General features: G+C 35.5%; 7 protein-coding genes and 4 pseudogenes across 7 annotated transcripts; 6 read left to right on the top strand and 5 right to left on the bottom strand.

Moving 5' to 3' along the window:
* The first annotated feature begins 5,384 nt into the window (after positions 1 to 5,384).
* Positions 5,385 to 6,550, top strand: LOC143584485 (F-box/kelch-repeat protein At3g23880-like; annotated as a pseudogene).
* Positions 6,551 to 40,321: 33,771 nt separating this feature from the next.
* LOC143584484 (uncharacterized) lies at positions 40,322 to 40,921 on the top strand. The gene has a single exon (XM_077066528.1). It carries the CDS (start codon positions 40,322 to 40,324, stop codon positions 40,919 to 40,921), a length of 600 nt encoding a protein of 199 aa, XP_076922643.1.
* A 17,490-nt stretch (positions 40,922 to 58,411) lies between these two features.
* LOC143584496 (large ribosomal subunit protein uL23-like) lies at positions 58,412 to 60,231 on the top strand. The gene is made up of 3 exons (XM_077066534.1): positions 58,412 to 58,528; positions 59,604 to 59,967; positions 60,068 to 60,231. The coding sequence occupies exons 1-3, from the start codon at positions 58,516 to 58,518 to the stop codon at positions 60,150 to 60,152; spliced, it is 462 nt and encodes a 153-aa protein (XP_076922649.1). The 5' UTR covers positions 58,412 to 58,515; the 3' UTR covers positions 60,153 to 60,231.
* Positions 60,232 to 61,600: 1,369 nt separating this feature from the next.
* On the top strand, positions 61,601 to 62,714 carry LOC143584495 (aquaporin TIP1-2-like; annotated as a pseudogene).
* Positions 62,715 to 63,078: 364 nt separating this feature from the next.
* Positions 63,079 to 64,896, bottom strand: LOC143584494 (F-box protein At2g39490-like; annotated as a pseudogene).
* An 8,138-nt stretch (positions 64,897 to 73,034) lies between these two features.
* On the bottom strand, positions 73,035 to 76,956 carry LOC143584483 (F-box protein At2g39490-like). The gene is made up of 4 exons (XM_077066527.1): positions 76,913 to 76,956; positions 74,111 to 74,906; positions 73,866 to 74,021; positions 73,035 to 73,364 (listed from the first exon to the last, which is right to left on the bottom strand). Exons 1-4 carry the CDS (start codon positions 76,954 to 76,956, stop codon positions 73,035 to 73,037), a joined length of 1,326 nt encoding a protein of 441 aa, XP_076922642.1.
* A 1,783-nt stretch (positions 76,957 to 78,739) lies between these two features.
* Positions 78,740 to 79,369, top strand: LOC143584493 (zinc finger protein ZAT11-like). The gene has a single exon (XM_077066533.1). The coding sequence runs from the start codon at positions 78,746 to 78,748 to the stop codon at positions 79,229 to 79,231; it is 486 nt and encodes a 161-aa protein (XP_076922648.1). The 5' UTR covers positions 78,740 to 78,745; the 3' UTR covers positions 79,232 to 79,369.
* Positions 79,370 to 85,988: 6,619 nt separating this feature from the next.
* Positions 85,989 to 89,249, bottom strand: LOC143584492 (WAT1-related protein At2g39510-like). Its single transcript, XM_077066532.1, has 7 exons — positions 89,043 to 89,249; positions 88,842 to 88,904; positions 87,952 to 88,068; positions 87,540 to 87,786; positions 87,061 to 87,222; positions 86,316 to 86,467; positions 85,989 to 86,205 (listed from the first exon to the last, which is right to left on the bottom strand). The coding sequence occupies exons 1-7, from the start codon at positions 89,219 to 89,221 to the stop codon at positions 85,989 to 85,991; spliced, it is 1,137 nt and encodes a 378-aa protein (XP_076922647.1). The 5' UTR covers positions 89,222 to 89,249.
* Positions 89,250 to 103,364: 14,115 nt separating this feature from the next.
* On the bottom strand, positions 103,365 to 104,647 carry LOC143584491 (dirigent protein 24 pseudogene; annotated as a pseudogene).
* A 5,171-nt stretch (positions 104,648 to 109,818) lies between these two features.
* On the top strand, positions 109,819 to 115,426 carry LOC143584488 (spliceosome-associated protein 130 A-like). The gene is made up of 4 exons (XM_077066530.1): positions 109,819 to 112,863; positions 114,047 to 114,538; positions 114,617 to 114,757; positions 115,170 to 115,426. The coding sequence occupies exons 1-3, from the start codon at positions 109,855 to 109,857 to the stop codon at positions 114,752 to 114,754; spliced, it is 3,639 nt and encodes a 1,212-aa protein (XP_076922645.1). The 5' UTR covers positions 109,819 to 109,854; the 3' UTR covers positions 114,755 to 114,757; positions 115,170 to 115,426.
* A 1,423-nt stretch (positions 115,427 to 116,849) lies between these two features.
* LOC143584482 (AP2-like ethylene-responsive transcription factor TOE3) lies at positions 116,850 to 119,921 on the bottom strand. Its single transcript, XM_077066526.1, has 10 exons — positions 119,476 to 119,921; positions 119,220 to 119,245; positions 119,093 to 119,123; positions 118,911 to 118,998; positions 118,675 to 118,820; positions 118,489 to 118,533; positions 118,264 to 118,367; positions 118,062 to 118,192; positions 117,871 to 117,972; positions 116,850 to 117,107 (listed from the first exon to the last, which is right to left on the bottom strand). The coding sequence occupies exons 1-10, from the start codon at positions 119,919 to 119,921 to the stop codon at positions 116,916 to 116,918; spliced, it is 1,311 nt and encodes a 436-aa protein (XP_076922641.1). The 3' UTR covers positions 116,850 to 116,915.
* Positions 119,922 to 144,179: the final 24,258 nt, after the last annotated feature.

The following is a 144,179-nucleotide window of genomic DNA, read 5'->3' as shown; positions in this document are numbered from 1 at the left end:
TCCAACAAATATTGACTAGACCAACGTGAACTTCCCCACACTTAGGGCTTATTATGACTACAAAACACAAACAAAAAGTAACACGCAAAAAAAAACAAGAATAAAGAAAAACAAAATAAAATAAAAGGTCGGGTTGCCTCCTGGTCAGCGCTAAGTTTTTGTTAAGGTCTTCAGCCGGACCATTACCTGATTTGGCGATTACGGTGGTTTGATGGAACATTTACCTACCGAATTTCCCAAGTAAGCTCGATAATTAGCACGCCTCGGCTTTGCTTCATCTGCCAGGTTCAGCATATCCAATGAACCAATACATGCTGGTGTGAATGCACGTTTCCCTTCAGAATTTACAACATACGCCCGATGTTTAACATGTCGAGCCCACACACTCTTGCTAATCTTCAAAACGTCAGATGTTGATCTGGGCCGAACCGAGCATTTTCCCATTGAGTTTCCTGTGTATGCCCGGTAGTTGAGGTGTTGTGTCCACACCTTCTTCCTTGTAGCTGACACATATATAGAACCCACATGAGCCCACTTTTTATCATTTTGCCCACTATTATTCGTCTCCACCTTCCTCTTCTTCGAGTTCAAACCATCATCCCTGAATTTATCAATAAGAATAATTTGTAATGGATGATGATCGGGATAATATGAAACTATAGTAATCTCATATTCTTTAGCGGGTGATATATCTTCGGCTGGGTCTAGGCATTCAACTTTGTGCTCCAACTTTGTACTACATCATCATCATCAACCACAACCGACGCATTCATTGGCTCTTCGGTAACTAAAGGAATTGGTGTGGTATTATTCTCCATAACCACCTCCTCAAATTCATTCTCTGAAAAATCAAAAGCCTTTTCTATCACTCCCTCATCAACCACAGCACCACTAGCCAAAACCTGGTGAAGAGCAACTTAACACTTGTGTTGATGAGATTTTCAATTTGTACCACATATATGTTGATGATAGAACGGGTCTTAGTTACCATGGATTTTAATTACATCACTTTAGAGCTACCGGTACCAAGATTTTGTGATTTTGGGATTGGTATTTTCGGGATGTGTTTCTCTTTTCTACAACATATTATAGGTCGTTATTAAAGTGACTTTTGACTTTGGACTTTTAGGATTATGGTTTCTTTTTCAGGATTGTAAGTTTAGTTGTTGAGCAGATTATTAGTTATACTATCCCTTTGTTATGCTTGATGTGTTTTAGGCTTTTAGCTTTTGGGATTGGGGGCTTGAATCTTTGCTTTTAATTATATCGAAATTTGAGTTTCCAACTAATAATTCTTATTTGTTTTACCAACTTTTGACAATACAAATATACAGTATCACCAACTCGGTCAAATGATATCATAATTTTCATGTCTGTTACTCAAGATTGTATAGCATTTTTATATCTCACTTAATCTTCATATTAATTTCCTGATTCAAAATCCAGTCATGAAACTACAAAATTTACCCACACCCACCTGAAGGTAACATTTAGAATTGCTTACGCATATATTTGGAACTGCCTCATGTTCCTTTTAATAAATTCCAACGCCTTTTGTTTTTCAACTCATTTATCAGGTAGATATTATTTGGTTGATAAAGGATATCCAGGCAGAAAAGGATACCTTGTTCCATATTCCAAGACAAGATACCATCAATCTCAATTTCAAAGAGAGCCCCCGAATAATATGCAAGAAGCTTTCAACCGTTCACATTCATCTTTACGAAGTTATATTGAGAGGTCATTTGGAATATTAAAAAAACGATTTAAGATACTTGGTACAATGCCCAAGTATAGTGTGCAAACACAAATTGATGTTATCATGGCTACATTTGCATTGCATAACTATATACGTAATTCTCAAGAAGATATCATGTTTATTACAATGGAGCAACATCCAAATTACATACCACGAGATGAACTTCATGATGTTAGTAACCATGACACAAGCACCAGCGGTCTATTTGAAGGAACAACGAATGAGATGAAACACGTTCGCAACAATATTGCTACTTTGATATGGAATGCATGACAATAATAAATTAATAGTATTATATTTTATTCTCGACTGTTTGTCAATAATTATGTTTTATTTAATTGAAAATAACCATGTTTTATTTATTTGAGAATATATATATATATATACATTATATATATATATATATATATATATATATATATATATGCTTGTGTGTGTGTGAGTGATAACGTTTAGCATTATGTTTTTTAGTTATGTCCATTTTGATCATTTTATACATTTAATTAAAAGCTCCAGTTACTCTGCTAAACACCTAAATATATCTAAAAAGCTACAGCTACAGCTACCAGCTACCAGTTTCCAGCCACCAGCTAGTTTTGCCAAGCATACCCTAAATCAGTAAAGATCTAGGTTTAACTTTAATGATTATGCTCTCACTTTTCTCACCGCCACCACCTAGTAGGTGCTACTAACCGGGCTTTTTTTTTTCTTATTAATAACTTTTTTAAAGGCGAGTTCATTTTGATAGGACACCATTTGAACTTGAACAAAATTGGTAGGTTTTTCAAAAACGGGTTGCTGTAACCCGTATATAATATTTTAGAAGACAATAAAATCAAACTGTAAAAGGCAATCAACCAATCAATCCGTTAGATTTTACTCAATTTGTGATGTATTTTAAACAGTTCTGTTTCGTACCAAATGGTTCAGTTGTAATTGGATTGGATTAAATCTATCCATCCAATTGAGCCTCCAAGTGTGGCCGATGAGTAAATGTAGAAAAACAACAATGGCCTTCTACATCTAAAAACTTTTATAAAATTTTTACCATAATCTTAAGTTACCTTCACATAATTATATTAATGACTTTAGGCCTATTTTCTTAATTGGGTCTTTATATAAGTAGGGCCGGCTCCGAGAAAACAAAAAAACTTTTGGGCCAAAGACGAAAATTTTTTTGGGCGTTAAGTAAAAGTAATATTTTGTTGAGTTTAAACAGTTTAATTTTTATATGGACTTATGTGGTTATAATTTGGGTTGTATAAAAAAAAATTAAACATGTATCAAGTAAGGCTAGAACCCACAACCAAGACAGCCTCTTGGTTGTGAGTAATATCCATTTGTCACTAGACCAAGCTAGTAATTATGTAATTATGTTTAAACATTAAATATACATATTGTTTTTAATATAAATACATATAATTTTTTCAAAAAAAATCGGGCCTAACGGGGTGTTGGTCTTGTGGCTGTCGACCACCCTACCACCCCCAAGGACCGCCTTGTGTATAGGGTGGTTGTTAAAGTACTCGGTAACTAAAAATTACTATTAATAATATATATAAAAGAAAACTTTGGTAACTATGAAAACATCAATGGTTCACTTGGCATGATGTCATTGGGCCAAGTTTTTTATATATTTTTGTTTGTTTTTGGGTTTTGTCTTTTGTTTTAGGTATATTAGTTTTTAATAGTTTCCACTATTGCTTTTTGATCACTGCTGGTCCCAACTAATGAATTGGCTACTAATGGTCCCAACTTTTAAAGTTTTTGTTCCTAATGGTCCGCGACTAACAGAATCCTAACGCCGTTAGTTTTAGGTCGTTGGGAAAACGTTTTTGGCCGGAAAATTCAAATTTGTTGCTGAAAAACACCACCTGAACACCGTAACCACCGCCAATTGATTCACCGCTAACCAACTACCACCACTTGAGCACCATCAACCGATTCCGACGATGGTTCTAAGGTTTCCGGCGACCTCAATAATTGGTGCTTTTACTAGAAAAAGTTTCCTAAAAGTCCGATACAAAGTTACCAAGATGTTTGGGACGAAAATGTTGAGTTTCAGGAAAAAAAATTTGAGTTTTCTGGCCAAAACCGTTTTTCCGGCGACCTGAAACTAACGACGTTAGGATTCTGTTAGTCACGGACCGTTAGGAACAAATAATTTAAAAGTTGGGACCATTAGTAATCAATTCATTAGTTGGGACCAGCAGTGACCAAAAGACAATAGTTGGGATCATTGAAAACCAATATACTTTTTTTTAAAGTTTGATAATTATATATTCTAATTATTTTTGTTATGTTTTTTTATTTGTATTATTTTAGTTCCGATATCGACATACCGTACCAAACGTGACAAAAACTGACATAATTTGTATAGGCTCACCGCATTTTGTTTTAGTTCTAGTACCGTAACGAACGTAATGAAATCAACAGGATGCCAATTCTTTTTTTTAATCCGGTTTTGTAATGAACGTTAAAAAAAACCAACCGAATTTGCATAGACTCACCGCTAGGGATCAACAACGCTCGGGTTTTACCAACACTCGAGTTTTACCGACCTACGTCACCCAAGGACAAGTAAACATAAGATGGTAAACCATATACTTGTTTACCCAAACCATATACGTGATAATTTTTAATTTTATTTTTCTCCAACCCTTCTCTATCAATATTTAATTTTAGTGATATTATTTATATTTTGTATGTTGTGAGGTGTATACATTAAGTTATATAAAAAGTATAATAAAATTATTTATTTATGATAACACTTATATGAATCTAACGTATCAAATTTAATTTGTAATAGTTATATATAAATAAAGCGTATGCAATAATTATACTGGTAAAAGAAATGTACTTAAAAATCTTAACAACGGTACCTCATACTCAACGAGCGTATGGAACAAGATTTTCGAGTATAAGCCTCGGATTACAAATACCAGGCAAATTACCATCCTTGGGCCCTAGTTATCACTATTAAATTAATTTAATAAAAAACGCCGTCTTCTTTTCAATCTCTTCTTTCTTTCTTTCCAAATAAACCGGACAACTTTCTTCACTAGAAAATCTTTCACTTGTGTTTCTTTTCCATCTTGTCTCTTCACCTTAACTTTACATATGTATACCGAGACAACCTTACGGTCGGTCAACAAAAAATCATATATATACTAAAAACAAAGAAAATTCATGAGGTACGGACGACCCCATAGAAGCCACTTAGGTCCGACCGTGCGAGATTACAAGTCGCTAAAAAATGTTTATTAAATATGGTTAATACGAATCCTGAAAATTATAATAGGGGTTAATGTTTGGTGCAACCGTAGGGGGTGTTTGGAATTCCTAAAACTCATTATAACTTTTAATAAGATTAACTATTTCCTCTCACATCAAAAGCAATTCCAAAAACCTTATTATTTTTTAAAAAATTAATAAGTTATAAATTGATGAAAATAATCGATCCCAAACACCCCCTCAGTATTTGTTAACCAAAAAAGTAATAAAGTTTTATCTTAAACACGGCCCAATAACACGGTCCGAGTTTCACTTAACCTAAATTTCATGTTACAATAGGGTACATAAATCACCCTTAGCTTCCACGCCCGCAAAAAACCCTAGAATTAACATGTCAGACAACTTGCCTATTGAAATCCAAGAGGAAATCATCAAAAGGCTGTCTCTCAAATCAGTGATTCACTTCCGATCGGTATCCAAAGCATGGAAGGCACTCATCGATAGCTCTCGTTTCATTAATGAGTATAACGCCCAGAACACACAGCTGCAACATCATCTACTTGTGAAGTGTGATGTATACTTTTGGGGGGTCATCATATTATTTAATTGTTGATGATGCTACCTTCCCCAATAAGAGGGTTTCCGGTACTCAACCCCCATTAGTTGACATGCTTGAACGTTCCGTCATTATCGGCAGGTCTCATGGCTTGTTGTGTGTGTATGGTGATTATCGTGATGAAGGCGCTGTTGCTGTTGTTGTGCCTAATGTGGCAGAAGTCAATGATGAGATGTATGCGAGTTCTAGGTTTTGGAGCGTGTCGTGAGACTAATGATCCTAAGATTGTCAAGATCACACAAATTAAGAATTGGAAGGGTATGGAAAGTGTAGCTTGCATCCCTTATCAAGTTGAGGTTTTTACGTTAAGCACAGGGGCTTGGAGAAGTTCATACAGCAATCTTCCTCGTAAATCAATTGAACTCGGTTGTAGTCAAGGTGTGAATGGGTTTTTTTATTGGCTTGCTATGGATAGGAGTGTTATAGATGGTGAACATGAGTCTTATAATCTCATCATTTCATTTGATATGACAAGTGAAGAATTTAGAGAAATAAGCCTCCCAGATAATTTAGTATACAATATCAGTTATAAGGACATCTCTAATCTAAGGGAGTCTCTTGTTGTGTATGGAGATGGACACAATGAGAGTGAGTGGGTCCATGTATGGAGGTTGGAGGATGGTGTACCAAATTCGTTTACAAGGCTATTCACTATTTGCATACCGGATTTCACAATACATGGCGTATTGGGATTTAGGAGGAGTGGTGAACCTGTTATTGAAGGTACAAAGTCAGATTATGTTTATAATATTGACGACCCGTGGGACAATCCAGGAACGCTTGTTGTTTATGAACCCAGTTCAGAATGCATCAGCAGTTTTGGATTTGATAGAGAAGGTCCATATCATGTGTATTCCTATAAGGAAACATTACTTCTGCTTGATCAGCCAGAATATACGGTTTATGAGGGTAAAGGCCACATTGCGAAGTGGTGGACTTAGAACAGAAGTCTTTTGAAGCATACATGCAAGGCATGGACCAATAGCATGGAAACACTTTTGATGCTCTAATTATGCAATACAAGGTGAACTTCAATTGTCAAGATGATGTGGTTTCAAATATATTTATTTCTTCATATTTGGTATGTCCTTTAATCATCACATGTTTCAGAAACTGAGTTTTAGTTATCCTAGTTTTAATTTCAAATTTTGAGGAATTATAATGTCTATCTTCCCCAAACGAAATTCTCCTTGAATTTGGTATGTAAGATTCGAATGCGGATTATGGTGGAATGAAAAGAACATATGTTTGCTAACTGTTGATGTTTATCGTATAGTTTCATGCACTTAGCTATCCACTATTAATGTTCTTGCTTCTCTAATGAAGATAGTGGTTTGAAACATAACTTAAAACATGCCAAAATGGCCCTTCAGTCTCAAACATAAGGAGACTTTAATCCAGCTTGTTTTGTTATTTATGATGCTATACTTAAACCACATGTAGATGAAATATGTCTACTTAAAAATGGCGTTGCATATGGAAGGAATGCGTGTTGGCTTTCGTTTTGATGCAATCCTGCATCATATATGAAAGCTGTTATTTATTCTATTGCTAGACAACATAGTATAATGAGTTAAACAAGAAAATTTTCATTTTCTTTGTCTTCTGTACGTGCTTAGTAGATTGGGTTGGTTATTGGTTTGGTTATGCAAGCATCAGGTGAACCCAATTAACCCAAGATCGTATTTTAAGAAATCCTGATAATTCATAAGGTAATTCACAAATGGTGAGTACTTGATTCGATCTATGTTATATGTCAATTACAGCAGCCTCGGCCCTCTTAATCAATTCATCCTATTCGATTCCAAAAAGTTACTTTTCCATAGCGTTCAATTCCAAGTACGATTCCACTGTGTTTGTTCATTCCAAGTTTGATTCAAGGTATTAATTTTAAGTATAATCCTTGAGTAACATTAATAGTTTATATGATGTTATAATTGATAACCAAATCCAAATTTGTTGTTATAATTGGTCAGAATCAAGCTAATGAATTTTTAGTTGTTTATGAAGTATGCTATTGTTCTTAAAAAAAAAAAACTATTATAAATTGTATGATCAGAATCTCAGATTAGGGGTAATAGTTTGATATTAACATTAATATCAAAGAATTGTGTTGATGTTAATCCAATCTACTGAGCTCAAGTATCGAGTACGGGTTAAGTGCTTAAATAGGCTGGGTCTTTTGGGTGTGGCTTAAGTGGGTCTTGTTGGCTCAATTGTTGTTTGGCCCAAGTGTAAAGCCCAGCCCAAGAATTATTAGCGTTTTATTATATTTGATAATGTCTTGGCTAGCAAATTTGGTTAATCTATATAAGCCGAGTTATGGTTGGACATTAAAGATTATGAAGTTGCATTACTAGAAAATCGTATCAGAATTCAACTTTTGGCATGTACTTTCATCCAGAACTCCACTTTTGTCTTCAATGTTCTTTTTAGTATCAAAATCTCAACTTTGGTCATGAATATGATTTTGGCATTATTTAAATTTGAAATATTGTCATGAAGGTACGTGAATTTGTCTTCTAAATATGTGATGAAAAAACCACAAGTATAGTAATTGACCTCACCTAGACTTTATATAGAAAAATGGCGATTTGGTATTTTGACCATAATGATGAGTTGATGACAAGTTTAGCCTGTGTGAACTACATTTACATCTCACTACATTTACACTCGAGCATTAATGACCTGGATTGGCCAATTGCGGTTATGATTGAACTAAATTGGCCAAGTGTGGTTGTGATTGACCGGTGTTGACCTATATCAGTTAAGTGTGATTGGTATTGACCTAAGTTAACCAAGTATGGTTATAATTATAAATTGTCATTTTTACATAGATCAAACAAGTAATAGTTTCGAGCAGTGGTTGATCCTGGAATTTTTTCCAGTGGTATCACTGTTTAGATGTTCAAATAATTTCATAGAACTGGATACGGGTCGGTTTGACTATTCGGATCGGGTCGGAACCTGACATAAAACCGCAAAATGCTAGTGATCTAAGCATATTTTAACTTGTAGTCTCACTTGGTTTTAATCAACTAACAGCCTCTTCAAATGCTTATTTTGACAATTTTAGTAAAAGCATCATCAAATTTGATACCAGTTGCTACTCTAACTTTAATCCGCACCTTATACACAACTTGTTAGAGACTTGAATCTGCAAGATTGTAATCTCTCCAAAATCATAATCTACACAACTACCACTTTTCAGTTTGAAATTGAACTTAAACCTCTCAACAGTGACTAAAATGCCCCTGTGCACATCTACATTTGCAATTTGTAGTAGTCTATTCAAACAAACAGTTTGACTTTAAACTAAATTGTCAGACTTTGACCTTTGTGTTCTATATTAAAGTGTCATTTGATAATAACAAGGGTCAACAGAATCTTCATCCCAATTGCTAAAAGCCCCATGAGGATCATTAAACCCATTTTTAATCAAAAATCAAAGATACAACTGCACACATAGTCTCAGATCAAGATATTAAAACCCCATGTAGAGAATCAAAAACCCATATCAAAAATATAAAAAAAATTAAGAAATTGATCAAAACCTTCAGGGTTTCTTGCTTCATAACAGAGAGACAGAGGAAACAGAGGAGGAAGAAATTGAGATTTTTAAGCATGGTTATTATTCAATGCAGGTGAAGTACATTTACTTGTGAAGAAATATAAAGAAGGCATATTAAAAAAAATTGAATAAAAGATTTTAATTTTGGGTAAGTTTATTACAATATTGTTGTAAACGATGTGCGAAGGCAGCGAGGTGTGTGGTGGAGATAAGATAACAGCAGATGCAAGAGAATACGGGGTGGTGGAGATAAGGTAGGATAGTGTATAAGAACGTCTCAACAACTGCACATTTGATGAATAATGATATATGTGAGGAAGAGAAATTTTGGTTTTTAATCTATATATATACTATTTAATAAATAAAAGATTTATTTATCAAATGTCCCCTCATTAACCCCTCCTCATCCTTAAAATCCTGCCTAAAAGTATAACCCCTTTACACTCTGTCACGGGTCCTTACCCAATCCAATTTTGATGCTATAATCTAAACTAATATATTCTTCATGCTAGTCGTTACCAATTCACAATCCCATTATTATCGTCTTTCATTCTATTTGTTTGGTGAATCTATATGTAACATCGTTTGATTGTCGAAGGTATTTTGCTAATTTAATTCATTGGCTTTTTATTTGCTCGGTGTCTATCATAACAGAAACTCTAAATCGCTTTTCCCCTTTCATAATGTTTAATGTTTGCAAGCTAAATCCTTAATCAATTTGCATCTCATGAAATTAATCCGAATCATGATCTACCCATTCATCATTGTTTTAGCACCGAGGTATGCTATATTTCTTGCTTCTCATTTGAATTTGTGTTCGTTTATGATTGATATAAACCTAAAATTGATTTCATAATGTATTTCGGCATGAATTGATTAACAAGCAGCACCACATCATAGTCTTCCTTTGATCTCCTAAGGTATGCAATTATGTTCGGTTTATGTTTTGTATTCTTTATCTTTCTGTGATATAAACCCTAACTCGCATTCGTTATTCTTCTTAGGGTTTGATTTCCTGCTAGGTTCAATTTTGTTAATCGAGTCCTTATGGTACTAATATTGAATGCATTTGTTACTTTGTTTAATTATCTTCATTCTGTTACTTTATTTTGTGAACTTGGATTGATTAGTGTTAGGTGGATTGCTTGTGGTTAGTTGATTGAGATTGTCAGTTTAATATATATACATTTTTCTTATCTTCATGTTTTACATAAAACATCTTATAAATCATTATTGTATGTATCAAAAGCTCATTAGTTTCTTTCTGATATATATAAAAACTTTATACGTTTGTTTAGTTTTGATTATCCTATAAAGAATATGTTTTTGAGTTTTGATTTATGGTTTTACCAATGATAGAGGGTTTTACCAATGCTATAGTGGCCTTCCCACAAAATTATCCCCCCCCCCCCCCAACCCCAACAGTAAGATTTAAACGGTTAGCAGGGAGCTTACCTTTTTCATAGCATTCACTTATTTGGAAATTTTTCTTATTCCCAAACGCATAAAATTTCATTAAGTTTAGCATAATAATAAAGTTAATTTTGTACATATGTGTATGATCTAGATAAGTTTGAGAATAAATAGGAAAGAGCCACTACTTTTTGATTGATATGTTCATATAGACAACAAGCAGATACTTTAGCATGATCATTATATTGATGATGATTATTATCTTAACTAATATTCATGTTTCAAAAACCGATGACCATTATATTAAATTGTTGATGATAATACATTTTTGGTTGTAAATATTAGTGTATTAAGTATCAACTATTCGTATATCAAGTACGTATTTAACTAATGGCTTCGTTTTCTGTTCAGTTATAGGTAACATGCAATACTGTAGGTCCCAAGGCGGGTGGATCTAACAATAATCTTGGATCAACCAGCTTAGGGCTAGCGGAAATCACACTAAGCCACTAAGCGGTCTCGGATCTTGAGATGTTATTTTCGGGTGGTTTGAGAGAAAGAGAGAAAGCCGAAAGATATGTGTGTTGGGAGAATTAGGCAAAAAGTTTCTTTTGATTTACAATCAACAACTACCTTCTCTCATGGCATGCTTCCTATTTATAGGGAAGCATGTATGAGAAGTAAGTCACATCAAATGCCAATGGGCTTTACAACATTATTTCTCTTGGGCCTATTACATATTAAATAACCAAAACGGCCCATTACATAAAAACCAATACAAAAGACTAATATAAACAAAATGGGACTAACAATCTCCCTCTAGTCTTTAGTATTGGAACTCGTCGGTGTCGTAGACCAAACATTCGTCCTCGGTTAGTGGAAGTTCAACAAGTCTACGCATGAACTTGTTGAAGGCTTCAACTATCCGGTCTGTATTCTGATGACCTGGATCCTCGACGGTTCCCAGTGGCTTGTTGTAGAGCTTCTTCACATCCTCAATGTGTAGACCCATAAGCTCATGCTCGTCAAACACTCTAATCTCGTACATATCACGGTAGTGGATGACGGTCTCACCGGTTGTATTATCAAACTCCCAGTCAATGAAATCTCGGAGAGTGTTGGGAATATAAGGCTCGCCATGATAAATTTCGTGACAGTCTTTCGATGCTCTATATCTCCACATAGTGCGAGGATCTCCGGTAGCTGGGTCTATCTTCTTTGGGTTCTTATACTTGCGTAGGGACCCTTATTCGGCTCGAAATCTTTGTAGTCGACCCTCGATTGACGATGAAGACACTCGGGGATCCAACTTTCTAGCGTACTTCTGACTCCACCATGACCTAGAGCTTTTCGTAGATAATTGATATCAAGCTCTGGTAACGACTTCAACTCGTGGTGGTTGAGATAGATCAGATCACCACTATATCTTCTGATAGCCCAAACACAGTTCCTCTTATCATACTTTGCATAAACGATCAGCGAGTCGTCATGATAAGGGTAGTTAAGCAAGCGGGCACACGCATGACTTGACACAATGTGCGTCTTTCTCTTCTTCTTTGGTGGTTCCTGTGTCAAGTCGTCTGCTGGAGTTGAGACGGGATCTGTAGCAGGTGCATCTGAAGCTTGAGCAGGAGAAGTATCTGGATTTGGCGAGTAGTTGATGTCGTCATCTGGTTTGTTTACTGCCTCCTCCGTTCTTGTTATAAAGTCTTCAAAACTCATACCCGCCTCAATAAAAGCATCCACCATTCTTGTAACATTACCTGCAGAAAAAACATCTTTATATAAATCATCGATCTGTGAGTCGTGCTCCCTGACTTTGCTGGCAGAGTCAGGATCAACAGGGTCTTGAACATCATGTTGAGAATGTGGAGGTGATTGAGTTTTATCTCCACCTCCACCTCTTGTTGCCCCGCCCCCTCCATCTCCTCCATTCTCGCCATCATCACCACCGTCGTCATCCTCATCAAAGTTGTCATGAACGTCATCATCGTCATCATCTTCTTCATCATCATCCTCATCATCTTCATCATCATCATCGTCACCAACATCTTCCTTATCACCTTCATTACTACCACCAACACCGCTAGACTGGCCGCTCTGTTGTACCAAACGACCAACAGTCACCTCACCTTCAGACACTCCCACTCTAACTCCTCGCAAGGCCACACTCGGACCTGCGGAAGGCTGCGAACCACCAGCCTGAGAAGTCTCACCAAACCTTCTCCAACTTCTGAAAACTGTATCAAGTCGATCCTCCAGACTGTGAAAGTCATCTTCATGAATACCCATAAGGTCTGAGGCCGCTTGATATTTGCTCACCAACTCTTCATTTGTCTTCAGTTGGAGCTCATTAAGACGATTATGTTCCATCACCTTTTCTTGAATAGCCTGCATTTCGGCTCTGAGTGTATCAAGGGAAGCGGATGAAGCGAGCTGATTTTCTAAGTTTGTGACTCTTGAATTTGTGGCCTCACTCTCAACATCCCACTTCTGAGTGGCATCCTCGATCTTCTTGTTAAGACTTGTTTTGAGAGCGCTCACAGATGACAGGTTTCTCTCAAGAGTAGCCAGTCTGTCAGCAAGCCTGGAATGATCTGCTCGTAGATTGGCATTTTGAGATGCTTCGTTGTTCAGTAGCAGTTGTTGATTCTGGACTCTGGTGTGTAGCGTGTTAATCAACAATCTTTAGTTTTCCAATTGAGCCTCGTTCACCTCTTTCACATCCTCCAGAACCTGAACCCTCTCCTTCAACTCCGTCTTCTCCTTCTCATCTGCAACCTCCTTTACTTTCAAATCCTTGATAAAACGAAGAAGCCCTATCTCTCGTTCCGCCCTTTTTGCGTTGGATTCCTCCAGTGTGAAGATCCTATCGAGGACAGGATCGGCGTAAACTGGAGGTGTCAACGATTTCCCTCGTGTAATGGGTTTGGGTGACATGATAGTGGATGGTGATGTGAAGGACAATATGGGTGGTGAGGTTGTTTGCAAAGGTAGGGTGATTGGTTGGGTAAGAATTGGTGAAATTGTAGTGGTGGGTGGTGTTGGTTGTGTCATAGGTGGTGTTATGGTTTGGATTGGGGAAGTTATAACGGTTTGGCTCCATAAGCTGGTCGTTTGGATCGGTGAGCTGAAGATGGATGATGTGAAAATTGAGGTGGTTGGTTGGGTAGGTGGTGTTGTGATTTGGGAAGGTTCGGGTTTGGTTTGGGTTGGTTGTTTGATTTGAGTTGTAGGTTGGTCTTGAGGTGGTGAGGGTGGTATTTGGGGTAGGAAGGTAGATATTGGTTGGTCTATTGGAGTGGGTTCAGGTGAGGATTCAGGTGAGTCATGGAGTAAGGTTTTGGTTTTCTTGGATTTGGCTTTCTTTCTGGGCTTTGGCCTTTTATAGGTAGGGATTTGGATTTTGGTTACGTCTAAGTCCTGGAGGGCTTTGGCTAAGGCTTCTTTGGTGATCTTGGGCTAGTCAGATGGTTTGTCTTGTGAGGGAATCATGACAAGAAACTTGGTTGACTTCTTGGAGTCCCCAAGTTTCCTCAGACGCTTCAAAGGCGGCTGGTCCTCCTCTTCCTCCTCTAAGTCAATAATCTTGCCCTTCTCAGTCTCCTTCCTTTTTAGACCATGTTTAGCTTTTGTGCGATCCTCAGGAGGCTCATGAGATGAATCTTGTTCTGCCTCAACTTCAACATCTACTTCTGGCTCAGTTGCCTGAATCTCTCCACTCTCTTCAGAAGCCTCATTCCCAGCAGGCTCTTTCTCCTCGAACAACCCAAATTTAAGACCTGGACGTGGTCCTTCATACTGATGTCTCTTGGTCTTAGTGCTCAACAACACACCAAAGATTGACGTCTTGATCTCATTCACATGATAGGGCTCGGGAAATGACTTCTTGTCCTTAGCTTTCTTTGATCCTGGCCTAGGGACATCTGGAATTAGATCATCAAGAAGCATCTGTACAAATCTTGGGTACATAAGCCATATCGCCTCACTCTTAATATTCCCCAACATGCATAGGAATATCCTTCGAGAGTAATTGAACTTCTCTCGAGTCGTCAATGCAAACATAATGCGGACCCAGTCAGCACTCATGCTATCAACTCCTCCACGAATATCAGCAAAGCAATGAGTGACTATGTGGAATAGAAACCTCCAGGATGGTGGAAGATGTTTCTTCTGGAGGCTCTTCCACTCAGTGTCGTATCCCATTTTGTGTACCAAAATCAACCAGCTTCTTTCTGTCTCCCTTCTCATATGTATAATCTGGCTGGTCAGCAATCTTCAACACCCGTCTAATATCTGCTTCAGTAATCGTTAACTCCTGTCTTGCAACCTTTGTTGTGAACGATAGGGAATCATCAGCAACCTTTGCAAAAGCCCAAAAATCCAGAATCCACTTGTAATAAACAGCTGGGTTGGCTGTGATAGCATGTGCCAGGGGTGATTGCCTGAGCCCCTTGACCATAGACGTAAAAACTTTGTCGTCCTTTGCCTTTGGCAACCCAAGAGCACAAAAGTTATTATGACCCTGAAATTAAACCATAAGATCATGAGAATCATCATTATAACGGAACAAAATAAATTATATACATATGCTTTAATTAATTAATTTTAGTTAATAAATATTATTCACATTTAGTTTAATGAGGTAAAATAAGATTTTAATCTATTTACAAGTTACTAAGATCAATATGTACTATGATTAAGTCCCAAAACAGTTCATAAACTCAAACAGTCCACAATAGCCCAAACAGTCCTGTAGCTTCAGTTTGAAATTTTAAAAAATTTTGCTAAGTATGACTTTTTCGCATGACCAAGCGAAGCAAAACAAGGACTCAATTCGCTTCGCATGACCATGAGAAGCGAAACAAAGAGCATTTCGCTTCGCATGATCATGAGAAGCTAAACAAAGAGTGTTTCGCTTCGCATTATCATGAGAAACGAAACAGAGAGCATTTCGCTTCTCATGACCATGAGAAGCGAAACCAAAAGCATTTCGCTTCTCATGACCACGAGAAGCGAAACAAAAGAAATTTTGCTTCGCATGACCATGAGAAGCGAAACCTCCTTTCAAGCGAAAAAGTTCCTTGACTTAAAGTTTGATTCCTTTTCCTTTCCTTGGGTGTCACCCAGACCTAAATTAGGTTTCTGGAAAGTTTGAAGGCAAACCCCTTAGATTTTCATGGTCAATTGAACCTTTGAACATATGAACAAGCCTAGATCTACAAACTGTTCAACAAACAAACCTAAAACTAACAATTTAATGATGATAAACTCGATCTAAAGTCCTAATATCAGAATCTAAGCATGATAGCAACACAAATTATGAAGATCGATCCTTAGATCTAGCCGACGGTTCATAATAACCGCCGTCTCGATCCATGAGAACCCAGAAACAAGGATGAATCGGAGGAAACGAGGTGTTTATGAAGTTATACCGAGGGAAGATAATCAGGATTCAACGGCATATTTGATAAAAAGTAGGCCGGATAATTGAAGATTTGAAGAAGATTTAGGGTTAGGGTCAACCTATCTCGCGATAAGGTCAAAACATCGCGAGTATTCACCAAAAGTACACTCTCTGTCCTCGGTCTTTAAAAATATTTGCATTTTCAAACCCGAAAAACATTTACTCACCGAATCCATGCACTTGTTTAATTTTCTTTTGTCGGTCCGTTACTGTTAAACTTTGCACTAACGATCTCTTAAGCATAGGCATAAAAATGAAATAAAAATAAAAATAAAATAAAAAATAAAAATAAAATAAAAATAAAAATAAAATAAAATAAAAATAAAAACTTAAAATATTTAAATGTACAAGTACTTAAAAATTTTAGAAAACAAAAACAAAAGAAACAAGAACTTTAGATGAAGATAATATTAAATTAATTTACATAGTTCTTTTCTTTATTTAATTTACAAAGAACGATCGCGATATGGAATCATATTGATTTGCAAAGCCCTGGATCGTGTCTCCATTTTGAAGTTATTGTGACACAAATTCTTCATTGATTGTAGATATTGTCCACCTTTTTAACTTGACAAGTGTTTTGATGTCAAAGTGATACATTTGAAGTTCAATTAGGCACGGTGCTTATGTGGTCCCCACTTAACCAGACATGTTACTGATTCCATCATATCTCGGGTTTACTTTGTGTTAACATATCACCTCAACTTGACTTAATCCTTTCGTAGTTGATCACAGTATTCTTATTAACATACTTGACTTATTATACACTGTACACATGACACTTTGTGCTTTGCACACTTGACTCGATCTAGAAAGATTAAAATAAAGCAGAAGTTCAGGCCATAACAATCAGGTCGGATAATACCATATTATCGTGCAAAGAAAGTCCAAGGCTTGAACAAAAGAAAGAAAATAAAACAAAGCAGAAGACTCAGGGCCTTAACAATCAGATCTTGTATGACTACAAAAATAGAAAGTCCAAGGCTTGAGTCGAAAATAAATGAAAAAATAAATCAGAAGTTAAAATTCTTTGGACTGACTCTTTTTCTGATTATTTTTCTTTTGTTTATCTGACTCTTTTGTTTTTTTTTTCTTTTTCTTGCTTTTCTTGATGTTTTACTTAACTATTTTCTTGACTCAATGAAAATTAAAATTGACACTGACTTTCATAAGACCACTGTGATCAGGTAAAGAGAGGCTTGAGTATAACTTGTGTAATTACATTTCATCCTTCATTAATATGACTTAAATGGAATCATGCAACCGCTTCTTAAACATGTAGTCACTAGCAACGGCAGAAATTTAAGTTTATATCACCCAACACTTACTTGTTTGTCAAACCTATCTACACATCAATGAATGACTTTGTAGCCTTTTGTTCTATTCTTTTGACTTGCTAGGATCAATACATACCAATGTACTATCACTTTCCACATGTCGAATCAAGTTCTTAATTTAAAATTTAAATATCCGACTCACTCTACAAAGGAGCTCCCTCTAAACGGGACAACACTTTTAAAGTTTTTTTTAAATAGGAGTAAAGATGAAATTAATATTATATATAAAAATTTAAAATCTTTTTGTTAAGTTAAATGACTTGATTTTTGTTTTACTAAAAGTAGATTTAAAATCTTTTTGGTGAGTTAAAGTTAACTCATTTTCTCCCTCTAAAATTGTGACATATTTGAAAAATATTTACCATTTTAAAACTTAAAAGATAAAATTTTACTCAAAGGATATCATGCCCAATGACTCAACGAGAAACAAAAATCGGGCACGACTAAAAGCTTTGGTAAAGAGATCTGCAAAGTTATAGTCAGTATGCATCCGTTTTATGTCGACAAGCTTACGATCATAACAATCACGAATAAAGTGTATTCTGATGTCAATGTGCTTAGTCTTTGAATGCTGGACCAGGTTTTTAACAATAGCAACGGCCGCCACATTATCACATTTGATCGTGGATCCATAGAAATTCAAACCGTAATCCAGCAGCTGATGCTGGATCCATATCACTTAAGAGCAGCAGCTGGATGCGGCGATGTACTCGGCTTCTGCTGTGTAGGTGGACACGGTGACTTGTTTCTTGCACTTCCATGAGATCAACCGATCTCCCAGGAATTGACATCCACCGGATGTTGACTTTCTATCCAAGTTGCATCCTCCATAATCACTGTCAGTGTAAGCATGAAGTTCCAAGGGTGACTCCTTTGGATACCAAAGACCCAAACGTGGTATCCCCTTCAAGTATCTGAAAATACGCTTGACAGCCGTCATGTGGGATTCTCTCGGGTCAGACTGATATCTGGCACACTGACAAACAGGGAACATGATGTCCGGTCTGCTTGTAGTGAGATACATCAGTGAACCAATCATCGACCGGTAAAGATGTTGGTCGACTGGTTTTCCCGATGGATCAGGAGCGAGAATAGGTCGCGCAGCGATTGGAGTCATGAAAGAAGTTGAGTCCTTGAAACCAAATTTCTGAACAATGTCGTGAACGTACTTTTCTTGGTGAATCAAAGTCCCATCCTTCTTTTGCTCAACTTGTAAGCCCAGGAAGAAAGTCATCTCCCCTAAGGAACTCATTTCAAATCGCTGTTGAATAACCTCAGAGAACTCCTTGCACAGATCTTCATTCGTGGACCCGAAAATGATGTCATCAACATAAACTTGTACCAGAATCAGATCACCCTTGACCTTCTTGACAAAGAGAGTTTGATCAACGATTCCTCTCCTGTATCCATTCTTCACCAAATGATCAGCCAGGGTGGCATACCATGCACGAGGTGCTTGGTAAAGACCATAAAGTGCTTTGTCAAGACGGTAAATGTGATCAGGATGACTTGGATCTTCGAAACCTAGCGGTTGACTGACGTAGATCTCTTCCTTTACTTTCCCGTGCAAGAAAGTAGTATTCACATCCATTTGATACACTTTGAATTTCATGTACGAGGCGTATGCCAGAAAGATGCGAATTGCTTCTAGTCTAGCTACCGGTGCATAGATTTCATCGTAATCAAGACCTTCACATTACCAAAAACCTTGCACAACAAGCCGGGCTTTATTTCTAATGATCACCCCCTTGTCATCTTTCTTATTTCGGAACATCCATTTCATTCCAATCGGTTTCTTATTTTCTGGTTTCTTCACTAGCCTCCAAACATTCAGCTTCTTGAACTGTAACAGCTCTTCTTGCATGGCTTCAACCTAGGAGTTCTCTTTCAGTGCAACCTTGTAGTCCTTGGGTTCCACCCGTGAAATAAAACAAGCAAAAAGACATCTATTAATGTTACCAGAAGTACTGCGTGTTTGGATGCCAACGTACGGATCTCCAATGATGTTCTCAGTCGGATGTCGACGATGAATTGGTAGCTGAGGAATTTGGTCGACATGCTCAACTGGTGTGGCCTCAAGCTAGACGGTCAGGCTCTCAATGGGGTGAAAAGCAGTGGTCACATTATTAGCAGCATTTGGTTGAGAATCACTTGCATCTTCTTCTTGATCAACCATGTGTTCAGGAGCAATGGGAACCTCCCATAGGTTGTCGTAGAATGGGACAGCTACTGCTGGAACAGATGTTGTGTTGGTGTTATCAGAGGCATCATTCGGACTTGGTTCAACCTGCACATTTGATGCATTGACCTCCATTGCAAATCCTTGATTGTCTTCTTCTGAGGGAGGTGTGGGGACAGATTCCACCACACTTGGTTCTGCAGGAGGTGGCTCTGATTGATCGACCTAAACATTTTCATTGTTGTCTACTGACAGATATGAATCAGAATCTGAATCAGTTATGTCTTCAACAACAGGCATTTCTGTGGTGTCTGCAGAGGGCTGCACATTATTGACCGGGGCAGGTTGATTTGCTACGGGTTGTATATTAATTATGGGTGCAGCAGCAGCTATGTCAACATGTCCAAGATCTCTTAATACAACATGCATCAAGATAGACTGATCATCAGCAGATTGAACCGGCGGAGAGACAACCGGGGAAACCATTTGTACAGCGGGAGTCATGTACATTCCACGAAATTGCTTGAACAAACTTTCATAGTCAAACATCCAGTCAGGACCATTGTGTGCATCAGTAGGGTTTAATTCTTGCCAATCAATGTTGAAAGACTCCAAGATCACTCTAGTTTTCTTGTTGTAGACCCGATAGGCACATTTTTCGGCAGCATAACCAACAAAATAGCACTCATCCGTCTTTTCAGCGAACTTGGAGGTTGTTCCAGCATTTGTTTGGAGTATGGTACAAGGACATCCAAACGTTCTGAAGAAATTTACCCTTGGCTTCATTCCATAGAAGACTTCATACAGAGTCTTGTTCAGTCTTTTGTTCAGAAGCACACGATTCTGGGTAAAGCAAGCAGCGTTGATGGCCTCACCCCAGAAAATCAATGGTAGTTTGGAATATGAGAGCATTGTTCTAGCGGCTTCCACCAAAGTACGGTTTCTTCTTTCAGCCACTCCATTTTGTTCGGGAGGGTAAGGTGCGCTGAGTTGATGAACAATTCCCTTGTTGTGACAGAATTCATTCACCACCTTGTTGCAGAACTCTGTGCCGTTGTCACTTCTGATACACTTTACTTTCTTGTCAGTTTGATTCTCAACCAACACGATAAACCTAAGCAGAAATTGTGATGTCTCGTCCTTGTACCCTAACACGAATGTCCAACTGAAACGCGAAAAGTTATCAGTAATAACCAGACAATAGGCTTTTCAACCTATTGCCAGTGGTTGAATGGGACCGAAGAGATCCATGTGCAACAGTTGAAGAGTGGAGGTTATGGAGTTGACAGCCTTGGGTTTGTGAGGGAGTTTGTGCTGTTTGCATTTAGAGCAAGATAAACATTTTTCAGCACAATGGAAAGACTTTACAGGTAAGCCCCTCACATGGTCACCTTTAACCAACTTATTCAAGTTCTTAAATTTGATGTGACCCAAACGTCGATGCCATAAGGATGAATCGTTCTCCGAGGCCTTAGACATCAAACAAGAAACGGAACGCATGGAATAATTGCTTCTCATGTCCAGGATGTAGGCATCATTGTGCCTCGGAGTATGCAACATGATCCATTCTTCAGGAACTTTAAACCTGGTTTCAATATAGGACATTCATTTTCTGTAAATAGGGTTGAGAATTTCTTATCACAGATTTGAGAAACGCTGAGCAGGTTGTGATTGAGCTGTTCTACTAGATTGACCTCATCAAATGTCAATGTACCATTCGAGACCTTCCCTTGTTTGGTTATTTCTCCTCTAATGTCACCGGTAAAGGAAACATGGCCACCGTCGAATGGTTTGATGTCGAACAACAGGGACTCGTCTTCTGTCATGTGTCGGGTGCAGCCACTGTCCAAGTGCCAAATGCTGTTGAAAGGCTGTCCTGGCTGACCCTACATACACGAACAACTAGTTAGTGGAGGGTTTCCCGAGACGTACTTGTCTCGGGAAAATTAAATACAAAATCACCAAGTTTAATTTTATGATTTCTGAGAATGTAATCTTTTGGTGAGTCAGAATCTGAAGTGCAATCCCTCAAGGAACTTGAATTATGATTTCCTCGGTTTTGAAATAGTTTTCTTGATTGCCTTCGTTTTGGTTTAGGCTTAACCACAAAATCCTTTTGATTAGCCTTCGAGAAAACCTTTGAAGGGTTCTTGGGCTTTTCAGCTTCAGATCCCTAAGCTAACCTCTTCCTTTCCCTTTGGGTTAGCCAGAAAGGTTTCTTTGGTTTTTCGGTTCTTTTGGGTCTTATATCTGTCTCACTGGCTGAAGTGTAAGTTTGGTTAGACATTTTCTTATTTTGAGCAGGAAACTTAGAAAATGTCTAACCAAACTTACTGTTTAGATCTCTTTGTTGCTTATGCCAGTTTTTGCAATGTCTTGCAAGATGAGACGGATTCCCACAAACAAAACAACATTTTCTTTGGTTGCATTTATAGGTATCTTGGTCACTGAGATATGTGTGATGGGGTGATGTAGTTGGGTTAACATTTTTATTACTTGTATCTGCTTTAAAATGATGAACATTTGAAAATTTTGAAGCAAAATAGTTTGAATGTCTAGGTTTCTGTTGAGAGTAATAATAGTCACTATCAATCTGATTATAATATTGAGCACTATTGTTTAAATTTATATACTGTGAAAAAGAGGTTTTCTTTGGTGGCACGTACTTACAGGAGGTGCTTGGTTTTTCATTTTCAAATCTGGATCTCTCTTTTACTAAGTTCTCAACATTATGATCAATTGAAGAGCAACTCTGACTAATCTGTTCATTAACCTTGACTTCAATGGTTTCATCAAAAACAGTTTCACATTCTGAATCAGAAGAAGAATATTCATTTTCATTACAAATACTTGTACAACAGTCATCACCAGCTGTTTCACAAAACACAGCTTTTGATCCTGACATCAAGCTTCCTAACATTGATTCACACACTTTATTACAAACAGGATTGTTAATCGTTTTTGTTAGACCCACACAAGATTCAAAACGGGGTTCTAATTCTCCTTTTGGTTTACAACCCTGGTTAAATTTCCCACAATCACCACTTACATCACCTGCTACACAAGACACGTTGACGTTAGACTTATCAGATGATGGAATTTGAGCTTTTGATGAAGAGGCAGCAGGAACAAATTTCACTGGTTTTGGTAGTTTACCAATACCATAAGCCATCTCTTCATCAGGAGAAGTATTATAGCTAAAATGGGGTAGAAAAGTGTAATTATCATTCATTGGTGGAGGTACATCTGAATAATCATAACCTAGTCCCGATTTAACTTTAGTACTTCTCTGAGCTCCAATAAGATCATCTAATTGTTCAGATGATGCTTCAAATCTTTCAACTTGTTTTTCCTTTTCTCGTTTATCAAAAATATAAAGTTTCAACTTTTCAATCTCATCTTTTAGATTATTTATTATGTTCTTATAATAGATGACATTGTGCTCTTCTTGAAAGATTTTAAGTTTAAGATTTGCAACATCATCGTGATGAGTTTTAATATTTTCAACATAGATCTTGTCAGCCTTTACATATTCAGCATTTAGTTGACGAAGTTTTGCATTTTCTTTCAAAACTTCGTCCTGAAGATATCTATAATATGTAACTTTATTCAAGCAAGCTTGAGAGCAAAGATTTTTATTTACCTCATCAGAGAGTGACGCATCAGAACTAGCAGCAGTGGATGAGGATGCTTCATCATGTGTCGTGAATGCCATGCCTGCCATGTTTAGAGGATTCTGCAGCTCTTGGAATTGATCATCCCAATCTATACCAGTTTGGACCTCCGATTGGGAGAAAAGGGCCTTTGTGTTTGTACTTGAATTGCCCTTGTGTGGATGATTCCCAACTCTTTGAGCTGAGCTGCTTGGCTTCTGCCCTTCATGCCTCTTTCCAGCAGATTTGTTGTTTTCTTCCTCTGTCACCTCAGTCACACGAATATCATTTGATGGCTTTGAGGGATTCATGCATTCTCGTGAAAAGTGACCCATCTCACCACAATTGTAGCATCATAGCTCGTCTTGTCAAACCCGATCCTTTTCCTATCAGAGTCATTGAAGCTATCTTTCTCATACGTCTTCATGAAGTTTGTGGCTCTTTGTACAGCCATTGCCATTTGGTACTTGATATCTAACTTTTCAAGATCCTTTTGATTGATATCTCTCAAATCCCCAGCCTCAAACTGTGGTGGCAATAGATTTCCCTGCAATAATTCTTCATGACATGACAGAAAGGCATGAACTATTGAGACATTTGAATCATTCAACAATGGAAGAGCTTCATAGTAACTTGAAGGTTTGCTTGGTTGAGGTTTTGAAGATGTGGAAATCTTTTGAGCTTTTAATGCTTGGGCAACCGCACTGTCGACTGCCTTTTGAAATGAACTTGTACTTGAAGAGTCTGATTGATTGCTGGTTGAGATGAAATGGTTGTGAAGGCACGCTTGGGGAGTACTTAGGAGTGGTCACAGGATACACATTCTGTTGAGTCTTGCTAATAAAAGCAGTTGGCATTGAGGAAGCAGTACTCACTCCAGCTTGATTCAGAGAACTTAGATGATTGTTCATTCTCATCTGCTCATCCATTTCAAATGACTTGATAGTAGAAATCAAATCACTGTTTGTCATGGCATTTAGATTTGTAGTTCTCTTGATTGTGATTGTGTTTGTACTCCAACTGTAGGGCAACGAATGCATCAACTTGTGATTGACCTCAGAGTTGGTTATGTTGATACTGGCAGCTCTGACTCTAACCATCAGCTTCTCAAATCTCTTTACCAAATCCAACACAGCTTCACCTTGTCGATGGTTGAACAGATTGAACTCTTCCTTCAATAGGGCCTTCTTGTTTTCCCTAATTTCAGCATTGCCCTCAATCTTCTCAACAAGTGCTTCCCACAAACCCTTGGCACTTGTGTGTTCACGAAGAGTCTCAGTGATCTCATTAGAAAGACAGACAATTAAAATGAGATAGGCTTTCTTGTCTTGTGCTAATAAGTCTCTGTCTGCTTGATCATAGGTTTTGTTAGGGCACGGATTTTCAGTATCCTCAGCAAAGGTTATGTTCAGAGCAGATTCAGGATGCGGTATCCTCCAAGGTAACAGGTATCCTAATTACATTATATAACTAACACTATCTTTGCTACTTTCCATGTTTACCAGATCAATGACGGTTGCTTGATCACCCGAAGACTCGCACCCGCTGTTATTAGAACGTGGCCAATAAGGAAATGTGCTGATTAACAGATTTAACGGCTAATTGGAATCATTCCAAAGTTTCCTAAATTATAGGCCATATTGTTAGCCTTTTATTTTTGTATAAATATAGCTCAAAACCGGATCATAACACACACTCTAGACACACGAGACTTACTAGTACTCACATTCTCTGTAATCACGATAAAGTTTGAGCTCCACCATTGTAATCACCTTTGTTATTAATAAACCGGTGGTGATAGTTTTCACCGCCCGGGGTTTTTTGCTTGTTATCCTAAGGATAACGGGTTTTTTCCTCGCAACAAATCCTTGTGTTCAAGCACTTTTACTTTCATTTTATACAAGCACCTAGTCCCGATTGCTAATTTGGTTACGAAATTACCATTGTTAATTTTTGACCAAAACAATTTGGCGCCCACCGTGGGGCTAACGGTGCTTTAATCCATTAATTCCGTTTATTTCATTCACCTTAATTCTCTTTACAATGGCCTCACAACCAAAAACCAGTTCAGTCTTTGCTCCGGTGGTCACTACAGCTACACGTGTCAACCTAGGACCTCCCCCACTGTCGAAGAAAAATACTCAGCCCAGAGGAAAAATTCCACCATTCGCGGGGTCCTCCCCACGGATAGACCCGGTTATTTCTAACAATGATATTTTTGCTTTGATGAAACAGGTCAAAATGCACATGGAGCAGCAAGAGAAGACCAACTCAAGGCTATTCAAGGAGATTGAAGGAATCAAGAAGAAACCAGGGCATGAGGCCACTCCAATCATGCCCAGGGTCCTTGATTTTGATTCTCCAGGATCTACTATCCTTCAGAATCCCGGATCCTTGGGGACACAATCGGCAGGGATTCCACCACAACAGCAATCAGGATACTGGGGAGCTTTTCCTTCGGTATCCTCGGAGTTACCCAGACCAACGAGGCCAGGGTCCGTCCAATATGCAGCCTCGCTCAACCATGCCAGCCGGCATATTTTCATCAGGATCCCCTATGATATCCTCAGAAGTGCATGTTGGAGATGACATCCCTATGCAGGCACCACCTTATCCTGGGGATACCATCAATGGAGGAATTAATCACCCAAGCTCAGGATACCAGAGACCAAACCAAGATCCTGGTAACAGTTTACTTAATTCTAATTTATACACTAACCATAGACCTGTGCAGGACAAGGGGATATCCCCCGATATAGCCAGGGAATTACAGAAAATGAAGGACATGATCTCCAGTATCCCCGGGATAACCCGTCCCATAGCTGAAGTCCCGGCGGGCAGTCACAAACTTTCCAGGTTTACTTGGCCCATATGCAACGTGGAGATCCCCAGGAAATTCCAGACGCCCAACATGAAACTATACGATGGCACTACGGATCCTAAGGAACACGTAGCTCAATACAGAGAAAGGATGGAGGTCAATCCTATCCCCGCTTAAATTAAAGAAACCTGTCTGTGCAAAGGGTTTGGTTCGACACTAACGAGGCCAGCTCTCAAATGGTTATTAAGTATTCCTTCCAATACTATCACTTCCTTTGCTCATTTAATTAACTTGTTTAATAATCAATTTTCTTGTAGTAGATCTTTTGAAAAAATGACAGGTGATTTATATAAAATTGTTCAGCATAACAATGAATCCCTAAGGGATTACATAATCAGATTTAGCAGGGAAGCTTTAGAAATCCCCAATCTTGACATGGCAGCTGCTGTAGAAGCCTTCAAGATGGGGCTTAGGAAGGATTCTCCTTTCTATGACGACCTCGTCATGACTCCATGCAGGAATCTTGACGCAGTCAGAAACAGGGCACTAAGATACATTCGGCTGGAGGATGACAAGAAGGCTCACGGAAACTTGGTTATCCCGAAATACGAGTCTACCAACAGGAAGTCCGACTCTACACAAAAGTTCTTCAGACCGAAGCCTTATTCCAAGCAGGATAATCCCAAGATCAATGTTGTGGAAGAAGACGAAGACGACGAAGAATATCCTAAAATATTCGAATATTGCTTTAACCTTGATATTGGTGGTGTAATTTGTGCCATGCAGGATTTAGGTGACAAGGCCAGATGGCCTAAGAAGAATGAGAAGCCTGGATCAAACAAAGACAAGTCAAAATGGTGTGCATTCCATGAAGACTTTGGCCATCGCACGGATGATTGTATAGCACTTCGGAAGGAAATAGGATACATTCTCAGAAAAGGACACCTGAAAGAACTATTTGGAAAAAACAAGAACAAAAGCCAGGATCCTGTCAAAATACTCGAAGGGCACCTTCTCCACCACCCGGAGCTAAGGTGGTATCCTTCATCTCGGGAGGATCTGATATCTGCGGAACCTCGTATTCAGCGGCTAAGAAACATTCCAGAGAAACAAAAATGAACAACGGAGAAAGACCTCTCCGTACTTCCACATTGACGACTCAAAGAATCATATCCTTCGATGAGGAAGATAGATGTGACTTTGTGGATCCGAACCATGACGGTTTGGTAATTACTTTATGTATAGCTAACTGTTTTGTGCGCAGGATACTCGTCGATGGAGGAAGCTCTGTGAACATTATCCAGATGGAAGCTTTGAAGAAAATGGATATCCCAGAAACAGAGATTATCCCGAAATCCTCAGTTCTTGTCGGATTCAGTGGCAAAACCAAGAACACCTTGAGAGAAATCAAACTTCCAATATATATTGAGGGAACTAACTCCCTACAAAAGTTTTGCGTTATTGACTCTTTATCTTGTTGTAATGTGATTTTAGGCAGGCCCTGGATCCATAGCATGAAGGCAGTACCCTCGACCTACCATCAGTGTGTGAAACTCTCAAGTCCCTGGGGAGTCATTAAAATTGAAAGTGATCAGCAAGATGCCAAGGAATGTTATGCTTCATCAACGAAGTGGACTACAAAGTCTACTCAAGCATAGCAATTACAGCAACAACCAGGGAAGGTCCTGCAAGCAAGAGAGCAGGATGTAAAGGAAGTATCTTTGGATCCTCAGGATACTGAAGTCAAAGTATTGTTGGGAACAAGTATTCTTGAGGATATTGAGATGGAATTGATATCCTTTCTAAAGAAAAGAGCTTCTACCTTCGCCTGGAAATATGAAGATATGACAGGTATATCTAAATCTATTATCACTCATAAACTTGGTATAGACAAATCTTTCAGGCCAGTACATCAAAAGCGACGGAAGTTTGCTCCTGAGAGAAACACTATCATACAAGAAGAGGTGCAGAAGCTGCTCAAAACCAAGATGATAAGAGAAGTCCAATATCCTAAATGGTTGGCCAATTCCAGAAGAAAAATGGAAAATGGAGAGTGTGTGTGGACTTCACAGACCTGAATAAGGCCTGTCCAAAAGACCCATTCCCACTCCCGCACATTGACTCAATGGTGGATGCAACTGCTGGCCACGAACTGCTAACCTTCATGGACGCATCCTCAGGATTTCAACAGATTCAAATGGAGCCTTCAGATCAAGAAGACACAGCTTTCATGACTCCCACAGGTATATACTGTTATACCGCAATGCCTTTTGGACTTAAAAATGCAGGTGTAACATATTAGAGGCTCGTCAACATGATGTTCAAAGACCAACTGGGGGACACGATGGAATTCTGTATAGATGACATGGTGGTAAAGTCAAAGAAGGCCGAGGATCATCTGAGAGACTTGGCAACAGCATTTGATATCCTGGATGAATACAACATGAAGTTGAATCCAGCCAAGTGTCACTTTGGGGTCAAAGCAGGAAAATTCCTGGGATACATGGTCACCAAAAGAGGGATAGAAGCAAGCCCAGAGCAGATCAAGGCTATCCTGGATATCAAATCACCAAGAAATGTCAAAGATGTCCAAAGATTAACCTGAAGAATAGCTGCTCTCAACAGATTCATCTCAAGATCTTCAAAGAAGTGTAAATACTTATATGATATCATGAGGAAGAATCAAAAGTTCGAATGGGGAGAGAAGCAAGAAAGGGCATTGGTATCTCTGAAGGAATACTTATCCTCAGCACCACTCCTGATGAAGCCAATTGATGGTGAGCCATTATCCCTATACCTAGCCATTTCCGGGAATGCAATCAGTGCTATCTTGGTCAAAGATCATGAAGGTCAACAACATCCAATATACTATGTAAGTAAAAGCCTACTAGATGCTGAATCCAGGTATTCTTATCTTTAAAAGTTAATTTTAGCACTTATAATGGCTTCAACTAAACTTAGACATTACTTTGAAACTCACACTATACATGTAAAGACTAACTATCCTATCAAGGCTTTTTTGAGAAAACCAGAGATGTCAGGTAGGATGGCAAAGTGGGCTGTGAAACTCAGCGCATAGATATCTTGTATGAGCCGAGAATGGCTATCAAGTCTCAAGCACTTGCCGAATTTGTGGCTGATTTTAGCCAGGATATAATCGAAGAAGTTGAAAAAGAAGTTCAGCAATTGGAAATCAAGGAAATTTGGACCTTACAAACTGACGGTGCCTCCAACATAAGAGGAACAGGTTTAGGTATCCTACTAAAATCGCCACAAGGGGACATTATACCTCTATCAATAACTTGTAAATTTCAGGCTACTAATAATGAGGCTGAATATGAGGCCTTAATAGCCAGTTTGCAATTAGCTAAGGACATGAAGATCAGGTATCTTCAAGTTTACGTTGATTCTTTGTTATTAGCTAACCATTTCAATGGCTCTTATGCAGCGAATGCAGAAAACTTAGCGAAATATTTAGAAATAGTTAAAAAATTAGCTATGTGTTTTGAAACATTTGATATAATACAGGTACCAAGGGAAGAGAACACTGAAGCAGATGCCTTAACAAATTTAGCATCGGCTCTCAAGATACCGAATGATATCAAGATACCCATCATTCATATCTTGACTCCAGCAAAAAAGGAAAAACTATGAAATCATAGAGACTTAAGAAACTGAAAATGATCCAGTATCCTGGACCCGTCCCAAAATACGGTATCTTCAGGATAACGAGATCCCAAAAGAAGAAAATCCCAGAGCGTTCCGAATGAAGGTAACCCAGTATATTATCCTGAATAATGTGTTGTACAGAAAATCACTTGCAGGTCCATACTTGAGATGCTTGGAATATCAAGAAGCACAAGAAGTTCTCAAGGATATACATGAAGGTGATTGTGGAAACCACACTGGGGGCAGGGCCTTAGCATCCAAGATACTAAGGATATGATACTTCTAGCCAACAATGAAAAGAGATGCAATGGATTTCTCCAAGAAGTGTGATACTTGCCAAAGACATAGCAACATATTACATCAACCAGCTGAACCATTATATCCTATCATCTCCCCATGGCCATTTATGAAGTGGGGAATGGATATTGTGGGAAAGCTGCCCAAGGCTCCTGGTGGAAAAGTCTTTATGCTAGCCATGACGGATTACTTCTCCAAGTGGATCGAAGCAGAGGCATTTATTCAAGTCAAAGAAAAGGATGTGATCTCATTCATAAAACGCAAGTTCTTAACAAGATTCGGTATCCCAGCAGAGATTGTTTGTGACAATGGATCACAATTCATCGGAAAAAGAACAACCAACTTCTATGAAAGTTGGGGAATCAAGAAGGTGACCTCAACTCCAGTACATCCTCAAGCTAATGGTCAAGCATAATCCAGTAACAAGATCATCATCAACAATCTGAAGAAGAAATTGGGATCCAAGAAAGGGAAATGGGCTGAAGAACTACCATTTGTTCTTTGGGCTGATAGGACCACCTCGAAAAATGCAACGGGACAAACACCTTTCTCTTTGGTGTTTGGGGCCGAAGCCGTTATTCCTACAGAAATGGTTATTCCCACAGCAAGAACTAGCATCCAAAATACTGAGACCAATAACCAAAGCCTCACTGAAGACTTGGATACCATTGATGAACTCAGAGATCTCGCCAGAATCAAAATGGCTGCATACCAGCAAAGAATAGCCAAGTCCTACAACAAAAATATCAGAATTCGAAGATTCCAAGTAGGAGATATGGTACTAAGAAAAGTGTTTCAGAATACCACTAACCCAGCAGATGGAAAGCTAGCTCCAAAGTGGGAAGGCCCTTACCTAATCGATTCAGAAGCAGGTAAAGGGGCCTACAGGTTAATCACTATGGAAGGTATTCCTATATCAAGAGCTTGGAATGCTATTCATCTTAAGATATATTTTTGTTAGTATCCTTAACTGGTATGTTCATATCCTCAGGATAAAGGTATGTTCACTCATCTATTTCTACATTCCTTGAACTTTATTATCTCTAAATCAAGTTTACTGACTTATCGGAGGGGTGTTAGCCTGCCCCTTATCAAGAGCTTAGTGTTTTGCAGATATCCTAAGAATATGTTATCTCGGCAACAGTCAGAGGCTGATCACCTCCTAAATGAATATGATAACCCTAATATCCCTCAAGATTTAAAGGTCTTCACCTTTCCAACGAACGCCAGGGGCGCACGAATAAGATATCCCGGATATCTCAAACGGTTTAAGACTCTTCCCCTTTCTAACGACGCCTGGAGCGCACGATGATTCGGGTATAGTTCGAGGCAGGCTGGCCAGACCAGCTGACAATCCGTCTGTTGTTGGCTATATACCGAATCCTTAAGATAAGTGGCAGACGTGTCACACAAACGGTTTATAACATTTTCATGTTATCTAAGGTTTATAACACTTTCGTGTTATCTAAAGTCTTGGCATAATCATGCCCATGCGTTTGGGACCTTCCCCAGTTTTATCTCAAGCTTAGACATTTTCATGTCTCTTAAGTAAAGGCCTAGTCGCCAGTTAATGGGCCTTGTCGCCAGAATTGTCTAACTTTGTTTCGACAGATTGCTAAGAATGTTACTAAGTTGTTTTTAACTTAACAAAATCCCAGAAGCTTGATACTTAAAAAGATCAACGATTGGGGACATCACATGTAAGCCCATTAGATTTATGAATGATCTCCACAAATTTACTCTTTACATTTAGTTTTATCATTCGATTTATACTTCAAAATATAATCTTTTGGTTTGATTGTGATAACTCACACAAGGCGTAAGGATACATTATCCTTAAGATATTTGTTATCAGTTCCTGATAATCCTTTTTGTGTTCTCTAAAAACTTATAATCATTAAAACATTTCTTGATCAGGATTCATTATTCTCAAAATGGTAAAAATATTTTGGAACCATGTTTGCAAAATATATTATCCTCGACATAAGTTATTTCAGAAAATTAAAAGACATCTAATATTCCAACTAAAAATTACAAGTTATTGAACACAATACTTAAAGCCAAAAGATTATATCATTGCTAATCATAAAGTGCAGGAAACTAGAAAGGCAATACCCGGGTTTCGTCTTGAAAAGCCAAGATCCCTCCACCCAAATATTGCCGGATGTTCAAAAAGTCAAGATAACATGGGCTTCGTCTTGGAAAGTCAAGATCCCTCCACCCATGTATCCTAATATCCTAAGCATACTATTGTTCAAGATAGAAAAAAGTAAATTATTCGACAAGCCATTACAACCCAACTTCAAACCACAAACAAACACATAAAAAATTGGGCTCAAGCCTTTTCTTTACCGCTTTCATCGCCCAATTGCACCTCACCACCAACCGCCTTCACTGCTTCCTTGATAGCCACCTCCACAGCCTCTTTGGCAGCCTTCCCCGCTCCACTAGGACCAGCATCCTCCACCTTCCCCCCACCAAGCTCAGCCAGTATCTTCTCCCAACCAGCTACATCCCAGAAAGGAGTGTCCAGACCAGCATCCTTCGCCTCTTTAGCCATCTTAAGCCGGGACTGGAATACAGAAACAACAGCAGACTTCTTCGCCCCCTCCATAGCATCATAAACTTTTATCATACTTTCCGCCTCTTGATGAACCAACTCCTTCTTGACCAGTGACAACTTCAGCTTCAGGTCATCTACCTCTTTGGTCTTCTTATCAAGAAGACTGGTCTTTGTCATCCCCATCTTCATCAGTTCAAAGATACGAGTATGGGCTTCGTGGAGTTCAAGGCTCATGGCGGCAAACCGGGAGGAAAGATACTCAAGGCCCTATAAGGATAAAGAATCCCCAGTATAAGTTATTCTCAGGATATGAGGAATCATGACAAATGAAGAAGATACCTGCTGAGTCTTATTCATGGCATCATGGAAATAAACATCGTGCACGGGAACGGATTCGCTGGTCTCCTGGCTCTTCCGTTTCTTGGAACCTTTCGCTCGGCTACTCTCTGGACGCGGGATAGAGCTGGATATGGGTTCTTTCTTAATAGCACTCCGGGTGGACACCATGCTTTCAATATCTTCAAGGGCAAAAGCAGAAGCAGACTTGCCTACAAATGCCCAGGTTAGTATCCCTGATCCGGATCATATTTACACTAACATCTCAAGTGTTTCTTACCAGACATAACGGAACTGGATGACAGAGATGGTTCTGGAAGGCTTGACTGAAGAAAAAATGTTCTCTCTTCCTCGTCAAGAAGAAAGAAGGAGGCAAGCTTATCCTCGGTCTCTCTTGTGGGGGGAGCGATCTCAAAAAACTTCAAAGCTGCAAAATATAAAAGAAAACACATCAGTCACAAAAGATGTCGGTGTATATTCAAGATACAGTATCCTACTTTTGGAAACCCAAAGATAAGGAAGACTATTGTGCTTTGGAAGAATCTCTTCTAACAAAGAAAAATTGTCTCTTCCACTGATCATTATTCTAGGTATTTTTCAAGACTATTGGAGACTGACCATATTTGATCTTAAGGAGATATCTTGAAGACCCATGGCTACGAAGGTCGTATACAGAAGCAAGCTCCGAGAGAGTAAAGTCAAGAGCGTGGTAGGCGATTAGTCTCTCCAAAACAAGCAAAGTACTCCAAACCATGGGCATGGTTTGGGCATAACTAAGACCAGTTCTAAGAAAGAACTCAGTGGTGAAGGCAGGAAATGGGTAAGAAAAACCGATTTTAAATGGCAAAAACGGAAAGCAAATCCAGGTTCTAGAAACAAAATCGGAAGATAAAGCGGCATCAAAAGGCCGGAAAACAGTTCCAATAGGAAAGCAACCCCGAGATCGAAGGTTCGTGATATCGGCATCACCAAAAGTGCATATCTCGTTCGCAGGACTTGCAAGGAGATTCTGACATACGAAATCCTCGATACCGGAAGGAGAAAGTTTCGGACTCATGGTTTCGTTAAGATAAGAAGAAGAAAGGAGTTACCTGGAGAGAGGAGGAAGATGAGATGAATATTATTTATCCGGGTAATTATAAGGACAAACTAGGGTTTGGCAGATCATCATGACGGCTGACACGTGTATCAAAGATCCACCGCAAAAATGGGGGTTCAAAATTCAAAATTCAAAAATTTTACAGCTGTAATCCTTATCTACAGCTGTTAAAATTTGGGAACAATTGTTAGGGCACGGATTTTCAGTATCCTCAGCAAAGGTTATGTTCAGAGCAGATTCAGGATGCGGTATCCTCCAAGGTAACAGGTATCCTAATTACATTATATAACTAACACTATCTTTGCTACTTTCCATGTTTACCAGATCAATGACGGTTGTTTGATCACCCGAAGACTCACACCCACTGTTATTAGAACGTGGCCAATAAGAAAATGTGCTGATTAACAGATTTAACGGCTAATTGGAATCATTCCAAAGTTTTCTAAATTATAGGCCATATTGTTAGCTTTTTATTTTTGTATAAATATAGCTCAAAACCGGATCATAACACACACTCTAGACACACGAGACTTACTAGTACTCGCATTCTCTGTAATCACGATCAAGCTTGAGCTCCACCATTGTAATCACCTTTGTTATTAATAAACCGGTGGTGATAGTTTTCACCGCCCGGGGTTTTTTGCTTGTTATCCTAAGGATAACGGGTTTTTTCCTCGCAACAAATCCTTGTGTTCAAGCACTTTTACTTTCATTTTATACAACCACCTAGTCCCGATTACTAATTTGGTTACGAAATTACCATTGTCAATTTTTGACCAAAACAGTTTTCAACAGTCTTAAGTTGTTCCCCAGCATCAGTGCGAGTCACAGGAATATGAGGACCTTGTTCAAAACATCTCATTAGGTCAGTTTCAGTCAATGAGATGTAGTTCATGAACCTCCATTTGAAGTCGGCAAAGTTGTCATCTAAGGTCATAAACTTAGGAGGCTTCTGAGGGGTTCCCCCTTGGTTTTCCAATAGCAAATAACCCTTTAACAACTCAGAATCAGTGCTCGTCATGGTCTCAGCAGTCTCAAACACTTAACAAACCTTAAGAAAACTTAAATTTTAAGACAGTCAACTTTTTCGCGCGAAACAGCTTTCAAGCGAAGCGAAAAAGATGTTTCAAGCGAAGCGAAAAAGTTAAGCAAGCGAAGCGAAAAAGATGTTTCAAGTGAAACGAAAAAGTTAAGCAAGCGAAGCGAAAAAGTGAACAGTAAAGCGAAGCGAAAAAATTCCAAGCGAACCGAAAAAAGGTTCAAGCGAAGCAAAAAAATTTAAAGCTTCCAGAAGCAATCTTTCTCAGGATCTGTTCCACCTAACTTGTCAGTACAAGGTCAAAGGTTGGTACATTGATTTTGATGCCATGAGAAGCGAAATTCTTAACTTGTTAATTTTAACACTTTTCAACAACCCGTAACTCCAAAATTTATCACTTTTAAGCCTAAAACCTTTTTGATCTAGAACTTGAACACTTGTTATCTTCACCGAGAACACTTTCTAAGACATTTTATGAACTTAAAGCCGAATCTTTTTGTAGTTTTCTTGTTTTTGTTGTTTTTGTGATTTTCTTGTCAAGGACACTTGTTTTCTTCTTCTCAAGATCAAAACCAAAGGTTGTGATCCAAAACCCTCAACTAGTGAGCCGAAGCTCTGATACCAATTGTAGGTCCCAAGGCGGGTGAATTTAACAATAATCTTGGATCAACCGAGCTTAATGCTAGCGGAAGTCACACTAAGCCACTTAAGCGGTCTCGGATCTTGAGATGTTATTTTCAGGTGGTTTGAGAGAGAGAGAAAACCAAAAGATATGTGTGTTGGGAGAATTAGGCAAAAAGTTTCTTTTGATTTACAATCAACAACTACCTTCTCTCATGGCATGCTTCCTATTTATAGGGAAGCATGCATGAGAAGTAAGTCACATCAAATGCCCAATGGGCTTTACAACATTATTTCTCATGGGCCTATTACATATTAAATAACCAAAATGGCCCATTACATAAAAACCAATACAAAAGACTAATATAAACAAAATGGGACTAACAAATACTGACTTCACTAATCGAACTGAACCGAACCAATCAGATGTGTTATCAGGTGAGTTGAATCAGACGTTGTGACTAAGATAATTTCTTTTGGTATTAGTTACCAAGTTTGACCAATTTCAACTAAAAAGATGGTCCCCATGGTTTCAAAATTATCTCTATATCAAGGCGCCATACAACTTCTTGCGTTGTGATGGCCCATTTTTGTATCTGGTCTCTTTGTCTTTATAACTACTTATGCTCATGTTTTTCAATTGTTTGGTTTCAGTATCGCAGGTGATGCTATTATTAAACTAATATTCTTAAGTGTAACATACTAATCATTACTCAGAGATGCCGACAAGCTAGGGATCCATGTCAAACCTTACCCAGAAAATGGAACATCATCACTTTGTAATTTTTTTTGCATATTGTATATTGGAAGAGGTAGTTAAAAGTTAACAATATGCTTAATTAGAAGTGTTTTTTAGATATACTGGTATTGGATGACCTCGGATGAGCTAATAGACTGCCTAGCTTAAAGTGGCACTTCTAATTCTTGAATGCGCTTAAGGTACTTTTCTTTTGTATCATACAATCATTCAGTTGTAATATGTGTACAATACATTCATCTTAAATAAGATTTGTTATGTTTTTTTTTCTTTTGTTATAGGAGTGGCATAGGCACCCCCCCCCCCCCTTTTTTTCCCTTTCTTTTGCTATAGGAGCATAATCATCTTAGAAGTGACAACATTTTGATTGGAGGTATTTAGTTACATTTATAACATAATGTTTGCTAAGCTGTTTTAGATTATCTTTTGCCTATATACTATGACAATCAATTTTAACAAAATATATCTAGAAAATCCTTTAAAGTACCCTTTCAAATTGATCTGCAAACTTTGACTCAACTGATAATTAAATTGTAGCAAGTTATTACAACAAATTTATGTAATATCTCGTGCAATCTGTAATATTTGCAAGTTATTACGTTATGGTTTGTTTCAAAATTATTCGGGATCAATAACAAGACCTGATATTTCATGAAACAATTTATGAAACTTCGATGATAATTCATAAAGAATGCAAGTTACTAACTTACTATGACTCCATTGATAGTTCATACGGGTCATTAATTGAGTGAGAGCACTACACATATTGTTTCTAATCAAATTGTTAAGAAAAGGGGCATTTTCGGTAATAATTCTTTAGCTTAAATTGAAGCTACAATTATAGTAGTTGTTAATACGAATAAGAGAGACTCTATGGGTAGAGGAATACATAGAGTTGACCATAGTAAAATAAGAAATGAAAAGACTTCATTGAAATTGTTCGTTTGAAAATTTCTTGAAAAGCTAATCATATAGGTTCATCTCTCCATCAAAAGAATAGAGCATTATGCTCATTTATGTAGTAATGATAATAATGTGTTGTGTATAAATTGGATCCATGAAATTTTTCTCTATAATGATAGTAATTGTGGTATGTATATTGTTTAAATTTTCACTTTACATCACACATTGTAATATAACAAGGTTAATTTCTATCAAAAGTTACACGTCTAACATGTAAAGTTTGTTTTTATATTTATAGATACACACGCTTCAATTTGTAATTATTATCTTTTATTATATATCTAGCACTTATAAAATTTATATTTAATCAACTCGTGTAGTACACGGGTACCTAACCTAGTATATATATATATAATTAATCAGATCTGCAGCAATTGACCATACAATGCACAAAATTACTATTCTCAAATTGACCGGGCGATGGAGTGAAACGTAAGGGATGAAACGTCATGAGCGTTTTTTCTAAGCGATGAAACCCTAATTTTTTTAACTTTGTATTAAAGAAGAAAAAAAAACTCAGAACCCGAGACCATTTGTTTATAAAGAAAAGGAAAAGTCTTAACCACTAGAACCCTTGTCCATTTTTGTATATGGGTTTAGTGAAGTCCTAGGCTTGGATGTTTAGAAGGCTCGGGTAGAAGCCCGTTTAAATTTATAATCCCTAATCGTGTCCTATTTATATCCGGCCTAGGCCTATGCATTGTCAACTTGTGCATTGAAATAAAATAAAATCCCTAGTTGCTAATAATAGATGTAGGTCCATCGACCAAACCACCATAAATTCTCGTATTCATGTTTCTTTATATTTTCTCGTTTATTACTGAATTTTTTTTAAATGGGAAAATTGATAGGTATAAAATGGTTTTTAGGAGAGAGAAAGGTTGATGATGATATATAGGAGATTCGTCATTTGAAATGGCAGATGTCATACTAAATATAGGCCTTGTCAGTTTTTGTCTAGTGATGTGGACGAGACACATGTGTTCCGCCATTTGAAATGACGGATCTTGAATATTTTATTCGTGTTCCGCCATTTCAAATGGCGGATGTCAGTTTACACCTGACCGGCAGCCACCTAACTTACCCCTATATGTCAAAAATATTTTTGATTGACATCCGCCATTTCAAATGGTGGATGTGAATAGTGATTTCGTACTTGACATGACAACTCTCCTTTATTTTTTACATATTTTAAGTTTATTTTACGTTGAAGGCCGAATCGGGCAAAGTTGCCAAACACGAGAAAGCCTGTTTAGAAAATCAACACGTGTTTCTCCCTTTTGCTTTTGATACATTTGGGTTTCTGGCCCCAGAGGCCGTGAATTTTCTAAACAGGGTTCAACGTGTCGTTCATGGTACTTTGTCGTCTCCTACGACCCAACGCTTTGTTTTTAGTAGAATTGGTTTTGCTATTCAAAAGGGGGTTGCGGCGCAGCTTGTTGCCCGTTTGTCTGCCACTTTATTGGAATCGTTTTGATTTTAATGATAAATTAAGCATTATTTAAAAACCCTCATACTTGGTGGTGCGTTTGTAAAGTTAGGAACGGAGCACTCTTCAACCATAGAAAACCTTACCTAAACATATTGTCGAATACATTATGTTTTCAGATTGCAAAGATTGGTTTAAATTTCACTTTTAGTTTGGTTCCTTCTATGTATGAACCATATACGGAAATTCTTTTGAGTCAATGCTAGCTCTATTTTTTTAAGAATTTTTTTTAAAATGGGAAAATTGATAGGTATAAAATGGGAAAATTGATAGGTATAAAGTTTTTAAATGTAAAATAAACTTTAAAAAATATGTAAAATTAAAGATAAAGGAGAGTTGTCATGTCAAGTACGAAATCATTGTTCACATCCGCCATTTGAAATGGCAGATGTCTGTGAAATATAATAAAATACATAAAATGTGGGTCATAGGAAAGTACGCGTACTGTTCACATCCGCCATTTGAAATGGCGGATGTCAATCAAAAATATTTTTGACACATAGGGGTAAGCTAGGTAGCCGCCGATCAGCTGTAAAATGACATTCGCCATTTGAAATGGCGGAACACGAATAAAATATTCAAGATCCGCCATTTCAAATGGCGGAACACATGTGTCTCGTCCATATCACCAGACAAAAACTGACAAGGCCTATATTTAATATGGCATCCGCCGTTTCAAATGGCGGATCTCCTATATACCATCGCCAATCTTTCTCTCTCCTAAAAACCATATACCTATCAATTTTCCCATTTTAAAATAAAATTCGTTTATTACTGCATGTTCATTGTGAATCGGTTATTCCACTACGACACTTTGTTCGCAACAAATGGTATCATGTCTTCCAGCTCATTAATTTTTTTTCTAAAAGGTCGTATATCAGTCCTTTTGTCTCATTCTCAAAACAAGTCGCAAAAATAGGGTTTTGGAAACGACTCAGCCAATGGGTTTTGTCGTTCAATCAAAAAGAAACAAAGGTATCGGTTGCTTAAATTTATTTTGGTAGTCGCCGTGTTTTCAGCCATTGCCGCCAGCTTGTCCGTTGTTTCTTTTAAGAACCCCATCGTCTACCCATGTCAACCATAGCCGGATTCAGTAGCCGGTTTTCTCAGCCAGCATCATTTGCACAATTATAGGGACTAGTAACAAATATGAGTATGTCAAGATCACCAGTTTTCTTTTTCTTTTTTTTTTCTTTTTTTTTTACCTGAAACGAACATCATCAATATAACCTCCATTTCGGGAATATGTACTTATTATTATATATAAGTTTGTTTATATAAATACCTATATTCAAAAAATAACCTTTGATGATAAAATCATAAAAGTATAAAACATCAAAGTATCAAACAGAAAAACCTAACAAATCTCTTATTCATCTCTAGGGTTTCGTAGTCTTCTTCACGTACGTCTTTCTCATCTATCAAAATCTTGTTTCCAATGGCTGATTCCAAGTTAAGTTTGAAGCTTATAATAGACAAAAAGGGACAACGAGTCTTGTTTGCAGAAGCTAATAAGGATCTCATTGATTTCCTGTTTAGTCTCCTGGTTTTACCAGTCGGCAGTATCATCAAACTCTTAGACAATCGTGAAGTAGTTGGTGGCTTAGCTAAGCTTTACCAAAGCGTCTCGGATCTTAAGGATGATTACATACAGCCTAACCAGAATAAGAACGTCCTCCTAAACCCTAAATCTTTGCTTCCATTCTCCTCTTCTCACATATCTCTGCTGGTGCCTACTGATCAAGCATTATCATCACCTACCCCGACCGACTCCAAAACAGTTTTCTATACTTGTGAGGAATGCGACAAGGGTTGTTTTTCTACTTCGTATTGTACGTCATGTCCGTATTGTGAATTTAGAATGCGAGACATTGATGACAGGTATGTTTTGAAGTCTGAAGCAGATGCAAAGGGAGGAGGGTTTGTTAAGGGATCGGTGACGTATATGGTTATGGATGACCTTAGTGTTTCTTCCATGCCTACAATCGCTAACATCGCTTTGCTCAACAAGTTTAACATCAAGGATTGGGAGCATTAGAGGAAAAGGTTGTTCATATTGGCATGAATGAGGTACGTACTTTGATTAATTTCCTTGTTTGGTGAAGTTTATTATTTTTAATTTAAGATAGAGATTCATGACTTGGTAAAGACTAAAGAGACAAATACTGTGATCTCTTTTAAACATGCATTAAATGCACCATCTTATCTTATCTTATTTTACTATACCATTAAAGCAAAATAAGCCATATGGCCTTCAACTAGTATGTCCACATAGGCTTTCAAGTCATTCGGTTTCCTTCTATAAAATTGTCACATAATTCACTAATTAATGTTTTATAGAATCATAACATCACTAATTAATGTTTTCAAAAATCATAACCAACTATTTCCTTTCAAATGATTTAAAATAAAATTGGCTACAATTAATTATTTATAACTGAGTTTGTGTTCCCTTTTTTAATATGACTAATATTTTAACAATTCTATGATTTGTATATTTATATAGTTTTTCATTCACATTGTTTATACATATTTTTTCTACATCTTGTGGTTTTGCAGAGAACAAGGTATTATGATATCCATATATACATAACGTTTGAAATATTTTCCACCCGTGTAAAACACGGGCCACTATCCTAGTGTGTGTGTGTGTGTCTTGCTTCTAGGCTCTAGCAGAGTTCTTATGCAAGATTATTTTTATATGGAAATTGTTACAAACCGACCCTATCACATGAATACTTGAAACGCTTGTCAAATGATGTAGGGCTTGGAACCGGTGAATAATTCATTGAAGTCTAAGACTGTGCTGACAGATGTATTCCTTCGCGGTGTGAATATTGTTGAAGATGAAAATGACTTATGGTAAGTGATGACTGTGGTTTAAGTCCACAGCTTACGAGTTTTCCTTTTGGTTGATAAATATTCTCAGAATCTCAACTTTGGTCTTGAATATGATTTTATTTTATTTCAATCTCAAATATGGTCATGAATGTGAGTTTGTCTTATCTAAATCTTAGCTTTTGCTTTTGTGATGAAAAAAATATAATTTTATTGGATGACACACCTAGGCCATCTTTAGACCATCATCTGTTAGGAGGCTTTGCCCATTCACATCATCGCCACGTAAGAAATTAGATTTTGAAGGCCCTGTTTACAATGTTCTGTCGTGGTTTGTTGCCTCATCTACTTATTATATTAAAGCAAGATGTATCTCGGATATTTGGCTCTTTACTATTGGTCCATTCTCATTATTTCTATAAATATCAAGCCATCTTATAATTTCTTTATAATAAAATAATTCAAAATAATATAATAATTACCATACCAATTAATAAGAACCCGTTTTTTACTTGTGTTTTAATCCGTTATTAAATGATAATTTAAATAGTTGACCGGCCAAATGTTTTGAAAATCCAAATAAATATAATTATTGTTATTTAATGTTAGTGATAATTACATGTTTTAAAAAAGGAAAATTGGATTTTAATAATCTCAACTTTCAGTTATTGGCCGATAATAATCCCAACTTAGTTTATTCCCACCAGTGGTCCTAAATTTAAAAAAATTGGCTCTCAATGGTCCCCCGTTAAAAAAACTAACAGCGTTAAGTTTTTTCCGAATTTCAAACTAATTTTTAGGGTTTTTAATCGAAAGAAGGATACGAATCAATTTATGTAAAACTTAGCTCGAAACGATACTCCAAACAACTTAATTTTTGTTAATTTGAAGTTAAAACACCCGATTTGAAACACTAATCAAGCCATTTGAAACACTAATCAAGCCATTTGAAGCATCATTCCGAGCTAAGTTTTACGTTAATCAACTCGTATCCTCCTTCCGATCAAAAGGCCTAAAAAATCAGTTTCAAATTCAGAAAAAACGCCATTAGGTTTTTTTTAACAGGGGATCATTAAGAACCAACTTCTTTAAATTTGGGACTACTGGTGGGAATAAACTAAGGTGAGCTTATTATCGGCCAATAACAGAAAGTTGGGATTATTAAAATTCAATTTTCCTTTAAAAAACTGTTATTAATTGATTTCACTTATGATTAACTTATTATTTTCTTACTAATACTCTAAACTCTTATCTATACTTTGTTAATCTTTGTCATTGTTTCTTTAAATCTAATCTTTTGTATAAAATTTACACTATGCTCGGTTACTAAACAAAAAAATCTTGGGTAATTAAAAGGTGATTAGCACCCACCTCTAACTTTATATTATAAACTGGTATTATTTTAACAATGATCATTTAAAATATACATGTTTTTCGGTGTTAACTAAGGATCAGTTTATTTTTTATGGTGACCAAACTATAAAACTTAATAAACAATGACCAATAATTTTGGAAACAGTTAATCTAAAGTTAATGAAATGATTTCAATTAACTTTCAGTTATTTCAAAATTTTAAAATCACTCAACCATATTTATAATTTTGGAAGAAATTAACAAGTAGTTGTAAAATAGTTTGAATCTTCTTTTAAATAGCAAATTACTAAAATCTTGGTCAATATAAGCTACATATATATACCTTAATTAGAACGTACATTTTGACTATAAAGCATATACATTCTGAAATTAGTATTGTGTCAGGCTGATTTTATGCATTACTCAAATGTACTATTATGTTTATATAAATCCTTAATTTGTAATTAAGCAAATTAACAAAAATATAACACGCTCCCGAGCCTATATAACAATCCAATAATTAGCACAACAGATTTTTCACAACAACTTGTTTTCTTTGATCTATATGTGAAGCAACCGTTGTGTGTTATTGTAAGTAATCGCTCCTGTATCAATTTCACATGCATGTAATTACTTACTTTCATTATCATATGTTTTCATTTTTGATTTAAAGACTGTTATATTCATCATTTACAAGAAAATGGATCTACAAAAGATAACCATGTCGAATGAGCTTGATGTTTTTAGAAATGAATGTGTATTAAAGGTTCGTGTTTTGAAGTTATGGCTTTTAAAGGACAACAAACCCAATGAGGACTGATCCATTGAGATGATTCTAATTGATGAGATGGTAATTTATTACTAGCCCATAACTTTTTTTTAATTTTGTGTATGGTTTCTTTATTTTGATACAAACAATCAAATGTATGAGTGTTTTATACTCATGCTCATACACTTTTTATATTTCCATTGTGTGTAAAACAGGAAAACCGGATCCAAGACAATAATGAGGACTGATCCATTGAGATGATTCTAATTGATGAGATGGTAATTTATTACTAGCCCATAACTTTTTTTTAATTTTGTGTATGGTTTCTTTATTTTGATACAAACAATCAAATGTATGAGTGTTTTATACTCATGCTCATACACTTTTTATATTTCCATTGTGTGTAAAACAGGAAAACCGGATCCAAGACAATGTCATCAAGCAATTCATTGTAAGGCTTGATGCATTCTTGAGAGAAGATGCAGATTTAATTTTTAGGAAGCTGTCTTTGAAGGCAAATTTTCTAATTAAATACATTGAAAATCCTCATAAGGTATCCTTTAAATAATGATTACCTTTACATTACACATAATACCAATACACATTATGTTTATTAATTATCATATTACAGGAAAGGCTTACGTATCTAATTGATTTGATTCCAATGTTTCAAGGCTAAAGTGATTATATCTTTGAGATTGCTGAATACAAGAAAAGGTATATTATATTGAACCTAACCATTACAAGTTTTCTAAGTTTTAGTTTTTTGTATTTCTTAATGTAATAACTATATTTTTATTTATTTTCAAATTGATGTGTGAATTGTTTGCTTACATAATACAAGATAGGACACACTTGCTTATTTATTTTACATGGTAGAAGACTATATCAACAATTTGTGGTCGATGCTTACATAATGATAGAGAGCAAGATCTGATAATGAGAAATTGATAATGAATTGTAACTTTGAGCAAGATGTATGTATTTTCTTCGTTTAAAGTAGTAAAGCAACAGTTTGAAGACGTTAATTGTTTAAATTTATTTCTTCAATATATATTTGTTGACTTTTATTTACTTTATGTTTAGTTCTTTTTTTTTTGTGACGGATTATGTCTTTGGTATGCTTCTTATTGCAACACATTTATTTGATGTTATGAGAATAAACGTCTGTCTTTTATTAAACTTTATTTATCAATATTGTTTGATGTATTTTTTTTTTCCATTCATAGTAAAAAGAATTTTAGAAATTAACTAAACTGTATACTAATATATAGATTATTTTAATATGTTATTGTGGAATACATATTTTTATTATATATTTTGATGCTTAGTATTTTTAATTTAATTTGACAGACATAATTAACTGTTTGGATTATAGGTTTGTTACGTTTTTTAAAATAATACATAATTTATATTAATTTTAATTAATCTCTTTAATAATTTATGGTTATTTGACCTAAGGGTTATTTCACTTTTTAGAATGTGCTCCCTCTCTTCCCAATTTTGGTCAAAATACAAGGTTCTTATATTAACAAAAACATGAGGTTAACCGTCGGATGTCAATCGATCATCTGATATGGGCAAATCAAAAAATTTGCAGAATGGTTGTTAGACGTAGGTGAAGGAAAACTTGGGGTCAAAATGATGGTGAAGGCATTATAGAGATTCAAGACGATCTCTTAATTGATGATTCATCATGTCCAATTTCTGATTTTATTGATTTTGTATATCCTTCAATCTTAGAAACTAATAATGATCTTAATTATTTTCAAGAGATGGTCATATTTGTACCTTTAAATGAGGTTGTGCAAGACATTAATGATCGATTTTTTGCGTACATACCATGTTACTCTCCAAATAATTATTACAAAATTTGTTGTTTTAAATTTTATATGTTTATTGGATGATTTCTATATTTCTACCCGTGACGGCCACGGGTTAATAACCTAGTTATATATATGTGTGTGTGTGTGTGTGTGAGAGAGAGAGAGAGAGAAAAGTTGGATAGCCCAACACCCCCCCCCCCCCCACCCACCCACCCCCTTTGCCGCCTCTCTGAAGTCGCCCCTTGGCGGTGTTCCGAGGGAATACCGCCCATAGAGGAGAGGATGGTCTTAGGATGGTGGCAATGGAGCTCTGCAGATAATCCGTACCCTGCGGGACTGGTGATAACACCGCCTCGTGCCCAGAGGTAACAAGAAAAAGTTGTCGAAGGTCTTAGGACTCCCCGGTCACTATTCCGACATTCATCCTTTTTTTTATTTTTACAAACTAACCTAAGAGTGATTAAAGACAAATAATATATGGTTTTATTCATTTTGTTATTATATTCTGGTGATGTTGATTGCCGAGTATTGTTTAATTTGAAACATAACATTTGATTTGTTTGAATATGAAACGATCGAAATAAATATAAAAGAAAGAAATTAAATGAAAACCCTATAATATCGACTCCTCGTTTCCCTCATGCAGATGTTACTCATTTTTGCAAATCCATTTAACCTTCTCCACGTCCTTCACGTACAATTCCCATTACCATATATAATCCGCTTTTGATACTCATCAATGTCGTCGTCTTCTTCTTCTTCTTCAAAGGTAAGTTTGAAGCTTTTAATAGATAAAAGGGGACAACGAGTGGTGTTTGCAGAAGCCGGCAAGGATTTCATTGATTTTCTGTTTAGTCTCCTGGTTTTACCAGTCGGCAGTGTCATCAAACTCCTAGACAATCGAGACATGATAGGTACCTTGGCTAAGCTTTATCAAAGCGTCTCAGATCTTAACGATGATTACATACAGTCGAACCAGAATAAAGATGTCCTTTTAAACCCTAAAGCTTCGTTTCCTTTCTTCTCTCCCCAAGTCCCTCTGCTGCCTACTGAAGCATTTTCATCACAATCTTCTGCTTCGAACTCTGCAGCCGGTCTTTATAGTTGTAGGTCATGCAACAGCGGTTGTTTTTTCACTTCGGTTCGTGTATGTCAGTATTGTGGCCGTTCAATGTCCAGTACCATTGATGATAGGTATGTTTTGAAGTCTGAAGCAGATGCAAAGGGAGGAGGATTTGTAAAGGGATTGGTCGCATACATGGTTATGGATGACCTTAGTGTTTCTCCCATGTCTACGATTGATAACATCACTTTTCTTAACAAGTTCAACATCAAGGATTTGGGTGCGTTAGAGGGAAAGGTTGTTCATATCGGCATGAATGAGGTAAATTTATTTTATGATATTGTTCCAAGTCTTATGCCACCTTAACCAGGGCTAGCTGTCTCTGAGAACAACTAGGACTTTATTGACCCTGTACGAGTAAAACAAATGGGCTATGTTAGTATAAACTCGTGTGTGTGTGTGTATAAGTAATAGAACAATAAGTGTGATAACATATTTACATACAAACTTGTTATTTAAGCTAAAATTTCAAATAATCACCCATATCAAGTGCATTTTAAACGAATAAACCTAATCTAGTAAAAATTTGTATTCTTGTTTATTGTTTGGAGAAGGTTGTACCATCGGCATGATAACTTGTATTCATGACAAAATAAAAAAATTGAAAAATAAATCAGATAATGAGGTGGACCAATGATAGCTTGCCAAGGGTACCAGTCTTGAATTACTAGTATTATTGTTGTTCACGTTTTGTTTTGTTTAGTTATAGAATTGTTTGAAGGACAGATCTTTCTTATTTTGTTTTGTTTAGTTATAGAATTGTTTGGGGCAGATTTTTCATATTTTGGCCAGGCAAAAACCAACATGATAAGAATTAATTGTAGGACCCGCCTGGACAGATGGCTGCTGATTATAAACATCATGGGCTCCTGCCGGTTGTGGGCCTTGTGCTGCCGCACAGCCTGCACAGGCCCAAAGTCGGCCCTGCCCATAACCAACTGAGCTACACAGCGGGGACATCATCTTGTGATATGAATGCGTTTTTTTTATCACAATACTTCTTGTTTACGTATTTTTTAAATAAGATAGAGATCCAAGACTAGCTAAAGAAAATATTTTGATCTCTTATAAAATAAATGCATCACATATATATGTCTTACTGCTAGCAGAGTTATAATTCAAGATTATTTTTGTATGGAGAATTGTTATAAACTGCCCTTATAACTTACATGAGTGTTTCAAATGCTTGTCAATTGATGTAGGGCTTGGAACTATTGAAGCATTCATTGAATTCCAAGACTGTGCTGACAGATGTCTTCCTTCGAGATGTGGTTGTTAAAGACGACAATCTGAAAAAAGTCTAGAGTTTATGGTTAGTATGGTTGTGAACTTGTTTAAAACCACATCTTATGAGTTTTGCTTTTGGTTGTGAAATTGAGGGAAAATACATCTTCAGAATTCAATTTGAGGCCTGTACTTTTATCTTGAACTTCACTTTTGTTTTCAATGGGTTGTTTTTCGTATCAAATTCTCAACTTTGGTCATGAATATGATTTTGTATTATTTAAATGAAGTTTTGTTGTGGATGTACTTGAATTTGTCTTCTAAGTTTTGTAATGAAAAGACCACAACTATATATAGCGGATGATCACACCTAGACCATATGATAGAAAATGGCTATTTCACTATTTGGTATTTCGACCATAATGATGACAGGTTTAGCAGGTGAGTGTAAATATAGGCTGTCCTTTGGTCAAAGAAATCAAGTTAGGGCTCCAACTTGATAACGCCTACAACTAAAAAAAGTTGTATATATCATAATTTAGAGGTGCATAAATTGGGTTTTCTAAATACCCGGGTCTGGGTATAAAACCAGGTTCGGGTATGACCGGATATTGGAAAATTGGATATTGGTAATACCCGGGTCCGGTTCTGGTCTGGGTAATGTCTCTAAAAACCATACCTTACGCATCGGGTTCGGGTCGGGTATAGAACTGGGTATTCTAAAACCGGGTATTTGAATGCCCTATTTCCGGAATATTTCGGGTATTTTTCATGTATTTTTCGGGTAATTTCAGGAATAGGTCGGGTATTTGAAAAAACCGGTTTCGGGTATCGGAAAAACCCGGTTCCGGGTATGGAACCGGTTCCGGTTTTCGGGTATTACCGGGTAAAAATCAGGCTCGGTTCCGGGTATAAAAAACCAGTTTCGGGTACTTTTTTCGGGTTCGGTTCCGAATTCGAGTTTTTTGTGCACCTCTATATCATATGAGTTTGTGGAGTTGTGGTTTAGAACTTAAAACATGGGCTTTCTTTTTAATTGATGGGCCCAATCAAATAATTATGTTATAGCATTCTCACTTGTCTCCTAAAAGTATGTGGCTGAATTTTGTAAATTATAAGGTAGGTTGTGACTTATGAAGGGTTGTGAGCGTAAATTATAGGACAAAATGATAAATAGAGAAAATGTAATGATTTTTTGTAAATTCAAGAAAACTTTGTTTAACCCTGTTTATTTTTCAATATTTGTTGAATTGGTTGTAACTATAAAATAAAGAAAACTGTAATGGTAAATGTATAAAAAAGTATTATTTAATCTAACATGAGAAAGAAATTTAGTGTTTTTATATAATATAATTATAAATATATGAATGAGGGACGGGCTAAGAATCCCTTTAACGGTTTAGGAAATAGGGACACGTCACGCATCAGACAAATCCTAAATTTTTAAAGAGTGTTTTAGAAGGGGTGGGTGGAGAAAATATTTACCAAAGTGAGAACTTCGAAAAATATTTATCAAAATAGGTTTTTTTTAACATTTCCCTCTAAATTTTATTAGATAATAATATTTATACAAAAATACATGTGTAACAGAAAAAGAATTGTCTAAAAAACCGGAAAAACTAGAGAGAATTTATGTATAATATCATTGAAGGAGAAAATATTTTGATCTCTTTCATTAAGAAACCAGCCAAAGTTTAAATATTTATGTACACTATAATTGTTAATGCCCATGATGAAAATGTTCAATGTCCGGTGTTATTTTTCAATATCTCCAATCAAATTACTTTTATGTTGCATTTTAACAACTTTTGGTTACTTTTTAAAAACAAATCTAATATTTTCATACACTATTTTATAAGATAAAACTTGTGTAGGTAGTTGAGCTAAGTTGGTGACTAGCGTACGGGACTACGAGCGAGGCCATGGAAAAATATTTATAGATGTAGGAGACAGTGGGTCGTGAACAGGCCCGGCTCCGAAAAAGCAAAAAAAATTTTGAGCCGAATGCGAAAATTTTTTTGGGCCTTAAATAAAAAGAAGTATTTGTTTGGTCTAAACAATTTAATTTTGATATGGGCTTACTTGATTATAATTTAAGTTATGTAAAAAAAGTTTTGTATAAAAATATGATTAAACATGTCTCAAATGAGACTAGAACCCATGACCTTTTGGTTGGGAGTAATACATTTTTGCTACTATACCAAGCTAATGTTTATGCAATTGAGTTTAAACACCAAATATACATATTGTTTTAATAAAAATACATATAAATTTTTTTTTAATTTAGGCCTAGCGGGGTGTCGGGCCTGTGGCCATCGACCACCCAGCCCCCCCATGGGCCGGCCCTGGTCGTGAAGTGCTTCACACGTTCTGCGAACGTGTGCATTATTATTTTAATTATTTATTTCAAAACCTTCTTATTTTGAGTATAAATTTTATAAACTTTGTTAAATTTATTAATATTAGGTATTCTTCAACTATATCATAAAAATATTTGAAGAGGCCGACTCAAAGTGACATAGAAAAAATATACAAGGTGCATCAACAAAGACACAGTTTTCTCAGGATGCTTGGTAGCCTCGATTGCACAAACTGGGATTAGAAAGCCTGCCCATTAGCTTGGCAAAGTCAATATCATCGGGGTGATCACGATGGCCCAACAATTATGCTTGAGGCGATTGCATCATTTGATTTTTGGATATGGCATACGTTTTTTAGGATGCCCGGTGCAAACAATGATATAGCTGTGATAAATGCGTCCCCTATTTTTGACCGCGTCATAGACGGAGTTGCAACCGACACCTCATTTTCCACGAATACGTCAACTACGAATACGAATATTATCTAGTCGACAGTATTTTTTCGGAGTGGGCCACGTTGGTATTTAGCTTTATGTGTCCGACTGACGATAAACGTCAATATTTCAAGAAAAAACATGAGTTGGCCAGAAAGGACATCGAGAGGGCATTCAGGGTATTAAAGAAACGTTGGTCGATCATTAGACAACCGGTTCGTTTTCACTGAATGGATAAGTTAAGAAACATAATGTATACTTGTATTATCTTGCATAATATGATATTGGAGGACTTAGGTAGAGAAATTTGTCAAGGCGAGTACAACGATGCAACAAAGCATCTTTAGAGGGAAACTTGCTAATTTATTAAGAACACGAAGATGGGAAATTGCTAATTTATTAAGAACACGAAGAAGGGAAACGACTTTAAGTCTTCGATCGGATTTGGTTGAGCATCTTTAGAGGAACAAGCAACATGATGGTGACTGCGATGACAAAAAATAGTTGTAATTTTTTTTCGTTTTTATTTATATGTTTTTATATTTAATTTAGTTTGTTTTTTATTATTATTGTATTTTATTTTATTGTGTTGGTTTTTTTGTTTTATGAAAAAAGAAAAAAGAGTTGGGGCTTCAAAGCCTCTCACCATAGAGGGGCATCATAGGTTGGGACCTCAAAGCCCCCAGTGCCCACATGAAGTTGACATGGCATTATAAAGGGGCTTTGATGCCCCCCACTATAGAGAACAACCTTATTGACTATTCAGTAATGTCAAAATGTGTGTGATAATACCAATATTCAATGTCGTTTTTAGCCCTTTACCACCCACCATCACCTCACTCTTCATCGTCATCTTCACCCAAGGATCACCTTGTTGCCTTCATAGCTGTTGTCAGTGAAGGTGTGAATGATACCAAAAAATTGAAATAACCAAACCAAAGCAGATATACGGTTTGATTTTGCATGTAATGAAAACTGAAAATATACTGTTTGGTTTTGCATGTAATGAAAACTGAAAAAGTCAAATTGAATCGAACGTATGGATTTTTATTTTATATAATTTAATAAATAGTGCAACTGAAATATTTATGCCCAAACAGTGGCGTACCCAAAAAATTTTTGCACAGGGGTCGGAAATTTTAGAGGTTGTTATCTATCATTATATTAACCTTTTTTTTGGGTAAGTTTAGCCCGGGTCGTGTTAGGGGTGTGCATAGATCAGGTTTTGGCTCGTATCAAAAGTACTAATTTTGAGTTTTTAAAAACATTTGATTTTGATTCGTTTTTTTTTAGTTTTACCATTTGGGTCTGGCAAACAAAATCTGATCGAAAGATATGAATTTTCATCTAAACTTTAACGCTTAAATATTTTTTTTTATTTATGATTAATTGTTTATGGTACATTTGGGCACAGGGGCGGACCTACGCCCAAGCTACCGGGGGGGGGGGGGGGGTCGGCGACCCCTGTGAAAAAAAAAGTAAATTAGAGTTATATATAAGATAAAATCCCGAACGACCATTTTAAGATTTTGAACATGACCATATTTATTCGTACTCACTTCGCTTAAAACCCGTATTAACTCGAACTTGCCAACCCAACCATTTTGTCAGGCTTAGGCAGGTATAAGAGGTGCATAAAAAACTCGAACCTGGAACCGGTTTTTTTATACCCGGGTTTTTAATACCCGAACCCGTATCCGACCCTACCCGTAGGGTATAGATAATGTATGTATTTCAATACCAAAACCCGTACCCGAACTGGACCTGATTTGTACCCGGTAATACCCGAAAACCGGAACCTGTTCCATACATGGAATCGGGTTTTTCCAATACCCGAAAATAGGTTTTTCAATACCAGATATATACCCGAAATTACCTGAAAAGTATCTGAAAAATACCCGAAAAATACCCCTAAAAGTGCGACACCTTAAAAAATCCAATCTATACCCGAAAAATACACGGAAAAAACCCAAAAATAGAGTTTTTTCAATGCCCAGAAATAGGATATTTAAATACCCGGTTTTATACTCGACCCGTACTCGATACATAGGGTATGGTTTTTAGAGGCAATACCCAGTCCCGAACCCGGTTCTATCCCCGGAACCGGGTATTTGAAAAAGTCACCCGTTGATATTTTATAATCGTTTGTCAGGCTTGGTGACCAAGGAGATATAGGTGCACAAATCAGGTATTAGAAAAACCTAGGTTCGGGTATGGAACCGGGTTCGGGTATGATCGGGTATTGGAAAATCGGGTATTAGTAATACCCGGGTCGGGTATTGAACCGGGTCTTCAATACCTGGGTATTTGAATACCCTATTTTCGGGTATTGAAGAAACCCGTTTTCGGGTATTTGAATATCCTATTTTCGGGTCTTAAAAAACCATTTTTCTGCAGCATTCTTCTGTTAACGGGTCTGCTTCGTTTTTTTTACTCTAACTCCATTTTTTTGCATAAAAACTTCAAAGTTCATTCAAACAAATGTAAACAACTAAGCAAATGATATAAAAAACATATATTTTAAATTGTTGTTTGGTATATCAAAAGGCGTTGCTCAAAATAAGTATTTATATCAAATATGTGCTTAAAAAGATATCTGTTGGAGAACGGCTATAGATCTGTGGGTAACCACACAACCACTGTCAAGTGCCATCCAGACAAATATGTACAAACACTAATATCGGGGTATGCAAAAAAAACCTGGTTCGGGTATGCAAAAAACCCGGATTTCGGGCATAACTAGAACCGGGTTTCGGATATTATTGGGTTTATATCGGGTACGAGTTTCAGCATTGAAAGTCATACCCTATCTGTACCCTACGGGTAGGATCGGATTCAGGTTCGGGTATTAAAAACCCGGGTTTAAAAAAAGCGGTTCGGGTTTTTTTCATATCCGGTTCCGGGTTCGAGTTTTTTTGCACCTCGGCTCTACAAGGAGGCAAGTAGAGGTGCACACAGTAACTGGTTAACCGGTTACTAACCGGTTCTTACCCGAAAAGGTAACCGGTTTGTACTAGACCGGGTATTAACCGATTCAAACTGCCGGGTAGAAACCGGTTATTGTTTTTCACCTAAGAACCGGTTAGTAACCGTTTTTTTAAAACCGGTTATTACCGTTAAAAACAATGCAGCAGCTCATTGGCGGATCTAGACTTGAAACTTAGGGGTAGTGCTCAAAATTATTTTTTCCCATAGTTCATACAATGCTAACGAAACAAATATAAAAAAATGACAACAAATAAATTTAAATACGCTGGCTGTAAATTTCTCCTCTTCGGTTTTTAAACGCATGAAATCGAGCCATTACATCTTCTTCATTTACTTTATCAAACGTTTCTCTTACGACCGCATAAATTAAAGCATTGTTCAAATACCCATCACCTATTCGATTGCGCAAATCCGTCTTGATAAGTTTCATTTTAGAAAAAACATCTTTCAACGGTTGCGGTTGCAACCGGTAAAACCAACGCTAGCTTCAATATTCGATAAACCAAAGGAAAAGTTGTGTGTTTTCCGGTTTCCACCATTACACGAGCAAGATCACCAATTCCACCAAGATTTGAAAATTTCTCATCTTTCTTTAAAGTGTAATAAAAGGTCGAAAGATCACCCGAAATACAGCCTCTTTCTTTGTTAGTAAAATCGTTCGGATACATCTCTAAAAAAGCCACTATCTTAGATATGTCAAACTTAGAAAACGAATCACAAGGATTTAAACCCGACATATTTTCTAGCAAACTAGTTGAAACCTTACTAAATCTATTTCCAAGTTCTTGAATTTGCATATCCAAAACCGTATTAAAAACTTTAACCTCAAAATGATGTCGATTAGTAATGGCATTCTTTCGGTTTCTTTGATTACCATAACTTTCCGCTATATCTAACATCTCAATCTTGAAGCTGAAGGAATATTTGAACTTGGACCGATATCTTCATTTTCTTGCAATTTTGAACTTGAAGTTGGAATATTTAAACTTGGTGGGGAACAGATGTCATCGTTTTCTTTTCTTTGACGTTTAAAAAGGTTGCTAATGAGAGATTGTTTACTCATCTTCAAAGTTCCCTAAACAAAATTTGAACCAAAACCTAATATCAATTCCAATTTAGACATAAAACTAAAAGCTAAATACCTAATCAATTCCAATTTAAACATAAACCCTAAATCCCAAACTAATTCCAATTTAAACATAACCCCAAATGGCTAAATCCCTAAATACAAATAAATATGCAATATATCTCAATTAGTTCTTACCGGGAAGAATCAAAGATGGAGACAGTGGACTGATGGGCGGACGGCGGTGGCGATGGACTGGCGGGCGGCGGCGAAGGCGGACTGGTGGTGGTGGTGGCTACAGTGGGCAGTGGGTGAACCGTGAACAGACCTACAGACTACAGTGAGACGTTGCCTGTTTCTTTTTTCTTTTTTAGTTTTTATTATTATTGTATTATTTGGGGTTTTTGTTTTGGGCTTGGGCTTTTGTCAATTTGTTGAGTTTAATTATTCAATTGATTGGGCTTATTTTTTGTTCAGGGGTAAAGAAACCACGAAAACCGACCGAATTTTTTTTTTACACTACCGGTAAGACGTTGAGGGGTAGCGGCTAACACTCTACGTCCGCCCCTGCAGCAGCTGCATGCCCGTTTTTTTAACCGTTTCCAACTGTCTAGTGACCGTTTTATGCTTTTTTGGACCCATTTTAACCCTCCTTACTAGTATAAATAGGTATTGGGTGTGTTGGGTTGATTACACGACTTTCCGAGCACTCAAAAATGAAAAAAAAAAACCGCAAAAACCGAACTCAAAAACCGCTTCAAAAACCTCAAAAAATGGCAACACTCGAACAACCAGGTGGTTTAACCGTCACGAAGATTGTCCCAACAAACTGAGACAAAACCCTTTGGGCTAGTTTCGACAAGTGTGAGATGTCGAACGGGTCATTTAAGGCTCGGTGCAAAAAATGTGGGAAATTTTACGCACCCGAATCGAACTCCACATTAAGGCTTCACTTTTCAAAACATTGTCAAGTCGTGAAAAACAATCCGGCTCCCGATCAAGCGCATCTTTCAACCGATGGAGACGACATTTGGGTTTTCAACCTTGACAACGTTCGTGATAGGATAGCAAAGTTTGTCATTCAAGAAGGCTTGCCGTTTGATCATTTTGACAACCCGCGCTTGACAAAAATGATTCAAGAAACGCTCCAACCTCGGTATCAACATGTAATTCGCACTACCTTAAGACGCGATTGTTTAAAAATGTGGAAAAAGCTAAAAAAGAATTAGTTTTGGGTTTCGAAAACTTAAAAACCGGTGTTAACTTAACTACCGACGTTTGGTCGGCTCCGCACGGTATACCGTTTTCGTATCTTTGCGTTACCGCGCATTGGGTAAATCCCGACACGTGGCAAATGATGAAGCGTACGATCGCATTTGAGTTATTTAGTTATCCTCACACCGCCTAAAACTTGTTTTATATTTTAGATGATGTTATACAAACATATAAATTACAAGACAAGCTTCTTTCTATATCTTTTGATAGCGCGTCAAATAACACCGCCGCGGTTGAAAAACTAAAGCTAAAATACCAACCGATTTGTGACGGTGTTTTTTTTCATACTCGATGTGTTGCACATATCATTAACTTGGTTGTGCAAGACGGTTTAAAAGTTAAGCAAATCAAAAGGTTAGCCGAGCGCTTTAGAATAATGTTAACCGATTTAGAATTAGCAAGCAAGGATATACAAGATACTTGCAATTGTGTACCGAAACGGGTTCCATCACTTTAGGTCCGTATTTTGACATACCTACTAGGTGGAATTCGACTTGGTTAATGCTTGATAGCTGGTTAAGACAAAGACCGACTTTGGAATTATTTCATGACAATCTTGCTAAGAAACGAAAAGTTAAGGCATTTTCATAGAAGGGTTGGGAAACGATTACAAAGTTAAGCGAGTTGCTTAAAGTTTTAAAAAATGCAACCACTTATTTGTCGGTAGTTTATTACCCAACGAGTCTGTTGGTTCTTCATCAAATTTGGTTAATTTGTGTCAAAATAAACGATTTTGAGTACGTTGATCCAATATACGATTATATGATAGCTCCAATTAAACTAAAATTGAGAAAATATTTTGAAGAATTACCGGCGGTTTTTACCAGTGCCACCGCGTTGAACCCGACTTTAACCGTTACCCGGGGTTGAAACTTAAATCGAAAAAATTGTTTGGGCTTTGGATTTGCATTTAGATGACCATAATTATTCATCAAAACAAGTGAGAAAATTTAATACTTAGAAAACATGTTTGAATATTATGCTCTTAAATATGGTTCGACACCGAACGTTCGACAATCAATGGGTTTTGGAGAAAGCTCGTCATCAAGTAACCCAAACATAAGCTTGTTTAATGATATAAGAAACGATAAAATTAAAAAAGCTCGTGGTAGTGCACCAAATAGCGAGCTAAGCCGGTATGGTGCAACCGATTTTATGTTCATGGCAAATGATTTTGAAAACTTTGATATTTGGGTTGGTGGAAGAAAATGGAACCTCAATTTCCCGTGCTTGCTGCCATAGACCGTGATTTACTAACCGTCCAAGCTTCTACGATAGCTTCGAAAAGTGCTTTTTCTTTGAGTGGTAGGATTTTATCGACACGAAGGACGAGGCTAACACCGGAATCGTTGGAAATGTGCATTTGCTTAAAAGACCACTTGGATGCGGCGGACCGTATCCAACATGTATCTAATCTTGAAGGAGAGCTCGATGTTGAAGGAAAACTACACAAAGAAGAAGTAGCAATGGGTTCCGCACAACCACTAACCGAGGAAGAACAAATGTATGATGATTCGGTGCGATCGAGTAGTCCCGAACCGGATCGCGAAGACCCGTTTATTGTACCGTTTAATGTAGACGACATGAATAACGAAGATTAAAATCATTAAACGATGAAGCCGAAGGCCCAAGGAAGAATAAACAATAAACGGAGAGAATAAACGAACGAATTCAACATCACGAAGATTATAAACGTTTATTTTCAAGTTCAATATGTATTATTTTGAAGAAATGGTTATAAAAATGTTGAAAACGTGTAAAAATCAATCAAAAACAAATGTTATTAGTTTTTTTTTAAATTTTTTCTGATTTTTCTAGTTTTTTTTATTTTTCCAGATTTTTTACTGATTTTCCTGATTTTTTTAAAAAAAAACAGTTTTTTAAACCGGTTACCGATTAGGGTATTAACCGAACCCGGTTAGGGTATTTCTGGTGAATACCGGGTACTACCCGACCCGATTAACCGGTCTAACCGGTTATTAGCCACCGACAAAAAAACCGGTTACCGGTTAACCGATTTGTGCACCTCTAGAGGCAAGGAACAACTAATGTAATGATGAATCTGGGTAGTCCAAAGCTAAAAACTTCAAGTACTACCATTTAGGCCTCGTGTTGGCCCATATGAGCTGACCCATCTTATATAAATCCCAATATGACATATCAAAACCCTAGTTCGCTTCTGCGTCAACTCGTCTTCATTTTCAATTACAGGGTACGCTTTCTGTCTTCATCTTCTTAATTAATTAGGGTTCCAAATTATGCAATCAATCGAGACGATTCCTGTTTCCTCATAACTTCAGATCTATACTTTCAATTGTGTTAATTGAACATATTTCATGATTTTCAGTTAATCGATTGGAGTAGGTTCGGTTATCAATGGCGCCTAAAGGTTCGATTTTTTCTTTAATTCTAACAGCTTATTGTTCATTTAATACCTTGATTTTGCTCAATTTGTGTTATACAGTATGTGTTTGATAGGTTAGGGTTTATAAGACTCTGGACTCAAATTGTTAATTTTAAATATGATTTTGCATTTAGAAAACACAGATTTAGTTTAGCTCGAGCTCGGTTCGTGTGTAGTTTTTTAAGAGCTCAAGCTTGGCTCGTTTAATTTACTGTTTATTAATTAAAGTTTATATATTTTTAATTATTTTTATATTTCTTTCAATTAAAATTTAATATATAACATAATATATAATATTTAGTTATTTTGTTAATTTATTAATTATTATATACATATATATACATGTAAATATATATGTATATATGCAATAAAAATTATACAATTGACAGGTTCGTGTAGGCTCGCCAGCCGGCTCGAGCTCGATTTGTGAAGCTCGGGCACGGGCTCGTTTATTAAACAAGCTTGCTTTTAGGGTCGAGCTTGTTTAAGCTCGGCTCAATCGAGCTTTTTCACGAGCTGATCTTGAGTAGATCGCGAGCAGCTTGGCTGGTTTGCACCCCTAATTATGCTGTTTTGTTTTGCTATTAATTTGAGTTTTTGGGTTATAAATTTTAGTTTTTTATTGTCGGATTTGAATTTAGGTTAAAATTGTAAAATTGACACGTTATTTTTTTTACTACAAATGTTTTTCTCATTTTTAGATTTATTTTGACGTCATTAGTTAAATGATTTGCATAAAAATGTTGTGTTATATAAGTAAAGGATTTTTTATTAAACAGTTAGTTTGTTACTTTTTGATTCTTGCTACACCTGATTTTACATGGTTAATTTTTATTCATGTTAATATGAGACAGTTAAGCTAAAAAATGTCATTTCTGTAGTGCTATTGAAGTAGATTAAACTGTAAAACCGACACTTTACTTTCTATTGTCGGATTACTAATGTTTTATTCTTGTTTGGTAGATATATGCATTTTTGGACCGAATTCACATAAATGCTAGTATTTTAGTGGTGATGGTTTTGATTTAGCTTATTGTTGGTGTTTTGATTTATGCTACAGCTGATGTGGCAAAGAAAGGTGATGCGAAAGCTCAGGCTTTGAAGACAGCAAAGGCTGTGAAAACCGGTTCAACTTTTAAAAAGAAGGCGAAGAAGATCCGCACCAAGGTTACGTTTCACCGCCCAAGGACATTGAAGACTGATAGAAACCCAAAGTACCCGCGTAACAGTGCTCCACCAAGAAACAAGCTTGACCATTATCAGATTCTCAAGTACCCATTGACCACAGAATCTGCAATGAAGAAGATTGAAGATAATAATACTTTGGTTTTCATTGTTGACATCCGGGCTGACAAGAAGAAGATTAAGGCTGCTGTTAAGAAGATGTACGATATTCAGACCAAGAAAGTCAACACTTTGATCAGGTATTGCGATCATGTTTAGTTGACCCTTTTTTACAAGTTAGTTGGTTGAAGTAATGATTAAGTATTGATCTTGTTTTTGGTTGATGTTTTTGTAATGCAGACCTGATGGAACAAAGAAGGCTTATGTTCGGTTAACACCAGACTATGATGCTTTGGATGTTGCAAACAAGATTGGAATAATCTAAGGTAAAATGCTGTTTTGTTTTAAAGTTGAGATGTATGCTCATTGTTGCAGTTTTGTTAGTTTTGTTTTATTCGGTATTACTTCAAAGTTTCATTATTTTCAACTTGGATTCAACTTTGCTTATTCAGTATTTTTGTTATTTTGGTTGTTTTTACTATCCTTTCTAGTTTAATTGCAATTGGTGATTTAGAGAATAGAAACCATAAACCCATGTCGTAACAAAGTAACATTGAATGGGATTACCTGTTCACATGGTTTGTTGCTTGCAAGTTTGACATCCATGGCACAGGACTGCCATCAAGCGTTATGGTTAGCCAAGTAAACATGCTGTTTAGTGGATAGTACATGATACGCTAATAAATTTTTAAAGTAATTTTTTGTTGCATGCTTATATAAAATAGAAGTCATTTAAAAGATTTCAGGGCTATCGCGGAGTTTGTGGAACATTTAGTTTTCAGAAAATTAATAACAATGCTCTTTCACAAGTGAAACGTTTAGTAGGGAAAAATTAAGGCGTAAAGTATCGTGAATGAATCAAACCGGTGAGGAGAAGATGAATATGTGTGAGATCTAGGGGATTGGAGGTTTATTTTGCCCAATTACTTTAAATTTGCGAGACCTCAAAATGATAGCAGTGCGCTTTATTCTAATACAAGACAATTAGGGTGCCATATAGCCTACTTGCGCTAAGACAGGACCAAAAGAGTTCGTTCATTGAGTCGAGAGACTTTTGATGCAATAATATTTTATGGCTTATATTGCTGTTATAACGAGGCACGTTGATAACATTGTTAATGCGCCTCCATTTTGGAAAGGGTTCCAACACAGACTTCCTAAGCTTTTAGTGGCAAGCAGCGGTGGTTGGGTGGCAATGTTGCGTGGCTGGGCTTATAAAACACGAGCCATGTGGCTTGAGCCCACAATAAAGTGAACCAAGTTTGATGTTTTCATTTGAGCCAGAAAGTGAGCTTGTATACGACTCACCTTCACTCAAGCTAGCTCGTGGTTCGATAAGTTTACTCTCGGTTTTTTTTGTATTGATGTTTTCATATGCTTCTTTAGGTTTAATTTCAAACAATTAACTAACAATAACACTTTATACACAAAGCAATACAATATATATTATTAAACTACCCATGTATAAAGAAATAGTTTACTTATATCAGTCACCAAACTAGAGATAATAATAATAATAATAATAATAATAATAATAATAATAATAATAATGTCATCACTCATAGTAATAAAAATTAAATTATTTCACCACACACGGTTCTTAATTATTTGACCCCATTGAGCCGCTTGTTAACCGGACTTACTAATTTATCGGCCACCTGTAATACCGGTTCTTCAACCGTTATGTCTGCATTTATAACCGATAAACAAACACCCTGCTCCTCACTCACTCACTCAATATTATTTCCCAAGACCAAATTAACCTCCCAAAACATGCCTCTTTACCGAATTACCATCGGATCTCCGGCAGAGGCCAACCACCCCGACACACTCAAAGCCGGCCTAGCCGAATTCATTTCAACCCTCATTTTCGTATTTGCCGGTCAAGGCTCCGGCATGGCTTACAGTATGTTACTCATTGATCTCCCATCTTGTTATTGTTTTTTAATATTTAACATTTTTGTTTTGGATAAGGTAAACTAACGTATGGTGCACCAAACAATCCAACGGGACTGGTGGCGGCGGCAATAAGCCATGCGTTCGCGTTGTTTGTGGCGGTGTCGGTTAGTGCGAATGTTTCGGGTGGCCATGTAAACCCAGCTGTCACGCTCGCCTCGTTTGTAGGCGGTAATATATCGTTCTTTAGCGCCGTTGTGTATTGGATCGGTTAGTTAACCGGGTCCCTTGTTGCATGTTTGCTTTTCCAGTATGCCACTGGCGGGATGGTAAGATCTATGAGATACACTACTAAACAAATGAGTATCACTGACGGTCACATCTATATGTAAAAGTGGTTACTGACGAAAAACTGATGATCTATGCTCGTTGGAAATATGAGATGTGAGAATCTCACTTGCTTAAGTAATTATCGGTTGAATTTTGCTATCAGAAACCTGTTGGTGATACTCTTTTGTTTAATAATAATAATAATGATAATAATGATAATAATAATAATAATTTCACACCTTAAAAAACGAAAAAGAAAAAACTAATATAGAAAAATGAACACGAATTGTAGGAAACAGTGGCGTTTGGGTTATCGACTGATGTTACCATTGGAAACGCACTCATACTCGAGATCGTGATGACGTTCGGCCTAGTATACACAGTGTATGCCACCGCAGTGGATCCGAAGAAGGGTAATATCGGAATTCTTGCACCTTTGGCAATCGGTTTGATTGTGGGTGCCAACATTTTGGTTGGTGGTGCATTTGATGGTGCATCAATGAACCCAGCGGTCTGCTTTGGTCCAGCCGCCGTGAGCGGGACATGGGACCATCATTGGGTCTATTGGATCGGTCCGTTTCTGGGAGCCACCATTGCAGCCCTTATATATGACAATATCTTCATAAGTGAAACCGATAAGATTCCTGTGACGGATTATTGATCATTTGTTTTCATGTTTCATTTCTTCTGATTATGAAGAACATGTAGTGAAATTGATTTTTTTGCTATTTTTGGAGATTAGATTAAGGTTTTTTTAATTGGCTATAGAGGATTAAATAAGATGTCTTGTTTGTTTTGTTAATAATTTGTAGTGTGAACTTTGCTAATCATGTTTCATTAACCTGAGTTGTTTCAAAATTATTATGTAAGAAATTAAAATAAAAATTCACTCACCATGCACTAGGTATAACGCATGGTAAGTGGCTTTTCTACTTTCTTTTCTTCCTAAAACAAAACTCGATATTAAGACGAATTCATATGGCATACGATGATATTAAGAATTTAAGAATCAATAAACTCAAGTACTCGAATTAATCAGTATTAACAATGTCCATAGTTACATTTACAAATTTAATCAAATATAACATGTAAAAGATGGATTCTTATGGCATATGAGGATGCTTAAAACATAAACCTGTGTTATCTTCAACTTCTTCCACAAACTTATAGCAAAACTTCAACTTATTTGATTGCGTGTTTTTATTAATAGCTTGGCGTTTGGGGAATCTTAACAAACACCTGCCTTGCATCCCCTTTCTAACCTCTATGACTCGAGGTTCAACGTTAAAAACTTGCATCAAGTGCTCCTTGAACCAGATGATGTCTTCTTCCTTCTCAAATCCTTCCATCTTCACCACTTTGAGGTAGCGCTGCTAGCGCAATCGCCCTTTTGGGACCTTGGTGGGGCCCAAATGTTCAGATGGATTCGAGTAGCTTTGCTTGTCAATCTGCATATAAGTAGTTCAAATATATATCACAAACTTTGTGTCACAAAGTTAAAAGAAGCAAGTGCTGATGAGAGAATAAAAGGAATGGAACTTACATTAATGAACAACCTCTTAAGAGCAGTGCAAAACTTTAAGAAACCAAATAAACAATTAATGTTATCATCTTCCATACAACTATCAATCCACCACAAATCCTCAAGCTGGCTAAAATTGAAATCTTGTTTTGATGACAACAACGGCACAAAGACGTACTACAAGAAAATATTAAGCACGTTGAATCGGTTTTAACAATTTACAAGTCTTAAGCTTGGAATCCTTAATAATTTTACCTTAACCATCCATCCATGAAGTGTAAGCACGCTAACATCTCGAATGGCACGCAACAGCGGATTATGGAGCGTATGGCTGAAGTGGTAATCATTAATCCCGGGACCCTTGATATCCAACTTGACATCTCTCAAGTACATCACATTTTCCAAACAAAACCGACATAAAGGTCCGCTATACCAAAGAGAATCAAGCTCCAACGCATTCAAAAACACTAACTCAAGATCATCACAATCTAGAACTCTTAAACTTGTAAGCTTAGCAAGACCTTCAACTGTCAAAGCCCACGGCCCCTCACATTTCTCTATGATCAAGCTCTCGACGTATCGAAACTTGCTGATCAAAGGAGAAACGACGTCGCAACTTAGATAGTTTACCGAAGTTAATTTAAGGGTCTTGACAGACAATGAATACGGCAAAGAAAGAGCGAAATCCATGGTGTTCAACAAAATATCCAACCAAAATGGTGTTGGGAGTTCCTGATGATCATGACCTTTGGAAAAATCAAGATGCAACTTTTGGTTCAACCCGAGTGACGCGGTCATGATCAAGTCATTACTGAGATGAAATTCAAATTTTGTGGGATTTTTCATAGGTTTTCTTTCATCAAATTTAACAAGAATATCACCAATTGCAGATTCAATATCTTCAGTTTCGACTGTTCTTATCAATGTTTCTTTAAATAATCTTCTAAGGAGAGCTACAGCTTTCGATCCAGAATTCAAAGGGTGAACTGAAAGAATTTGCCTAAGAACATCATCTGGTAACTTACTTATCTGGTCTTCATTAATCTCTGACCTGCAAATTATTGTTAGATCAAAAACCTAAAGCAGTTTCTTAGTGATCACTAAAAATCTTGCAACATGCGCGTTTTTAACAACCAACACTCCTGATCCTGTAAGGGGTACCCATACTGACAAAATTCCCTCTTTCATAACTCAAACCCTGACCTCCCCATGAAGGAAACCCCCCGGCCCTAATTACCACAAATCACCATTGAATTTTCAAGCAAAAAAAAAAAAAATACCTTATGATATTATCAGTGATACCGTCCGATTCTTGTTCCATGTGTTGGTTGAGGATTTTGAATAATGACATGAGATTCGTGTGCATTAAGACAAGCTAAAAGAGTTTTTTGGGATACAGTAAACCTTGGTGAACAAGAGTCCTACCAGGTTGGTTGTTTGTATGTCTTGTTTATTAAGTTTCTAGAAACTTTTATTTAAAAACTTTAACCTTATTCTTTCCAACTTACATGGAACTAGATTTACCACAAATTTTTTAATCTTATACTATGATTATGGCAACATAATTTAAATATATATAAAAAGATATGACAAGATTCTTCACATATACTATGTTACACGTATAAATATTAAAAAATAAAAATCAAAGAGCTAAATTTAATAGAAAAGTTGGATATAAATTTATAAACATAAATAGTTCAAATAAAATTTTAAAATACTCCGCTTTTAAACAACAAGGCAAAAAAATTGGGCGAATTGGATTTTAATAATCTCAACTAAAGATGGAGATCCCCTGTAACATCTCGGATTTTTCAAACCTGTATTCGTTTGCGTATAACCCGACCCGGAAACATTTTTAGATCTTTAATGTTATTGGAAATCAAATATTTATAAGACTTTAAGTTTCTAATATTCACTTTAGGCCTTTAATACTTTAAAAGATGTTCAATTCTTAATTTATGCATAAAAGATTCATTAATTATCCAATTCTCAAACTGTAACATCCTAAAATTTATAATGTTGAATAAAGAAAGTTATGTTAGTGATTTCGCGTTTTTAATTATTAATATCGGGTAGGAGCGGGTCATGGACTTGGATTAATTGAGATAGGATAAATGAGAATGGGATTTCAGGGATATAAATACCCCCAAAATCCCAAAATATCTCATTTCTCACCAAACTCCACACACACTCCACACACTCCTCAAAACACCGCATTCTAACCGATCAAGATTCGAAGCCGAGACCCGAGATTTTGTTGATAGATCTGAGTTGGTAAGGTAAGAACAAATCCACCAAAGCTTATAGTACTGAAAATGGTTAGGATTTGATGGGTTAACCGGACCCGAAACCCAAACTGCCCAAATTGGACCCCTAAAACGTCGATTTTAGGCCGATTTGATGGTTGGGATTTGTAGGCGCCGATCATACGATTCCGTGGGTACCAAAATCGAGTTATTTGGCTAAGAAACGAAGGATTTATGGGCAAAACAGATCTGCAGCGCGATAACTTCGCCTGCAAGAATAAGTTCGCCTGATGAACTTCGCCTTCAAGCGTAACTTCGCCTTCAAGTGTAACTTCGCCTAAGGATAACTTCGCCTACGGCCAAGTTCGCCTAAGGTTTAACTTCGCCTGAAGCCAAGTTCGCCTAAGGTTTAACTTCGCCTGAAGCCAAGTTCGCCTAAGGATAACTTCGCCTGAAGCCAAGTTCGCCTAAGGTTTAACTTCGCCAGAAGCCAAGTTCGCCTAAGGTATAACTTCGCCTGAAGCCAAGTTCGCCTAAGGTTTAACTTCGCCTGAAGCCAAGTTCGCCTAAGGTTTAACTTCGCCTGAAGCCAAGTTCGCCTAAGGTTTAACTTCGCCTGAAGTGAAGTCCGTTTATAAAATAAAGTAAAAACCTAATGGAAAATGTGTTAAGACAGTTATCGAAAATAAAATTTTTCCAAGCTGACCTGGCAGCTTAACCCCAGCCAGGGGCTCTGCCCCTTGGACCCCGCTAGGGGCTGCCGCCCCTAGAACCCCGCTGCCAGGGGCGCTGCCCCCGGACCCCCGTTCGTTGTGGGTCATTTATAGATAGAAATACAAAGCGAGTAGTAGTAGTTATTTGATATGTGTAAACATTATACAGTTAGCCGAGCCCAGTTAAAGAAAGGAATTACGATCAACGGCGAGCGTAACAGGATCCAGGTGAGTTTCTAGCCCCATTCCTTGTTATGTTTTCGGGGCTGTGTGCATACTTGATGTGTTGTTAATACATTTATCCTAAGTGATAAGTGTATGCCATATGTGATATATGTGATATGTATGAATGATTGCTTGGTGGTACGTGAACGATCTTCGGATATTGCACGTACTGTCAGGTTGTAACGTTATAAATATGGTAAGTATGTTATGTATGAACGATTGCTTGATGGTACGTGAACGATCTTCGGATATTGCACGTACTGTCAGGTTGTAACGTTATAAATATGGTAAGTATGATATGTATGAATGATTGCTTGATGGTACGTGAACGATCTTCGGATATTGCACGTACTGTCAGGTTGTAACGTTATAAATATGGTAAGTATGATATGTATGAATGATTGCTTGATGGTACGTGAACGATCTTCGGATATTGCACGTACTGTCAGGTTGTAACGTTATAAATATGGTAAGTATGATATGTATGAACGATTGCTTGATGGTACGTGAACGATCTTCGGATATTGCACGTACTGTCAGGTTGTAACGTTATAAATATGGCAAGTATGATATGTATGTTTATGTGTATGAACGTAATAAAGTTAATAAAGGAAGGAAATGACGGTTGTATGGTTGTATGGTTACGAAAAAGGGTACCGAGCCCTAATAATACTCGAGGTATGATGTATGGTTGTATGGTAACGAAGAGGGAATCGAACCCTACTAATATTCGAAAACAAGGGACCAGACCCTAATAATATCTGTGATGTTAGGGACCAGACCCTAATAATATCTGTGATGTTAGGGACCAGACCCTTATAATATCTGTGATGTTAGGGACCAGACCCTTATAATATCTGTGATGTTAGGGACCAGACCCTAATAATATCTGTGATGTTAGGGACCAGACCCTTATAATATCTGTGATGTTAGGGACCAGACCCTTATAATATATGTGATGTTAGGGACCAGACCCTTATAATATCTGTGATGTTAGGGACCAGACCCTTATAATATCTGTGAGGTTATAGGGCGAAAGGCTCTTTAAAACGTATGATTATGAATGTAAAGAAAGTATGTAAGTAAGAAAGAAAGTATGTAAGTAAGAATGAAGGCATGAGTACTTATGTGTGTATGAAAGAAAGTTATGAGGTTAAGTACGTATGTATGTAATAAGGTATTGTATGGTATTGTATGATTAACTAGAACTCACTCAGCGTAGCTGACTTTTAGTATGCACGCAGGTGAGTAGGTTGAGACAGCTGGCTTGAGTGGAGGACACATGGCAGAAGACTAAAGCCTGGCATCTGAAGATCTGATATGTTTTATAAGTTATGTTTTGATTTTGAAAGACAAGAGGAATGTTTTAAGACATGATTATGAATCGATATGTAATGTTTTATGAAAGTTTTATATTCCTCGTAAAGTTTTTAATTAACTCTGATATTTAGAACTGTGTTTATGAGTAAATCCAACACGAAAGTAGGGTTACCGGTAACGGGGCCTTACACAAACTACAAGGACTAAAAGAGTCAAAAATCAAATTCCCCACGCTGTTCAGACCGTTTTGTTTAAAATCGTTTTCTAGTTCGTTTTTGGCCCGAAATCGCTTATTTTTGGACGAAATCAAGTATTTTAAGCCCCAAAAAGTCCCTCAAAGCCTAGAAACATGTCCATATACATTAACCCTTGTCCAAGAAGGAAATCCTCTGGTTATTTTATTGATTTGATCATTAAAGGCCCATTCGGTTCTTAAACGGGTAAGTTGTCATATTTAGTTCGATTTAGTGAATCCTATATAAACATATCATTATTTCTCTACCAAAAATCATCCCTAAACCCTAATACACAATCCCAGCCGTCACCTACCTCTGCCATACTCCATCTTCTTCGGTTTTCGCGTTATTGTTGAAGATATAAGTTAAGACGGTTGACTTTGCTTGCTTTAGGATCTTTGACTCTTCGTTTCTCCTGATTCTTTCATTTTCCGGGTAAGTTGTAAACATAGAAATCGTTCATATATATTCTCTAGTCAATAAATTTCAATCAATTTCAGTGGTTGAAGGGTGTTGACTGGTGAAATCGTTTAAAACTCGTTAAAGGGCAAAATAGTCAACAAGTTTGACTTAACATTTTCTCATACTTTTGATCAGATTCAACGTTCGGTCCAGAAGACTTTTATTCTTGTAACATAATTTTAAGGCTACTGACCAAAACCCAACTTCTGACTCGCTGTTCGGATTCTGATCAGTACCAGCTCGCTTAAATCTTAAATATAACATAACTAGAGTTCTACTCATCCGTTTGGATTGATTCCAGTGGCATCAAGTTCGTTTTTACTTATATTATCATATCTTAAAATATCAGATTCTGAATTGTTCATAACATTTGACGTGTAGTGGATGACTCGCTTATTCCTAGCTCGTAAATCGCATTTATTAATCATTTGTCATTAATCTAAAGTGAGTTTGATCATTCCCCTTTTTATCTACTGTTTTCAAATGTTTTGGGGATATATGCGTACTTACTCATATTTTCTATCCTATATATATATATACACAAACTCGCAAACATAATCATTGTGTGAATATCAGTTGAATGTTATTTGCTAATTGCTATATGTTTAATTGTTTGCTTGATAAATTTGGAGAATTCCAACATATCCACTTTGTATAGGGTTCTCATTAGTATGATCATACGACCGTCTTAGTAACCGAAGCCCGATTCGCTTGGCGAAGATAAAACGACAATTTTAGTCATTGCAATCAATGCCCGATTCACTTGGCAACGATTCATTGGCACACCAGCACGATTTGGTTATATACATGGGTTGTTAAGGTTTGATTGATTATTACCACATAGATTGGTTTGCGCTTTTAACACTTATTATTTATTATTTATTTATTATATAACTATTTGTTGTGTCAAAATTGGTTATCATATCACTCAACATGTGTTGTTGACAAACTCCATTTTCTACGCATATGCAGGATGCTTTGTATTGAAGATTGAAGCTGGACACTTAGCCAAGAACTTAGGATATAAACAAGATAACCATTATTTGAGCTTACATTCATGTATTTAAATTGTTTGTTCTATTTGGATATTGTGTGCATTTATTTTCAATAAAATAATTAATTAAATATTGTTACATTTATGTATGATAGTATCTTCGAGCTGTGAGCAATCGGATCATGCCCCGGCATTTCCGCCTTAGGTTGGGGTGTGACATCCCCAAAGAACGGATTCCCACAAACCACGATGTCCTCAATCGTCCGTCGAATGCTATTATCAAAAATAGAAAAAGCTTCCCCCACATACATAGGCTGGCACGTTCTTAGGCCGAACAACAGCTTTGCGACCCCCATACATGAGCGAAGCAAAAGAAGCTTGCATTGAGGGTCCTGAAGCCTTGGGAGACAACTCATCAATTCTACAGCACTAGATGCCCTTTTCATAGCCAAGCTACTGATAAACCCCGCATCCCGACTTACAGCGCCATCAAGGAGTTTCACACCAAGCACTGGCCTTCCAATCCCATAAGGGAACAATCCGTCCTGCACCTCCTCCCCATTGCACGTTGGCAAAATAATTATGTTTTCTTAACGTTTAATTCAAGACCCAACCGAGGGCCCTCGGCCCTGATAATATCTAATGCTTTAGCCACCTCTCTAGTGTCCCCGATAATCGTACCATCATCTAAGTACCAAGCATGGAAAAGAAGCTTGCAATGATCTTTGATTCGGTGAACAAGTGGATGCAAAACAAAGGCAAAAAGAAGAGGCCCAAGAGGGTCTCACTGTTGAACCCCAGTGGTGGACCTAATGTTAGCATCGCCCAAATATAACCTAGTGGATTGCCCATATAAAAAAAATCCACCCATAGAGAAATAGAAAGACATCGACTTCGTACTTCATGTAGAAGGGCCGTCTTATCGACCAAGTTGAAGGCATTAGAGAAATCAACAGTAAGCATAGCCAATGACCCATCTGAGTGAAACTGATTTAAAAACCTTTTCGCGCTATGAAGCACAGCTTCTGCCCCACTAAGGACTCCCACCCCAAATTGAAAGTCACAGAGGTATTTAGCAATCTCCTTCCCAACACCCCTCATAGCCACCTTAGAGACCAATCTCCTCCAAATGGCCCCTATAGCAATAGGTCTAATCCCATTGTCTGGTTTAAGCAATGGCGTAAGGGGGGCAGACCCAACAAACTCTGCCAACACCCTAGGACACCTTCCCACCAAAAATAAATCAACACCCTAGGGCACCTTCAACTTGATTTCTCTAATGTTTAAGTTTTGCCAATTGGTTTTTAGAGGATTAAATAAGATATCTCATCTGTTTTGTTAACAATTTGTTGTGTGAACTTTAGTAATCATGTTTCATTATCCTGAGTTGTTTCTAAATAATCGTTTTCTTAATTAACAGAAAAGAAAAGAAAAAAAAAAGAAAGAAACCTCAAATAGTCAAATACTCGAATCTTATAATTGATGTATTCAAAATGAATATCTCATTCTCATTAAAATCGAAACGGTTACAATAAAGTGGCAGGCAAACTGGCAACAAGCTGCGCTGCAACCCCCTTCTGAATAGCAAAACCAATTCTACTAAAAACAAAGCATTGGGTCGTAGGAGACAAAAAAAGTACTATCTACGACACGCTGAACCCTGTTTAGAAAATTCATAGCCTCCGGGGCCAGAAACCCAAATGTATCAAAAGCAAATGGGAGAAATACATGTTGATTTTCTAAACAGGCATTCTCGTGTTTGACAACTTTGCCCGATTCGGCCTTCAACGCATCCTGAACCACAACAAATCCGCGGTCCCTGAGCCCGACAAGAGAAGACACTCCTGTAAGGTCCACACAAGTGTGTTTCCCCCCTGCACACCCAAACACAAGAATATCAGCTGGTCGTAACGTGGACCTCCCTTCGAGCGGATCTGTAAGAAAGTTAACAAGGGCCTCCCTTTTAGCAGAGATCCCTGCCCGTTTAAGAACATCACACAGAACATCCCTAACCAAATCATGTCTGTATTTAAAACCAGGCAATTCTTTGCAGTGCACCGCATGGTCCCCAAAAGAATCCAAAACAGACTTTGCGGCAAACTGGGCAAGGCTCATCAATAGGAAACATAGGGATCATTAGCCGGTACTTAAGGATACCCCGGTACTCCAACCCCGACATGTGCTGACCTAATCCTTCAATAAGGATGACCGTAAGAAAATCCTGAGCCCGAGGAGCTCGAAGGCATTCAAACACCGCTTTTTGGCGAGGAGATAGATCAAACTTCACTTCTAAACTCTGGACGATTCCACTAAATAAGGCACTCGCCAAAGCATGTTGGGCTTTAGGGGGGCGGTGTCCTTATTAGAGAAATCGCTAAGATCAAAGTCGTGAAGTGAAGTAAGTAAACGATCCATCGCACACCCATAATCAGTGTCCAACCCATCAACACCACATCCCCGAAGAATGTGGTCATGCAAACTCTATGATTGTGCTCTCGAAGCCACAAAAGCATATGTAGATACATCCCTGGCCGAACATAAACCCAATCCCCCAAACGGAAGTGATGCCAACCTCCATTGGAAATCCCCAAAAAACAGCCCCCCGACAAACCACGATGTCCTCAATCGCCCCTCGAATGCCATTATCAAAAATAGAAATAGCTTCCTCCACATACATAGGTTGGCACATGCTGTTAAAAAAAAATCCAACAATGATGATCATGGAATTTGGTTTAAATTTTCAAACAAACTTGTGTTATATATACGGATATGTCTCTTAGAGATGATCACCATAGGTTCAAACCTGGCTTTAAAAGTATGGAGTGCTGTATTATTGGTGTGAAATAAATTAGGAGTTTAGAATTATAGCATGTGCTGTTAAAAAAAAAAAGAAAAGAAATATAGAATTTGCCTTTAAAAAAAAAAGAAAAAAGTTTTTAACATATTTTTGTTGTGTATTATGTATAAGTGGATTTGTGCATGTAAATTACGCATGCAATCTCTATATCTTTCTAAAATATAGAAAACAGTACATAGAACTTGAATTTGGATATTCGGGTCATATCTATTGAAAATCAACACATTTGAATTCGGTTCTAAAATTGAATTCATAATTCAGATACTATGCTAACCCTATTCGAATATTGAAGGCCCTGTTTGTCACTAAGATCATGCCAACATGAAAGACATAATTTCAAAAGTACTAAAACTCCAACATTAAGTTTACAGAACTAGTCATCGTGTAACATGTAAAAGAAGGAATTTTATGGCATATGAGGATGCTTGTCATCTTCAACTTCTTCCACAAATTTGTAAGTAAACTTCAACTTATCTGATTCCGATGCTGCTTTACCATGAGGGTGGTGTTTGCGGATTTTTAACAAGCACCTGTCTTGCATCCCCTTCCTCTTCACTACAAATCGAGGTTCAACTTTGAAAACATCCATCATATGCTCGATGAACAACATGATGTCTACATCGTTGTCAAAACCTTCCATTTTCACTATTTGGAGCTTGTGTGGTCGCCCTTTCCGGACCTTGATGGTGCTCTCGAGTTCACCAACATAGGGCTTTGAGTAGTGTCGACTGTCAATCTGTTAATATATAGTAGCTTGTTTTATGTCTTCCTAAAAGAATCAAGTGTTATGAAGTGTGTGTGTTTTGTAAATGAGATTAGATAATTTAGATGGAATACTTTCATATTAATTTAAAATAAGAAAATCAAGGAGACAAAGTATAAGGAGGGTGTGTTTCAGAGGAAAATAGACGGATGAAAGCCGAAAGTAGAGTGTGTGACAAAGAGCATACAACCCGTCACGCACAAGAGTTCAGAATGTAAAAAATCTCTTTCTTCCAAACGTATAACTTTATAATCAAATTCCTCAATAATCCTAAATTCCGTCACAATATTTAAAATTCTTATGTAATTAACTAAGTTAAGAGAAATAATTTAATATTTGAAGATATAACAAAATTGTTGAGAAATGCTTGTATGAGATTAACTTCTTCCCATATGGACTAAAGGTACCATTAACCAACCACATTGCATAACAAAAGAAGGCTTGTAATTGATTTGAGATATAAATGGAACTTACACTTATGAACAACCTCTCAAGAGAAGTGCAAAATCTCAAAAAACCAAACAGTGAATTGATGTCACGATCTTCCATACTACTATCAATCCACCACAAATCTTGAAGCTTGCTAAATTTGAAATATTGCTTTGATGACAGTAATGGTCCAAAGATTTCCTACAAGAACATATAAACACCAAATCGATCTACACGGTGCAACAATTTACAAGTCTAGATTAATATTAAAAAGAAAAAAAAAAGTTTACCTTAAACATCCATCCATGAAGCGTAAGTGTTTTAACACCTTGAATGCCACGCAAGAGTGGATCATAGAGCAAATGGTTCACCTGGTTGAACAATGGACCCTTGAAATCCAACTTGACATCTTTCAAGTACTTCACATTTACCAAATCAAACGAGCATAACGGCCCGCTATATCGAAGAGATTTGAGCTCATATGCGTTCACACACACCGACCCAAGATCAACACAATTTACAACACTTAAACTCTTAAGCTTAACACGACCTTCAACTCTCAAAGACCTTAATCCATGACATTCCTCAATTATCAAGTTCTCGACATAGCGAAAGTTTTTGATCAAAGAAGAAACTAGTTTACAACTTAAATGGTTAAGTGAAGTTAGTTTAAGGGTCTTGACAAACATGGGACACGAGTAACCACGTCTCATCGGCATGGTATTGGTATTTATCACAATCTTCCACCCGAATTGGGTTGGAAATTCTTGATTTCCTTTGGAAAAATCAAGAGTCAGATTCTTGTACGACGGAGTAGATGTGGTTATGATCAAATCTTTACTGAGATGAAATTCAATTTTTCTGGGTGCTTCTATTAAAGGATATTCTTTTCCATAATAAGATAAATAAAAATCAATAATTTCAATTACAATATCTTGGCTTGTGATTGTTTTTACCCATGGTCTGTCAGCTAACCCTGTAACGAGAGCTGCGGCCTTTGATCCAGGATCTAAAGGGTGAATTAAAAGAATTTTTCGAAGTGCATCATCTGGTAATTTACTTATGTAGTCTTCATCAGTCTCTGACCTGTATAATTATTGTTACACAAAACAGGTCAACCTTTTTTTTCTTTTGCGCCTAAAGCGATTTCAACATAAAAGACGAGCCTCATTTGATTTCACATTATCAAATGGTCATTCTAACAAAAAAAAACCGACTTTGAACATTATTGGTCACAATAGTCTTTTGAACAATATCCTAACGGTGTTGATCTGATCATAAAAGGGGGGGGGGTGGACATTGAAATTTAATTGTCAGAAACAGCACCAATATATCTGGACAGCCGCTCTAACCATACATGTACAGTTTTGTTTTTATCAAATTGGCCGTTTTGGCTAGTATCCGGATCACCGTTCTTACCATAAACAGTTAAACTTTAATAATTATTAGATGCAAGATAGCCTAAACAAAAAATCATAGAGAATAGTGATCACTAAAAAAAGTTGAAGCCCCTAAGCACTAGGCAGTACATTTTATTTCTCACAAACCCTAATTACCACAAATCACCATTGAATATTAAGAAAAAGAAAACTTTACCTTAAAATTGGTTCTTCTTCCGTGTCTTGGTTGAGGATTTCGAATGACGACATGAGATTTCTGTTCATAAACCTTGGTGGACAAGACTACAAGAGTCTCACACTATGTTATTCGTGTATTTTGCTTCTTAAATTTCTAGAAACATCAAAATAAAAACTCAATCCTTAAACCTTGCCGATTTACATGGAATTAGATTACTATAATCCATAATCATATACTATGATTACCGATTTAGGTAACATAAATCAGTTAATATAAATAGCAGTTAAAAAAAAGAAAAAAGATTAATATATATAAAAGAGATATCACAAGATTCTTCATACTTTTACCACTTTTGGTTTCAACCTTTTGGTTTAGTCTAGTTCGGTTCAAAATGAGTAGAACCTTCAACCCTTTTTTAATTTTTTAACCATTTTCCTTTCTACATTAACTATGTTTGATTCTTTATGTTAGTTTTTCTGAAATGGTCACAATATTCATGTTTTTTAAACTCGTTTTTTTGGATGATTACTCACGGTTCAGTTGATTTTAACCATTGAAGACAAAATCTAGAGTTTCTTTCATCATCACTGCTTTAATAAAACTTTTTCGGACGCGATTTTCTACTAAAATTACAGTCTTCTAGAGTGATGTTGCACGGATTTTGTGAACCATCCCGTTCGGTAACTTCTTGAGGATGATGGCACATTCCATCGTCTATCGTGTCCATATAGACGTATTGAAAGGAAGCATCGTCACATAGTTGGTTTATCCATGTAGTTTACCATTCAGGTAACTAGGACCGTGTAACATTTTTACAAGATGTTTAATAAAAGTGTTCGATTAGTTACATATAGATAGCCTAGCCTTTGTCGTTTGTGGTGGTCTCTTAGCTCTGGGAAAGAATATCAGGTTTAAATGCTGACATTGAATATATTGTCGGTGTAATTTAGGAGGATAAATAGATAAATTAATGTAATTAGGGTATATTTGAATCACAATTATTATTTTGGTGAATATTATTGTTCTTTATATTATTCATACCATTATGATACGATCCTATGTATTAATAAAGTGTAATATTTATTAATTAAGTTTATCTTATATTTGGTTTTCTTATTATACTCTAATTGCGTCACCTTATTGTTTATCTTTTCTTATTTTTATCTCTTGGTTTTTTAATATATCGTAATCTTTGTTTAAGAAAAATAATATGAAAAATAATCAGAAAAATTGTCTCAAGTTCAGTTTCTTTTCTTCTTTCTTGTTATTGGAGCTTAACCCATTCTATAGGTCTATTGGGAAATTGACCATCTTGAATCAGCTTCTATCAATTTGGTCCTTTCATTCATCGTCCTCAGGCCTCCTTCATCGCGTGATGACCTAGTTCTGGCCTTGGTTGAGCGACTCGACCGATTGCTGCACCATAATGCTATCATGGTCGCTCAACGAGCAACACAAATTGAAGCGCTACACACTCACGCCTCATCCTTCGCAGCCGCCATCACCAAACTTACTGCATTGCCGGATCAATCACTGCCACCACAACTCCAATAACCATAATATCACCGCCATGTTGCAAAGGTCGAACCCTTTATTCTCATCTCATTGGAACAAATTTCTCTTAAATGTGTCTGCCAAGACAAAATTAAAAAGGAACAATTTTCAAGATTTTGAAAATTTGTATGGATTAGATAGGAAACATTAAAAGCCGTTTGAGAAGACTGCTTTTGAGAAGAATATTTAGTGAAAAAATATGGACGGCTCCCTCAACATTCTCAAATTTTTTGTCCGTGTCCATCAACATTATTCACAAACTTGACCTGCTCCCTTAACATTTTCCAAAATTTGGCCAGCCATGTCAGATTTCGGATCTTATCCTAATGTGTCACTCCAGTCCATATTTTTTTGATCCATTTTGGAAATCTTGAAGATTTGTGGGCCAAATATCATTCTCTCTTCAAAACGTCCATATTAAGAATTTTCCATTATTTAAGCATGGCTTCAAAGACTATATAACGTGCGATATTTAAAAACTTCAGATTAGGGGCTAAAAGTGGCAATAACAGAAACACAAGGGCAAAAGGCAGTATTTGTAAAAAAAAGAAAAAATAAATAAAAAATTGGTCTTGTGTTTCTAGATTAATGTATCACCCACTCGTCATGATATCAGACTTATAATTTTCAGTTGTAAGACCCGATTCAAAAGTCCACATTTGAACCTTCTGGATGCACCAGTCACACTTCTTAGTACTAGAAGGTATGTATATGTGAACGAAACTAGTATCCATCTAATATCGATATTTTTCTTTACAATTGAACTCCTAAATTGTCAGAATTAGAATAATAGGATTTTAAACACTGTAAAGTGAATTCTTTTGTGACCCGGCGTTACCATTAGTGGCGTTAGATGTGAAGGACTCTTTTTAAATAATAATAATAATAATAATAATAATAATAATAATAATAAGATTAACGTCAAACTACACTACTAGTAAATTACAATTTTTTCCTAAACTAGCGCCATGGTCAAATCTCTCATTAAAAGACATAAACCTCTGGATCACCTTAAATGGATGACATGGTGGTGGGGTCTCGTAAATTTTTCAATAATGGCTTTTTATGATTACGAAAAAATTATTAACATTAAAAGCTTCAGTATCGGGCTAATTAAAATGTTTGGAAATTGTATATATAGCATTTTCACAACTCTCATGACAATTAGCCTAATATCATTTCAACTTTTTAGCCTAAATTAACTAATATTTATGAAAGGACATTTGGTACAATTGAATCTAATAGTGTATTAGTTGTTTCCTCTTTACGAAAATTGAGGGATCAAATCCTGCAACAGTCAGATTAAATGAATTTAGAAGTAGAATTTAGTTGATAAAAGAAAATCAACCTAACATTTTAAAACCAATTCATATCTTAAAATCAAGATGTTTCGAACCTTAACTCTGAATCCGTACAAGTCTTGCATGCATTTGTTGAATATTTGGCGGCTCCCAGAATTTTGGTGCCTTTGTCAAGCTTACGTGCCCATGACGGCTGAGTCGACTCTCCCATCCCTCACCTTTTTTCACTTTCTTACCATTATTATCTCAACTCTACACTTTACCTCCCTCAATCTTTTATTAACTAAAATAGGGCTCATGTCACCTTAACCATTTCCACAAGCAACTACGTGTCACTTTCTTCATCCACACTCTTTGGTCAAACTTAAAGAAGTCAACACTTGTCACCTATATATACCCAACCCATATCATTTCCACTTGATACAAAACCTAACCATTTCTTTAATTTCACACATAAAACCTTTACACATACATACCATATTGGCTTAAGAAATGATGTATCTACAGATGATGAAGAGATCGAGAGAAGCGGATCTAGACGCAAACCTAACCAACATGGCTAATAGCTTGATGCTACTTTCGAGGGGTCCATCTAGCAATGACCCATATGACAATACACCCAACCGAGTCTTTGAGTGCAAAACATGTAACCGTCAGTTCCCATCTTTCCAAGCACTAGGTGGCCATAGGGCTAGCCACAAGAGGCCACGACTTAATCCGGATGGTGACTTGGCTCATGGCACCAGCATGGTGCCTATGAAGCCTAAATCACATGAGTGCTCTATATGTGGGCTAGAGTTTTCCATAGGGCAAGCCTTAGGCGGACATATGAGACGACATAGAGCAACGACAACCAATGATAACCAATCTTTTGTATCAATGGATCTGTCTCCTATTGTGGTTAAGAGGGTGAAAAGTCGAAGGGTTTTCAGTTTGGATTTAAACTTGACACCTTCGGAGAACGATTTAGAGTTTTGATTGGGGATGGTGGTTCCGAACACGGTTGAATTATGCTTGTGATGCAATTTTAACGTAATTATTATGACTAAAGCAAACTTTTTTACTTCATTTTTTCTTTTTTGTGTAAATTGAATACATATTTTTACTTTGAGATGGCGTGTTTATAAAACTATTTATTATACGTGATGATAATGTGAATTTTGTTTTAATACTGGAAGACGAGTTCAGATAACGTGGGAGATGATGGACATATATTATTGGCATTTAGACTAATCATTTATTTATTTTTATTAAATAGTTCATTTTAAATATTGGCAAATCAAATTCTTATAATTCAATTATATTTGTTGTCCAATAATAATAATAATAATTCATACTAATGATTTAATCAGTTGTACTATTAATTTCTGTTTTTATTGACGAAGGTAATGTCATACTATTATATAGTGACACTCGATTTCACTTACACAAATGCTTTTTCTTCGGAACGGCTAACAAATCCTCCAAGTAGGATCTGTCACCACATCCGGATACACTAACCTTTTGATCCGGAGAAAACTCTCACCTAAGGCCAGTCCGTGAACACTCGCCCGAAGGCACGACAGTGCGGTGAGATAAAACTCGTTCAATTCAAAGATCCAACTAATGAACTCCACATGCTTGACTAGTCTCTAATCATCACCCCGATTCCTCTGATACTAAATAAGGGAAGCAAAAATCAAACATGGGTCGCATGTTTTCTAATTTCACTCATAATCATACATGCAAGTGAAATTAACTGCAAAATATAATTATTATGCGAGTGAATTAAATTGCTTTTATCAAACAAAATAGGTGTTAGTATGATTATTATCCACTAGGTTTTTTTCTTTTTTCTTTTAACGGCAAAATAATAAACTTCTATTATCCAATAGCGGTAATAATATAAATAATTAACATCCAATTTTTTTTAAACATAAAAAGTAAAACTTATCAGTGTTAAATTGAAGTTGAATTATAGACAGGTGAAAACGTGTTCGTTCTTATGAGAAAGAGGGGGGGGGGGGTGCGGGAAGGATTTGATCAGGAAAATTGGTGTAATTTTTCCTTTGAATCTCTTCTAGCTTAGTGACGTTATAATTTGCTCAACTTCTAGTTTCTTGCTAGTTTTTTATTTTAATAAATTTGGCCGTTCATCTTCAAACTACACTATGTTGTATATAATTTTATACTACTTGATTAATACAATTAGAATGCGAATTTAATTTGTATTTAATACAATCCTATATATAATAATGTAACAAACAACACAGAAGATAAAGAAAGTGTTGGAATGATAAGACCGTTCTATCCACCTCCAAGTGAGAAACTGAGAATTGGTCGATCCATCTCCAATAAAAGATAAGCATTTGAGCAGATAAAGTTTGAAAAAAAGATATAGATACGTGTGTTTTGAAATCCAAAAATAACTTTCAATTAAGTTTTTATTTATTTGAATTAGCACCTATATTTGCTTAATATTTTATTTGAACATATAATATTTATTTTAATTTCATATATAACATAATAACATACTTATATATATTAAAGGTTTGATTATATATAATATTTGATTCTATGTAACTTTTGTATATTTTCTAAATCTATTACGACGTAATCTGGTTCTTAATCCAGCAGTCCGGGCAATGAACCAATAAAGCAAAGGGATTGAAGATCACTTTAGTTATTAAAACATTGAATTGAATTTATCGACCATTCCTCCAATTATGAATCTATGAATAACAAAGCAGTTTGAAAACAAACAGAATTAATATTCAGGCACTATTTTTTTCATAAACAAAAACATATAGTAATATATATTTTAGTGTTGATTAGAAAGATTTGATTAAAACTACACACAACTACTAATTAATTTTCATTAAATAATATTTTTATTGGTTTTCAAAAGGTATGGTGGTTAAGGTGTAACAAGTCTCTATTAGCTTGGTTGAAGAAGCTTTCTAAGATCATTTAATAGTAAAGCTAAAAAGTCAATATAGCCCTTGGTCTATGCTTGAATTATTGGTTTTTTAAGTTGGCTTCCACATACCAATAATATGGACTGTTATCTTCTAACTTGATGACTTAACTGAAACACGAGGAAGAGAACCAAATCACATGCCATTATTCAACCCACGATTGATGAACACTAATTAACTATAATATAAAGAGTGGTATGCGGTAGTTAAGATAATTAGTTATAAGATTTTGGCATGGTACAAATTTATACACGTTTACGCTTATATTATTGTTGGCAATGTTAATAAGTTCAAGGGCCATTGTTCGGGCAATATAGATTAACACGTGTCGTGCTTCAACCGGCTTTAATTGTCTTGATTATGACAACTTCAAGCTTTCACAATTGTTGTTGTACGATAAGTTGTACTGTGTCATTGTACCGTATAATTTTGTCTTCTTTATTGTCCCACTTTCTCTTTCAAACTTGTTTACGTGTATGATTTATAAATTAGAGTTTTAGAATAGTCCTAATACATAGACCTTTTGAAAAGTGAAGTGATATTATAAAAGTAAAATTTATATTTATTTATTTAATTAGATAACAAGAAAATTAAAAGGGAATTAAAATCGTTAGAAAAATATGAATTCAAATGAAACTTCATTGTAAATTAAACAAATTAATATATAGCACTCAACAAATAAATTAAAATGCTTTCACTCGACCATCTCCGACAGAAGTGCATGAGACGGCCGTATGTATGATTATGAGTTAAATAAGAAAACATATGTTGATTGGCCATGGAAAGGTAAACTTTTTGGTGTATTTTATTTGTCACTTTGTGAGTGTAAAGCAAAAAAATCAACCTCATCATCTTTGTGATTATTGTCATCAACAAACCCTTTTTAATCTCAAGTATAAGTCTAAATGAGTTTGTCCAAGGACATGAGTCCTACATTGATAATTAATACAACAACAATCAAACGCAGTAAAATTCCTACCAATAACACAGCTATTAGCAGAGTCTAGAAAAAGTGAGATGCAGGCAAAAAGTCCTCTATCCTAAAAAATAGAGAAGTTACTTTCAAAGAGACCCTCGACTAAAATTTAAAAACAGGTATCATTGTTCATGTGAGAACCTAGTTTTGGCAAATAAGTTTTTAAAAAAGAAAGCATACTACAAGGGAGTAAAGTGGATTGCTCAGCATGAACTATGTGACGAAGTTATAATGTTATATCATGATTGAATTTATGCAATGTTTTACATATCGGTTTATACAGGCTGGTATTGATGTTCAGCCCGGTACATATTAGCCCAATAAAAAGAAGGTTTGCAACAATGTAATTTGGAAAAATGCCTCAAAATTTCATTTTGCTTTAGACCCTGTATAAAGGCTATAAATATTACAATGAAACCCTTATATTAGAAAATAATTGGATTTTGGCAGGAAATCAAAACTAAAAAACACATTGATTGTGCTGCTACCGGATCAAAACGGGTTGATCCATCACAAGTGAAAAAGAAAAATTAAAATATATCTATTCTAATAAAATAAAATACTTGTAGACGAGTATCAGTTTATGGTTAAACCTTATAAATTTTTTCCCTCTAAACTAATAATTATGTCATAAATCAATAATTATTTACTTTCATTTTACACTCCATTTATATTTTATCTATAACATGACTAAATTATTCACTTTCTTTTAAACTCTATTTTACTATATATACTATACATTTTTTATAAAAATAAATATTCTTATAAATTATAAATATATGCTCTAAATCTATCCATTTGTTTTTTCAGTTAATTTACTAAACTATCAATATATTAAAATGTAATAATATATACCATTCACTTTCATATATAGGGTATGTTTGGCAAAACTAACTGGTAGCTGTAGCTGGAAATTGGTGGTTGGTGGCTTGAAGCTGGTAGCTGTAGCTTTTTAGATATATTTAGATGTTTGGCAGATTAGCTAATCTCTTTAATAAAATATATAAAATGATCAAAATGGGCATAACTAAAAAAAATAATATTATAATAAAGTTTATCATAGTTAGTTTCTTGGTTTTTTTTATCAATGATTGTTTTAGGGTTTTTTTTGGACTTAAGTCCAAAGTTGGTAAATAGATTGTGTTGTACAAGTTAATTACATTTGGTTCAAAATTTGTTACGGGTTAAAAAGGGGGTAATATGAGTTTTTTTAAAAATTTGAGAATGCAAGTAGATTTATCATTAAATTTGTTACGAGTTCAAAGTTTTGACTTGAAGATGTCAAAAAAATGAAAGTTAGAATGTTAAACGTAATTTAGGTTTCGAAATTATTTCAATGACATTTTTGGAAATAATGAAAAGATTTGTGATTTGGCTAATTGACTATTTTTCTCACAACTATTAAAATTTAAGAAAAGACGGCGAGCACTTTCGACATGCTACATCCAGGCTCATCAATGCTTCTAATTTTAATTAAATTTGAAACATTTGTGTTAGCATTGATTTTTCTTTTAATGATGATTAAAATGTAGTGTGTGAAACATGCTATACAAAATTATACTCAAGTGAAACAAAACATTCACAAAATTGAGTAGGTTAACATGTTATTTTTATGTGTTGTCATTATGACAAAGCCGAGAAGACCCTCAAAATTATAAAAATCATTTTCATGGTGTAGCTCAGAACTATTATCGTATGAAAAGTCTTTTTTTGAATTGGTTCATAACCAAAATTCTTTCAATTATATATATATATATACATATATATACACTAAGAATCAAATTTATAATAAATGAACCGTTTTTAGGTATGTTTTTGCACTTACGTTATTATTATTTTTATATTAAGTTCTTTTTTTTTTTGAAAAAATCAATTTCTGATATAAATAAAATCAATTTATATACACATAGTATAAATATAAGCATAGATGTAATCATTTTTTATATACAATACGTACTTATTTGCTTTATTTATAACTTTATTATTTGGACATCTCGTGTGTTACACGGGCTCTAAAACTAGTGTCCTAATAAATTAGCGGTTAACTAAGCTTAAATTACTATTGGGCTACCAGAAAGGCTATTGGGTTTCGTCGCAATCCCATTTAAGTTGCCCGAAAATCCATCAAGCATCTCATTATCTTTCATCACTAAAATTTAGAACTCCGTAATATATAAATTTACATCTTCAAAATTAAATAACATTGATTTCAATTTGAAACAAATTGGTTTTATATAAGAATTGATTTTCATTTCACCGGCCTAATTTCTCAGTAGATTGGTATCTCTCGACAAATAAGTAGTAACTGTTTAATATTTTATATATTTAATCCATACAATACACACGATCAAACTTAGTTATCTGTAGAGGAATTGGGTAGCTATATCACTTTAGCTAGACAATAATCTCTTACGATCTTCATAGCTTTGTTGCATAAAGCTATTAAAGCTTAGTGACATACGTTCTGGCTTATATTGTAATCCTTCGCTGCTTTAATAAAAAAGTACGTTCTAAAGAGGCCATAACCTTATTCCTTTGACTAAATAGTGTCACCTTTTTAAGTACAATGATTGTTGTAATTAAATCAAAATATTTAAATCTCTAATTTAGTGAGGGTAATTCCGCATTTTATACAGAAAATGACGGGTACACGTACATTGTGTGTTTAAATTGCAAGTCTATTACATACATTGGTTTCATATATATCAGAACTTCAACTTTATTGAAACAAGGTATCTTGTATAAAATTTGTATAACGTTTATTATTAATACCAATCTTTGCAAATACTACCCAACATCCAACACATCCATCACATCACATAACATGCAAATGTTTGTAATAGATAAGCATTTGACTGTTTGACACTTGGCCCGTGATATGTTATTTCATAGAATAAAATAAGAAACTTTCTTTCCATGGTTTTTCATGAAAACAATGTTTATAAAAATGTCATCTCAATAATCATCTTTTATATTACAAACTTTTTGTGTTGATTTTTTAATAGTCTCGGGTTTCGTTGTGTCCAACTTTCTTGTTTAAAGTCGACTAATTTAACTTTGCCACTTAAAATGTACTTTAACTTTGTCAACACGTGACCCACTCTCGGGCAACAACCCGTCCCAGTGACATTCAAATAAACAACACACTGAAACCTTAAGAACTATGGCTTAGTACATAATGAAAAATCTTAACTCTTCCCATGCATGATCCACATATAGTATTTATATTCACACTTAGTGTTCCTTCCTTTTTGCCTCTTATTACAATATAGTTCCCCTAACCCCATGTCTTTCACTCTTTTGTATACCTTTCTTTTATTAAGAAAAAAAAAATAGAATCAAACTTTTGCAATTGTTTGATGTTAACTAACACATACTCATATCTTTAGGGTGCAATTAATACTTGGTTATTATTGTGAAAAAATAATTAGTATCGTTATCAGTTTGCTAAATAAATTATTATTATTATTATTATTATTATTATTATTATTATTATTATTATTATTGTGTTTGCTTTTTAAGGTGTGTCAATGCATGCGTGTACATGTGTGTAGACAAGCTCCATAACCAAAAGTATACATATTGAGTATGTGTTAGAGAGATAACTCGTATTAGTTGATCCTCCTACCAGCTAAATTTAACATTGTGTTTTTTTTTACCCATAAAATTGTTGCGATAAAATTATCATAGATAATGTAAAAGGAAATATGTCATGACCCAATAGTTTGCAATATATTCAATACAAAAACTTGTTGAGGAAATTGAAAGTCCAATATATTACAATTGGTTTGTAGTCATTACTCTATTTACCATTAACTTTAGTTGGTGGTATTGCTATTGAAACACTATCCATTTCAAGCTTTCCAAATGTTGTGCTAGTAACTGTCATGGGTATCTGCTGATGATTAACCGGTGGAAGCTCACCCGGGTCACATTTCGAAGTTGGCTGGCTTTCATCCTTGCTCTTGCCCCATATCACCAGGTATAGCCCCATAACAATAACAACTGCACCAAGTACCCTGCAAAATTAACATTCATCTTTTGTTATTTGCATATGTAAATAAGGATATTTTTGTCCTATTTTTTTATTGTTAATAAATTAGCCAATGGTTTTTGCAAATATACATACCTTCCTAAATTTAAACTTTCAGCCAAAACAAAAGATCCTAAAACCGCAACAATGACCATGCTTAGAGGGTTAAAAGCAGTGACGAAAACAGGCCCTTTTGCCTTCATTATAATTCCGGAAAGATAGTAACCCAATCCTGAACAGATTACACCCTGCATTTAAAGACATTCAAAGATCATATATATGATAGAAGTTGATAAATCTTTCACTTAGATCATCTCCGATGGACACGCCCTTGGCACTGGTTTTGGTGGGGTCGATTGGGATGTTATTTTTTTTTCTTTTGTAGTTGTTTATTTACATGGTGTGCATTAATGACGTGTACACCATGCGCTTTAGTGACTACACCGTATTTGTTCTTAGTTTTAAAAAATCTTTGCAACCTAGCAAAATAATTAAAATAAGCAATGTTTTTATTTTAAACCAATAACTTCTATATATTTTAAAACTCATTTTTTATTTCTTTTAAACAATACTTTAATTTATACAAATTATTTACCAACAAAGTATTTTGTTAATAGGTTGTATAAACTTTCCTATAACTTGATTTTGTATAAAAGCATCTTGATTATGAAAAATAAATGTCAAAGGTAGTGATACTATGAAAATGTAAGGATTTGTAAAGATGTTTGTAGAGTTTGAGAGAAAATAGTTATTTTTGAAAAATGACTGGAAATTTGACGTGGAAGCCAGTGTGACGCATTGGAGATATTGTATCTAATCATGGTTTCCAAAAGTTTCTTACACCATAGACCATAGTCACAAGTCCAGCATCCAATTGTAACTTCCATGCTTCATTATGACCCTTTTCAGCTATTACAGTCACTATACCCCCTTGCAATGCACCTGCTGCACATATTAGTGTTGTAAGAGACAGCTCTGCAGGGTATGACTTCAATGTGATTGCCTGTGAAAAGCAAGTTCATTTCATTAGTGTGGCATTAATAATCATGTGAAACACTTGAAGCTAAATATGGTAATTTTGATTTATTTGCTTATGAATTGGTTAGTTCGCCAATAAAAAAATGATAATAAGTAGAACGAAAGAGGTTAAATGGTTACGCAAAAATCTTGAACCTGAACTTATATAATATAATAACTACGCAACCTATATTTATATTTTAAAGCACTTGTTTTGACCCATGAACCAACCATAAGCTCTATTTGAAAGGGAATTTAATTATCATTTATGGTCTTTTTGAGTTTGGAAAACATCAAATTAACCTGGACAATGTAAAAGCAGCTCCACGACAAACAACCGGCTATGATCATCATCGAGCCCTTGATATTATCTCCGGGGCTCACATGGGTTGCGGACTGTTGTTGATGCGTCGTGGTTGAACCCTTGGTCCAAGGCAAACCAATTGTAGGCCCCACAACTACGGTCATTATCATGGCTCCTCCAACCGTCACTAGTGTTCCAACTATCTTTCCAATGCTATGTACTTTCTTGATATTCACCTTCTCCATCCTGCCCAAAATAACAAGTACTTTAAAGTATGGGGATGGTTATCTGTCCAACAAGGGGTAAAAGAGGGAGTAGTTTTGTATAGGTAAGAAGTTTGACGGGCATAGAATGTAAATTATGTGTTTTACTTGAACATCTAGAATATATATAGAATTATAGAAACATTACCTGCATACCCAAGCCATGAGAAATGTCAAGGCAGGGATTATGTTGGTCATTGCGACTGCGAATGTTGCGGTTGTGTACTTCATCCCCGCGTAATATAAGTTCTGATCAACAACTGGCCTGTATAAAAATGTGAAACTACTAAGTTTTGATATAGAAATTAAAGTTACAAAAAAACTACAAATATTGTGTACAAAGAAATAAATATAGATTAATGAATTTTTTAACAACTTTTTATTTCCATATTCTGTATTGTGTAATTTATTATACCATATAATATATCTTTATATTTATATCTGTTAAACATATTTTTTTTGTATTTCACGTTGTGTTATTATTTAAATAAATTTATTTGTTCTAACACGTGTGCTACACGGGAAAGTAACCTAGTAATCAGTATATGTTAAACCCTGGATTCAGAATTCTTTCAACATTATTATGGCCAAGAGAATTAGAAACATGAGCCCTGTTTGCGGTGCGCGCATATAATGTATATATGTGTGAACCCTCGGGTGGGCAAAAGTAAAATTGCACTAATTTTGACGGTATTTTACTAATCTCGTGAAAATAACGTTAAAAGTGGCGGAAGGTTAATCAGGCATCATGTGGTGGCGTTGATAGCCGAAAGACAAGGGCACATGCACCAATCAGCCGGTGTCCCGATGATTGAGTGCTATGTGCCTTATGTAATATGTCCAAGGCTTGATGCAAAACTACTATCGAGCCGGGGGTCTCACCGGAAGCAGCCTCTCTATCCCTATGGGATAGAGGTAAGGCTGTCTACATCTTACCCTCCTCAGACCCTACCATAGCATTGCTATTGGTGGGATATACTGAGTACGATGATGATGATGATGATGATGATGATGATGATGATAGAATTAGAAACATACTCTAGAAAGCCTAGCAACATTATCTTGAGGAAGATTAAAAATGTCAATTTTGGCCTCCCTTTCCTGTCATTACACAAATGTCAAATACATAGTTGCAGAAGTCGCTAGGCGCTTTCAACATTGTATATGTATACAAATATATATATATATATATATATATATATAGAAAGATAAACACGAATCTCGAGAGAGAATGACGACCTTTCGAAGAAGAGAGCGAAAGGAGCCATAACAAGGGCGGCAATGAGGTTTCGATACGTGGCGAAAGTATAGTGATTCATGCCATGGTTAAGAGCAGCTTTGGCAATTATGACCAAACCTGCATTCCCAAATTGCAAGAAAATGACATACAAATAAGGCTTTAGTTTTTCAAATGTCATCTTGTTTTGATGTTTTTGCACTCTCTATGTATGTTTGTGTGTCGTGTGTCTGTTTTAATTTGGTGTGTAGAATTAAATGGGTGGTAGGCTTTATATATACCATGGCAGTAGGCAGTGAGTATTTAATTTGCATGTCATGGGGAAGAGACCTCCACTGTCACTAATGGAATCACAAATGGAAACCCATTTAATAACTTTATTATAATAAAAGTTGCACCACTTGTATTTGCAAATAGTAAAGCCAATCAATCAAAGAGATCTTTTCATAAAACAAGGGTGATATCATATTGTTTCTTTATCATTTCCCACTAACAAGTATTGGCAAACATACTATCTTGTCTTATACCTTTGAGTGAGTAGCATACACCTTATTGTGTTTCCAAAATACGTCATGATTAAAAAGTTAACAAGATACAATGCCTATTAAAGCCAAGACGCGCGTATCTTATGATAACACTTTATCGTATTATTAAAATTAAGTTTTGCTTAATTAATTTGTTGTTTGTATCGTTCATTATACACATTTATCTATCATTTTGAACACTCAACCTCGTGGAGAGCAACACATTTCTAACAAATCTTGATACAAGCTCTTTGGTAGATACGAAATTAGCTAGGGGACATATTTTGTTACGGTTTAGCTACATGTATTTTGTCACAAACTATATACGTAGCACATATTTGTAGCAAAACCGAGAAAACAAATATTTGAAAATTAATTAAACTTTATTGCAAAATTCTTAACAAAATCGAGACAGTTATATAAAGAAAAGTAAAATTAATTGTTTTTCAAATCATAGCAAACTCGTGAAATGTATGCATGTGTATAATAGCAATATTAACTGAAGATATTAAAAATAACACGATAAATCTATTTAATAAAATCGTAGTAAATGTTTACATAAAAAGACGATTAGCGATAAAGGCATTAGTTACGAACCCAAGTCATAGCAAAAGGATATTTGCGAGCAAATATCTATTTTTATTGCGGTGTACGTTAACAAACCTAAGAAAACACGGGTCTAAAGTTTAATAGTTTAATGTATTACAAATTAACACGTTAGTATTATGTTATAGATAATACTATATGTCATAGTGGGATCTTGCCTTTATTATTTCTATTAGATTATAGTTTTTGTATTGTTTTGTAAACATGTATAACTTTGCTCAAACTAAAATTAGAATGCCTAACATGGAAAAATAAAATCAAAATCATTGGTGATAATATTGTTGTTGTAATTTGCCTTTTGATCTAATAGCATAGAAGTGACTGTTAAAATTTTAGATCTTTAAGATTTAAAGTTTAAAATCTGACTCAAGGGTTTTCTCACAATATTGAGTTTTCTCCTCAACGGTGTTCTTGGGTAAGTCGGAACTGAAGTGTCAAAGTCTGTATAAACAGTTGGCATACCATCTTTAAAAGACTCAGATATTGTGAGTAATTCCAAACGTTGTTTGGAAAAGAAAATAATAATATTTTTTAGTTGTTTTGAAATGTCCTTTTCATTCCCTCTTTAATATAGTTTTCTTTGTCATTTTTTTTGGTATTGTTTTTAAAATCTACCTCTACCTATTATACTATTAAAGCGATACAATTTTGTCACATGTCGTTCAATTAGACCCTCCACATAGGGTGCCAAGTGTACAATATTTCATTTTTACAATTTCCTCTTCATGAATTATAAAATCAAAAATATGTTGTAGATGGGAATTAAACTCACTACCTTGCTTTTAAAATGTTTGTGGCTTACCAACTCAACTAGGATGAATTGATGTTAGCCTACTCTTTTTCTTAATTGGTATAAATTCACAACTTTCTATTTTAAATTATTTTTTCTTAATTTAGAAAATTATTTATGTCTTACGAATACATAAGATATTTTATTATGCATATTATTAAATTTAACTTTTTTGTTAATTTTTTTGAACCACCAGTGTATTACACGGGCTCTATGCTAGTGTTTACCATTATTGCTACTTATCTAACTATCTATATGCTTAATGCTTTCCTATAAGACTATGATGGTCGTGTAAAGATATTGACAAAAGGAAATTCCATTTACGCTCCCTTGTTATGTTCACTTTGCAAAATGAACACTTCAAATTGCATAAACGTGATAAAAAAATCCCCTAAATATCAAAATTATATATCTATAAGACTATAACTTGCTAAAACCACGAAATAAGATGTTTACCACACACACCAAAAAAAAAAACAAGAAGAAGAAGAAGAAGAATATTTAAAAAAAAAAAGATAAGAAAATAAAATAAAATACCTACAAACTATCTTATTAAGCACGGAATCCTACATTTGATATCAGCCCTTAATTATGATCGATCTTGAACCACATGCATTAGTATTCAAGTGCATGCTAACAATTTCAAAGCCAGTAGTGTCACGAGCTAAACATAGGAAATGGGAAACCTTATCACCCGTGAGGTGAAACTTCATACAAACTTTTGTCTTAAGTATTGGTTCAAAGTTCTCTACTTTGTGAGCAGATTTTAATCGGGTGAATATGTTGGTCCAGACACATCAAACAATCATATCAAACAAACGAACATGGGATATTAGGGTTACAATCCTCGACTCTTTTCATAAAATCAAACGAACATAACTTCACGAATATACAAGGAGAAGAGACTTCTCTTGACACACAAAATAAACAATAACGTAGACCCGCATTTATAGATCTTCGAAACTTGCCTTCCAAGACAACTACTAAACTTTATCTCCAAGAAAAACATTTCCTAAACTTATTATATTAAACCTTTACTTTATTAATAATTCAAGATTAACCTTCAGAATAGATCTAATTTGACATCGAAAGTAGTCGATTGATGCCTTGATCATCAAATTTTTTATATTTACAATTCATAAATCTACTAGTTTAGTGCTCATATGTTTACGGGAAGTCGGGAATGGTACACTTATGTTAGCCGATTTATAATTCATTATAGTTATTATTATTTGATTTATATGTATCCCATATTTATCAAACATTGTTGATGGCACATTCATTTTAAACTTTTAATTCACTTGTACACGTAAAACGAAGCAATAAAAATAGCAAAGTTGTATTTTGTAGGGATAAAATTGCAACTTAGAGGAATCCTTGTAAATGTTAAGCCTTTTCATGAATTGGATATAAAGAAAATTAAAGCGTCTCAAACTTTCAATCAAGGAAAAGAAAAACCACGAGGGTAATGACTAATGACAAACGTTGGTCAAAAGGGTTATTCAAATTTTCAAAAGTGCCGATTCAACATTACGTTGGAACAAACGATTATTTGCAATCTAATACGTCATTGACGAGCCATGATTGTTAAGTAGAGATTGAGATTTATGTCCAATAATGTGTAAGCAGAAACGAAAAGGATGATAGGTTTAAACAAACACCAAGAGAACATAAAAGAATAAACGAATACAAGGAATTAGCGTGGTTAGGTCTAAACTGACTGATGTCTAAAGGCTGGAACAAGGTATTCTTTATTTCAATGATGCACAACTAAGACGTAGTCAACGCGAGCGTTAGAATCAATGGCGTGACGCTAAATGATAGAGTTTTATCCTATGTAATCATGGCATGATCCTTTGCATCCACTTGATAGAACAAGACATGTGCGCGGTAAGGAACTAGGCATCGCTTGACTTAAAACATAGTACAAAGTAGCAAAGCAGTTTAACATCTCATGCTACTAACAAGATCTCATCTATATATGCCTTAGAGTAGAAATCTCAAGTGGTTGTTCATGATTAATTAAAGCAATTAAAATTGCTAGTGTAACTAATTGATTTCATAAATCAAGGAACATGACGATCCAACAATACTTTACGACAGATTTTGATTCAAGTGTTGCTCTTTGATCCTATTTTGATCTACAAAAATATTGGTAGAGTTTGTGAAGACAACCATCTTATTTATACGCATGTTATGCTATTAGATTAAATTATAGAAAGAAAACAAGTTGATAGAGTGATTAGGTGGTGTAGTGGTTAAGTCTTGCTCGTTGGTTCGAATTTATAATTACTATTAAAATTGGTTCATGGGTTATTATGCAAGCAACCAGGTCGTTATATATGTTATCTTATTTGGATTTAATATGAAGAAAACAAGTTGGTGGATTGGTAAGGTGGTGTAATTGTTAAGTCTTTGTCTCAGTCTTGAATCTAGTCGTGAGCTCTTTTTTTTTCTTTTTTTTTTTTTAGTTTGCTCATTTGACAATTTAAAGCCGCACACATTGACAAATTAGTTAAATACCTCATAGAGTTGAATTAACTGTTTAATAAGTTATTTTTGGTAAAATAGTCATTCAATAATAATTTTTACCCGTTCTTTTAATCTACTTTGTGTAGCCGACTGTTTCTAAAGATGGGGCTAATCTTAGTCGTCTAAGCCAGTTAGTCATGTTATATTGTCTTAGCCGGCTAGGCTAATCTTGGTCGTCTTAGCCGGCAGCCTTTTACCTATGTATTGATTTGACTGGCTCTTTCCATGAACCTCATTGTACTTTTAATCTTATTTTTTTTTGTGACATGTTAAATCCTGGCTTACTTAGCCGGTTAATCCTAAATCTTAGCTAGCTTAGTCGGTTAATCCTATCTGTATTCTCTTAATGGTTAATCTATTAGATCTATTTTGAAAATGGCTTAAAGTCAATGTACATTTTATTGAGTTGGGTGATAGAATAAGTTTATTTTACGGGAAAATTCTCAAAATATCCATTTTAGATATTGATTTTCCAAGATGGTCCTATCTTTTCAAACAATTCCTCAGTCCATTACGAAAAGAACGAACCGAATAGAAAATAATTTAAGACGAGTAATTCGTATAACCAATAAAAACCGAACACCTGTAGCAATTCGACTATTACGTACAACAATAAACTCGCCAAAGATCAAAAACTATGCGCCAACAAAGCAGTCGGCTCGACGACTGCATTAATGTTTATGTCAGGGCGAGTAGATCATGAAACAAAAAAACCAAGACGAGTAGATCATGAACATGGAGAGAAGATCAAAACCACGAGTTTTTTGGTACTACAATAATTGAGTTCGATTAGTTAGTGATACAAAAAAAACTAAGCCGAGTAGATCATTTCACTAAAAAAACCAGGCCGAGTAGATCATTTCACTCACAAAATCGTGTCAAGTGGATCATACAAATTACTTGTCTTGCATTATTCTCTACTCGGTTCATTCTTTCGTAATGGACATTTCAGGAATTATTTGAAAAGATAGGACAATCCTAGAATCTCAATATTTAAAATGAATATTTTAGGGACTTTCCCTTATTTTATTAGGCTTCCCCCACTATAGAGTTGCAATATGTACATCACTTCAAGCCTAATTTAAAATAATCAATACTTAAAACCTTTTATACAAATTCGATTAAACAAGCGGTTCCCGCACGCCACATATTCAAGACCAAGATACATCCGATGTTAATCCAGCATTTGCTGAGTGTAAAGTTAATTTAAGTCTTTGATTAATCAGATTACACTAAATAACCTTAAATTACTATATTAACACCAATTAAGTCGTTATGAGCATCATCACTTCCGTGAATATTCTTCAATAGTTAGCAGTTAGCACTACTTCCACTATATTTCTGTTGGCTTCAAAAGTCATCAAATAGAGTTCACCATCTGATGTTTTATATTGATAATTAGACTGCCCATAACGTGAGTGCATTTGAGTGCACTTAGCTGAGGTGACAGGCTGGCATACGCATGCAAGAAGTGTAGCATTGGGGCTACATGCACTGAAGGAGATGCACATCACCACAAACGCTCTAAATGCATCTATGGTGAGCCACAATATTAAAGTATTATTATTTTTTTTATTTAAATCAATCTTTACATAGTTTTTTTAAATAACTAATTTTAGTAATAATAATTAATAAAGAGCTTAACACAAAATAAATAAATCACATGAATAAAAGTGTTTAAATAAATAATAATTTATTACAAAATTAAGTAAATGATCATTAATATTTTTAAGTTTCCAACGGTAACTAAAATTCAAATATATATATATATATATATATATATTTATATATTTATATTTACAACAAATATGCTTTGACTCCCTTCTAGCCTATGTTCATGATTGTTTTAAATCATGTAGTATTGTTCTAGTTTGATTTTTTTTTTACTTAAATTTTATCTATATAAGTTATTTTAATCTAAAGCAAACTTATTTATTAATTTTTTTTAATAATCTAAAAAGATCCAACAGCTTGTTATTTAAGAATTTTAAATATTAATTAGAATATTAATTTTCTTTTTATAACTTTCCAACAACTATTTTCTTTTAAAACAGTGTTATAATAAAAAATTATTAATATATTATATTTAATTATTTAAATCATTTCTTTAATAAAAAGAATATTTGTCAAATAAAAAAAAATAATGATGATGATATGAAAATATAATAAGGTTGATGTGGTAAGAATAAATATGGTAGTGTTGAGAGTAAACTATGCATATGAGAAGAATAAGTGGAAAGTTGATTCGACATGATAACAAGGCCTGCATGTTATAAATGTGTCTGATAGCATAGCAGACAGTTTTATATCATGTTTGTTGTCACACTTTTTTTAATTTAAATTTAAAATATTTATCAATTTATTTTGATTATTGCGTAGTTTGTGGATGCATCCATCCAAGGTGGCAAGCAACAAACGAGAATGGGAAAACGAGTCATGTTGGAGGGGGAGGGGGGAGGCTCGTTGGTGAGGTTTGTGGGTGGGTTCGGGGCTGCAAACGTTGAGACAAACGAGAATGTGGGGGCCGCCCTCTCTAGCTCTCACAAACATATCTATACATATTATATATATACAATTTTAATAATTTTTTAATAGGTTTGTAAAGTTTTGAAAGAAAATAAAATTTTAAGAAAAGTTTAAAATATAATGTGTTTAGTTTGTATAAGTTTGAAATTGTGAATGGTCTAAAGGATTAACATGATTTTATGTGGTTGGGCGGTGGGCCTGTGGCCCTGTGCCTTCAAAGATTTTCTAATGCTACATTCGTAGTTTTTGTATTATGAATATAAAAGTGCAGTCAGTGCTACAATGCCTGATAACAAATTATATATTGTGTACATTAAATCCTCATTTTTGGATCTTAATTGCAAATTCTCATGAATAGATACTTATATTGGTTGTATATGTATTTGCAGTAAAAAGGTTTTTTGAACGAGAAACGAAGAAATATAAGAAAACTAAGTTCATGAACTACTATAATCACGTAAACGAGTTGGCATCATCCTACAAAGGCATGCACAATCATGCAAAAGAGTTCGCATAATCATGCCAATGCCGAGAAAAACGTTTAAGTGGTATTAACATGAGAGTATGCACGTGCACGGATGCATGCACGACTCGCACAAGTAACTAATTAGGTCATGCCCGGCCATATATGCCTAGTAGATGGCATGAAAAGTAGTATTGGTTAAATAAAATTTCAATCATTTGTTATATATTTTAAAATACATCTATTTGAAAATAATTTTTCTAGAAACGTACTCTTATTCTGATAAACACAATCAAACTCCCTATGGTGTTGGTCTTTGATCTTATTGGTACACAAGGGACACAACAGACTTTTAAATATAAATATATGAGTTTAAAAATGAACAGTATCATGATCCACAATTTCCCCATTTTTAAATCTTACGAATGCTATCTGAAGTAGTGGTTTCATAGCAAGATTCCATAGAGTTTTTAACTTGTGGTCACAAAAAAAATTACTTTCCATACGATGGTATATTTTATTTTTATTTTTTAATTTGTGGCATATATGAAACTAGATTAAGGAATGTAAGCATATTTTAATAATACTTTAATCAAATACTTTGAATTATTAATTGTATTAAAGCAATCCAATCAAATGTACGCTCTCAAATATATTTGATGTCATAAAAATGCGAAGTTTGTTTTTACTCTTTGCTTCTTAGGGGTGGGGGCGTGGGGGTGGGGAGATGTATAATATGGCGGTTTAATGACGTACTTTACATGCTCGCATTCTCACTTGAAAGCCGCGTTAGTTTTTTTTTTATTGATGTCGGGTGGCATCACTAGGTGAGTGCTTGAAGCATGTGTCCACCATGCAAGTTCTACAACACTTCACTTATGGTCCGTACAGGTATCTATTATAATCCGATTAATCGCCAGTCTCTACCATATCATTTGGCAAGCGTCTAGCAAGCTCTACAACACTTCACTTATGGCTCGTAATTGACATTTCAGATGAGATGTATGGTTATGGATAATTTTTGTGACAAATGGTGGACACTTGGCTTTGCATTAGAAATGTCCCATTTAAAGTATTAGAGAGGATGTTATGACCCCTCCAAATCATCCTGCGAAGGCTGTCGGTCAACAACCGTCACATAATTGACCACTTCACAGTTCACATTCTCAAAAACAAATTAAGCCCTCTTTAATTTCTCATTCTTCAACATGCACCTTTTGGCTCTAATAATTACTAACAGGACATATAAATGTATGTAATTCTGCATATTATACCATCTTACTATGTTCTATTTAAAAAAAATGCAGTGGTATACATAATATATACATTCAACTTTTTTACAAGTATGTGTATGCTTATGTATGTGCGTGTTCAAATTTCTTTACAAGAGTTATTTATTTTTTTAAAACTTAAGTAAAATGAAAAAAAATACTTACTCACCCTCAAGTTTCTTCAGTTCATAAAGAGTAATTAATTAAGTTCTTAAAGCGGAAGATGTTTATCGAAATATATATGAGTTTTAACAAGTTCTAACCATGACTTGAACAAAGCATGTGGATTAGTGAAAGGTAGATAGCCCACCACATTAATTTCATATCTCACTTGATTTCATTATTGGAAACAAATATTGAAACTTACATTAAAGCTAAATATATGGATACTACTGTACTAGGATATCAATGTGGAAGGTGATGATGCTCCTATACAATGCATATGACAAAAAATAGAATGGAAAATACAACGCACCTTCATATGCCTAAAAGAATATGGAATCAGTATGAAAAGAAAATGGTTTACAGCATATATATCGTGCCCAAATTAAGATACACTTTATAATACCTAGCTAATACCTTATTAACAAAAAGCGCGTCCACATGTGAACTGCAAATCAGTCTATGGGGTCATCATGAAAACAAGATGAAGAACAGTCAAAGATTAATAAACGAACACGTTTAGTCTCAAAGGTAAAAACATGTACCATAAACGTAACTTGGTGAAGATGAAAATTGATAATGATTAAGAATTACACAAACCGAACAATCCTTAGGGTATTCCTTACCACCTAGAACATTTGCAATGAGTTCGGTCCATGCTTGGCTTCAAGATATAGCGTCACTCACTGCCTAGGGCCCGTTCTCGACGGGGGGCCAAAATTTCTAAAAAACCCTTATTCACACTCGTGCATATTCAAAACAATAACAAATAAATAATCTCACAAATTTAAGCCAATAATAAGAACCTAGTAGGACCTAATAATAGTGATAGCCCAAATACGCAACTTTTTTCACAACAAACATTACTAGTAACAAATTAAGAGGGCACAAAAATGGGTTTTTATTTTTTATTAGAATTGAGAAGTTCGAGCGTCAACATAGGCTAATCAGCAATTCGCGACTCTAACTCGATCGAAGGTATAATGCTTGTAGTGTTAGCTGGGTCGGGTCGCACATCGAAGTATGGAACTAAGCAGTTTTGAGATTTTGATGATTAATCAGTTTTGAGATTTTATTGTTTTTTTTTCTCTATAATAAACGGCCTTTGATTTGAATTGCTCAAAGACAAATGATTACAATTTACAATATATTGGTAGATAACCGAGCAACAAACTGTAAATTCTGTAAACAAGCTTTCTCGTGTTTTGAGATAGGATAATGTAAATAGGGCTGAAATCAACATTTCAACAATTTGAGATTGATTTCTCAAATCATGATAGGTAATTTTAGTTCTAGTATGCAGAGACCTTTGAAGGCTTTGTTAGAGGGGCCCTATAGGGTAGGGCTGACAATTTACGTACACGAATACATGACACGAACCCACACGACCTTAACAGGTATCGTATATGGCCATAATAGGTTTCGTGTGTACTAAACAGGTAGACACGAGTCAAACTGATAATTATCGTGTCTAAACAGGTAAAATACCCGTTAGTAGCTAATTAATTTTTTTATATAACTAAAAATATAATAATATAATATGTATTGTACCTTAACTACCTAACCCTAATTCTTTTACACCATACCATACCATCATTCGCTAGTCGATAACTACAACGACGCACCCGCTATCGCATCTATGGTCTCCCTCCTTGCAGCCCATCGCCTTCCCCTCAGGCGTCGTCGCCTACAACCAGTTGTCTATTAAGGTACCAAAATTTAACCCTCTTCTGATTTAAGTATAGTTATACGCATCCGGTTAACTTTAATTAGTAATTTGTTTGTTAGGAGATATAAGGTTGCTCACATAGTTTAATGCTTTAGTTTATCAATTAGTTTTGATTGCTCGCATTTGTTAGTATTTAGGTAATTATGAGTGACTCGCTAAACAGGTTCTTAACTATGTGTTTCTAAACAGCTATTATCAGGGGCGTCTCCGAGGATTTAAATACTTAGACCGAGCCAAAATAAAAAGGCCCATAGCCCTAACAAGTAATGAAATATATAACCTATTTTTTTTAAACGACGCTAATGTTACAACAATAAACATAGAAAAATATATTATTAAAATCAAATACTGTAATAACTAACAACTAACCGACGATTCCTGAAGCTCTTCTAGCATTGAAACAAAAAAAGAAAAAATTACATACCTTGGTTCTTGATGGCTGGTTTGGTCAACCGCAGAAGAGCCTAGTGGTCAACGACGAAGTCGGTTGGGTTGCTCGTCGTTCAAGTTTTGTTCAACATTCACAAAGAAGGAAGGAGCCAATGAGGAATTTTAGTCCGCCGTTATTTCTTTTTATTTTGCATTTGCTTTTTATTTTATTTTATAGTTTTTAGTTTTACTTTGGGCCTAATAATTTAAACTTGATTATATGGATTAGACTGCTCGCTATGTGTTGTATTGGAGGCAACTTAGGGGGGCGGCATTAAGGGGGGAACACTGTCGAGGGCCGTAAAGGGCGGGCGACAAAAGGGGGTGTTGTGAAGATCGGGCGACTTTGAGGGGGGGTGTAACAACTCGAGTTTTTCACATACAAATTTAAATCTATTACCCGACCCATCTTAGGTTCGGAAATTTATCACTAAAAATAATCACGTTTATCATGGAAGTTCTACACGAATTATATTTATTTAACTTTCAAAAATGTACATTTTTAACCCAAAGTATAAAGTTTTAACCTGTATTGATTCCATCTCAAATCTCCAAGGACTAAAATGAAATTTTCATATATTATCTTTGTAACCCATTTACCCAGACCCGTGACCCGTATCCGCAACCCGTATCCATGACCCGTTTAGTTTGCTTGAGCCTCAATTATCGTTGTAAATTAGGAATTGAATCGTGTTTTTGATTTTTCTTACTAATTTCGGCCTAAACAACAACATTAATTAGGAAACAAAATCATCTATAACGTGTAATCGATATATTATAAACCGTTCTAACCTAATATCAATTATATAAACTTGGGCTGATCATAATTCAATTAAACACGTCTGTACCTTCTATACAATCCGGCGATCAATAGCCCTAAACTTAATTACACTATATCTGGTTGCTACCCTCTGTTCGGATACCACATTTGCCGCGGCAATGAGTTTGTCGTTCTCTGTGTTCCCGTCGCCAATCACGGTAATTAAAACATGCTTTCTGGTCGTCTTTCATCAATAATTATAAGCTCTAAGTCAATTTAAACAAACGTTAAACGGATTGAGCGATTATAGAATTAGGGTTCATGATTGAATGGGGTTAACTGGTTTCTGTATAAAAATATACATTTACAAACATTTACCAACTGACACCCTAGCTCAGTTGGCTAGGGTGTGTGTGTTCATTCTTGTGGGCCGGCTGCCACCCGGCTTCGAGTCCCAGTTTTGTCTGTTTCTGTTATTTTTGGTTTTTACTTGTTTTAGTGGTTTTTTTAAATGAATTATAAAATATTATAATTAATATTAAATATCAATTAAACGTTATTTATTTACCTGACATCATAAAGCTAAGCGTTTCTTGCCAATTGACCTCGTTACAAGTTTTCACGTATATATATATATATATATATATATATATATATATATATATATATATATATATATTACTAAAAATAAACCAACAACTATTTTATTAACATCTAATACTAATATCGATGATTCTCGTCATAAAATATATTTACAAATTTTTCATATTTATTAGATATATATGTGTGTGTATTATTTGTTTTAAACAAAAGCCTAATAAGCGTATTTAACATGTTGCCTAATTGTTAATAATATTTTTACCATCGGATTTTGTTAAAGATTTTAAGATATAAATTTTTTGATAATTATATATATTTAAAGGTTTATCATTATATATCTCAACTCGTATTTATTCGAAACTAATTATTTGTAAGTTCGATTATACGATAAAAAATGATTTATAATTAAACGATAATAATAATCCGTAGAGATCAATCGTTCAATTCATAACATACCGATCATAATTGTAACTCAATCCACATCGAAATCCTAAATTCATTATTCGTGTTACATTATTTATAACTCGTTCATAATATTTAATTAGGATTATTGTCGATAATTCTCGAAGAGCGTTATTTTCGCTTTCTTGTCGTAATCATTCACGTTTGGCTTAAATCGATCAGGTGAGTTTTATCATTCCCCTATTTTACTCGATTTTCACAAACGTTTTGGAGACATATGCGTATATCAGACTATACATACATATCTATATATACATACATATCAAAAATAGCAAACGTGTAATTGTGTGTGATTAATCAAATATACTTGTTATGTGCTTACTTGTTTATGTGCGCATTCATGCTCGGAGAGGTCCCGCATATCCCCATGTATTGGGTTCTCATTCTATTGACCACCGCCCGATTCGCTTGGCAACGGTCTTATTCTCATTATTTGCTCATGGTTGATTTACCGGCGCCCGATTCGCTTGGCAATGGTTTAGTCGACAACTTACTTGCTTATGGTTTGATTTCATTGCCGCATTTATTACGTTTTGCTTATTTATCATATTAACATTATTTTGGTGTCAAAACTTGGTGGTAAACTCACTCAACATGTTTGTTGACAAAACTCCATTTTCTACGGATATGCAGGTTGCCTGAGTTGAAGGATGGACACTTAGAAAGACCTTAGGATTATAATGAAGACATACATGGATTTAGACTTGTATTTATTTATTCGAATTGTTTGGTTGTATTTGATTATTGTGTGTATTATTTAAACACAATAATTAAATAGATATTGTCATTTATATATATATGATAGTATCTTCGAGCTCTGAGCAATCGGATCACACCCCGGCATTTCCGTCTTAGGTTGGGGTGTGATAGTGTGGGACCATCCAACTTCTCTCTCTCTCTCTCTCTTACACGTACACATAAATACACACACACACACACACACACACATATATATATATATATATATATATATAATGGGGCAACAAACCATAGTGGGGCGTTATGGAGAGGGACAGCAAACATACGTGGCTATGGCGTGACGGTGATGTGGCACTGTGGAGGGGCTTTAAAGCCCATCCATAGTGAAAAGTTTATGGATAAACAAAAAATTTTTAGCCCAATAATAATAATAATAATAAGATTGTAAAGATAAATCATATTTTATAAGTTTTATATTTTTAAATGTATATATAAAAAATTTTGGCCCCCCAAACCCATCTGACGATCCGATCGGCACTACACACCAGCCTGCCCTGGCCACTATCGTGTCTTATTGTGTACACCTAGAATTAACAGGTTCGCGTTTGTGTCTGGGAAACAGTACACAAAAAGTTTTTCGTGATATGTACAAATATATGTTTCGTGTTCATGTCTTATCCTGTACGTGTATACACGATATTTCAGCCCTAGAAAATGGTTTGAAAGTGAACCTATTAAATAGCACATGTTATAATAAGGTTTCTAAACAGAAAAATAATTAACACCCTTTGATTATAAATATAAGCCACTCCAAGGTACATCAAATAAAGCAGAAAGTACTACAACCACAAAGCTAAATCACATCACACAAACTTAGCACAAGGCCATGGTCTATGGTGTCGTGAGGTACACATTGACATGAACAATGGTCTCAACACCATCAGTGGTGTGTTGATCCACTTGAGGTAGACTCTCAATGGTTGCATACCCTTTAGCCTCTTCATACTTCCCGGTCCCACCAATCACCGCGATATGCGATATCTCAGAAGCAGTCCTATGGACTCCGAAAAAGCTAATGGTATCATCCACCTCGTGATCATTACCATGAAATAAAGTTGTGAGTGCAAATGTGTGACTACTCCCATCCAACGAGCTCGAAAAGTAGAAACCTTGTCCTCGGCCAAGCACGCCCGTACCTAGCTCATGCCCTTCGGTTAGTTCATTGTCAATAACCGTGATTGACCCGAACATGAGTTGTTGGAGTGTTATGCCAGCGGGAAGTTGACCGGCTGCAACGAATGGTAGGTTTTTCTCACCATTGACAACGTTGTTGTTCCCGGTGTTTTGGAGAATGGTGTTGGAATTGGGGTTGTTCGGGTTGTTACCATTGAAACCGGCTAAGAATGGGAGGTTATTGTTAGTCACTATGCCATTAATGTTGTTTAACGGGACACCGCCAGTGACTGGAAACACTTGGCTATTTGGTGTCGAGAATGGGACTGCGTTAGCGCTTGAAGTAGCTACAATTCCTGTAACCACCCTACTTGTAGCATGAGACCCTCCTAGGACATCATGCATAAAGAAACTCAAAGTTGGGTGTTCCCCGTTAAGACCACCACTAGTAGCACCTGACCCTCCTGTCGGAGTGGCACCTGACCCTCCAGATGGTGTCACACCGACTGGGGTGGCCACTGGGGTTGTTACAACAGTAGGTGCTACTTTAGTAGTGGTGGGACCCACTACTGGCGCAGGTGCTACAGTGGCAGGAATTTGACCACTTGGTAGCGTAGGTGTTGAATCTTCCACAGGGGTGTCATTCTCGTCTACCGGACCACTTGTGTCAGGCTCGTTGGTTGGCAATGGGGCCAGAGGCGTCACACCACTTGTTGTATCTAGGAGGACACGTGTGGCATTCAAACATTCTAGAGAAATGACTAGCAAAATGATGCAAATCGTGGCTTTGAGAATGGTAGAGGTGGATAATTTGATCATGTTGTGGATTCGGGTGTTGTTTTAGTTGATGGGAAATGTTGTTAATGATGAATAGGAGTGTTGTTGCACGTATGAATATATATAGTGACGATCTAATATGGAGTTGATGATATGGATGGAGTTGTTTTGGTGTGGGGTGGTTTGGTTAAACAACTACCTTGAATTTTGCATATTTGGTGTGTTTGAACAGCCCAAAATATTTCTTTGTTTTGTTTCATCGGAAAGAGGAGATCACATGATTTTGTATATACTATACAAACTTTATTTTTTATATTTAGGCATAGTAGATTTTGCCTTGTTTTATATTTATATTTAGGATATTTAGGCATTGGTTCCTTATTACGATCGATTATTAAAAAGTAAATTGGTTTTTATTAATCTCAACTATTGCATTTTGGTCATTGTCGGTCTCAATTAATAAATTGGCTACTAACGGTCCCAACTTTTAACATATTTGTTTCTAATAGTCCATGATTAATAGAATCCTAATGCCATTAGGTTTAGGTCGTCGAAATACGTCTTTGGCCGGAAAAGTCAAATTTGTTGCCAGAAAACACCACCCGAACATCACAACCGCCACCAATTGACTCACCGTCTACCAATTACCACCACTTGAGCACCATCAACCGAACTATGGTTCCTAAAGGTCCGACGATGCAAAATCTAGGGTTTCCAGCGACCTCAATAATTGGGGCTTTTACTAGAAGAAGGTTCCTAAAGGTCTGATACAAATTTACCAAGATGTTTGAGTCGGAAATGTTGAGTTTTCGGGAAAAATTGAATTTTCTGGCAAAAAACGTTTTTCCTGCGACCTAAAACTAACGACGTTAGGATTCTGTTAGTCGCGGACCATTAAGAACAAATACGTAACAAGTTGGACCATCAGCAGCCAATTCGTTAATTGAGACCTGTAGTAACCAAAAGACAATAGTTTGGGATTAATAAAAACCAATATACCTTATTAAAATGTATTTAGTGAAATTTCTATCATCCAAAACCCATTTTTGACTCAAATCAAAAATCCGACTTGATATTCAACTAAACATCACATGTTAATAATTTCAAGATCTAGTAACAATTCAAAAGGTAAGAAATTATCATCTATCGTATTCTTAACAACATAAATATGTATTTAAAATATAGAATGATGAAGAAGTGACCACACCACTGACCCAAGTAGTCACTATAAAAGAAATGGAGCCCAAATCGTTTTCAATTGATCAACAAACAAACCATTGTTAGCCTTGCAACTTATGTATAGATGTCTTCAATTGACCATACTCCTACATGATGATCACAAAGATCACTTACGGATATCGATGATGATAAATACATCACATCTTGTCATTTCTACATTATCTATTGATAAACGTGTCTCGTTAGGGGCGGCAGTTGTTGACAAGACCCGAACCTGACCAAATATATATATATATATATAGGGTATGAGTCGACTAACGCCACTCGTTAATTTGTGTAAACCTTTTATACTTATATTTTAATTTGTGTTTTTTTACGTTTTCCATTCTTCTGAAAATACACTTTGTGATTTTCAATTCATTTTCAAGATTTATTAATAATGAGAAGATTCATATTACTCATTCAATCTAAATTATATCAATCTTGTTTTTAATTTCTATTTTGATAAATTGGTTAAATGAGTTGTGTTCGGGTTGACCCGAATTTATGTGTGTATGAGTTATGGTTGAAATCTTTGACATGAATATTAACATTGGTTGAGTTTGGGTTACATATTTCCACCCGTCTACCTGTTAACTGGCTACCCACTGTTATTCTAAAAGAGGCCCCTTCCTGATTTACATTTCGGTTTTGTTTCTTTTCTTTCCTTTTTTTTCTAAAAAGGCCAACCCGTTATTATTATGAAAATAAAACATATTTTTTCTACCACATACGTGATTATAAGTTTTGAAATTGTTTTAATCATGTCACTCATAAAATATTTTGTTCCAGTCAGGTTATAAAGTTTTTTTTTTTTCAATTCTATATATTTTACCTGGATAACAGGTTGTCTAGTTTTTTTATTTTTTATTTTTTTATTTTAAACAGTTTGACATTGCAAAATATTTTTTTAAAAATTGAAAAAATTAGTATAAATTGAGAAAAATAACTTTTAAATTGCAAAAAATTTCAAAAAAAAAAAAATCTGAAAAATTGCAAAAATTTAATTCGAATAAATTCGATCTAATGCAAGTTTACCTATGCCAAAATTTTGAAAACCATAATTATAATTGCAAAATAAACATATAAATTTAAAGTAGCTACAATACCACATAATAATAAATTCAAAATTAAAGTACAAATAATTTAAAATTCAAAATATTGAAAATAAGAAGTAAATAACACTCATATTAGTATGGACAAAGAAACAAAAGTATGGCCCATTAAGTTTAATTAATTTGTAATGGACATTTATTATTTATGAATTTGACACAAATAAAAAAATAATTATATATCTATCTATATCTATCTATATATAATATAGAAGTCATGAACAAATTAAGACGGTGAATTTTAAGAAATTTACAATCGTTTAAACACACAGTATAATTTTAAAGAGGAGCAAAATGGTCACAATTACACAAATATCACGTGTCTTTTATGTTTTTACCAAGATAGTTATAATTTTAGTCCCCCTACTTTTATCAACTTTGTAAATTTAAAGAATATTTACAAATCTCAACTCTATCTTTTACCTATCTGCTCTTTTTAATTTCACTTCCGACCCAACTTGTCCCACGATTTTTAAAATGTCTTAACTTTTTCGTACGATAATATTTTTTAAAAAAAAATTACACCATAAAAACGAGCGTTGTATTATCTTTAATTTGAGTATGGTATTGCTATAGTTTGTTTAGGTTATAAAAATAACATTTTATGTATAGGTTTTAAATTTTTAATGGTTTTGGATTAAACTGTGAGCCAAATCATTAGTATTTTGAGACCGAACAATTGAAAATTGAAATCAACCAAACTTAATCATTACCAACGATATGGTTTGTACTTCGATAATAAATTGAGTTTAAATAAGCATTATTAATCTACCTACATATACCAACAAACAGTTTCATGGTTTCAAATAGAACAATAAATATCCATAAATCTATTACGTGATTACCAAGATTTGGGTTTTTCGCTGCATCGCGCGGGCACCTGCCTAGTATACATATATCTATATGTATAATTTGAATTCGAATTTTGAATCGAATCGAATAATAAATCATAAATTCATATTCGATTAATATAGTCGAATTCGAATTTTTAAAACCGAATTCGAATTGAATCGAATTTCTAACGTTTCAAATGTGAATCAAAATCCGAACAACCCTTAATTTTTTTAAACACTAAAAAAAGATTTTATTAATCATCAAACGATATTACAAGTAACATAACCGGTTACTGATGGGGTAAGAAACCTGAAAGAATAAGAAAGACTCAAAGATAGAAGGAAATTGATTTCAAATTCTCTGATATTCATTCCATAGATAAACACCAAATAAATAGTCATACCAATTACATTAGACACCCCTTACTATTTAAATAAACCATAACCCCCTTAACTTAATTGACTGAATAATAATAAAAATAAAACGTAACAGTTACATACAACAAAACCAAAGTAAAATATATTTACTTTGGTTATTTATATTATTTATATTTATTATTTATATTTACCGACCTATTACTATGACTGTTCAAAGGATAAGACCCGACCTCTTTACCTAATACCCTACTTGGACCCTTTACCCTTTTAGGAAGAAACGTGGACCCGAGACCCTACCCTCTAAATCATAAAAGGGTCAGGTATAAATAAGGGTTTTAAGGGTCCAACCCTTTACCCTTTAAGGGAGTAATCACATTTTCTTTTCTTTATTTACTAGTTGCATATCTTATATATGACTTTAACATATGAATTTTAAAACATTTATACTTTCATTTAATAACATAGTGAAGTTTAACTTCAAAAGTTTATCAACCATTTTGTAGGTTCATATTCGGGTGGATCTAACAACGTCTTTAGATCAACCTAACTTAGTGCTAGTGGAAATCACACTAAACAACCAAGAGGTCTCGGATCTTGAGTTTATTTTCGTTTAAAGAAAGGTGAGAGAGAGAGAGAGAGAGAGCCAAGAGATGAGAAGAGAGAAAGTTAGAGAGATAATTTGTTTTTTTGCCAAAAGGTTTTCTATTAATGAACAATCCAACTCTTGCTTCTTATGGCATGCTTTCTATTTACAGGAAAGCATGCATGAGAAGTAGAACACATCCAATGTCCAATGGGCTTTACAACATTGTTTCCCTTGGGCCCATACATTTAACTTTAACAACTAAAGCCCAATACTTATATTTACAATACAAAAGACTAAAACAAAATGGGACTAACACATTTGAACTGATACAAATAATATTCACATTCACAAATTACGTATAAAGAACAATTTAGTGATTCCTATATATATGTTTCCATTCAATAGTATGACCCTTTATTTTTACTTTTCTTAGTGATTGGGAAATTTCTGATGAATTATATATGAAATACAAACCTCTCCTAAGTTTCAGATTAATCGCGAATCTAATGTATAGTATCTAGAAACTAGTAAACAGGTCAAGGGTTTGAAAAAGGATCGGACCCTTGAAACCCTTTTACCCTTTAAGGTGAAATTTAAATATCCTTAACCCGACCCTTATTACATTTTCGGGTCTAATTAAGGGTTTTACGAGTCGGGTAACCGGGTTTCAAGGGTCCGACCCTTATCTTGCTCACCCCTACCTATTAGTATTTGCCTTCTCCCACTACATTAATCAAATTATAATCCGACTTGGACTAATACTATAAAAACAACTTATTCTCATCCAACCCCTTATATTATGTGAGGGGTGTTTTTATAATTTAGAGAATGATTCAGGGTGTTGTGAGTGAAGAGTTTTTATATATTAGAAAAAGTAGCGATTTTTCTGTATATTTGAAAAGTTATTGTTTATCCTCTATAATTTTTTAATATATTTTGAAAGTTGTTGTAAGCAAAGGAATAAAAACTGGTAATGATAAAAGATATAAAAAACAGAAAATAAAGGAGCCTTAAGGGTAATTTTTGGTTTGAATATTGAGTTGGGCCATAAATTTTCCAATCTTTGCTTATTTAGCCTATTGTCCACGAAACCACCACAAACGAAGCCGTCTTCATTACTCTCCAATATAAGCCCTAATAATTCCTCATTTCTTCAATTTCTAGGGTTTTAGCACCCGATAACCATGTATCTCTACAACCTCACTCTCCAGCAAGCCACCGGCATCGTATGCGCCGTCAACGGCAGCTTCTCCGGCGGCAACAAGTCTCAGGAACTCGTCGTCGCCCGCGGCAAAGTCCTCGAACTCCTCCGCCCCGACGAAAACGGTAAGATCCAAACCATTCTCTCCGTAGATGTATTCGGTGCCATTAGATCTCTAGCTCAGTTTAGGTTAACCGGTGCTCAAAAGGATTATATCGTTGTCGGTTCTGATTCCGGTCGTATTATTATTCTAGAGTATAGTAAGGAGAAGAATGTGTTTGTTCAAGTCCATAAGGAGACGTTTGGTAAGTCCGGTAGCCGTAGGATTGTGCCTGGCCAGTATTTAGCTATTGATCCTAAAGGCCGTGCGGTTATGATTGGTGCTTGTGAGAAGCAGAAGCTTGTTTATGTGTTGAATAGGGATACGGCTGCTAGGTTAACGATTTCCTCGCCGCTGGAGGCGCATAAGTCGCACACGATTACGTACTCGATCGCTGGTGTGGACTGTGGTTTTGATAATCCGGTGTTTGCAGCGATTGAGTTGGATTATTCGGAGGCGGATCAGGATCCGACGGGCCAGGCGGCGAGCGAGGCGCAGAAGCAGCTTACGTTTTATGAGTTGGATTTGGGGCTTAATCATGTGTCGAGGAAGTGGTCGGAGCAGGTGGATAATGGGGCGAATATGTTGGTGACGGTTCCTGGTGGTGGGGATGGGCCGAGTGGGGTGCTTGTTTGTGCGGAGAATTTTGTTATTTATAAGAATCAGGGGCATCCGGATGTTCGGGCAGTGATTCCTAGGAGGGCGGATTTGCCTGCGGAGCGTGGGGTGCTTATTGTCTCGGCTAGTGTGCATAAACAGAAATCTATGTTTTTCTTTCTTTTGCAGACGGAGTATGGTGATGTGTTTAAAGTCACACTTGAGCATGATAACGAGCGTGTTACAGAGCTGAAAATCAAGTATTTTGATACCCTGCCGGTGACATCTGCCATGTGTGTTATGAAGTCTGGTTTTCTGTTTGCTGCTTCTGAGTTTGGGAACCATGGGTTGTATCAGTTTCAAGCTATAGGAGCTGATCCTGATGTAGAGTCATCGTCAGCTACATTAATGGAAACTGATGAAGGGTTTCAGCCAGTGTTTTTCAAGCCTCGTGGGCTGAAAAATCTTGTTAGAATTGACCAATTGGAGAGCTTGATGCCTATTATGGACATGAAAGTTGTGAATCATTTTGAAGAAGAAACGCCTCAAATCTTTACACTTTGTGGCCGAGGACCTCGTTCGTCTCTTAGAATTCTGAGACCGGGACTTGCCATCAGTGAAATGGCGGTTTCACAGCTTCCTGGTGTTCCAAGTGCGGTTTGGACGGTTAAAAAGAACGCTAATGACGAATTCGATGCGTTTATCGTTGTTTCTTTTGCAAATGCGACTCTTGTTCTCTCTATTGGAGAAACTGTTGAGGAAGTTAGTGACAGTGGGTTTCTTGATACCACACCGTCACTTGCTGTTTCTTTAATAGGTGATGATTCTTTAATGCAAGTTCATCCGAGTGGTATTAGACATATACGTGAAGATGGTCGTGTTAACGAGTGGAGAACACCTGGAAAACGAACTATTGTTAAAGTCGGTTATAACCGACTTCAGGTGGTGGTTGCATTAAGCGGAGGAGAGCTTATATACTTTGAGGTGGATATGACCGGACAGTTGATGGAAAGTGAAAAAACCGAAATGTCTGGTGACGTGGCATGCTTGGATATTGCACCTATACCTGACGGAAGACAAAGGTCTCGTTTTCTAGCTGTTGGATCGTACGATAAGACTATTCGAATATTATCTTTGGACCCTGATGACTGTATGCAGGTTCTTAGCCTGCAAAGTGTCTCTTCACCTCCCGAATCACTTCTCTTTCTTGAGGTTCAAGCTTCTGTTGGTGGTGAAGACGGTGCGGACCATCCTGCCAGCTTGTTTTTAAACGCGGGTCTTCAAAGTGGGGTGCTTTTCAGGACCGTTGTGGACATGGTCACAGGTCAGCTTTCAGATGCGCGGTCTCGGTTTCTAGGGCTTCGTGCTCCCAAATTGTTTTCGATTTTGGTTCGCGGAAGAAGAGCCATGCTTTGCTTGTCGAGTAGACCATGGCTGGGTTATGTTCACCAGGGTCACTTTCTTTTAACACCACTTTCATATGAAACACTTGAATATGCAGCCTCGTTTTCATCTGACCAGTGTGCTGAAGGTGTGGTGGCGGTTGCTGGTGACGCGCTAAGAGTTTTTACAATTGAAAGATTGGGTGAAACGTTTAACGAAACCGCTATCCCATTAAGGTACACTCCAAGAAAATTTGTGTTTCATCCAAAAAAGAAACTTTTGGTAACGATTGAAAGCGATCATGGTGCGTTTCCGGCTGAGTTACGTGAAAGTGCGAAAAAAGAGTGTTTTGAGGCTGCTGGTCAGGGAGAAAATGGTAAAATGGAGTTAGAAAACGGTGGTGACGATGAAGATAAAGATAACCCGTTATCCGATGAACAATACGGGTACCCAAAAGCCGAGTCAGATAAATGGGTTTCTTGTATACGGGTTCTTGACCCAAAGTCAACAGAGACAACTTGTCTTTTAGAGCTTCAAGATAACGAAGCTGCGTTTAGTATATGTACTGTGAACTTTCATGATAAAGAGTATGGTACACTTTTAGCTGTGGGTACGGCGAAGGGTCTTCAGTTTTGGCCCAAAAGATCTTTGACAGCTGGATATATTCATATTTATCGGTTTGTTAAAGATGGGAAATCGCTTGAGCTTCTGCATAAAACTCAAGTTGATGGGGTCCCGCTTGCGTTATGTCAGTTTCAGGGAAAATTGCTGGCGGGAATCGGGTCAGTTCTTCGGCTTTATGATTTGGGGAAAAGAAAATTGCTTAGAAAGTGTGAGAATAAGCTGTTTCCGAATACAATCAATTCCATTCATACGTATCGTGATCGGATTTATGTTGGAGACATTCAAGAGGTATGCTTTTTTTATATTAAATTATTCATGCTATAAATATATTCTATATCCAGTTAAGTAGAGATGTCAAGATGTTATGGGTGTGCAACTGTGCAAGGGTTGGTTTTAGGCTCAACTGAAAATTTGGTTTTTGGATTTTTGAAAAGCATTCGGCTTTGTCTTTTTTTGTTTTTTTACAATTGGTTCAGGTTCAGGTTTTTTTTTTTCGTTTTTTACCACTTGAGCTTGAAAATTCTGAGTAAAAATTACCCAAAATAATTAATGTGGGCCTTTTTTATTTGTGTTTAATAATTGTTTGATTATTACATATTTGGACCTATACGCCCTGCTTGCGGTGCGCACATATAATGTATATATGTGTGAACCCTTGGGTGGGAAAAAGTAAAATTGCACTAATTTTGACGTTATTTTACTAATCACGTGAAAATAACGTTAAAAGTGGCGGAAGGTTAATCAGGCATCATGTGGTGGCGTTGATAGCCGAAAGACAAGGGCACATGCACCAATCAGCCGGTGTCCCGATGATTGAGTGTTATGTGTCTTATGTCCAAGGCTTGATTCAAAACTACTATCGAGCCGGGGGTCTCACCGGAAGCAACCTCTCTATCCCTATGGGATAGAGGTAAGGCTGTCTACATCTTACCCTCCTCAGACCCTACCATAGCATTGCTATTGGTGGGATATACTGAGTACGATGATGATGATGATATTTGGACCTAAAATTTTAGGGTACACCTTTATTACCTTTTTTTAAAATTATTAGAAAACCGGTTTCTGCTGTTCGGTTTTGGTTGATAGCAAAGCCTGAACTGAACTGAAAAGTTGGTTTAAAACACATAAATTTATAGTCCTGTTTTGTATTGGGTTCGGTTATTTCTGTTTGGTTACGTCGGTTAGTCCGGTTATGGTTTGGTTTTTGAGTTTTTGTAAACGTTCATTTTGGTATTTATTGTCTTGCTATTAAGGCTTGAAAATTTTGGGCCAAAAATAGTTAGCTGAAAGTAATGAATTTTCACCTAAATTTTTTGTTAGTTAATGATTAATTGATTGGGCCTAAATTATTTGGGTTACACTGTTCATTAAATTCGTATACAATTGCTTAACATTCAAAATACAAAAATTGAAAATTGTATAACATCGGTTTGGTTTCTTACTAATGTGTTTTTCTTTGTTTTTTTTATAGTCGTTTCACTACTGCAAGTACAGACGGGACGAAAACCAGCTGTACATATTTGCTGATGACTCAGTTCCAAGATGGTTGACATCAGCATACCATGTGGACTTCGACACCATGGCAGGAGCTGACAAATTTGGAAACATTTACTTCGTTCGATTGCCACAAGACGTATCAGACGAAATCGAGGAAGATCCAACTGGTGGAAAGATTAAGTGGGAGCAAGGGAAACTTAACGGGGCACCGAACAAGGTTGAAGAAATTGTTCAGTTTCATGTCGGTGATGTTGTCACATGTATGCAAAAAGCATCTTTAATTCCAGGTGGCACCGAGTGTGTGATGTATGGAACTGTGATGGGTAGTTTAGGGGCGTTATTGGCATTTAGCTCGCGTGATGACGTGGACTTCTTTTCGCATTTGGAGATGCACATGAGACAAGAACATCCGCCTTTGTGTGGGAGAGATCATATGGCGTTTAGATCTGCTTACTTTCCTGTTAAGGTAGTTATATCAAGTTTTAACTCTTTTTAATCTTGTTTGATGAGCATGTGATATACTAATATTGGTTTGTTTATTCAGGATGTCATTGATGGGGACCTTTGTGAACAGTACCCAACGTTGTCGTTGGAACAGCAGAGGAAAATTGCGGATGAGTTGGATAGAACTCCAGCAGAGATACTCAAGAAGCTGGAAGATGTTAGAAACAAAATTGTTTAAAAGGTAAAATACATATTTGGTTAAAGGACTATTTGGATGTTCAGTTTCATATATGCTTATATTCTACTATATGCTACTTTATGACTATATGTCTTGTTACTGGTACACGTGTGCCATTTTCTTTTACAAATATTGATTTGTCCTTTTTGGCCGTTTTACGTAGGGGTGTAAATGAGCCAAGCCGCTCGTGAGCTACTCGAGATTGGTTTTCTAGAAGCTCTAATTGAATCGAGCTTAATTGAGCTTGAGTCTAAAATAAGCTTGTTTAATAAACGTCCCTGGGTTTCACTTATTGAGCTCGAGCTAGAGCTAGTTGTCTTAATATTATTATTTAATTATTATTCAGGGCGTTATAACCACTATATGCTGCAAATTATTTTATTACAGCTGATTATGGGGTTTTTGATGCATGCAGATGATGCTAAGGCTAGATGGGTGCGAGCCAAAGCATGGCTTAACTAACGGAACTTGAAAGAAGTTTAGACAATTGAGGTTTCATTGCACTAGACTTTCGACTCTTCTTCTATTGTTGTAATTACGAAGATTCCTTAATGGAGTTTTACTCGATTGTTGTGAGATTTTTCCACCTGTGTTTTGGAGTTTGTAGTAGTTTTTACTTGTTATGAATCAAGGTTATAGTTAACTTGCATCTGCTTGAATTATTTTTATGAAACATGTTGGCACTTGGCAGGTTTGTTTCTAACATTAGTGACCCACATTTGTTTCAAGTAAATTGTGCTGTATTGTCGTAGCATGTTCAAGTAATTTTGTCAATTTCAAACGCAGCGTCAACCCCCTCAAAATATTACTCAGAGGTGACTATATGTGTTGGGACCGTGACAGAAAACATTTATTTGTTTGAAATATTATTTTTCCTGACTGGTGAACACTGTAACTCACTGTTTGCTTACCCGTCAAACTGGTTAGCAACTCAATGGGGGATTTTGGGCTATCTAGGACCTAGGAGTGAGAGTAAGTAAGTCATAAACAAGTCCGCAGGTTGCAAGTCATGGACGGTTAACATTTTGGGGCCTAAAGCGACAAAATATTTGGCTTCTCCAAATTTCAAAATGAGTTTCAAGAAATTAGATCTCACCAAATTAGCACTCAAATCAATTTAGCAAATATAGCACCTAGATAAGTCTCACCTAATTACAATTTACAACAAATCAGATAATCAAGTCTTACAAAATTCAATCGGTTAAGACTTAAGAGTAGAATAGAAGTTATAGAACCATGGTCATGTAGTAGAACTGTCAAACTAGAGTTGGGCCATAGCCCAAAGCCCGAACCCGAACTTTACTCAATTACATAGTTGAGCCAACTACTAATAAAGTTATATGTGAGGTACCCAAGGCATAAAAGAGCATATACCAAAAACAAGAGTATGCATAAATTTAGAGGTACCCAAGGCCTAAGGGGACGTCGCGGTTGTTAAGTATTGGTTAATTTAGAGGTCCTTAAAGGGACATCGTGATGGTTCAGATAAGTGTTCGTAATGATCTATAGGCTATAGACAAACTTATACAAACTAATGTACGCTGAGGGTTTATTTTTGTCATTTTAGCTTTAAGTTTAAAATGTTTTGTGTTGAGACTTTAGTACGACTGTTGAGAGTCTCGAGTTGCCAAAATGTCAGGAACTCGAACAAGTGTTACTCTCTACTATAGTTATAATGTGAAACTCGATAACTGTTTTAGCCTGGCCAAGTGTTAACGGATGTGGCTGTTGCCTCTAGATCAGGTAACCAATCTCTTTGCACTCCATCTCTCTTTCCGTACAGTTACTTATGCCATTATATGCTTTTTTCTCTTATATTTATTCAGGAAATAATGTGAGGGTTGGATAAAACACTCCGCCATCATTGGGGAATCTAAGCAGCAGCAATATCGATCATGCTACATCGGGTAGTGGAGGCAAATCAACAACAAACGGGTTGTTGACGGTCGACCTTTTCATCTCGTTGCATGAACTCGTTTGATGAGGAATTGAAGGTGATGGGTATTTGGAGTGTAAAAATGCATCTTAATATTACATGAAAACTACTAAATGATAGATTTTTCATACCAACAGTTTTAAAAGACCAATATCCAACTTATTTTGTATAGTAGTTTATGCACACCAAACAAAAGCGGAAATGACGGGTGGTAGCGAGTGAGGTTTAACCAATATGATTATTAGTGTAGAATCCTGATGATGCTGCTGCTGCTGCTATATTATAAGAAACTGGAATGGGAAAAGTGACACCTGTTGATCCCTGGCTTCTCATCATTTGCATGTGCCTTTGCCATGCCGAGTTGTTTGCTGCTGGTGAAGGATGGACACTTGTTGATCCATTCGCTTTTGCTACTTCCTGATGCAAGAAATTAAACTAAATTAGTTGGTTTTTGAGGTTCGTATGGCTCGGTTTCGGTTTGGAACTTGAAACCAGTTGCGTAAACCGTATCGGCAGTTTTTTTTTATCTTTTTAATTTCAACAAACAATTTACTTAAAAAGTTATAAATACTAGTTAAAACTGCCAAACATACCCGTTTTTATTGGTCTGGCTAACCCAGCCAACCCAATTGGTTTGTTTTGCCATTTGTCTAAATCATAACTGGCAGTTTTGCCTACAATTTTTGCTTAAAGTTTGAACCGAACTTTAAGCATCCCTATTCGTTGGCACAACAGGTGTAAAAAACAGTTTTTTTCCCAAACCGGTATGGGTTGGAACCAATTCTAGTTTAGGTCAACAAAGTCAAAACCAGTTTGAAGAAAGTCAAATATTGGGTTTGACTGATTTCAAACCATTAGTTACAACCCAGCTTCAATCCTACGGTGTGGGTTGGAACTGGTTTTGGTTCCGGAATCGGTTTTTTTGTACACCTCTAGCCAGCAGGTTACAAATCAGTTTTGGTTCATTACAGGTTCATTTCCACACTTGGTGGGTTTTATTCCATGCAAAATGTCAATGTACCGCGGTGTTTGAAAAATAGAAAGGTGATTCAGTTTTGATTCAACCGACTTTTGAAAGTAAAACGACGAACCAAATTGAAAAGGATTTTTTTTTAATGCTTGCAGCCTGTACCAGTCTCATGTACATGGATCATGGATCTCATAATCTGAGAATAATTACCTCAAAATTTGTTGAAAAACTAGAATACATGTTAGCCCACACGGGATAGCGATCAGATGCAACCGTTTGTCCACCAATACTACCTTGAGGCCGACCCTGAACCTTGAATTCACAAACAAGAAACAAGCTATAAGATCTAAACAAAGGTTTCAAGAAACTGCATCATGCTAAAACCAAACACCATCACATACCTTGACTGTTTTCTCTGAAGGTAATTCACAATTTCCAAAACAGATATTCACATCCTGAACATTATCTTTCCCCTTTCGACTCTCATTCGTGGAAGAAACTGAGAGGTTGAGATCAAGATTATCACCAATTGCTGCAAACATAAATTTGAGTTGGTGATTAACATAAAACAAAGACAAAACAACTTATAAACACAACTTATACCTTGATTCATGGCTCCCAAACTTTTATCCGCCCCATAAATGCTCGGCTCAAAGTTGGTCACAGCTTCTCTACCATTACATTTGATAGCAGCTTTGTCATAAGCCCTGAATTTAACAAAAACACAAATTGCAGATGCGGTTGGATGATGCCTGAAATGCCTTTTAAGTTTACACACATTTAAGTTTCAAGGATTTTGTAAACATAAATTTACAACAAGTCAACAACCTTGCAGCTTCTACTTCATTGTCGAATAATCCAAGATAAACATACCTGCAAACCAATCATTGTAACCTTGTAGATAAAAAACTGTCCTAATCACAATTATCATAGGTAAACAGTAAACTACAGCTACATCAACTAAGCATTTATTTCATCTATCAAAAATTCAAGATCATGAAACAGGTTTCTTACTTTTTCCCCAAAAGCTGACCCATACTCGCCTCCCATCTTCCACATTTATGAAGAGTCACACCTCGATATTTTGAAGTGCCTCTTGAGAATCCGGTGCTCTGCCTACGCAGTATATGAATGAATTCCTCTTTTGATAGATTCTTTGCCTGTTGCGGGACAATAACCGTGCATTGATCAAGAAGTTGTTGGTCAATCAGACACAAAGTATAATATATATCATGATATTCTCACCCCACCTGCGCCATATCTTCCTCATATTCTTTCACGTGAAAATTAATATCAGCATCGATTCCACGAAACTTGATTGCAGCCCGATCGTAAGCCCTGAATTACAACCGCTCATTAAGTCAAAACCACATTAGATGGCAGAATATGTTAAAGTTACAAAATAGTATCAGATAAAACTTAAAAGTCTAACCTAGCTGCAGCAAGAGCAGTATCAAATCCACCTGTAATCACTCAATGTTGTTAATAACTTAACATACTTAATATACTAAATATAGAACTGTATGTTTGAACAATAATGGAATATAATAAATACTTACCTAAATAAACTTGTTTCCCACAGTCCCTAAACAAAAAAACACAAAACTATTCAATCAATTGTCACTAAATAGAACAGCAATAGACACATTCAAAACATTGTCAATCTAATAGCAAACATTAATAAACGATGCATATGCATTAACGAATCGTACGGTACAGGTGAATAAGCAAATAATAATAATAACAAACAACAACAACAACAACAACAATAATAATAATAATAATAATAATAAGCTTTCTAATTTTAATGTTTACCAGATATGTGATTCCCAGCGTCCAGTCCGACGATAAAACGTCACACCGCGATACTGCGAGCTTCGAGACCTTGGTCCACGTCGACTCTTCTTCGCCTGCTGCATCGGTGGCACCAGCACCTGCGCAGGCTCAGGAACCTTCAAATTCAACCACTGCGATCCAAACAAATTCGTCGCTAACGGAGAAACCGATACCGATCGAGAACCTAACTCTTCTAAATCAATCTCAACCGGAAAAAACTGGCGCGTAATTAAACCTAACTTCTCGATATTACTTGCAGCATACGACAACTCATCATCATCATCATCATCATAAGCAGCATTGTTAACAACACGATCAACATCGTTATCGACGGTTATCACGTCCGACGAAACTGACGTACCGGAATGACGATCTGCTACATCATCAACTGATAACACTGCTACATCGATATTAAGATCTAGCATCTTCAATATTCAATATTATTACGGTCAATATACGATTATTATGATCGAATTACAAGCCTGAGCTAAACCTACAGCTTGATTACAACATCTAAGCGATCAGTTATGAGCATTTCGGATTCGTGTATAGTTATGGTGCACATAGTGGAAGGTGTGAGTGTGTGAGAGAGAAGATAGAAAAACGGTTGAGATCTAATTACAATTACACAGAAGCAGATATTTCGGATACCGGAAATCTAACAAAGTTTTTACACGCACAAACTGCACGTTTAAGTGTGTGTAACGATAACAGAGGGAAGTCAATGAGAGATTGGTATTGGTGGTTTTCGAATGTTAACAAAACAAACGCTTGCTTTGGAGTTTTCTTGCTTTTATGTCTATTTTTCTAGTGGTCGCAAATGTGTGTAAGGGAATATGTTACCTGATGGTAACCAAATTTGAAAGTGTTTTAATTAGATCATTTATATAATTTTTCTTTAAATCGGATTATTAAATCTTCAAATAATCTTATTGAATTTTTCGTTATAGATCTAGAAAGCAATGGAGGAAAACATGCTAGGGGTTGAGATTTGCAATATATGTAGTTATAGTTAAATCAAAAAAACGTTAATTATATTAAAAATAAGAAATAAAATTCATGTTACTACTTCACATCAACATAAAAAACTAGATCAAAAGATTTTCTCATTGAAAAAAATACAAAACATAATGAAAAAAACATGTTAGAACCTATATAACTTAATAAAATATAAAAGCTAAGTGATTTCATTTGACCACTTTTTAAATTTAAGTGGCCTAGTTAAAACATTTATGAAGCTTGATTATACATTACAAAGTTACCCCGAGATAGATATAAAAACATAAATTTGTTATTTGTATTTTAGTGAAGGGACCCCTTTACTAAATGCATTTTGATGATTTTTTCACATAACACAATATAGGATCCGAATAAATAGAAAAAACACATAACTAATATTCTCATTATTTTATTACGAAAACATAACAAAACGAAGCAAAATATGAAAGAAGAAAGTTTTGATTCGGAGCTTTATTTGTGTTTTTAGTATTGTTGGACCTGAGATTTGAATCAACGCTTTAGAATTTGCTATCAAACTTGGACGATAGAATAATTTAGAGAATATGTATAGAAAGAGCCGGTTTGTTGTAAGTAATTTAATACATAATGGTATATATATATCCAAAAAAGAGTTTAGTTACTCTTCTAGTAATGTTCACCACGTATACACGTTTTATCGTTTTAGATTATATGCAGTGGTTTAACTACAAAATGAATAATGCACTGTCATGTCACTGCTACTTAGGCATCTGGGTTTTTACTAACATTTCCATAAAAAGCATGTAATGGCTTAACTAACACCCTAATTATTATTTAATCTATTTTTATATAAAATATGAAAAAAAATGATTTGATTGGTTAGAAATGAGTTGGCCCTGCGCCCCTATCCCTTGACGTTGTCACCTTTTTCCCAATGGGGCTACTTCCCTTGGTGCCCTATGTTGTAATAGGTTGACGGATGAGGTTGTTGCAAAAATGGTTGAGCTAGGCCAGCTGGCTAAGGGGGTGCCTCCGGCACACTTGCTCTTAGGTCTAGGCTGAACGCGTGGCCGCCATTAAAATTATCGATGTGAATATGTTTGGTTGGACAAAATAATTTGGATAGTTTCGCATAAAAGTTATAAGTACCCTTCCCTTTTTGATACCTTAGGATAAAATGAGGTTACATTAACCCATTAGTAGATAATTTAGGAACTTAGGGTAAAAATTTAGTGGTGTCGGCATAACCCTTAGTAAAAAATAACCATGTGTTATTTATATTATTTTTTAATTCTTACATATATTAAAATAACACTTAACAAAAGGACAAACAGAAAAAGGTATAATAAAGGAAATTACCAACAAACTGTTATAATATTAGCTCTAACTATAACAATATTATTAGTGTAATATGAGAAGTTGAAGATAACAAAACAAGAGGATAAGCAAATATATGATTCAGTAACTTTTTGATGGTGTCTTCTTAGATTACAAAGGTAGATATATATACAAAAAGGTAATACTATTTAGGGGACATGTTCATTAGTTGGGATTGAAAATTTGGCATCCATCACATGGATGTGTCTTACCGACACTTTCATAATACTTATGTGGAGTGTTCATGTGGCCAAGACTTTTGACAAATGTGAAAAGGTGTTATACAACTTGTAAAATCGTCGGTGGTTTCACAACACTCCCCCTTGGATGACACCTTTTCAAAACTTCGGGGTCTTGAAGTACTGCCTCATTAAAAACCCTGCTAAAGAAAAACCCAATGGGAAAAAGCTTTAGCTAAGGGAAAAAGAGTGCAGTAGATAGCTCCCCCTCAAGTTGTAGGTCGTTACATTGTTCGTACATGGCGCATGCCAATATCATGGACATGTTTTCTAAATGTTGCTGTGGGAAGTGCTTTTGTGAAAAGATCAGCTGAGTTGTTGCTGGATTGGACATATCTCATCTCAACCTGATTTTCTTTAATAAGGTCCCGAGTATACTCAAAGTATCTTGGTGGTATATGCTTTGTTCTGTCACTTTTGATATACCCTTCATTCATTTGCGAGACACAAGCTGAATTATCTTCATAGATAGGAGTTGGGATTCGATCTTTCTCTAGACCACAAGAAATCAATATGTGTCGTGACATAGATCTTAACCATACACATTCTCTTGAAGCTTCATGCAATGCAATGACTTCAGCATGATTTGAAGATGTTGCAATGAGTGTTTGTTTCTGAGAACGCCATGAAATCGCAGTTCCTCCATTCTTAAATACGTATCCAGTTTGAGATTTTGCTTTATGGGGATCAGAAAAATAACATGCATCTGCATAACCAACTAACCCTTCTTTTGAATCGTTAGGATAAAATAAACCTAAATCAACAGTTCCTTTTAAATACCGAAAAATATGTTTAATGCCATTCCAATGTCTTTTAGTAGGGGATGAACTGAATCTTGCCAATAAATTAACTGCAAAAGAAATGTCAGGTCTTGTACAGTTAGTAAGATACATAAGTGCTCCAATTGCACTGAGGTATGGTACTTCGGGACCAAGAATCTCTTCATTATCTTCGCAAGGACGAAATGGATCATTGTCAACATTGAGTGATCTAACAACCATCGGTGTGCTTAAAGGATTTGCTTTGTCCATATTGAAACGTTTTAAGAGTTTCTCAGTATAATTTGACTGATGCACAAGTATCCCATTATGCATATGCTCAATTTGTAAACCAAGACAATATTTGGTTTTTCCAAGATCTTTCATTTCGAATTCTTTCTTTAAAATAGCAATTGCTTCATTAATTTCTTTTTGTGTCCCAATTAAATTTAGATCATCAACATACACAGCTATGATCACATATCCTGATATTGTCTTCTTGATGAAGACACATGGACAAATAAGATTATTTGTGTATCCTTTGCTTATCAAATAATCACTCAAACGATTGTACCACATCCTTCCAGATTGTTTCAGTCCATACAAGGATCTTTGTAATTTGATGGAATACATTTCCTTAGGCTTTGAGCTTATTGCTTCAGGGAGTTTAAATCCTTCGGGAATTTTCATATAGATGTCAATATCTAGTGATCCATACAAGTAAGGTGTGACAACATCCATAAGACGCATCTCTAACTTTTTAGATACTGCTAAGCTGATTAAATATCTAAACGTAATAGCATCCATAACAGGAGAATACGTTTCTTCATAGTCAATTCCTGACCTCTGAGAAAAACCTTGAGCTACAAGTCTTGCTTTATATCTTGTAACTTCATTTTTCTCATTTCGTTTTCTCACAAAAACCCATTTATATCCTACAGGTTTCATTGACTTTGGTGTAATGACAATAGGTCCAAAAACCTTTCGATTGTTTAGTGAGTTTAATTCAGCTTGCATAGCATCTTTCCATTTGTTCCAATCTTGTCGATTTTTACAATCATCTATAGATTTTGGTTCAGGGTCATCATTTTCTTCCATGATATCGCTTGCCACAGAATAAGAAAATATATCATCAATATTTTCCATTTCATCTCGATCCCACATTATATGTGATTGACCATAGTTGATTGACAATTATTTATTGGAATCATTTATTCCTTCCTGAGGAAATGTTATATCATTTATTCTTTCCTGAGGGAAGGTTTTGTCAATCATTCCTTCCTTAGGATCAGTATCATTTTCAAAGCCCTTTCTTTTTTGAGGATTTTTATCCTTTGAACCGATTGGCCTTCCACGTTTTAAATGTTTTTGAGATTCATGAGTTGCATTATTATGGTTTTGCTTGCTTGGAATCTCAACTCGAGCTGGAGCATTAGCAGCTGGTATATGAGATTTAGTGACCCTGTTTATATCAGTAAATGCATCAGGTAACTGATTTGCAATTTCTTGTAGATGTATTATTTTTTGAACCTCTGTCTCACTTTGTTTTGATCTTGGGTCTAGGTGTAACAATGATGGCACACACCATGATATATCTCTTTCTTGCCTTTTCATTTCTCCCCCTAATGCCGGGAACATTGTCTCGTTAAAATGGCAATCAGCAAAACGTGCTGTAAATACATCACCTGTTAAAGGTTCAAGGTATCTTATGATGGAAGACGTTTCATATCCAACATATATTCCCAACCTTCTTTGGGGACCCATTTTTGTGCGTTGTGGCGGTGCAATAGGAACATACACAGCACACCCAAAAATTCTAAGATGAGAGATATTTGGCTCATTTCCAGAAACAAGTTGTGTGGGAGAGTATTTATGATTTGCACTTGGTCTCACACGAATTAATGATCCAGCATGCATAATTGCATGACCCCAAATAGAAACAGGGAGTTTTATCCTCATTATTAATGGTCTAGCTATTAGCTGTAGGCGTTTGATCAACGACTCGGCTAAGCCATTTTGTGTGTGTACATGAGCAACAGGGTGTTCTACAACAATCCCCACAGACATGCAATAATCATCAAAAGCATGTGATGTAAATTCTCCCGCATTATCAAGTCTTACTCTTTTAATGGTATAATCCGGAAAATGTGCACGTAATTTGATAATTTGAGCAAGAAATTTTGCAAAAGCAACATTACGAGTCGATAATAAAGAGATATTAGACCATCTGCTGGATGCGTCTATTAAGACCATGAAGTATCTAAATGGTCCACATGGTGGATGAATTGGTCCACATATGCCACCTTGAATTCTTTCAAGAAACATTGGTGTTTCTTTATCGACTTTTAATGGCGAAGGCCTTGTAATTAATTTTCCAAGAGAACAAGATGTACATTGAGGCATTTTATCTATTTTGTGGATCTTTTGACCTTTCAGTGGATGCCCATGTGTATTTTCAATTATCCTTTTCATCATTGTGGATCCTGGATGGCCTAATCTGTCATGCCATAAGTTTATGATACCAGAATCGCAACAATTTTCTTTGACTGCCATATGTGCTTGAGGCACATTTATATATGTATAATGCAAACCAGAATGGAGCATTGGCAATTTTTCCAATATTTGATCTTTGCTTATGATATGCAAATATTTTTCATTACTAACAGTCCTTGACTGAGTATCATATCCATTATGATATATGTTTCTGAAACTCAACAAATTTCTTGTTGATTTTGGGGAAAATAAAGCATTTTCTATTTTGAGCTTTGTACCATTTGGTAATGCTAAATTAGCTTTTCCCACTCCTTCTATCAAGTTTGTAGGACCTGATATTGTATTGATGATCCCTTTTGTTGGTTTCAGTTTATAAAAATATTTTTTAGATCTAAGTATAGTATGCGTGGCTCCACTATCCGCTATACATATATCTTCTTCATTTGTTTGATCTTGTGCTCCGGTGATTTTCATTTTAAATCTTGAAAAATATTAAGAAAAAAAAATAAGTGTATAATGAAGACATATGATATTTTAATAAGAACTTTATTTAATTGAAACACAAGTAGTACATGAAAGAGGAACTACATAATTAAAGATAATGAGAACACACTTAATAACTGCATCTAATTATAGTAGTCAAGCAACTTTGTTTCAAAGTTCTACCCCAAAGTCTTCAACGCTCAGCTCAGCATTGATATTATTAAAGTTATCAACATGGTTCACTTCTTTCTGCTTTTCCTTTTAGAGAGGCTTGGTACAGGTCACACAAATGTGGAGCTGTGCGACAAGCCTTTGCCCAGTGGTTTGTACTTCCACATCTAAAACATGAAGTGCCATTGTTTTCGGACCTACCAGCTTCATTCCATTTATTTTGGTGGTTGGAATTGGTATTGTGTGGGACATGATAATTATTGGCTCTCTGGTTACGACCACGACCACGGCCACGACTGTAAAAATTATTGTTCCATTTGAATGAAAGCTTACGATCATTAAAATGTCTTTTGTCAAAATGACCACGGGCACGTCCACGGCCTCGTCCTCGACTTTGTTCCCATTTATGACCAGAATTTTTATGAGAACTTTTGTGAGCAACATGTGCTTCTGGTATTGCTAATGAACCCGTGGGACGAGATTGATGATTTTTCATCAATAATTCATTATTTTTCTCTGCTACAAGGAGCAATGCATTTAGATCAGAGTATCTCCTAAAATTCTGCAAACGATAATGTGTTTGCAAGTTTATGTTTGATGCATGAAACGTGGAGAAAGTTTTCTCTAACTTTTCTTCCTCCGTTACGGGATACCCACAAAATTCTAGCTTTGAGCAAATTCGGTATAAAGCAGAGGTGTAATCATTTACCCTCTTAAAATCTTAGAACCTAAGACTGTTCCATTCATCTCTAGAAGTAGGAAGTAAAACTTCCCTTAGATGACCGAATCTGCTTTTCAAATCTTCCCATATCATATATGGGTTATCATAATTAAAATACTCATGCTGTAGTAATTCATCAATATGTTTATGGATGAAAACATCAGCTCTTGCTTTATCCTGGTCAGAGCAATCATTGTATTCTTGGATTGTTTCTAACACATCCATAGATTTTAAATGTCTTTTGACATTTGCTGTCCAAGACATATAATTTTCTCCAGAAATGTTGAGTGCAGGGAATTCAAGTTTTGCTATATTTGACATTTTGTTGCTAAACATAATAGAGCAAATAATAAGATAAATATTAGAATCCATATATATCAATCAACAATGAGATACAATACATTGGTAGAGCTATAAACATATAAAAGAAAAAGAAAATGCCAAAATCTTCAGATGGGAGATTAAAAATTAGAATGAGAAGTAGTATAAGCATTATAGTGACCAACAGCAAAACCGGGTGAATCATTTTGAGAACTTTATATTGGATAAATTTAATAAGAAGAATGTTTGTTGTAAATGAAATGGGGTTAATGATTGGTTATTTATAGTGAAAATTTATAACCTTTTTACAACGGGTACATTACCGTTTATAAAGGTAACATTACCGTTTGTATGTGTGTGTGTATATATATAATATATAATATTAATTATTTTAAAGTAAGATAATAAATAAGATATTAAATACAGTTTATTTTATAAAATATATAATTAGTATGCACAATAATAAGAATAGAATTATTAGTGTAAATAAATCTAACTTCTAAATGAGATATTAGTGTGCATATATAAATAAAAGTTAGAATAGTTATCAAATTTTAATAACAATGTTTATACACATTATTGCTATTACTCAGTATATTAGTTAGTATATGTATATGCATAGATATATATCTAACGTACATAATTAAATAAGTGTTTATGATGCTTATGTAGATACATTTGTGTCTATTACCTTTCTTGGTTAGGATATAAGCGGCTCGTGCTGATAACGTGTTATAATATTAGCTCTAACTATAACAATATTATTAGTGTAATATGAGAAGTTGAAGATAACAAAACAAGAGGATAAGCAAATATATGATTCAGTAACTTTTTGATGGTGTCTTCTTAGATTACAAAGGTAGATATATACACAAAAAGGTAATACTATTTAGGGGACATGTTCATTAGTTGGGATTGAAAATTTGGCATTCATCACATGGATGTGTCTTGCCGACACTTTCATAATACTTATGTGGAGTGTTCATGTAGCCAAGACTTTTGACAAATGTGAAAAGGTGTTATACAACTTGTAAAATCGTCGGTGGTTTCACAACACAAACCATTTTCCCCTCTAGAAGATTAAGCACATTTTATTTCTTTTGACTTTTAATCCAATGGGAGGCTACCGCATAGGCTAAATAATTTTCCAAAAATGTAGCAGATAAGGTATCGTTGGTCGTTAAAAGTACGCTGGTACTCTCCTTATCAAGGACACAACGCCTATCACGTGGTTCTCTCCGATTTTAAAGTTGTACCGGGTCTCATCGTATGTTGTATTTGAATATTATTATTAATAACATTTTAAGAACAATTATAAAGTCATCTATACGTGAGATTGCGAATATAAAATATAAATATAATGCGCCCGATGACACCATGTAAGAGACCTTAAAATGGTTGCATTTATAAATCGTTTTAATGTGTATGTATACTCTTAAGCTATTAGACGTTGATTTAGCATTTCACTATTCACGTTTTACATATTATTTTCACACTATTATTTACTCCAGTGACATAACTTGATATAAAAAATACAAAGTTAGTTTAGGGTCATAAACCAGATTTTAAAAACTAAAAATAAATAAATGGGTAAACCAGTTCAACTTGTAAATTTGTCGGGTTGGCACCGACACGGCACACTTAGCCAAAAGTGTTCAGCGGGTCGACTGAAATTGGCCATAACTCGCTTAGACTTAACCTAAACTAGTGAATTTCATGCTAGGTTTGTGAAGGGTTAGAAATTCACATCCCTACTAATACTTATGTTCTTAAGTGGAAACTTTGTGTTTCTTTAATTTGCACTACTTGGTTTAACTACTTCCTAGGTTCTATGAACTTAAATCTTTTTCTTTTTAAAATCTAATTGTGTCTGAAAAACTGTGACACATGTGAGAAGTGGTATGTTTGCTAACAGATATGGTCCTATAAGTCACTTATGTAGGGTTTACTATATCCAAACAATGTTGGCCAAGTATATACATCTAAGTGGATGTGGAAGATAGCTACAATGAAGTGTTGTAAAAATCGTTAGTCGCTAGTCGTGCGGTAGGTTGGGGACTAGCGATTAATCAGATCGGACTTTAATGTATAATTTTCAGTTTTATATATACTGATACATACACATATTTATATGCAATTTTCAATTTATACATACAAAAATATATTTTGGCCAGAAATTGGTTTGAATCTCGCTGGAAACGTTGATTTTTGCTGGAATCTCGTCAAAAGCTGTTGATTTTGGTCGGAATCTCGCCGGAAACCGCCGATTTTGGCTGAAACCTCATCAGAAAAAAGCCAATTAAGTCCGATTAATCCTGATTTTGGACAGATTTGGCCATTCACCGATTAGCCTAAAATTAATCAGTAAAGTACGGACTAATGATTAATTGGGGATTAATCAGAGCCTAGTCGGGAATTTTTGCAACCCTGGTAGAGTGAGTGGGTTATTGTCAACCACTGATTCATAGGTTGGATCATTAGAAATGAACAAACCTTTAATTTTAATGTTAAATCCAATTTGCTTTTTTAATAAGTAATTTACAAATCTGGATATATTTCAAGTTGAAACGAACATTTTATGCCGAAAGTTTGAGAAAGATATTATAAAACATGGTAATGTTATTTCAAACAAAATATTAAAACTTTCTAAAGGTTTGATGATGTTATTTAAAAGGGATGTGTAATTAATAGAAAGTGAAATTCTCTTTTGACATCTCTTTACAGATAATATAATTTCTTAAAACACCAAAAAATATTGATGTGATTTATAAAAAGCATTCAAATGATTACATGTCTCTTATTACACACATATGAGTACAGGTTTATGCTTATAAAATATATAATTCCAATAAAAGTTCAACAAGATTAACTTGTTTATAGTTATTAGGACAATTGCTTTTGAAAATTAGGAATTTCCAACATCTTTCAACCACCAAAGGCCAATTACATTCAAGTGGAGGGGCACAAAGATTGTAAATGTTGGGAAAAGAATTAAAAAGCTTAATAATAGTTGTAGGGTGAAATTGAATGACAATGAGAAGACCATATCTATCAATGTCATCTCCACCAAACACCATAATCATTAAACTAAACAAATATAGGCCATTCAAGGCTTATCCCTCCACCCATGGAGACACATGAAAAATATATAAACAATACAATTATTGGTGGGACCCATCATATTTGTTAGCTCTATAATATTAGAAAAATTAAATTAAGCTTAAAAAATTGTATTAAAGATCTTGATTTTTTAACATCCACGTAACTATTGCGTTCTTAATTATTAAAGGAGGCAAATTGAAGAGTATTTAATTTATATATTATTTATAAAATTATTATTTTGTTATTATAATCAGCAAAAGCATAAAGGTCTCCTGTTTTTGATGAACATAAAACCATACATGTCTAAGACCATATGTAGTGGGATGCTTCTCACCCCTACGGCGTCCCAAATAAGCTGGAAACACCGTCCTCCCGGGTGCTTTAGACGTTATGGAAGAGGGGGGGGGGGGCGTTTCCCACATAGCATCGGAAGGGGAAGGAAGAAGTGGAAGGTGATTAGCAGGGCCGTCTTCGAGAATCCTTTAAAATTTTGCGGCCTGGGACGAGTAAAAAATCAGGCCCTTAAAATCACGTTATCAATTATGTAATAGATAATTTGACAATTTTACCAATATGATTGTCTTTCAAAAAAATCCAAAACAAACACACACTAATAAACATGTTATTAAAATGATTCATATAAAATACAATGAAAGTATTTTTCTATTTAAAAAAAAAAAGAACACTAATTATAGGAATTGAATCCATAACCTTTATTTCCATAGTGTAAAACATTTTTCACTCAACTAAAGAGTCATTTTGTACACTTTTGTGTTAAATCAAAATTATATATAAAATATAAATTTTATCTTTTAATAATTATGGGCCTCTTGAGAGAGTGCACCTAGGTCCGTCGCCCTCATCGCCCTCCCCTTGGGCGGGGCCTGGTGCTTGGTGGGTTGGTTAATTATGTTTAATTATGTCTTTTAATCAAGAACTAAGAAGATAATTACTAAGAGTATCAATGGAGAAAAGGATGGAGAAGATGAAGAAGAAGGGAGACAGCTAAACTCTGGAGAAGAGAATTAGGGTAATTAACCAACTTTTTTTTTTGTTTTAACCAAATATGTTAAATTTCTTGCCCTTAAATTTATAAACTTTTAAAAATTTTACTCAAAACTTTACCTTTTATAATTTTTAAGTTTTGGTTCTTATGAATGTATTTAATGCAATTTTATTTCTTTGTTTTATTTAATGAAATGCTATTTGTGTTTAAATAAAAAAATAAATAAAAATTAAGAATGAGATAATGATTGAAACAAGCTCCATTCATTACATCCGTTTTAGTCATAAAGCTCTCATGATGACATGACGCCACATGGCGCATAATGCCCTTATAAAGGTTTTATCCACCACACGTGGTCTTAATATTGTACTTGGTATAGTAAGGTGTAAGTAAACATGCCATGTTAAAACAATCATATATAATAGCAAGATATGTAAAATATTTACGTACCATTATAAATGTATAAATCGCCCCTATAATGGATATGCGATACCTACAAACAAAACATATTGAGCAATTAGTCTAAATTTGAAGGTATTTATGGCCATACGGGGACATGAAGTGAAATAACTTTATAAAGACTAAAATAGTTGGTATAGTATACGTACAATAAATAAATAAAAATAATAATCTTCTAATTTTCAATTAAAAATGTTATATCCATTCTTTTTTCTGATAATGAAACGTGAAAAGATTGAAGTGAAGTATCATCCACATTATGTTCTAAAAATCCCTCAAAAATTAAAAAAGGAAATATTTGAAAGGTGACATTTACCCAAAAGTGTGTGATATTCCGATTCTTTCAATCATACATTCCATTGTTATCGTACCTTTTGTTGTCTAGTTATTGGATCAATAATTTTTTAGGGTTTATCCCTTCATCAAAAATCTAAATTTGTACTAAAATATATGTCCGGTTTATGGAATTTAGGCATGTTCAAGACTCTCAATATTAAATTATAAAGGTACAAGTTTTTATTTTTAGGTCACTTGAATAAACAGTTGCAACGGTATTTGCAATCAGATTATTACTCCCTTGATTATAAACTATTCATAAAATAAAAAAATATGGTGCTCAAGTTACAATTAAATTGTGAATTTCATCATCCAACTTTATTTATATGTTTTTAGGACATACTTGTGAGTTTTAAGTCTTGGATTTAATACTTAAGTTGTGTAAAATTACCTTGTTGAAAATTATCATACTTTGTGATTACTAAAGGACGTTATCTTTTCAATCATCGTGAAAGAAAAGACTTAAATACGGCATTAAATCTAGAAACTAACTTGATTATCTTATCGCCTTAAACACCACATCCCTATCAAGATGTACCGTACCTATTACGTAGATGATATATGTGTTCCAAAACAATGCTCTAGTGGACCATAAGAAAATCTGATAGGCCTTAACTGATTATATGGGTCTTATTCGGGAGGAGGTTGGATGTTCGTTAAATGGATTTACACCGATGTGTTTTCTCAAAAATATCATTTCATTTACTAGGAATCATATGGATTTTACACATCTATTAGCTTCCACATGTGTTTTTCCAAAAATATCATATAGCGTGTGAGGTTTTGAATTTTATGGATAATAATTGTAAAGTTATGATCTTAGGTTAATTAACAAAGAATATAATGTTTTGGGATGTGGCTTTCAAAATTACAAGAGTATATTACCCGGATAGCGAACATGGTAAGTCGAACTTTCACTTTCGATTATTATTTTAAGAAATTATGTACAAGATCTCAGCTTTTACTCAACTGTCGTCTTTTTCATCTTTGCCTCTCTAGAATCAATAGATGTTAACTATATGCTATGTTTATCTAAAATTACCTTTTAAACCTTATCATTTACATTATAAAGAGAAAAAAAAAAAAAAAAAAAAGAAAGAAAGCAAGCTTAACTCCCCCTTTCTTTTTCTTCACCACCTTTTCCCCATAATAATTTCCACATAACTATCATAATATCAATAGATTCTTTTCTAAACACATTGGTAGAACAAAGCTAGAATAAGAAACATGAAAATTTTAAGCTTTATAACACAGTTTAATAATTCAAGAAGATGAAAAAAATTAACAAATTCTATTTCTGTTTAAGATAAATTAGTTTAATAGTTTATATATAAAAAAAGCCATTTTTGTCTTTATATATATTTAATAAATTAAGTGGTTACGCTTGTTTTGCTATAAAATTTTCAAGAAAAAAAAATACAAATAGGTCATATACGGAGCTTTATAAATATATATGTTTTTATAGTATAAAGGTTTCTCCTGTTTGATATCACGGACTTGAATTCCATTTATGTGTCATATTTCCAGGTTTAAGACTAGATGAAACACTACTAGTTGGTTTTCGTCGTTCAAAATCTCTGAAAGCTTTCTAAGGGTTTAGTTGGTTTTCGTCGTTCAAAATATATATATATATATATATATATATATATATATATATATATATATATATATGTATGCATATTTAAGTTACTAATAAATTTTTTTATATATACATATTTAAGTTATTAATAAAAACTAGTAAACGGCCCGTCCGTTGCGGTAGGAGCGTTGATACACTTTAATCCGTGCGTCGTGATGGGACGTTGATAAAACATAAAGTTACTAAAATTTGCACGCACATTTATGATTCGTCTGGTTTTAATAAAATTTATATCGAAACGCTATATAGAAATAAGGATATATATATGCAAACTTAAGTTGTCATGAAGGAGAAAATATTATATTTGACCCATTTGTCTCATTGGGTGAGCTATATATTAACTAAAATTTATATTGAAGCGTACGTAGAAACATTGGTGTGTGTTTGTATTCGAAATTTAGAGGCACGCTACTTGTGAAAAAAAGTTAAAATATATTATTTCATTGACTATGATCAATGTCGCACAAAACTTATACTGAAATGTAAATATAAATAAGCACGTCGCAATGGTTATTCAAAGTTTAAGAAACATAATAATTTAAAATAAAGTATGTCAAATACTAATTATAGAAAGAAATAATGCAAAAACAAACATAAAAATGAGTTAAAAATCAATATGTCTATGAAAAGACATAAAATAACACTAAATTCAAATTGAAAATGAATTAAGACATTAATTTATAACTAACTACTTTGAAAATTGAGATACTATAAACATATGTAAAAAATTAATTGACTTTTTTCATAAATAGTGAATTATGTGAGATAACTAGCATTTGTCTTTTAATATATATATATATATAATTAAAAGGATAAACATGTCGGTAGAGAAAGCAGAGTAAAATAAGAAGTCTGGTCCAATGAAAAGACATAAAATAACACTAAATTCAAATTGAAAATGAATTAAGACATTAATTTATAACTAACTACTTTGAAAATTGAGATACTATAAACATACGTAAAAAATTAATTGACTTTTTTCATAAATAGTGAATTATGTGAGATAACTAGCATTTGTCTTTTAATATATATATATATATATATATAATTAAAAGGATAAACATGTCGGTAGAGAAAGCAGAGTAAAATAAGAAGTCTGGTCCAATAAAAAAATCTTGCAACTACTAGGCTAGAGGTGCACAAATCGGGTTCAACAGGAAAACCCGAACCGGTTCGAAACCGTTTTTTCACACCGGGTTGTAAAATGGCACCGGTTCCAATCAAGAACCGGTTCGGTTCCCGACCCGAACCGATGCCCAGATATGCTAACTTTTAAGAACCGGGTAGGATATGAACCGGAACCGGTTTTTACGTAAAAACCGGTTCCACCGGTTTTTTTGAAATTTAAATATCATAGCCGTTAGGAACCGGTTCCAACGGCTATATAGCCGTTTTTGACCGTTGGAACCGGTTTTTTTAACTATAAATAGGTTATTTTTTTACTCTAAATAGCAAGGTTTGTTTGTGTACTTGTTAAACCACTTCCAAAACTATAAAACACACTCCAAACCACAATTAACCTTAAACCGACAACAAATGGCAACTAATGATGACGTTGTTATGGTGATCGAAACAACAAGATGCCCCGATGTTTGGGTTCATTATGATTTGTGTCTCATGACCGACTCACATGAGTTGGCACGTTGCAAACATTGCTCGAAGTTTCTTAAAGCAGGGTCCAACTCGACATTACGAAAACATACGAATAAGTATTGTCGAGAGAAAAGAAGTTTGGAAGCTAAAAAAACGGAAGTGGGAGAGTCGTCCGGCTCTACAACCCAAAAATAAGTATTCCCGGATTAAAACGACGGACTTTGTTTTTTATGTTTTAGTTGTTATGTTTAGTATCGTTTATGTTTTAATAATGTTTGTAATAGTTATTTTTTAAATAAATAAAATGTTCGTCGTTATTAAAAAAGTAACAAAAATTAATCATGAGTAACAAAAGTAATTATAATAAAACAAATCAAAACTAAATATTAGTTGAACAAGTTACAAATAATTTTACCAAAACAAATAATTACAACTCTTCTTCGTCTTCATTCTCGTCTTCACCCTCGTCTTCGTTATCGGAAGAAACCCCGTCCTCCGCCTCCTCATCATGAATATGACGCTCTATTGGTATTTCGTCTTCAAAGTTCGTCTTGTGTTATACACGATCCACCGCATCCAAATGGTCCTTTAGGAAAATGCAAACCTCTAGAGACTCGGGAGTTAGTTTTGTTCTTCGCATAGATAACACCCTCCCACTAAGAGAAAAAACCGATTCGGAAGCAACCGTTGAGGCTTGTACGGCAAGCAAATCACGAGCCATGGCGGATAGAATGGGAAACTCGTTTTGTTTACCTTTCCACCAAGCCAACAAATCAATATTGCGAATTTCGTCGACCGTTGCGCCCTCAACATAGTTTGCTCCACTATATCGACCAAGTTCGCTACTTGGTGTGTATCCTCTTTGCCTCTTAGATGCCGATTCACGAATCCCATTCATCAAGTTTATAAGTGGGTCATTGCACGGCCTACTAGTTGTTGTTTTTTTCACAAAAGACGATCTCGTGCTTGGACCATACATTTGAAAATAATGGTCATAAAGGTCTTGAAGGTTTTTGTTGAACTTGTCCTTCGCTTCCGTCGACAACTTCGGGTCAATCTCGTGCATACCTAAGTTGTCGAATATTTCCTCAATCGTTGTTTCAACCCCATTAACATTCCAATAGGGGTTTAATGCGGCGGCACAAGTAAAGACCGGCGGTATGTTATCAAAATATTTTATGAACTTTTCTTTCATCACCGCAACAAATATTTTCGAATAGCTTGTTCTTCTCCGCAAAGCTTTTAAAAACACAAGACATATAGTACAATTCTTGCAAAACCCAACAACTAGTAGGGTAATAGACTCCCGATAATTTTGTTGTTGACTTTTTGAACACGTCAAGATACTCCAACAAATAACCGACTTGGACCCAAACACTTTCCGGAAACATATCGGCCTCGCGTTCTTCAACAAGATTGTTATGAAAAGCTTGTAAAGTTTGGCGTTGGGCAAAAGCACACTTTAACATATGACAAGTTGAGTTCCAACGGGTTGGAACGTCCCAATTCGGCCCAAATACTTTCTTTCAACCGACTTGCAATAGTTCTTATATTCAAGATGTCTTCTTTTACCACTTTTGAAGACATCTTGTAACATAAGTCTAAAGTATTTTAAATCATCACAAATGTTTTCATTGTCAAGACCTATTTAAACAACCAAGTTGATGATATGTGCAACACATCAGACATGAAAAAAATCTCAGAAACAAGGTGGTGAATATTTAATGATAAATTTTTCAGCCGCTTTAGTATTGTTTGAAGCGTTGTCAAACGAAATCGAAAATATTTTATTTCTCAAGTTGTAAGTCGTTATAACTTCATCAAGTAATTCAAACAATTTTTCGGCGGTATGTGGGAACGGGAAGTTTTCAAAAGCGATGGTGCGTTTCATCAATTGCCATGTCACCGGATCAACCCAATGAGCGGTGACACATATGTATGATTCGGGCAACCCGTGTGGTGCCGACCAAAACATCGGTAGTTAAACTAACCATGGCTTCTAAAGAATGAAAAGACTCGATTAACTCTTTTTTAGCACACTCCCACAACCTGATACAATGACGTCTTAAGGTAGTACGACTTACATGTGTGTATCTCGGTTGTAGAGTTTCGCGAATCAACGACGTCAACTCCGGGTCATCAAATTAGTTAAACGGCAAACCTCGTTGAATAACGAACTTTGCCATTCTATCTTGAACTTGAGTCGTGTTGTAACGAAATAGTGTACCATCTTTACCCAAGTCAATTTGATCGGTCGTGCCAATCCCTTTCAACGCCTTGCAATATGGCTTCTCGATGTGCTTTCTCAAAGTAGAGTTGGAATCGTGCTTTAATATTGAACCACATAGTTTGCAACGAGCCTTTTGATAACCTTCGTCATCCACAATCATATCCCAATTCTTCCATATGTCTTGGTTGCGGTTATGGTTGACTACCGTAACAACCCTTGGGTCCTCCGTAACAGGAACGGGGGCAACAAAAGCACTCTTCTTAGCCTTCTTATTAGTTTTTTTAATGGGTGCCATAATAATATTTAGTTGGATGGTCGGGTAAAGGAACGGGTTTGCTAAAGGAGTAGTATTTTAGTTTGTTTTTGAGTTTGGTGGTAAAACAAGTGGCTGAAACAAGTTATATATAGGTTTGGGCATCAAAAACCGGTTCCAACGGCTATATTACCGTTGGAACCGGTTCCAACGGATCTATTGTCTCAAAAACCGGTTCCAACGGCTATATTACCGTTGGAACCGGTTCCAACGGCTAATTGGTGTCTAAAAAACCGGTTCCAACGGCTATATTACCGTTGGAACCGGTTCCAACGGCTTGTTTGACTTTTGTTTGACCTTTCAAAAAAAACCCGTCGGAACCGGTTTTTCCAGGTACGAACCGAACCGGTTCCAATTAAGAACCGGGTAGGAACCGGGTTCGAACTGATACTGACATACAAATAGAAGAACCGGGTACGATTTTCGGGTACAAAAATACCCAAACCGGGTATTGTACCAACCGGGTTGGAACTGGAACCGGTTCCGGTTCGGTTCCACCAGTTAGGTTCCGGAACCGGTTTTTTTGTGCACGTCTATACTAGGCTAGTCAGTCTAGTATCCCGACATTAAAAAAGTAAAATAGTTTGGTGGGCCTGGTGAAAGTGAAAATAACGAGATGGGCCCAGAGAATAAAACATAAAAAAATATAAGGGGGTACGAGGTTCTTATGGTCTGTATTTGGGCGACGTGGACTCTCCTACACCTTTTATATCTTCATTAAACTAATCAAAAATCTTTGTGCGTCTGTTTCTGTCACCATTAATTACTAAACTAACTTCCAAAAAGTCATTATCTATTCAGCCCATTTGAATAGAGGCCCAACTAGAAGAGATCTGGCCCATTTCAACTAAACTTCAAAATAACATAAAATCATAAATTACTCTTGCCAGTTTATGTAAGAACTAAGAAGTGAAGCCATAGGAAAATGAGGACTATGCAATTACATGTATATAGATAGATAGAAAGTAAATTATGTGGTTACATAACCGTTTTATATGTTACGATTAAAATGATAGATACAAGTGTTTGTGAACTTCTGAAATTTCTTTAACTTAAAATTGAGTATGTATTGAACAACTTGATAAATATTTTGTATGGATGCTAATCGTCTTCAACCGGTGTTTTTTTTTCTTTTAGAACGGCCAACAAACATATTTAATATGTAGTATATAACTAAAATATGCTATAATAATAGGTCTTATTCTTTACTTACAGACGTTGTGTGGCTTTTAATTTTTGGTCCTGTGTTAAATTTTTCATGTCCACTGCCTTTAATATCATAATTGATCCGTTTATCCACAAATCCATACAAATCACCAAGCCAATGCAGCGGGCTTAGCTCAAGTGAAATACATATATATTAGTATGTTCTACAACCGGCTCAGAGTTGACTTTCAGTACCGAATCATCAAAGACTTCTACAAAACTTTTTATCCGCCTTTATTGTCGAAGCGTTAATTTATATATACAAAGATTTTGTATAAAAGTCGAGCAAAGACATAAACGTGGTTGACCATTAGCTAATTTAGACGGTCTTGCTAGTTGCAACATGCAATTTAAAAATATCGTTATGTAATTCATTAAAGTTATATTATTTATAATTGTTTTATTTTTAAAGCATATATACATTTTTTGTTTTTAGGTAACTACTTTTATTTAATGATATACACGTTTGCTTGCTATTTTTTTGTGTGCATATTTTACAATTTTTTTTTACCGAATTTATACAAGAAATCCTATTTTCGGCTACAATTTTTGCTTGAAAATTAAAAAAAAAAGCCCACTATGATTAGTTGATTACTCATAATTGAACCCACGCCGAAGACCAGATTATCTTCAAAGTTTTTGTTTCTTTACTCGATTAGAGGTGAAAAAAAAACCCGAACCCGGAACCGGACCCGAAAAAATACCGGAACCGGTTTTTTTATACCCGGGTTTTTAATACCCAGCCCGTACCCGACCCGACCCTACCCGTAGGCGTAGGGTACGGATAGGGTATGCATTTCAGTACCAAAACCCGTACCCGGAACCGGACCCGATTTATACTCGGTAATACCCGAAAACCGGAGCCGGTTCCATACCCGGAACCGGGTTTTTCCAATACCCGAAACAGGGTTTATCAAATACCCGATCTATACCAGAAGTTACCCGAAAAATACCTGAAAAATACCCGAATATACCCCTAAAAATTGTAACACCTTAAAAAATCCAATCTATACCCTAGAAAAACCTCGAAAAAAACCCAAAAAAGCCCAAAAAAGCGTTTTTTCAATACCCGAAAATAGGGTATTCAAATACCCAGCTTTAGAATACCCGGTTCCATACCCGACCTAAACCCGATGCATAGGGTACGGTTTTTAGAGGCAATTCCCGGACCTGAACCCGACCCTGGTATTACCAATACCCGATTTTTCAATACCCGGTCATACCTGAACCCGATTTCATACCCGAACCCGGGTATTTGAAAAACCCGATTTGTGCACCTCTACTGAAGATCAGCATTGTAACTTGTAAGCCCACGGATCAACTTTTCAAACTTTGTGCCATTGTGGGCTTGTGGCTCGTTTCTACCAGCCCAAATACCTCTCAAACTAGAGCCTAGAGGTGCACCAAATCAGTTTCTAGGCCCAAATCGGTTTGAAAATCGGTTTATAAGAGAAAAAGGATCGGTTCGGTTTGAAACCGGTTTAGGTTTTTAAACCAAGTTACATATGGTTCGGTTTAGGTTTAAAAGGTTTCAACGTAGGATTCTTAAATCGACTTCATCCCTTTCAGTTCGGTCCAAACCGGTTTCAATCAACCTGGTTTACAGAGCGGCTTTCTTGCAGCTTACAACCCGAACTCAGTTCCCAAACCGGTTTTCTTCACTCCTAACTCAAATCTATCGTGGCCAAAGTATTTATTCAACAAACAAATGAATAAATAGTTATGGTGGAAATTTGGCTCGTTTTAAAACCTATATATATGATTGATTATTTGGATGTTACTGTATATAATTTGATTCTTTGCTACTTTATTTTTAAGTGATTAGTTTATCAGCATCATTACTTTAGCTTGAAACATGTTTGTTAATTTAGGTATAAATTTCCGCATTAGGGAATATGGATAAAAAACTGAAAAATGAAACAAGGATCTTCATCTTCTAAAACTCCTGAACAAATTATTTTGATAATCTCCTATCAAAACACGTCGATCAAAAACCAACTACCTTTTACCACCTTAATCAACGAGATGAATTAGAAAGGCATACGTGATTGAGCATGTCAACCAAGAAGTCATTCAAAAAATTGATGGTGGTGTGACAAGACGTTTCTGTCATACTTGGTTTGATAACTATGAAAATTGGTTAATGTATAGTAGTATACTATAAAAACCGACAGTGCATATTACTTGATTAAGGATCAATTTGGAAATCACAAATTTATGTTGTCACTGATTGTTTTATTAGTTTGAAAAATTTACTAATTTACTTGTCATGTGGGCAACATTAATAGTATGCACAACAATCCATTTAAAAAAAAAACGTGTTGCTTAGACATGATCAATCGATACAAATGTTGCCTTTGAAAAACAAAGGGATAAGTTAAACATGTCATATATGTAATAAACACGCTAAGCGGGATAGGGCATGTTTATACATATTTTCATATCATCGATGCGTTGACCAATTTATGACTCAAGCCTATTTAGACGAAACTCCAGCTTGTTTAACGTTGTGTTAGGTCATATCATGAATAATCAGCTCTAATTTCTAGTATGGCTATAGGTGTGACATCTAATTTCTAGATCATAATGTCATGTCTCAAATATCACCAATGCGTTTTGATCGCAATGGATGTGGAACAAGAACTCCATGGTGATCATATGGGGAGTTTCCACCTTAAAGCAAATATATGAACTCTTTGTAAGCAGCAAATAAAACAATATTGATTAATATGAGGGCTAGATGTTACAGCATGATATAATTGGCCTTATAGGTGATCAAATCGGGTTGGTCAAAGGAACCGGAACCGGTTCCATTAGTCAACATCACTGTTTAAACCGGTTCCATGGTCGAACCGGTTAGGGAACCGAACCGGTTCCCCAACCCTCGGACCCGGAACCGGTGGAACCGGTTCTGACCGGTTCCTAAACCGGTTCTTACACTGTAACCGGTTCCAACCGGTTACAGTGTAAAATATTATTTTTTTTTTCGTTTTTCGTTTCCGCTGCTTGTGTAGGTGATGATTTGTGTTCTTCTGATTTCTGAAGAGGCTCATGCTACTTTTGTTGTTCACCCACAGAGCAATGGTAAACAACATATTGAACTTAATGCTATGAGTGTCAGCGTGTTTGAATTGATTAGTCTGTATCGTGTATCGTGTAATGGTGAACTTAAATCTGTATCGTGTTACATTTGTTGAGTTTGCTATGTATTATAGTCTTTTGGCTTACGCAAGTCAAATGCTGAATTATAATCAAGAGCGGTGTTATACGATTCGTATTTGTATAACATGTTAAATAAAAAAAACAATTAACATAAAATTCATTTTATTTACTTTAAGAAGTTCAAAAAAAAAGGTTACATGTTTTAAAATATTCAAAAACAAACTAACAAAACATTAAACTTATAAATATAAAGTTGTGACATATTATTTCTAGAAAAGCCTTCTTGTTCGTCGTAATTATTGAGTGGCGACTTATTCATCAGAATTACTTGTAGAAACGCCTTCTTGTTCGTCGTGCACTCGAACATCAAGTGGTGTTTCGTCTTCCAGAGTGGTTACGTGTTGAACACGATCGATTGAGTCCAAGTGATCCTTCAAGCAAATGCACATCTCCACCGACTCCGAATTCAGTCTTGTTCTTCTCACTGATATTACCCTACCACTAAGAGAAAAAGCAGATTCCGAAGCTACCGTAGAAGCTTGGGCGGTTAGTAAATCACGGGCCATGATGGCAAGAATCGGAAACTCGGTTTCCTTTACCTTCCACCAAGCCAAAACATCAAAAGTGCCATATTCCTCTTCGGATAAACCGGTAGAGAAATCATATGCACTATACCTTCCTAGTTCGCTTGAAGGGGTGTTACCCCTTTGTTTTTTAGCCGTTACGTTGCGAACGGTGTTCATAAGGCTAATCATGGGGTCTCGTACTCTAGTAGCACTTGAACTTGATGAAGACCCCCCTGGCGTAGGCATGTGTATGTTTGACCCATATTTATTTATATAAAAGTCATACATAAATTTAAAATTCAAGTTAAAATCATTTTGTGCCTCTGTTGAAAAGTTTGGGTCAACTTCATGCATATCTAAGACTGAAAAAATTTCGTCTATCACACATTCAACCCCCGTAACATTTAACATTGGGTTTAAAGCGGCGGCGCAAGTAAAAATCGGTGGCAATTCAAGAAAGTATTTTTTTAATTTAAACTTCATTGGTAATATGATGTTTGAAAACATTGGACTTTTGTTTTCAAATTCTTTAAGATTGTTAACGATTAAAAATAACTCCGAAAGAACCAAGGGACTTGTCGGATAATACGTTCCCGATAGTTTCGTAGTTGATGTTTTAAAAACTTCAAGAAAAGTCGATAAGTCATTGATAATTTCCCATTTCTCATTTGAAAAGGGGATTGCCAAATCATTCTCGGCAAGACTAGAATGAAACATTTGTAAAGTTTCTCTTTGTTTCAAAGCACTTTGAAACATTATGCAAGTGGAATTCCATCGATGAGGTACATCCCAATTAGCTCCCAAAGCTTTTCTTCCCGTATCTTTACAAAATTTTCTATAATCCATTTGTCTTTTTTTACTTTTCTTAAAAACTTCATATAGCATTACTCTAAAATCGTTTATAACCGATGTAACCTCATCCGAAGCAAGTCCGTCTTGCACGATTAAATTAATGATATGTGCAACACACCTTGAGTGAAAAAATATTCCATTGCAAATCGGCGTATATTTTAATTTTAATTTATCAACCGCCGATGTATTATTCGACGCGTTATCAAATGCAATTGAAAATATTTTATTTTCTAGTTTATAAGTTTTTATAACATAATCTAAAATTTCAAACAAATTATCTCCCGTATGTGGATACTCAAAGAGTTCTAAAGCAATGGTGCGTTTCATCATTTCCCACGATGACGGGTCTACCCAATGAGCGGTGACACAAAGATAAGATTCGGGTAGACCATGTGGAGCCGACCAAACATCACTAGTTAAGTTTATTCCCGTATTTATATTTTCAAAATATGCAATTAGTACCTCTTTGGCCTTCTTCCACAATTTTAAACAATAACGTTTAAGAGTATGACGACTTACGTGAGTGTATTGTGGTTGAAGCGTATCTCGAATCATGGCGGTTAAGCGAGGGTTGTCGAAGTGGCTAAACGGCAAAGCTTCTTGAATCACAAACTTCGCCATACGATCTTGAACTCGATCATTTTGGTATGTAAATATTCCGCCTTCACTATCCATTTG

Source organism: Bidens hawaiensis, unplaced genomic scaffold (genome assembly GCF_021521415.1).
Source record: "Bidens hawaiensis isolate Kalapana, Puna unplaced genomic scaffold, B.hawaiensis_p1.1 tig00033138_1, whole genome shotgun sequence".
NCBI lineage: Eukaryota > Viridiplantae > Streptophyta > Magnoliopsida > Asterales > Asteraceae > Bidens > Bidens hawaiensis.
This window is presented reverse-complemented; position numbering and strand designations above follow the sequence as displayed.

What these genes read in the sequence shown, in the direction of transcription:
- LOC143584484 (XM_077066528.1), top strand. Translation starts at nt 40,322, where the DNA reads ATGGCTGATTCCAAGTTAAGTTTGAAGCTTATAATAGACAAAAAGGGA.
- LOC143584496 (XM_077066534.1), top strand. An exon ending in AAAGTCAACACTTTGATCAG is followed by an intron (nt 59,968 to 60,067) that starts GTATTGCGATCA and finishes TTTGTAATGCAG; the next exon opens with ACCTGATGGAACAAAGAAGG.
- LOC143584483 (XM_077066527.1), bottom strand. Translation starts at nt 76,956, where the DNA reads ATGGTTATTGGAGTTGTGGTGGCAGTGATTGATCCGGCAATGCA. An exon ending in GTGATTGATCCGGCAATGCA is followed by an intron (nt 74,907 to 76,912) that starts GTAAGTTTGGTG and finishes ATAATTATACAG; the next exon opens with GTCAGAGACTGATGAAGACT. An exon ending in TTGAGAGGTTGTTCATAAGT is followed by an intron (nt 73,365 to 73,865) that starts GTAAGTTCCATT and finishes ATATATTAACAG; the next exon opens with ATTGACAGTCGACACTACTC.
- LOC143584493 (XM_077066533.1), top strand. Translation starts at nt 78,746, where the DNA reads ATGATGTATCTACAGATGATGAAGAGATCGAGAGAAGCGGATCTAGAC.
- LOC143584492 (XM_077066532.1), bottom strand. Translation starts at nt 89,221, where the DNA reads ATGACATTTGAAAAACTAAAGCCTTATTTGTATGTCATTTTCTTGCAA. An exon ending in CTCATGGCTTGGGTATGCAG is followed by an intron (nt 87,787 to 87,951) that starts GTAATGTTTCTA and finishes TATTTTGGGCAG; the next exon opens with GATGGAGAAGGTGAATATCA. An exon ending in GCTGCTTTTACATTGTCCAG is followed by an intron (nt 87,223 to 87,539) that starts GTTAATTTGATG and finishes TGCTTTTCACAG; the next exon opens with GCAATCACATTGAAGTCATA.
- LOC143584488 (XM_077066530.1), top strand. Translation starts at nt 109,855, where the DNA reads ATGTATCTCTACAACCTCACTCTCCAGCAAGCCACCGGCATCGTATGC. An exon ending in ATGTTGGAGACATTCAAGAG is followed by an intron (nt 112,864 to 114,046) that starts GTATGCTTTTTT and finishes TTTTTTTTATAG; the next exon opens with TCGTTTCACTACTGCAAGTA. An exon ending in CTGCTTACTTTCCTGTTAAG is followed by an intron (nt 114,539 to 114,616) that starts GTAGTTATATCA and finishes TTGTTTATTCAG; the next exon opens with GATGTCATTGATGGGGACCT.
- LOC143584482 (XM_077066526.1), bottom strand. Translation starts at nt 119,921, where the DNA reads ATGCTAGATCTTAATATCGATGTAGCAGTGTTATCAGTTGATGATGTA. An exon ending in GGTCAGCTTTTGGGGAAAAA is followed by an intron (nt 118,534 to 118,674) that starts GTAAGAAACCTG and finishes ATTGGTTTGCAG; the next exon opens with GTATGTTTATCTTGGATTAT. An exon ending in TTTGGGAGCCATGAATCAAG is followed by an intron (nt 118,193 to 118,263) that starts GTATAAGTTGTG and finishes TTATGTTTGCAG; the next exon opens with CAATTGGTGATAATCTTGAT.